The 144,179-nt window shown below is 43.5% G+C and overlaps 1 long non-coding RNA gene and 1 pseudogene across 1 annotated transcript; both read right to left on the reverse strand.

Moving 5' to 3' along the window:
* Positions 1-4,916: 4,916 nt before the first annotated feature.
* Positions 4,917-68,333, reverse strand: LOC139541598 (uncharacterized). Its single transcript, XR_011668369.1, has 4 exons — positions 68,215-68,333; positions 67,271-67,367; positions 5,215-5,489; positions 4,917-5,112 (listed from the first exon to the last, which is right to left on the reverse strand). It is a non-coding gene; the product is annotated as an uncharacterized lncRNA (long non-coding RNA).
* A 52,089-nt stretch (positions 68,334-120,422) lies between these two features.
* On the reverse strand, positions 120,423-125,013 carry LOC139541597 (phospholipase A and acyltransferase 4-like; annotated as a pseudogene).
* Between the last annotated feature and the right edge of the window lie 19,166 nt (positions 125,014-144,179).

The raw sequence follows: 144,179 nt of genomic DNA on the forward strand, positions 1-144,179 counted from the left end.
TTCGCGTAAAACTGAAAGCGCGAACCACTGCTTTTAACCAGGGCAAGGTGACCGGAAACATGACCGAATACAAACAGTGTAGCTATTCCCTCCGCAGGGCAATCAAACAAGCTAAGTCCCAGTATAGAGACAAAGTAGAGTCGCAATTCAACAGCTCAGACACAAGAGGTATGTGGCAGGGTCTACAGTCAATCACGGATTACAAAAAGAAAACCAGCCCCGGACCAGGATGTCTAGCTCCCAGACAGACTAAATAACTTTTTTGCTCGCTTTGAGGACAATGCAGTGCCACTGACACGGCCCGCTACCAAAACCGCAAGGCTGCAGGCCCAGACGGCATTCCCAGCCACGTCCTCAGAGCATGCGCAGACCAGCTGGCTGATGTGTTTAAGGACATATTCAATCAATCCTTATCCCAGTCTGCTGTTCCCACATGCTTCAAGAGGGCCACCATTGTTCCTGTTCCCAAGAAAGCTAAGGTAACTGAGCTAAACGACTACCGCCCCGTAGCACTCACTTCCGTCATCATGAAGTGCTTTGAGAGACTAGTCAAGGACCATATCACCTCCACCCTACCTGACACCCTAGACCCACTCCAATTTGCTTACCGACCCAATAGGTCCACAGACGACGCAATCGCAACCACACTGCACACTGCCCTAACCCATCTGGACAAGAGGAATACCTACGTGAGAATGCTGTTCATCGATTACAGCTCAGCATTTAACACCATAGTACCCTCCAAACTCGTCATCAAGCTCGAGACCCTGGGTCTCGACCCCGCCCTGTGCAACTGGGTCCTGGACTTCCTGACGGGCCGCCCCCAGGTGGTGAGGGTAGGTAACAACATCTCCACCCCGCTGATCCTCAACACTGGGGCCCCACAAGGGTGCGTTCTGTACTCTCCTGTACTCCCTGTTTACCCACGACTGCGTGGCCATGCACGCCTCCAACTCAATCATCAAGTTTGCGGACGACACTACAGTGGTAGGCTTGATTACCAACAACGACGAGACGGCCTACAGGGAGGAGGTGAGGGCCCTCGGAGTGTGGTGTCAGGAAAATAACCTCACACTCAACGTCAACAAAACAAAGGAGATGATTGTGGACTTCAGGAAACAACAGAGGGAGCACCCCCCTATCCACATCGACAAGACAGTAGTGGAGAAGGTGGAAAGTTTTAAGTTCCTCTGTGTACACATCACGGACAAACTGAATTGGTCCACCCACACAGACAGCGTTGTGAAGAAGGCGCAGCAGCGCCTCTTCAACCTCAGGAGGCTGAAGAAATTTGGCTTGTCACCAAAAGCACTCACAAACTTCTACAGGTGCACAATCGAGAGCATCCTGTCGGGCTGTATCACCGCCTGGTACGGCAACTGCTCCGCCCACAACCGTAAGGCTCTCCAGAGGGTAGTGAGGTCTGCACAACGCATCACCGGGGGCAAACTACCTGCCCTCCAGGACACCTACACCACCCGATGTCACAGGAAGGCCATAAAGATCATCAAGGACAACAACCACCCGAGCCACTGCCTGTTCACCCCGCTATCATCCAGAAGGCGAGGTCAGTACAGGTGCATCAAAGCGGGGACCGAGAGACTGAAAAACAGCTTCTATCTCAAGGCCATCAGACTGTTAAACAGCCACCACTAACATTTAGTGGCCGCTGCCAACATACTGACTCAACTCCAGCCACTTTAATAATGGGAATTGATGTAAATTATGTAAAAATGTATCACTAGCCACTTTAAACAATGCCACTTAATATAATGTTTACATATCCTTCATTACTCATCTCACATCTTTTCCTAGCCACCGTGCTTCTACACCTGCATTGCCTGCTGTTTGGGGTTTTAGGCTGGGTGTCTGTACAGCACTTCGAGATATTAGCTGATGTACGAAGGGCTATATAAAATAAACTTGATTTGATTTGATTTGATATGTAAATGTATATACTGTACTCTATATCATCTACTGCATCTTGCCATCTTTATGTAATACATGTATCACTAGCCACTTTAAACTATGCCACTTTATGTTTACATACCCTACATTACTCATCTCATATGTATAGACTGTACACTATACCATCTACTGCATCTTGCCTATGCCGTTCTGTACCATCACTCATTCATATATCTTTATGTACATATTCTTTATTCCTTTACACTTGTGTGTATAAGGTAGTAGTTGTGGAATTGTTAGGTTAGATTACTTGTTGGTTATTACTGCATTGTCGGAACTAGAAGCACAAGCATTTCGCTACACTCGCATTAACATCTGCTAACCATGTGTATGTGACAAATAAAATTTGATTTGATTTGATTTGATACTTGGCCTATCCACAGGGGGTACTAGGACCTGGGAGTACCTGGCCTATCCACAGAGGGTACTAGGACCTGGGGGTACCTGGCCTATCCACAGAGGGTACTAGGACCTGGGGGTGCCTGGCCTATCCACAGAGGGTACTAGGACCTGGGGGAGTTGGCCTATCCACAGGGTGTACTAGGACCTGGGGGTACATGTCCTATCCACAGGGTGTACTAGGACCCTTGGGGGTACTTGGCCTATCCACAGGGGGTATGAGGGGGTACTTCAGGGATACTCCGGCAGAGCAGAATTCAGTTCCTGATAAAGATCAACAGTGTAGGACTACTTCATGTTTTCCCAATAAGGGGGCTGTGCAGAGAACACAATCAGACAGTGTTCTTTAGACACAGTCACCCTGTTTCTAGACAACTTTGAGGTGTTATTTCTTACATTATTTCCTCAGAACGTTTCCATGTGTGTATTGTTTTTTTGTATTGCTAGGTATTACTGCACTGTTGAAGCTAGAAACAAAAGCATTTCGCTGCACCTTCGATAACATCTGCAAATATGTGTTCGCGACCAATAAAGTTGAATTTGAACTTGATTTGATATAATCTAAGAGTCTAATCAAACCAGTTCTCAAGCCTTCTCAGGACGTTGAGGCTTGTAATCTTCAACATTTCCATATATATATAACATGCTTACATGCTTTAACAGCCTTATCTAGAATGTTCAACATTTTAGGTGTTAATCCCAAATCCCTCTCCTGTCTGACAGTTTGCAACAGTCCCATGCTCACGCCCCATACCTCAGAAGATAAACTGTTACTGCCCTCTGTATGTGGTAAAATACCCCTTTTTGTGTTTGCAAACATTGCTGCACGAGGACGATGCACACAAGTTGGTGTCAAAACAAAGGGAGTGCTTATAGATACCACCAAATAAAGCCTCTATTTACATGTTCTTTTGAGTACCTTTCACACTACTATTGGATTATAATACTATTTTAAGGCTCTTATGAATGTCCTGCTCAATAGGATGATTGTGTCATTGCAAATCAACTGCATTATACTTAAAAAAACACAAACTTCAACCAGTAAAATGGCACTTTGGCTAGTTTTTGCTAGTTTTTGCTACAGGGCACAGATGGCGATGGCTTTCTTACTGCCGCCAAGAGTTTGCGCATCTGTGTGTGATGTCAGTGTGTACTGGAAAAGGATCTATTGGATAAATTATTTTATGATTTGATACTGATTGGCCATATGGTGGCGCTAAAACACACGATTGAAAATGCACATTTTGAAAGGTCACGTCCCTAATCCCGTTTGACCTAAAGCCATGAAATCGGTACATAGTTCCCCCTCTTCACAAGGTACAATTTGGCCTTAGGCACCTATACCTACAAGGTCTGCAATTATGAATTTTCCTCCATTTTGAATGTTGGGAAAAACACTTAAAATGCTACTCCTCTGGCGCCGAATGACTGATCTGCATGAAAGTTGGTATGTGGCAACAATGGACAAAGGTCTCTCAACACACTATTTATCAGAGGAGTACTTAAAACAACATGGCTGCTATTGACCAATAAACATTCATGTGGGTCTGGCACATATGCATATAAATCGGTCAATTATATTCATATTGGAGCAAAATTTGGCAAACATGTTGCAAACCCTGTCAAAGGGGTGCTATAGTAATCAACTGTATGTACGCTAGTCAAAAGCAATATTTCAGACACCATTGGCCTGATTTGATCAGAACTTGGGTGAATGATGTGTCTTGCCATAGAGATCAGACATTTACTAATTGGCCCAAAGGGGGCGCTGCATCATTCGCCTGGGACGACATGTTTACTGTTGTCTTGTTTACTGTAAATAAACAGCATATTGATGTCATCAGGAACCTGTTCTCCTGTCTTACTGTATCCATTCAAGGAACTAGTTCAGAACATTAAAGTGCAGGTTTCACACTCAGATTAAGTCTCGTCCTGGATTAAGAATCACTTTCAATTGAGATTATCCATTAACAATGCTTTTAAATCCAGGAGTAGATTTAATCTGGGTCCCGCAATCTGCCCCTAAAAGTAAAAATGGGGCTAATATGTTACAACAGAATATATTATTAACATGAACTGTATAGGAGGATTCTCCATAGATCCTTTTCCTGCAGTCCATCGCCCTCTAGTGGCCTCATGGGTGGAATGTTAGTAATATCTTTCATGATGTAATAACTAATGAACATTATATTTTTTTAAACTGCAGAAAATCCATTGTTTCGATGTCAACCCAGTTTTGTTATATTTCAGTCTTCTGTGATGTATAAAAGTCCAATATTGATGCAAACTCAAAATTGAATACATTTCAACTGTATATGACACGGTACAGGTGTCTTATTTTTGTTAAGCCCATAACCATGTGTGTGAAGTGTATACTTTTGTTTCTAAGTAGATTTGTTTAAGACTACCCAGAAACACTCTGTGTGACCCTGATTTAGCCCAGTGCAGTACAAGGTTAATCAAGGTCATGTTTTGATACTAGAAAGGCTAGTATATTAATTTAATATTCTGTTTGATCTGAATGAAAAATGACCACACAACCACATTGGTCTTTGAGATGGTCCTTTATTCATTAAACTATCAACAACATGTTGCATCACTGGCATTCTCCATGGACTCATGAGACCCAAGGTACCTATTTAATAACTTTGATTAATGCAACAGCGGCCACTCAACCAACCAACCACTCACTCAACCAAGCAGGCCTGCAGCACAAGCTAACAACTTCTTCATGAAGTCATCTGCCTATAAGGAAAAAGACAGAGAAAAATAATAATTAATATGGATTGCATCTCATCAAGCAAAGCATTATTTAGAATATGTTCTCAATTATACTGTCATGGCTACCTGTTTGGACCCTGATTTGCCATAACGGAGGAAAGTAACAAAATGCTTGCAGTTGTTTCCAATGAGGTCATATGGTATTGTGTATCCTCTCATTTTGTGCACTTCGACAGTAATGACGTCAGTACTCCTTGGTCTGATCTTGTTATCCAAGTAGTTGTATATTTTGTAAGGATTCCCTGCTGCCACATTCATAAACTTATCTATTATAATCATGCCTTTACTGGAAAGACTGGGTGAGCTGGATGCGAAAGCACTCCAGAAAGCTGAAGACCCATCTACAAAACAGCAAGAAAGAAAAAAGATTAGTTGTCAATCAAACTTTATAAATAAGAATTGTAATAATGGAGAGGTCAACATCCATCCAGTTTATTATCCATTCATAGTCAATTTACCTCTACCTACATATTACACTGTACCTACATATTACACTTTACCTACATATTACACTTGACCTCTACCCATAGGCGGAAATCCCAGGGGGGACGGGGGGGACACGACCCCCCCATCTTGGGAAAAATATGATTTGTCCCCCCCAATATATCACTGTAAACATAACTATGTAATTTCAATAATATTAATAATACGCAATGAAAGCACTTGTGCTGATTATAGACACTTAATAGCGCGTTTTTAAGTTTCAAAAGATTGCGACCCCCCCCCGCCCTTTGCCTCACAATGGTTTGATCCACTGCCAGTTCTTTAGCTGGCAAGGTAATAGAGGGTTCGTATCTACTGTCCGAAAGGGACATGTACGTAACTGACGTGAGGTTAATCCAGTCAATCCATAGCAATGTTATTTATTTATTTTTATGTTGGCAGGGTTCACACACTAGCTAAATTTGCAGAGCTAGCGCGCAAAGTAAAGCAAACATTAACTATCAAGCTAGCTAGTACCTATTCCATTTATGTGGCGTCGTCAAAGATGGAATCTTTGCTATCGTCAGTTTATTCCAAGATCAGCATGCAGCTGTAGTGCTTCGACGTCCCTGTGATAAGGTTAGCGATAAACTGAAGTCCAAACTGAACAGAACAGAACTACACTCTCTTCTACCATTGTCTTAAATATATATAATGGTCTCGTTGCAAAAGATAAATTGTCGCTAGTGAACTTTTTATTTTTTATTTTATTTCACCTTTATTTAACCAGGTAGCAAAGATTATAGCAAACACACAGAAACGGAATTGGTGCTCGCTAGCTTTACAAATTCAGCTATTGTTGGAAGCCAGCCAATATGAAACAAACTATTAAAATTACAAAAGGTTGCAGCATGTGTTGTGTAAATGTGTGTGTGTGCAGCTAGGCCAGCCAGCCAGGTAGAAAAAAGTAAGAAGACGGACATCAGAGTATTTGTCAGTACACCAAAACGCATAGTAAGAACTCTAGTAGCCTAATCTCAAAGACTAGTTGATAAAATGTTCATAAGAAGGAAATGCTAATGGAAATGTTTCACAATGATGTCATTAGGCAGAGCAGGCAACAGATGGCACACAGACAGCAGAGCTGGGGACAGATTGGCAGAGACAGGGAGTCTCAGGTAAGTTTGTTGAGTCTTTGTTTGGCAACATTATGAAAGATTCTAAATTTTTTTGACTTGTAAAATAGGGACATAATTGGAAAATGCCATGGATACCCCCACTCTCAACTTAAACTGGTGACTAAACTAAGATTTGTTTATGGCAATGGTATTGCTGTTGTGATTAATTGTGTAGTTTTGGGTACCGGTAGTTAGGAGTACGGCAAACACCTTATTTATTTTCTAGGAGACAGACTGTGAGTCAGTGATGGTGGTGAAAGGGAAAGAGCCAGGGAGAGAGACTTCAGAGGACAGTGTCACAGCCACAGCAGGACCAAGTGTCACCCTTGTTGCCAGCAGCACCAGTATAGGGGACAGTGGCACAGCATTGTCCAGTTACCACAGTGATGGCACAAAACCATATAAGCCACACCCACAATTTATAGAACCGCAAACTCTTGCCAACAGAGTGTTGACGTTTCAAGAGAGATGGTTTCATGATTTCCCCTGGCTACATTATAATCCTTCAATAAAAGGAGTGTTGTGTTTTCACTGTAGACAAGGGTTTTCAAGCCAGCCATCTTTTGGCCAAAGAGCAGATGCTGCCTTCATTAGTGCAGGATTTAGGAACTGGAGAAAAGCCATTGAAAAATTCACAGCACATCAAAACTGCCAAACCCACCGCCACTTTGTAATTGTAACAGCACACCAGCTAAATCCAATCAGTGTCCAGTTATCCAGCGCGTGGGGTAAACAGCAGGATGACGCAAGGCATTGCTTGATGAAAATTGTTAGTTCGGTGCGGCATGTAGTAAGACAGGGACAAGCCTTTAGAGGCCACACGGATGACAGTGGGAATTTATACCAGATTTTGAAACTTAGGGCAGAAGAGGATGATCCCATTTTACTGAAGTGGTTAACAGAGCGTACCACAATGTACACAGGCCCCAAAGCACAGAATGAAATTCTGAACATCATGGCCAATAGTCATTCGAGGCATTGCAGCTGAGATTAGGTCTCTTCCGATTGTACAATTTTCATTAATTGTTGATGGTACTCAAGATGTCTCTGGTGCTGAACAGGAGAATGTCTGTCTGCGTTATGTTGACCATGACCATGTCCCTCACAAGGAGTTTATTGGGCTATACAGGGTGTCGGAGACAACAGGCGAGGGAATTGCGAAAGTGGCAACTGATGTGTTGTTGAGGAAACCCGCAAACATATGCTCGGTTCTTTTGTTCAGTAGTGTGTATAGCAGTGGTTCTCAACCTTTTTGGGGTACTGGAACCCCTGCATATTTTGAGGAAAGGCAGGCAAGGTTTTGAGCGGTCCTCAGGGACCTCCACCCCCTCTATATTATATGTAAACTTACTGGAAAACTTGTGGTACTGACTACATTCATTACACTTTTTTATTTCACGGACCCCTTGCAATTAGTCCATGGACCCCTGTTTGAGAACCCCTGGTGTAATTGATATTTGTTCTTTTGTTTAGTAGTTTTCAGTACACTTACAAATTATTTATTTCATGTTATTTTATTTAAAATTGCATACTTTGTGCGACATACTTGTCCATAGCTGCTGTTTGAAGAGTTGAGACACTGACTGAAGGATATTTTGTTTGATTTATTTGGGTTTTTCATTGAAGTAGTTATTTTGCTTTTAGAACTGTACTTATTTTAAGCTTTTTGTTCTTGCAAAGATATTGTATTAGACTCAGGCCAGGTGCACATATTTAATGACTATATAAATGTATCAGAAAAAGTCCAATTAAAAGGTCAATTCAATACGGAGACCAACTTTGTGATGGTTCTCAATGGAGATTATTTTAGATGTGATCACACCATGTTCATTGTATTTATGAAAACTACACCCATACAGTGTACAGTACCATTGTCACCTACTGACCTTTCTTGATATTGCTGGTTGTAAGTACGAATACCTGCATACATACTGGACTGGTAAGGAGCACTGCTATAACTATTATTAGTAGTAGAATTATAATGATTTAAACATTTGAACAAGTTGGGAAAACCCTTCAGTTAACTACTGTACCTATCAATTATCCAGTTGTTGGAATTATGGTTCCTCAATATACATTTAACATATAACAACGTATGCTATGTGTTACAGCACTACTTTTGGTGTCCCCCTCAGGAATTGCTCTTGAGAAAATTTAATGTAATTGTCCCCTCCAAGGTTGATATCAGATTTTCGCCCCTGCCTCTAACTACATATTACACTTGACCTCTACCTACATGTTACACTTGACCTCTACCTACATATTACACTTGACCTCTAACTACATATTACACTTGACCTCTACCTACATGTTACACTTGACCTCTACCTACATGTTACACTTGACCTCTACCTACATATTACACTTGACCTCTACCTACATATTACACTTGACCTCCACCTACATGTTACACTTGACCTCTACCTACATATTACCTCTACCTACATATTACACTTGACCTCTACCTACATATTACACTTTACCTACATATTACACTTGACCTCTACCTACATGTTACACTTGACCTCTACCTACATGTTACACTTGACCTCTACCTACATGTTACACGTGACCTCTACCTACATATTACACTTGACCTCTACCTACATATTACACTTGACCTCTACCTACATGTTACACTTGCCCTCTACCTACATATTACACTTGACCTCTGCCTACATGTTACACTTGACCTCTACCTACATGTTACACTTGACCTCTACCTACATATTACACTTGACCTCTACCTACATGTTACACTTGACCTCTACCTACATATTACACTTGACCTCTACCTACATATTACACTTGACCTCTACCTACATGTTACACTTGACCTCTACCTACATATTACACTTGACCTCTACCTACATGTTACACTTGACCTCTACCTACATGTTACACTTGACCTCTACCTACATGTTACACTTGACCTCTACCTACATGTTACACTTGACCTCTACATACATATTACACTTGACCTCTACCTACATGTTACACTTGACCTCTACCTACATGTTACACTTGACCTCTACCTACATGTTACACTTGACCTCTACCTACATATTACACTTGACCTCTACCTACATGTTACACTTGACCTCTACCTACATGTTACACTTGACCTCTACCTACATGTTACACTTGACCTCTACCTACATATTACACTTGACCTACATATTACACATGACCTCTACCTACATATTACACTTGACCTCTACCTACATATTACACTTGACCTCTACCTACATATTACAATTGACCTCTACCTACATGTTACACTTGACCTCTACCTACATGTTACACTTGACCTCTACCTACATATTACACTTGACCTACATATTACACATGACCTCTACCTACATATTACACTTGACCTCTACCTACATATTACACTTGACCTCTACCTACATGTTAAACTTGACCTCTACCTACATGTTACACTTGACCTCTACCTACATATTACACTTGACCTCTACCTACATATTACACTTGACCTCTGGAGTAAGGCCACTGCACCAGAGCGGCGGAAGATGGTAGTGCAGGAAGTACGCCATCAGGAGGAGGCTGCAAGGTGGGCCAAGGCAGTCTCTCTTGCCAAACAGGGACAGTGGACTCGATGGGACAGTGTGGAGAAGAGGAAGATCAGCTGGAAGGATCTGTGGGCCATGGAAGCGAGGCGGTTGAGCTTTTCCATCAGAGCAACATATGACGTCCTTCCAACACCAGTCAATCTTCACCAATGGTATGGTGAAGATCCGGACTGTGCCCTCTGTTCCATGCCAGCCAACCTCAGGCACATTCTCACAGGGTGTAAAACAAGCCTCACGCAAGGACGCTACACTTGGCGTCACAACCAAGTCCTTAAAAACCTTGCGTCCGCCCTGGAGGACAAGCGAGCTGCCACCAACTCCCTACCACCCCCAGCAGCATCACACCCCTTACGGACGACCTTTGTCCGCGAAGGGGCTAAACCACCGAAGAGCGGCTCTACACCATTAGAGCGAGACCAGCTGCGCTTGGCCCGCGACTGGAAAATGCTAGCTGACATTGGCCGGCAACTTGTGTTTCCTCCGGAGATCGCAACCACCACCCTAAGACCTGACATGGTGCTCTGGTCCCGTTCGCTCAAGAAGGTCTTCATCATTGAGCTCACAGTACCCTGGGAGGACTCAGTAGATGAGGCTTATGAGCGAAAACATCTGCGCTATGCCGATCTAGCTGCCGAAGCACGGCATCATGGCTGGAACACAGAAGTCCGACCAGTGGAGGTGGGCTGCAGAGGTTTTGTGGCAACACCTACAACCAGACTGCTTAGAGACCTGGGAATTAAGGGCCAGAGCCAGCGTTCGGCAATCAAAGCTGTATCAGAGGTGGCAGAAGGCAGCAGTCAATGGCTCTGGATGAAGAGGAAAGACCCCAGCTGGGCCCCGAAGTGAGAGGGCCAGGAGGTATGCGGTCAACAATGCTTGACTCAGGGAGGAGGACGCCCCTGCCATGCATAGTCCCATGGGATGTTGGCTATCAACAACAAGGCAACTCCTATGACTAATTGGAAATGGGACGCAAGCGTAGGATTGATCACCCTGTCGCTGGCCGCCTTTGGGGAGGGTGTATAGTGTGAAAGGCCGAAACACCCTAGGAACCAAAGGTACACTACTGACGATGCGCTCATCAAATTTCACCAGGCTCACTGTTCATGAACTCTTGGAAGTGCTTGCACAAAGGATAGTAACATCTCATCCTGTGTTCTTGGAATCTACATGTTACACTTGACCTCTACCTACATATTACACTTGACCTATACCTACATATTACACTTGACCTCTACCTACATATTACACTTGACCTCTATCTACATATTACACTTGACCTCTACCTACATATTACACTTGACCTCTACCTACATATTACACTTGACCTCTACCTACATATTACACTTGACCTCTACCTACATATTACACTTGACCTCTACCTACATATTACACTTGACCTCTACCTACATATTACACTTGACCTCTACCAAAATATTACACTTGACCTCTACCTACATATTACACTTGACCTCTACCTACATATTACACTTGACCTCTACCTACATATTACACTTGACCTCTGCCTACATGTTACACTTGACCTCTACCTACATATTACACTTGACCTCTACCTACATATCACACTTGACCTCTGCCTACATGTTACACTTGACCTCTACCTACATATTACACTTGACCTCTACCTACATATTACACTTGACCTCTACCTACATATTACACTTGACCTCTACCTACATATTACACTTGACCTCTACCTACATATTACACTTGACCTCTACCTACATATTACACTTGACCTCTACCTACATATTACACTTGACCTCTACCTACGTGTTACACTTGACCTCTACCTACATGTTACACTTGACCTCTACCTACATATTACAGTTGACCTCTACCTACATATTACACTTGACCTCTACCTACATATTACACTTGACCTCTACCTACATATTACACTTGACCTCTACCTACATATTACACCTGACCTCTACCTACATATTACACTTGACCTCTACCTACATATTACACTTGACCTCTACCTACATGTTACACTTGACCTCTACCTACATATTACACTTGACCTCTACCTACATGTTACACTTGACCTCTACCTACATATTACACTTGACCTCTACCTACATATTACACTTGACCTCTACCTACATATTACACTTGACCTCTACCTACATGTTACACTTGACCTCTACCTACATGTTACACTTGACCTCTACCTACATGTTACACTTGATCTCTACCTACATATTACCTCTACCTACATATTACACTTGACCTCTATCTACCTATTACACTTGACCTCTACCTACATGTTACACTTGACCTCTACCTACATGTTACACTTGACCTCTACCTACATGTTACACTTGACCTCTACCTACATATTACACTTGACCTCTACCTACATGTTACACTTGACCTCTACCTACATATTACACTTGACCTCTACCAAAATATTACACTTGACCTCTACCTACATATTACACTTGACCTCTACCTACATATTACACTTGACCTCTACCTACATATTACACTTGACCTCTGCCTACATGTTACACTTGACCTCTACCTACATATTACACTTGACCTCTACCTACATATTACACTTGACCTCTACCTACATATTACACTTGACCTCTACCTACATGTTACACTTGACCTCTACCTACATATCACACTTGACCTCTGCCTACATGTTACATTTGACCTCTACCTACATATTACACTTGACCTCTATCTACATGTTACACTTTACCTCTACCTACATATTACACTTGACCTCTACCTACATGTTACACTTGACCTCTACCTACATATTACACTTGACCTCTACCTACATATTACACTTGACCTCTACCTACGTGTTACACTTGACCTCTACCTACATGTTACACTTGACCTCTACCTACATATTACAGTTGACCTCTACCTACATATTACAGTTGACCTCTACCTACATATTACACTTGACCTCTACCTACATACTACACTTGACCTCTACCTACATATTACACTTGACCTCTACCTACATGTTACACTTGACCTCTACCTACATATTACACTTGACCTCTACCTACATATTACACCTGACCTCTACCTACATATTACACTTGACCTCTACCTACATATTACACTTGACCTCTACCTACATGTTACACTTGACCTCTACCTACATATTACACTTGACCTCTACCTACATGTTACACTTGACCTCTACCTACATGTTACACTTGATCTCTACCTACATATTACACTTGACCTCTACCTACATATTACACTTGACCTCTACCTACATGTTACACTTGACCTCTACCTACATGTTACACTTGACCTCTACCTACATGTTACACTTGACCTCTACCTACATATTACCTCTACCTACATATTACACTTGACCTCTATCTACATATTACACTTGACCTCTACCTACATGTTACACTTGACCTCTACCTACATGTTACACTTGACCTCTACCTACATGTTACACTTGACCTCTACCTACATATTACACTTGACCTCTACCTACATGTTACACTTGACCTCTACCTACATATTACACTTGACCTCTACCAAAATATTACACTTGACCTCTACCTACATATTACACTTGACCTCTACCTACATATTACACTTGACCTCTACCTACATATTACACTTGACCTCTACCTACATGTTACACTTGACCTCTACCTACATGTTACACTTGACCTCTACCTACATGTTACACTTGACCTCTACCTACATATTACCTCTACCTACATATTACACTTGACCTCTATCTACATATTACACTTGACCTCTACCTACATGTTACACTTGACCTCTACCTACATATTACACTTGACCTCTACCTACATATTACACTTGACCTCTACCTACATATTACACTTGACCTCTACCTACATGTTACACTTGACCTCTACCTACATATCACACTTGACCTCTGCCTACATGTTACACTTGACCTCTACCTACATATTACACTTGACCTCTACCTACATATTACACTTGACCTCTACCTACATATTACAGTTGACCTCTACCTACATGTTACACTTGACCTCTACCTACATATTACACTTGACCTCTACCTACATATTACACTTGACCTCTACCTACATATTACCTCTACCTACATATCACACTTGACCTCTGCCTACATGTTACACTTGACCTCTACCTACATATTACACTTGACCTCTACCTACATGTTACACTTGACCTCCACCTACATATTACACTTGACCTCTACCTACATATTACACTTGACCTCTACCTACATATTACACTTCACCTCTACCTACATGTTACACTTGACCTCTACCTACATGTTACACTTGACCTCTACCTACATATTACACTTGACCTCTACCTACATATTACACTTGACCTCTACCTACGTGTTACACTTGACCTCTACCTACATGTTACACTTGACCTCTACCTACATATTACAGTTGACCTCTACCTACATATTACACTTGACCTCTACCTACATATTACACTTGACCTCTACCTACATATTACACTTGACCTCTACCTACATATTACACTTGACCTCTACCTACATGTTACACTTGACCTCTACCTACATATTACACTTGACCTCTACCTACATATTACACCTGACCTCTACCTACATATTACACTTTACCTCTACCTACATATTACACTTGACCTCTACCTACATGTTACACTTGACCTCTACCTACATATTACACTTGATCTCTACCTACATGTTACACTTGACCTCTACCTACATGTTACACTTGACCTCTACCTACATATTACACTTGACCTCTACCTACATATTACACTTGACCTCTACCTACATGTTACACTTGACCTCTACCTACATGTTACACTTGACCTCTACCTACATATTACACTTGACCTCTACCTACATATTACCTCTACCTACATTTTACACTTGACCTCTATCTACATATTACACTTGACCTCTACCTACATGTTACACTTGACCTCTACCTACATGTTACACTTGACCTCTACCTACATGTTACACTTGACCTCTACCTACATATTACACTTGACCTCTACCTACATGTTACACTTGACCTCTACCTACATATTACACTTGACCTCTACCTACATATCACACTTGACCTCTGCCTACATGTTACACTTGACCTCTACCTACATATTACACTTGACCTCTACCTACATATTACACTTGACCTCTACCTACATGTTACACTTGACCTCTACCTACATGTTACACTTGACCTCTACCTACATGTTACACTTGACCTCTACCTACATATTACCTCTACCTACATATTACACTTGACCTCTATCTACATATTACACTTGACCTCTACCTACATGTTACACTTGACCTCTACCTACATATTACACTTGACCTCTACCTACATATTACACTTGACCTCTACCTACATATTACACTTGACCTCTACCTACATGTTACACTTGACCTCTACCTACATATCACACTTGACCTCTGCCTACATGTTACACTTGACCTCTACCTACATATTACACTTGACCTCTACCTACATATTACACTTGACCTCTACCTACATATTACAGTTGACCTCTACCTACATGTTACACTTGACCTCTACCTACATATTACACTTGACCTCTACCTACATATTACACTTGACCTCTACCTACATATTACCTCTACCTACATATCACACTTGACCTCTGCCTACATGTTACACTTGACCTCTACCTACATATTACACTTGACCTCTACCTACATGTTACACTTGACCTCCACCTACATATTACACTTGACCTCTACCTACATATTACACTTGACCTCTACCTACATATTACACTTCACCTCTACCTACATGTTACACTTGACCTCTACCTACATGTTACACTTGACCTCTACCTACATATTACACTTGACCTCTACCTACATATTACACTTGACCTCTACCTACGTGTTACACTTGACCCTCTACCTACATGTTACACTTGACCTCTACCTACATATTACAGTTGACCTCTACCTACATATTACAGTTGACCTCTACCTACATATTACACTTGACCTCTACCTACATATTACACTTGACCTCTACCTACATATTACACTTGACCTCTACCTACATGTTACACTTGACCTCTACCTACATATTACACTTGACCTCTACCTACATATTACACTTGACCTCTACCTACATGTTACACTTGACCTCTACCTACATGTTACACTTGACATCTACCTACATATTACACTTGACCTCTACCTACATATTACCTCTACCTACATATTACACTTGACCTCTATCTACATATTACACTTGACCTCTACCTACATGTTACACTTGACCTCTACCTACATATTACACTTGACCTCTACCTACATGTTACACTTGACCTCTACCTACATATTACACTTGACCTCTACCTACATATTACACTTGACCTCTGCCTACATGTTACACTTGACCTCTACCTACATATTACACTTGACCTCTACCTACATATCACACTTGACCTCTGCCTACATGTTACACTTGACCTCTACCTACATATTACACTTGACCTCTACCTACATATTACACTTGACCTCTACCTACATATTACACTTGACCTCTACCTACATATTACACTTGACCTCTACCTACATATTACACTTGACCTCTGCCTACATGTTACACTTGACCTCTACCTACATATTACACTTGACCTCTACCTACATATCACACTTGACCTCTGCCTACATGTTACACTTGACCTCTACCTACATATTACACTTGACCTCTACCTACATATTACACTTGACCTCTACCTACATATTACACTTGACCTCTACCTACATATTACACTTGACCTCTACCTACATATTACACTTGACCTCTACCTACATGTTACACTTGACCTCTACCTACATGTTACACTTGACCTCTACCTACATATTACACTTGACCTCTACCTACATATTACACTTGACCTCTACCTACATATTACACTTGACCTCTACCTACATGTTACACTTGACCTCTACCTACATGTTACACTTGACCTCTACCTACATATTACACTTGACCTCTACCTACATATCACACTTGACCTCTGCCTACATGTTACACTTGACCTCTACCTACATATTACACTTGACCTCTACCTACATATTACACTTGACCTCTACCTACATGTTACACTTGACCTCTACCTACATGTTACACTTGACCTCTACCTACATGTTACACTTGACCTCTACCTACATATTACCTCTACCTACATATTACACTTGACCTCTATCTACATATTACACTTGACCTCTACCTACATGTTACACTTGACCTCTACCTACATATTACACTTGACCTCTACCTACATATTACACTTGACCTCTACCTACATATTACACTTGACCTCTACCTACATGTTACACTTGACCTCTACCTACATATCACACTTGACCTCTGCCTACATGTTACACTTGACCTCTACCTACATATTACACTTGACCTCTACCTACATATTACACTTGACCTCTACCTACATATTACAGTTGACCTCTACCTACATGTTACACTTGACCTCTACCTACATATTACACTTGACCTCTACCTACATATTACACTTGACCTCTACCTACATATTACCTCTACCTACATATCACACTTGACCTCTGCCTACATGTTACACTTGACCTCTACCTACATATTACACTTGACCTCTACCTACATGTTACACTTGACCTCCACCTACATATTACACTTGACCTCCACCTACATATTACACTTGACCTCTACCTACATATTACACTTGACCTCTACCTACATATTACACTTCACCTCTACCTACATGTTACACTTGACCTCTACCTACATATTACACTTGACCTCTACCTACATATTACACTTGACCTCTACCTACGTGTTACACTTGACCTCTACCTACGTGTTACACTTGACCTCTACCTACATGTTACACTTGACCTCTACCTACATATTACAGTTGACCTCTACCTACATATTACAGTTGACCTCTACCTACATATTACACTTGACCTCTACCTACATATTACACTTGACCTCTACCTACATATTACACTTGACCTCTACCTACATGTTACACTTGACCTCTACCTACATATTACACTTGACCTCTACCTACATATTACACCTGACCTCTACCTACATATTACACTTGACCTCTACCTACATATTACACTTGACCTCTACCTACATGTTACACTTGACCTCTACCTACATATTACACTTGATCTCTACCTACATGTTACACTTGACCTCTACCTACATGTTACACTTGACCTCTACCTACATATTACACTTGATCTCTACCTACATATTACACTTGACCTCTACCTACATGTTACACTTGACCTCTACCTACATGTTACACTTGACCTCTACCTACATATTACACTTGACCTCTACCTACATATTACCTCTACCTACATATTACACTTGACCTCTATCTACATATTACACTTGACCTCTACCTACATGTTACACTTGACCTCTACCTACATGTTACACTTGACCTCTACCTACATGTTACACTTGACCTCTACCTACATATTACACTTGACCTCTACCTACATGTTACACTTGACCTCTACCTACATATTACACTTGACCTCTACCTACATATTACACTTGACCTCTGCCTACATGTTACACTTGACCTCTACCTACATATTACACTTGACCTCTACCTACATATCACACTTGACCTCTGCCTACATGTTACACTTGACCTCTACCTACATATTACACTTGACCTCTACCTACATATTACACTTGACCTCTACCTACATATTACACTTGACCTCTACCTACATATTACACTTGACCTCTACCTACATATTACACTTGACCTCTACCTACATGTTACACTTGACCTCTACCTACATGTTACACTTGACCTCTACCTACATATTACACTTGACCTCTACCTACATATTACACTTGACCTCTACCTACATATTACACTTGACCTCTACCTACATATTACACTTGACCTCTACCTACATATTACACTTGACCTCTACCTACATGTTACACTTGACCTCTACCTACATATCACACTTGACCTCTGCCTACATGTTACACTTGACCTCTACCTACATATTACACTTGACCTCTACCTACATATTACACTTGACCTCTACCTACATATTACACTTGACCTCTACCTACATGTTACACTTGACCTCTACCTACATATTACACTTGACCTCTACCTACATATTACACTTGACCTCTACCTACATATTACCTCTACCTACATATCACACTTGACCTCTGCCTACATGTTACACTTGACCTCTACCTACATATTACACTTGACCTCTACCTACATGTTACACTTGACCTCCACCTACATATTACACTTGACCTCTACCTACATATTACACTTGACCTCTACCTACATATTACACTTGACATCTACCTACATGTTACACTTGACCTCTACCTACATGTTACACTTGACCTCTACCTACATTTTACACTTGACCTCTACCTACATATTACACTTGACCTCTACCTACATGTTACACTTGACCTATACCTACATGTTACACTTGACCTCTACCTACATTTTACACTTGACCTCTACCTACATGTTACACTTGACCTCTACCTACATGTTACACTTGACCTCTACCTACATATTACACTTGACCTCTACCTACATGTTACACTTGACCTCTACCTACATATTACACTTGACCTCTACCTACATATTACACTTGACCTCTACCTACATATTACACTTGACCTCTACCTACATATTACACTTGACCTCTACCTACATGTTACACTTGACCTCTACCTACATGTTACACTTGACCTCTACCTACATATTACACTTGACCTCTACCTACATGTTACACTTGACCTCTACCTACATGTTACACTTGACCTCTACCTACATATTACACTTGACCTCTACCTACATATTACACTTGACCTCTATCTACATATTACACTTGACCTCTACCTACATGTTACACTTGACCTCTACCTACATATTACACTTGACCTCTACCTACATATTACACTTGACCTCTACCTACATATTACACTTGACCTCTACCTACATGTTACACTTGACCTCTACCTACATATCACACTTGACCTCTGCCTACATGTTACACTTGACCTCTACCTACATATTACACTTGACCTCTACCTACATATTACACTTGACCTCTACCTACATATTACAGTTGACCTCTACCTACATGTTACACTTGACCTCTACCTACATATTACACTTGACCTCTACCTACATATTACACTTGACCTCTACCTACATATTACCTCTACCTACATATCACACTTGACCTCTGCCTACATGTTACACTTGACCTCTACCTACATATTACACTTGACCTCTACCTACATGTTACACTTGACCTCCACCTACATATTACACTTGACCTCTACCTACATATTACACTTGACCTCTACCTACATATTACACTTCACCTCTACCTACATGTTACACTTGACCTCTACCTACATATTACACTTGACCTCTACCTACATATTACACTTGACCTCTACCTACGTGTTACACTTGACCTCTACCTACATGTTACACTTGACCTCTACCTACATATTACAGTTGACCTCTACCTACATATTACAGTTGACCTCTACCTACATATTACACTTGACCTCTACCTACATATTACACTTGACCTCTACCTACATATTACACTTGACCTCTACCTACATGTTACACTTGACCTCTACCTACATATTACACTTGACCTCTACCTACATATTACACCTGACCTCTACCTACATATTACACTTGACCTCTACCTACATATTACACTTGACCTCTACCTACATGTTACACTTGACCTCTACCTACATATTACACTTGATCTCTACCTACATGTTACACTTGACCTCTACCTACATGTTACACTTGACCTCTACCTACATATTACACTTGACCTCTACCTACATATTACACTTGACCTCTACCTACATGTTACACTTGACCTCTACCTACATGTTACACTTGACCTCTACCTACATATTACACTTGACCTCTACCTACATATTACCTCTACCTACATATTACACTTGACCTCTATCTACATATTACACTTGACCTCTACCTACATGTTACACTTGACCTCTACCTACATGTTACACTTGACCTCTACCTACATGTTACACTTGACCTCTACCTACATATTACACTTGACCTCTACCTACATGTTACACTTGACCTCTACCTACATATTACACTTGACCTCTACCTACATATTACACTTGACCTCTGCCTACATGTTACACTTGACCTCTACCTACATATTACACTTGACCTCTACCTACATATCACACTTGACCTCTGCCTACATGTTACACTTGACCTCTACCTACATATTACACTTGACCTCTACCTACATATTACACTTGACCTCTACCTACATATTACACTTGACCTCTACCTACATATTACACTTGACCTCTACCTACATATTACACTTGACCTCTACCTACATGTTACACTTGACCTCTACCTACATGTTACACTTGACCTCTACCTACATATTACACTTGACCTCTACCTACATATTACACTTGACCTCTACCTACATATTACACTTGACCTCTACCTACATATTACACTTGACCTCTACCTACATATTACACTTGACCTCTACCTACATGTTACACTTGACCTCTACCTACATATCACACTTGACCTCTGCCTACATGTTACACTTGACCTCTACCTACATATTACACTTGACCTCTACCTACATATTACACTTGACCTCTACCTACATATTACACTTGACCTCTACCTACATGTTACACTTGACCTCTACCTACATATTACACTTGACCTCTACCTACATATTACACTTGACCTCTACCTACATATTACCTCTACCTACATATCACACTTGACCTCTGCCTACATGTTACACTTGACCTCTACCTACATATTACACTTGACCTCTACCTACATGTTACACTTGACCTCCACCTACATATTACACTTGACCTCTACCTACATATTACACTTGACCTCTACCTACATATTACACTTGACATCTACCTACATGTTACACTTGACCTCTACCTACATGTTACACTTGACCTCTACCTACATTTTACACTTGACCTCTACCTACATATTACACTTGACCTCTACCTACATGTTACACTTGACCTATACCTACATGTTACACTTGACCTCTACCTACATTTTACACTTGACCTCTACCTACATGTTACACTTGACCTCTACCTACATGTTACACTTGACCTCTACCTACATATTACACTTGACCTCTACCTACATGTTACACTTGACCTCTACCTACATATTACACTTGACCTCTACCTACATATTACACTTGACCTCTACCTACATATTACACTTGACCTCTACCTACATATTACACTTGACCTCTACCTACATGTTACACTTGACCTCTACCTACATGTTACACTTGACCTCTACCTACATATTACACTTGACCTCTACCTACATGTTACACTTGACCTCTACCTACATGTTACACTTGACCTCTACCTACATATTACACTTGACCTCTACCTACATATTACACTTGACCTCTACCTACATGTTCCACTTGACCTCTACCTACATATCACACTTGACCTCTGCCTACATGTTACATTTGACCTCTACCTACATATTACACTTGACCTCTATCTACATGTTACACTTTACCTCTACCTACATATTACACTTGACCTCTACCTACATGTTACACTTGACCTCTACCTACATATTACACTTGACCTCTACCTACATGTTACACTTGACCTCTACCTACATATTACACTTGACCTCTACCTACATATTACACTTGACCTCTACCTACATATTACACTTGACCTCTACCTACATATTACACTTGACCTCTACCTACATATTACACTTGACCTCTACCCACATATTACACTTGACCTCTACCTACATGTTACACTTGACCTCTACCTACATGTTACACTTGACCTCTACCTACATGTTACACTTGACCTCTACCTACATATTACACTTGACCCCTACCTACATATTACACTTGACCTCTACCTACATATTACACTTGACCTCTACCTACATATTACACTTGACCTCTACCTAAATATTACACTTGACCTCTACCTACATATTACACTTGACCTCTACCTACATATTACACGTGACCTCTACCTACATATTACACTTGACCTCTACCTACATATTACACTTGACCTCTACCTACATGTTACACTTGACCTCTACCTACATGTTACACTTGACCTCTACCTACATATTACACTTGACCTCTACCTACATATTACACTTGACCTCTACCTACATATTACACTTGACCTCTACCTACATATTACACTTGACCTCTACCTACATATTACACTTGACCTCTACCTACATGTTACACTTGACCTCTACCTACATATTACACTTGACCTCTGCCTACATGTTACATTTGACCTCTACCTACATATCACACTTGACCTCTGCCTACATGTTACACTTGACCTCTACCTACATATTACACTTGACCTCTACCTACATATTACACTTGACCTCTACCTACATATTACACTTGACCTCTACCTACATATTACACTTGACCTCTACCTACATGTTACACTTGACCTCTACCTACATGTTACACTTGACCTCTACCTACATATTACACTTGACCTCTACCTACATATTACACTTGACCTCTACCTACATATTACACTTGACCTCTACCTACATATTACACTTGACCTCTACCTACATATTACACTTGACCTCTACCTACATGTTACACTTGACCTCTACCTACATATCACACTTGACCTCTGCCTACATGTTACACTTGACCTCTACCTACATATTACACTTGACCTCTACCTACATGTTACACTTGACCTCTACCTACATATTACACTTGACCTCTACCTACATATTACACTTGACCTCTACCTACATATTACCTCTACCTACATATCACACTTGACCTCTGCCTACATGTTACACTTGACCTCTACCTACATATTACACTTGACCTCTACCTACATGTTACACTTGACCTCTACCTACATATTACACTTGACCTCTACCTACATATTACACTTGACCTCTACCTACATATTACACTTGACCTCTACCTACATGTTACACTTGACCTCTACCTACATGTTACACTTGACCTCTACCTACATTTTACACTTGACCTCTACCTACATATTACACTTGACCTCTACCTACATGTTACACTTGACCTATACCTACATGTTACACTTGACCTCTACCTACATTTTACACTTGACCTCTACCTACATGTTACACTTGACCTCTACCTACATGTTACACTTGACCTCTACCTACATATTACACTTGACCTCTACCTACATGTTACACTTGACCTCTACCTACATATTACACTTGACCTCTACCAAAATATTACACTTGACCTCTACCTACATATTACACTTGACCTCTACCTACATATTACACTTGACCTCTACCTACATATTACACTTGACCTCTACCTACATATTACACTTGACCTCTACCTACATATTACACTTGACCTCTACCTACATGTTACACTTGACCTCTACCTACATATTACACTTGACCTCTACCTACATATTACACTTGACCTCTACCTACATATTACACTTGACCTCTAACTACATATTACACTTGACCTCTACCTACATGTTACACTTGACCTCTACCTACATATCACACTTGACCTCTGCCTACATGTTACACTTGACCTCTACCTACATATTACACTTGACCTCTACCTACATATTACACTTGACCTCTACCTACATATTACACTTGACCTCTACCTACATGTTACACTTGACCTCTACCTACATATTACACTTGACCTCTACCTACATATTACACTTGACCTCTACCTACATATTACCTCTACCTACATATCACACTTGACCTCTGCCTACATGTTACACTTGACCTCTACCTACATATTACACTTGACCTCTACCTACATATTACACTTGACCTCTACCTACATGTTACACTTGACCTCTACCTACATATTACACTTGACCTCTACCTACATGTTACACTTGACCTCTACCTACATGTTACACTTGACCTCTACCTACATATTACACTTGACCTCTACCTACATATTACACTTGACCTCTACCTACATATTACACTTGACCTCTACCTACATATTACACTTGACCTCTACCTACATATTACACTTGACCTCTACCTACATATTACACTTGACCTCTACCTACATATTACACTTGACCTCTACCTACATATTACACTTGACCTCTACCTACATGTTACACTTGACCTCTACCTACATGTTACACTTGACCTCTACCTACATATTACACTTGACCTCTACCTACATATTACACTTGACCTCTACCTACATATTACACTTGACCTCTACCTACATATTACACTTGACCTCTACCTACATATTACACTTGACCTCTACCTACATATTACACTTGACCTCTACCTACATATTACACTTGACCTCTACCTACATGTTACACTTAACCTCTACCTACATATTACACTTGACCTCTACCTACATGTTACACTTGACCTCTACCTACATGTTACACTTGACCTCTACCTACATATTACACTTGACCTCTACCTACATGTTACACTTGACCTCTACCTACATATTACACTTGACCTCTACCTACGTATTACACTTGACCTCTACCTACATGTTACACTTGACCTCTACCTACATGTTACACTTGACCTCTACCTACATATTACACTTGACCTCTACCTACATATTACACTTGACCTCTACCTACATATTACACTTGACCTCTACCTACATATTACACTTGACCTCCACCTACATATTACACTTGACCTCTACCTACATATTACACTTGACCTCTACCTACATATTACACTTGACCTCTACCTACATATTACACTTGACCTCTACCTACATATTACACTTGACCTCTACCTACATGTTACACTTGACCTCTACCTACATATTACCTCTACCTACATATTACACTTGACCTCTATCTACATATTACACTTGACCTCTACCTACATATTACACTTGACCTCTACCTACATATTACACTTGACCTCTACCTACATATTACACTTGACCTCTACCTACATATTACACTTGACCTCTACCTACATGTTACACTTGACCTCTACCTACATATTACACTTGACCTCTACCTACATGTTACACTTGACCTCTACCTACATATTACACTTGACCTCTACCAAAATATTACACTTGACCTCTACCTACATATTACACTTGACCTCTACCTACATATTACACTTGACCTCTACCTAGATATTACACTTGACCTCTGCCTACATGTTACACTTGACCTCTACCTACATATTACACTTGACCTCTACCTACATATTACACTTGACCTCTACCTACATATTACACTTGACCTCTACCTACATGTTACACTTGACCTCTACCTACATATTACAGTTGACCTCTACCTACATATTACACTTGACCTCTACCTACATATTACACTTGACCTCTACCTACATATTACACTTGACCTCTACCTACATGTTACACTTGACCTCTACCTACATATTACACTTGACCTCTACCTACATATTACACCTGACCTCTACCTACATATTACACTTGACCTCTACCTACATATTACACTTGACCTCTACCTACATGTTACACTTGACCTCTACCTACATATTACACTTGACCTCTACCTACATGTTACACTTGACCTCTACCTACATATTACACTTGACCTCTACCAAAATATTACACTTGACCTCTACCTACATATTACACTTGACCTCTACCTACATATTACACTTGACCTCTACCTACATATTACACTTGACCTCTACCTACATGTTACACTTGACCTCTACCTACATGTTACACTTGACCTCTACCTACATGTTACACTTGACCTCTACCTACATATTACCTCTACCTACATATTACACTTGACCTCTATCTACATATTACACTTGACCTCTACCTACATGTTACACTTGACCTCTACCTACATATTACACTTGACCTCTACCTACATATTACACTTGACCTCTGCCTACATGTTACACTTGACCTCTACCTACATATTACACTTGACCTCTACCTACATATTACACTTGACCTCTACCTACATATTACAGTTGACCTCTACCTACATGTTACACTTGACCTCTACCTACATATTACACTTGACCTCTACCTACATATTACACTTGACCTCTACCTACATATTACCTCTACCTACATATCACACTTGACCTCTGCCTACATGTTACACTTGACCTCTACCTACATATTACACTTGACCTCTACCTACATGTTACACTTGACCTCCACCTACATATTACACTTGACCTCTACCTACATATTACACTTGACCTCTACCTACATATTACACTTCACCTCTACCTACATGTTACACTTGACCTCTACCTACATGTTACACTTGACCTCTACCTACATATTACACTTGACCTCTACCTACATATTACACTTGACCTCTACCTACGTGTTACACTTGACCTCTACCTACATGTTACACTTGACCTCTACCTACATATTACAGTTGACCTCTACCTACATATTACAGTTGACCTCTACCTACATATTTCAGTTGACCTCTACCTACATATTACACTTGACCTCTACCTACATATTACACTTGACCTCTACCTACATATTACACTTGACCTCTACCTACATGTTACACTTGACCTCTACCTACATATTACAGTTGACCTCTACCTACATATTTCAGTTGACCTCTACCTACATATTACACTTGACCTCTACCTACATATTACACTTGACCTCTACCTACATATTACACTTGACCTCTACCTACATGTTACACTTGACCTCTACCTACATATTACACTTGACCTCTACCTACATGTTACACTTGACCTCTACCTACATATTACACTTGACCTCTACCAAAATATTACACTTGACCTCTACCTACATATTACACTTGACCTCTACCTACATATTACACTTGACCTCTACCTACATATTACACTTGACCTCTACCTACATGTTACACTTGACCTCTACCTACATATTACCTCTACCTACATATTACACTTGACCTCTATCTACATATTACACTTGACCTCTACCTACATGTTACACTTGACCTCTACCTACATATTACACTTGACCTCTACCTACATATTACACTTGACCTCTACCTACATATTACACTTGACCTCTACCTACATGTTACACTTGACCTCTACCTACATATCACACTTGACCTCTGCCTACATGTTACACTTGACCTCTACCTACATATTACACTTGACCTCTACCTACATATTACACTTGACCTCTACCTACATATTACAGTTGACCTCTACCTACATGTTACACTTGACCTCTACCTACATATTACACTTGACCTCTACCTACATATTACACTTGACCTCTACCTACATATTACCTCTACCTACATATCACACTTGACCTCTGCCTACATGTTACACTTGACCTCTACCTACATATTACACTTGACCTCTACCTACATGTTACACTTGACCTCCACCTACATATTACACTTGACCTCTACCTACATATTACACTTGACCTCTACCTACATATTACACTTCACCTCTACCTACATGTTACACTTGACCTCTACCTACATGTTACACTTGACCTCTACCTACATATTACACTTGACCTCTACCTACATATTACACTTGACCTCTACCTACATATTACACTTGACCTCTACCTACATATTACACTTGACCTCTACCTACATATTACACTTGACCTCTACCTACATGTTACACTTGACCTCTACCTACATGTTACACTTGACCTCTACCTACATGTTACACTTGACCTCTACCTACATATTACCTCTACCTACATATTACACTTGACCTCTATCTACATATTACACTTGACCTCTACCTACATGTTACACTTGACCTCTACCTACATATTACACTTGACCTCTACCTACATATTACACTTGACCTCTACCTACATATTACACTTGACCTCTACCTACATGTTACACTTGACCTCTACCTACATATCACACTTGACCTCTGCCTACATGTTACACTTGACCTCTACCTACATATTACACTTGACCTCTACCTACATATTACACTTGACCTCTACCTACATATTACAGTTGACCTCTACCTACATGTTACACTTGACCTCTACCTACATGTTACACTTGACCTCTACCTACATGTTACACTTGACCTCTACCTACATATTACCTCTACCTACATATTACACTTGACCTCTATCTACATATTACACTTGACCTCTACCTACATGTTACACTTGACCTCTACCTACATATTACACTTGACCTCTACCTACATATTACACTTGACCTCTACCTACATATTACACTTGACCTCTACCTACATGTTACACTTGACCTCTACCTACATATCACACTTGACCTCTGCCTACATGTTACACTTGACCTCTACCTACATATTACACTTGACCTCTACCTACATATTACACTTGACCTCTACCTACATATTACAGTTGACCTCTACCTACATGTTACACTTGACCTCTACCTACATGTTACACTTGACCTCTACCTACATATTACACTTGACCTCTACCTACATATTACACTTGACCTCTACCTACATATTACACTTGACCTCTACCTACATATTACACTTGACCTCTACCTACATATTACACTTGACCTCTACCTACATATTACAGTTGACCTCTACCTACATGTTACACTTGACCTCTACCTACATGTTACACTTGACCTCTACCTACATATTACACTTGATCTCTACCTACATGTTACACTTGACCTCTACCTACATGTTACACTTGACCTCTACCTACATATTACACTTGACCTCTACCTACATATTACACTTGACCTCTACCTACATGTTACACTTGACCTCTACCTACATGTTACACTTGACCTCTACCTACATATTACACTTGACCTCTACCTACATATTACCTCTACCTACATTTTACACTTGACCTCTACCTACATGTTACACTTGACCTCTACCTACATGTTACACTTGACCTCTACCTACATATTACACTTGACCTCTACCTACATATTACCTCTACCTACATTTTACACTTGACCTCTATCTACATATTACACTTGACCTCTACCTACATGTTACACTTGACCTCTACCTACATGTTACACTTGACCTCTACCTACATGTTACACTTGACCTCTACCTACATATTACACTTGACCTCTACCTACATATTACACTTGACCTCTGCCTACATGTTACACTTGACCTCTACCTACATATTACACTTGACCTCTACCTACATATCACACTTGACCTCTGCCTACATGTTACACTTGACCTCTACCTACATATTACACTTGACCTCTACCTACATATTACACTTGATCTCTACCTACATGTTACACTTGACCTCTACCTACATGTTACACTTGACCTCTACCTACATATTACACTTGACCTCTACCTACATGTTACACTTGACCTCTACCTACATGTTACACTTGACCTCTACCTACATGTTACACTTGACCTCTACCTACATATTACACTTGACCTCTACCTACATATTACCTCTACCTACATATTACACTTGACCTCTATCTACATATTACACTTGACCTCTACCTACATGTTACACTTGACCTCTACCTACATGTTACACTTGACCTCTACCTACATGTTACACTTGACCTCTACCTACATATTACACTTGACCTCTACCTACATGTTACACTTGACCTCTACCTACATATTACACTTGACCTCTACCTACATATTACACTTGACCTCTGCCTACATGTTACACTTGACCTCTACCTACATATTACACTTGACCTCTACCTACATATCACACTTGACCTCTGCCTACATGTTACACTTGACCTCTACCTACATATTACACTTGACCTCTACCTACATATTACACTTGACCTCTACCTACATATTACACTTGACCTCTACCTACATATTACACTTGACCTCTACCTACATATTACACTTGACCTCTACCTACATGTTACACTTGACCTCTACCTACATGTTACACTTGACCTCTACCTACATGTTACACTTGACCTCTACCTACATATTACACTTGACCTCTACCTACATATTACACTTGACCTCTACCTACATATTACACTTGACCTCTACCTACATATTACACTTGACCTCTACCTACATATTACACTTGACCTCTACCTACATGTTACACTTGACCTCTACCTACATATCACACTTGACCTCTGCCTACATGTTACACTTGACCTCTACCTACATATTACACTTGACCTCTACCTACATATTACACTTGACCTCTACCTACATATTACACTTGACCTCTACCTACATGTTACACTTGACCTCTACCTACATATTACACTTGACCTCTACCTACATATTACACTTGACCTCTACCTACATATTACCTCTACCTACATATCACACTTGACCTCTGCCTACATGTTACACTTGACCTCTACCTACATATTACACTTGACCTCTACCTACATGTTACACTTGACCTCCACCTACATATTACACTTGACCTCTACCTACATATTACACTTGACCTCTACCTACATGTTACACTTGGCCTCCACCTACATATTACACTTGACCTCTACCTACATATTACACTTGACCTCTACCTACATATTACACTTCACCTCTACCTACATGTTACACTTGACCTCTACCTACATGTTACACTTGACCTCTACCTACATATTACACTTGACCTCTACCTACATATTACAGTTGACCTCTACCTACATATTACACTTGACCTCTGCCTACATGTTACACTTGACCTCTACCTACATATTACACTTGACCTCTACCTACATATCACACTTGACCTCTGCCTACATGTTACACTTGACCTCTACCTACATATTACACTTGACCTCTACCTACATATTACACTTGATCTCTACCTACATGTTACACTTGACCTCTACCTACATGTTACACTTGACCTCTACCTACATATTACACTTGACCTCTACCTACATGTTACACTTGACCTCTACCTACATGTTACACTTGACCTCTACCTACATGTTACACTTGACCTCTACCTACATATTACACTTGACCTCTACCTACATATTACCTCTACCTACATATTACACTTGACCTCTATCTACATATTACACTTGACCTCTACCTACATGTTACACTTGACCTCTACCTACATGTTACACTTGACCTCTACCTACATGTTACACTTGACCTCTACCTACATATTACACTTGACCTCTACCTACATGTTACACTTGACCTCTACCTACATATTACACTTGACCTCTACCTACATATTACACTTGACCTCTGCCTACATGTTACACTTGACCTCTACCTACATATTACACTTGACCTCTACCTACATATCACACTTGACCTCTGCCTACATGTTACACTTGACCTCTACCTACATATTACACTTGACCTCTACCTACATATTACACTTGACCTCTACCTACATATTACACTTGACCTCTACCTACATATTACACTTGACCTCTACCTACATATTACACTTGACCTCTACCTACATGTTACACTTGACCTCTACCTACATGTTACACTTGACCTCTACCTACATGTTACACTTGACCTCTACCTACATATTACACTTGACCTCTACCTACATATTACACTTGACCTCTACCTACATATTACACTTGACCTCTACCTACATATTACACTTGACCTCTACCTACATATTACACTTGACCTCTACCTACATGTTACACTTGACCTCTACCTACATATCACACTTGACCTCTGCCTACATGTTACACTTGACCTCTACCTACATATTACACTTGACCTCTACCTACATATTACACTTGACCTCTACCTACATATTACACTTGACCTCTACCTACATGTTACACTTGACCTCTACCTACATATTACACTTGACCTCTACCTACATATTACACTTGACCTCTACCTACATATTACCTCTACCTACATATCACACTTGACCTCTGCCTACATGTTACACTTGACCTCTACCTACATATTACACTTGACCTCTACCTACATGTTACACTTGACCTCCACCTACATATTACACTTGACCTCTACCTACATATTACACTTGACCTCTACCTACATGTTACACTTGGCCTCCACCTACATATTACACTTGACCTCTACCTACATATTACACTTGACCTCTACCTACATATTACACTTCACCTCTACCTACATGTTACACTTGACCTCTACCTACATGTTACACTTGACCTCTACCTACATATTACACTTGACCTCTACCTACATATTACAGTTGACCTCTACCTACATATTACACTTGACCTCTACCTACATATTACACTTGACCTCTACCTACATATTACACTTGACCTCTACCTACATGTTACACTTGACCTCTACCTACATATTACACTTGACCTCTACCTACATATTACACCTGACCTCTACCTACATATTACACTTTACCTCTACCTACATATTACACTTGACCTCTACCTACATGTTACACTTGACCTCTACCTACATATTACACTTGATCTCTACCTACATGTTACACTTGACCTCTACCTACATGTTACACTTGACCTCTACCTACATATTACACTTGACCTCTACCTACATATTACACTTGACCTCTACCTACATGTTACACTTGACCTCTACCTACATGTTACACTTGACCTCTACCTACATATTACACTTGACCTCTACCTACATATTACCTCTACCTACATTTTACACTTGACCTCTATCTACATATTACACTTGACCTCTACCTACATGTTACACTTGACCTCTACCTACATGTTACACTTGACCTCTACCTACATGTTACACTTGACCTCTACCTACATATTACACTTGACCTCTACCTACATATTACACTTGACCTCTACCTACATGTTACACTTGACCTCTACCTACATATTACACTTGACCTCTACCTACATATTACACTTGACCTCTGCCTACATGTTACACTTGACCTCTACCTACATATTACACTTGACCTCTACCTACATATCACACTTGACCTCTGCCTACATGTTACACTTGACCTCTACCTACATATTACACTTGACCTCTACCTACATATTACACTTGACCTCTACCTACATGTTACACTTGACCTCTACCTACATGTTACACTTGACCTCTACCTACATGTTACACTTGACCTCTACCTACATATTACCTCTACCTACATATTACACTTGACCTCTATCTACATATTACACTTGACCTCTACCTACATGTTACACTTGACCTCTACCTACATATTACACTTGACCTCTACCTACATATTACACTTGACCTCTACCTACATATTACACTTGACCTCTACCTACATGTTACACTTGACCTCTACCTACATATCACACTTGACCTCTGCCTACATGTTACACTTGACCTCTACCTACATATTACACTTGACCTCTACCTACATATTACACTTGACCTCTACCTACATATTACAGTTGACCTCTACCTACATGTTACACTTGACCTCTACCTACATATTACACTTGACCTCTACCTACATATTACACTTGACCTCTACCTACATATTACACTTGACCTACATATCACACTTGACCTCTGCCTACATGTTACACTTGACCTCTACCTACATATTACACTTGACCTCTACCTACATGTTACACTTGACCTCCACCTACATATTACACTTGACCTCTACCTACATGTTACACTTGACCTCTACCTACATATTACACTTCACCTCTACCTACATGTTACACTTGACCTCTACCTACATGTTACACTTGACCTCTACCTACATGTTACACTTGACCTCTACCTACATGTTACACTTGACCTCTACCTACATATTACACTTGATCTCTACCTACATGTTACACTTGACCTCTACCTACATGTTACACTTGACCTCTACCTACATATTACACTTGACCTCTACCTACATATTACACTTGACCTCTACCTACATGTTACACTTGACCTCTACCTACATGTTACACTTGACCTCTACCAACATATTACACTTGACCTCTACCTACATATTACCTCTACCTACATTTTACACTTGACCTCTATCTACATATTACACTTGACCTCTACCTACATGTTACACTTGACCTCTACCTACATGTTACACTTGACCTCTACCTACATGTTACACTTGACCTCTACCTACATATTACACTTGACCTCTACCTACATATTACACTTGACCTCTACCTACATGTTACACTTGACCTCTACCTACATATTACACTTGACCTCTACCTACATATTACACTTGACCTCTGCCTACATGTTACACTTGACCTCTACCTACATATTACACTTGACCTCTACCTACATATCACACTTGACCTCTGCCTACATGTTACACTTGACCTCTACCTACATATTACACTTGACCTCTACCTACATATTACACTTGACCTCTACCTACATGTTACACTTGACCTCTACCTACATGTTACACTTGACCTCTACCTACATGTTACACTTGACCTCTACCTACATATTACCTCTACCTACATATTACACTTGACCTCTATCTACATATTACACTTGACCTCTACCTACATGTTACACTTGACCTCTACCTACATATTACACTTGACCTCTACCTACATATTACACTTGACCTCTACCTACATATTACACTTGACCTCTACCTACATGTTACACTTGACCTCTACCTACATATCACACTTGACCTCTGCCTACATGTTACACTTGACCTCTACCTACATATTACACTTGACCTCTACCTACATATTACACTTGACCTCTACCTACATATTACAGTTGACCTCTACCTACATGTTACACTTGACCTCTACCTACATATTACACTTGACCTCTACCTACATATTACACTTGACCTCTACCTACATATTACCTCTACCTACATATCACACTTGACCTCTGCCTACATGTTACACTTGACCTCTACCTACATATTACACTTGACCTCTACCTACATGTTACACTTGACCTCCACCTACATATTACACTTGACCTCTACCTACATATTACACTTGACCTCTACCTACATATTACACTTCACCTCTACCTACATGTTACACTTGACCTCTACCTACATGTTACACTTGACCTCTACCTACATATTACACTTGACCTCTACCTACATATTACACTTGACCTCTACCTACGTGTTACACTTGACCTCTACCTACATGTTACACTTGACCTCTACCTACATATTACAGTTGACCTCTACCTACATATTACAGTTGACCTCTACCTACATATTACACTTGACCTCTACCTACATATTACACTTGACCTCTACCTACATATTACACTTCACCTCTACCTACATGTTACACTTGACCTCTACCTACATGTTACACTTGACCTCTACCTACATATTACACTTGACCTCTACCTACATATTACACTTGACCTCTACCTACGTGTTACACTTGACCTCTACCTACATGTTACACTTGACCTCTACCTACATATTACAGTTGACCTCTACCTACATATTACACTTGACCTCTACCTACATATTACACTTGACCTCTACCTACATATTACACTTGACCTCTACCTACATATTACACTTGACCTCTACCTACATGTTACACTTGACCTCTACCTACATATTACACTTGACCTCTACCTACATATTACACCTGACCTCTACCTACATATTACACTTTACCTCTACCTACATATTACACTTGACCTCTACCTACATGTTACACTTGACCTCTACCTACATATTACACTTGATCTCTACCTACATGTTACACTTGACCTCTACCTACATGTTACACTTGACCTCTACCTACATATTACACTTGACCTCTACCTACATATTACACTTGACCTCTACCTACATGTTACACTTGACCTCTACCTACATGTTACACTTGACCTCTACCTACATATTACACTTGACCTCTACCTACATATTACCTCTACCTACATTTTACACTTGACCTCTATCTACATATTACACTTGACCTCTACCTACATGTTACACTTGACCTCTACCTACATGTTACACTTGACCTCTACCTACATGTTACACTTGACCTCTACCTACATATTACACTTGACCTCTACCTACATATTACACTTGACCTCTACCTACATGTTACACTTGACCTCTACCTACATATTACACTTGACCTCTACCTACATATTACACTTGACCTCTGCCTACATGTTACACTTGACCTCTACCTACATATTACACTTGACCTCTACCTACATATCACACTTGACCTCTGCCTACATGTTACACTTGACCTCTACCTACATATTACACTTGACCTCTACCTACATATTACACTTGACCTCTACCTACATGTTACACTTGACCTCTACCTACATGTTACACTTGACCTCTACCTACATGTTACACTTGACCTCTACCTACATATTACCTCTACCTACATATTACACTTGACCTCTATCTACATATTACACTTGACCTCTACCTACATGTTACACTTGACCTCTACCTACATATTACACTTGACCTCTACCTACATATTACACTTGACCTCTACCTACATATTACACTTGACCTCTACCTACATGTTACACTTGACCTCTACCTACATATCACACTTGACCTCTGCCTACATGTTACACTTGACCTCTACCTACATATTACACTTGACCTCTACCTACATATTACACTTGACCTCTACCTACATATTACAGTTGACCTCTACCTACATGTTACACTTGACCTCTACCTACATATTACACTTGACCTCTACCTACATATTACACTTGACCTCTACCTACATATTACCTCTACCTACATATCACACTTGACCTCTGCCTACATGTTACACTTGACCTCTACCTACATATTACACTTGACCTCTACCTACATGTTACACTTGACCTCCACCTACATATTACACTTGACCTCTACCTACATATTACACTTGACCTCTACCTACATATTACACTTCACCTCTACCTACATGTTACACTTGACCTCTACCTACATGTTACACTTGACCTCTACCTACATATTACACTTGACCTCTACCTACATATTACACTTGACCTCTACCTACGTGTTACACTTGACCTCTACCTACATATTACACTTGACCTCTACCTACATATTACACTTGACCTCTACCTACATGTTACACTTGACCTCTACCTACATATTACACTTGACCTCTACCTACATATTACACCTGACCTCTACCTACATATTACACTTGACCTCTACCTACATATTACACTTGACCTCTACCTACATGTTACACTTGACCTCTACCTACATATTACACTTGATCTCTACCTACATGTTACACTTGACCTCTACCTACATGATACACTTGACCTCTACCTACATATTACACTTGACCTCTACCTACATATTACACTTGACCTCTACCTACATATTACACTTCACCTCTACCTACATGTTACACTTGACCTCTACCTACATGTTACACTTGACCTCTACCTACATGTTACACTTGACCTCTACCTACATGTTACACTTGACCTCTACCTACATGTTACACTTGACCTCTACCTACATATTACACTTGACCTCTACCTACATATTACACTTGACCTCTACCTACATGTTACACTTGACCTCTACCTACATATTACACTTGACCTCTACCTACATATTACACTTGACCTCTGCCTACATGTTACACTTGACCTCTACCTACATATTACACTTGACCTCTACCTACATATCACACTTGACCTCTGCCTACATGTTACACTTGACCTCTACCTACATATTACACTTGACCTCTACCTACATATTACACTTGACCTCTACCTACATGTTACACTTGACCTCTACCTACATGTTACACTTGACCTCTACCTACATGTTACACTTGACCTCTACCTACATATTACCTCTACCTACATATTACACTTGACCTCTATCTACATATTACACTTGACCTCTACCTACTTGTTACACTTGACCTCTACCTACATATTACACTTGACCTCTACCTACATATTACCTCTACCTACATTTTACACTTGACCTCTATCTACATATTACACTTGACCTCTACCTACATGTTACACTTGACCTCTACCTACATGTTACACTTGACCTCTACCTACATGTTACACTTGACCTCTACCTACATATTACACTTGACCTCTACCTACATATTACACTTGACCTCTACCTACATGTTACACTTGACCTCTACCTACATATTACACTTGACCTCTACCTACATATTACACTTGACCTCTGCCTACATGTTACACTTGACCTCTACCTACATATTACACTTGACCTCTACCTACATATCACACTTGACCTCTGCCTACATGTTACACTTGACCTCTACCTACATATTACACTTGACCTCTACCTACATATTACACTTGACCTCTACCTACATGTTACACTTGACCTCTACCTACATGTTACACTTGACCTCTACCTACATGTTACACTTGACCTCTACCTACATATTACACTTGACCTCTACCTACATATTACACTTGACCTCTACCTACATATTACACTTGACCTCTACCTACATATTACCTCTACCTACATATCACACTTGACCTCTGCCTACATGTTACACTTGACCTCTACCTACATATTACACTTGACCTCTACCTACATGTTACACTTGACCTCCACCTACATATTACACTTGACCTCTACCTACATATTACACTTGACCTCTACCTACATATTACACTTCACCTCTACCTACATGTTACACTTGACCTCTACCTACATGTTACACTTGACCTCTACCTACATATTACACTTGACCTCTACCTACATATTACACTTGACCTCTACCTACGTGTTACACTTGACCTCTACCTACATGTTACACTTGACCTCTACCTACATATTACAGTTGACCTCTACCTACATATTACAGTTGACCTCTACCTACATATTACACTTGACCTCTACCTACATATTACACTTGACCTCTACCTACATATTACACTTGACCTCTACCTACATGTTACACTTGACCTCTACCTACATATTACACTTGACCTCTACCTACATATTACACCTGACCTCTACCTACATATTACACTTGACCTCTACCTACATATTACACTTGACCTCTACCTACATGTTACACTTGACCTCTACCTACATATTACACTTGATCTCTACCTACATGTTACACTTGACCTCTACCTACATGTTACACTTGACCTCTACCTACATATTACACTTGACCTCTACCTACATATTACACTTGACCTCTACCTACATATTACACTTCACCTCTACCTACATGTTACACTTGACCTCTACCTACATGTTACACTTGACCTCTACCTACATGTTACACTTGACCTCTACCTACATGTTACACTTGACCTCTACCTACATGTTACACTTGACCTCTACCTACATATTACACTTGACCTCTACCTACATATTACACTTGACCTCTACCTACATATTACACTTGACCTCTACCTACATGTTACACTTGACCTCTACCTACATATTACACTTGACCTCTACCTACATATTACACTTGACCTCTGCCTACATGTTACACTTGACCTCTACCTACATATTACACTTGACCTCTACCTACATATCACACTTGACCTCTGCCTACATGTTACACTTGACCTCTACCTACATATTACACTTGACCTCTACCTACATATTACACTTGACCTCTACCTACATGTTACACTTGACCTCTACCTACATGTTACACTTGACCTCTACCTACATGTTACACTTGACCTCTACCTACATATTACCTCTACCTACATATTACACTTGACCTCTATCTACATATTACACTTGACCTCTACCTACATGTTACACTTGACCTCTACCTACATATTACACTTGACCTCTACCTACATATTACACTTGACCTCTACCTACATATTACACTTGACCTCTACCTACATGTTACACTTGACCTCTACCTACATATCACACTTGACCTCTGCCTACATGTTACACTTGACCTCTACCTACATATTACACTTGACCTCTACCTACATATTACACTTGACCTCTACCTACATATTACAGTTGACCTCTACCTACATGTTACACTTGACCTCTACCTACATATTACACTTGACCTCTACCTACATATTACACTTGACCTCTACCTACATATTACCTCTACCTACATATCACACTTGACCTCTGCCTACATGTTACACTTGACCTCTACCTACATATTACACTTGACCTCTACCTACATGTTACACTTGACCTCCACCTACATATTACACTTGACCTCTACCTACATATTACACTTGACCTCTACCTACATATTACACTTCACCTCTACCTACATGTTACACTTGACCTCTACCTACATGTTACACTTGACCTCTACCTACATATTACACTTGACCTCTACCTACATATTACACTTGACCTCTACCTACGTGTTACACTTGACCTCTACCTACATGTTACACTTGACCTCTACCTACATATTACAGTTGACCTCTACCTACATATTACAGTTGACCTCTACCTACATATTACACTTGACCTCTACCTACATATTACACTTGACCTCTACCTACATATTACACTTGACCTCTACCTACATGTTACACTTGACCTCTACCTACATATTACACTTGACCTCTACCTACATATTACACCTGACCTCTACCTACATATTACACTTGACCTCTACCTACATATTACACTTGACCTCTACCTACATGTTACACTTGACCTCTACCTACATATTACACTTGATCTCTACCTACATGTTACACTTGACCTCTACCTACATGTTACACTTGACCTCTACCTACATATTACACTTGACCTCTACCTACATATTACACTTGACCTCTACCTACATATTACACTTCACCTCTACCTACATGTTACACTTGACCTCTACCTACATGTTACACTTGACCTCTACCTACATATTACACTTGACCTCTACCTACATATTACACTTGACCTCTACCTACGTGTTACACTTGACCTCTACCTACATGTTACACTTGACCTCTACCTACATATTACAGTTGACCTCTACCTACATATTACACTTGACCTCTACCTACATATTACACTTGACCTCTACCTACATATTACACTTGACCTCTACCTACATATTACACTTGACCTCTACCTACATGTTACACTTGACCTCTACCTACATATTACACTTGACCTCTACCTACATATTACACCTGACCTCTACCTACATATTACACTTTACCTCTACCTACATATTACACTTGACCTCTACCTACATGTTACACTTGACCTCTACCTACATATTACACTTGATCTCTACCTACATGTTACACTTGACCTCTACCTACATGTTACACTTGACCTCTACCTACATATTACACTTGACCTCTACCTACATATTACACTTGACCTCTACCTACATGTTACACTTGACCTCTACCTACATGTTACACTTGACCTCTACCTACATATTACACTTGACCTCTACCTACATATTACCTCTACCTACATTTTACACTTGACCTCTATCTACATATTACACTTGACCTCTACCTACATGTTACACTTGACCTCTACCTACATGTTACACTTGACCTCTACCTACATGTTACACTTGACCTCTACCTACATATTACACTTGACCTCTACCTACATATTACACTTGACCTCTACCTACATGTTACACTTGACCTCTACCTACATATTACACTTGACCTCTACCTACATATTACACTTGACCTCTGCCTACATGTTACACTTGACCTCTACCTACATATTACACTTGACCTCTACCTACATATCACACTTGACCTCTGCCTACATGTTACACTTGACCTCTACCTACATATTACACTTGACCTCTACCTACATATTACACTTGACCTCTACCTACATGTTACACTTGACCTCTACCTACATGTTACACTTGACCTCTACCTACATGTTACACTTGACCTCTACCTACATATTACCTCTACCTACATATTACACTTGACCTCTATCTACATATTACACTTGACCTCTACCTACATGTTACACTTGACCTCTACCTACATATTACACTTGACCTCTACCTACATATTACACTTGACCTCTACCTACATATTACACTTGACCTCTACCTACATGTTACACTTGACCTCTACCTACATATCACACTTGACCTCTGCCTACATGTTACACTTGACCTCTACCTACATATTACACTTGACCTCTACCTACATATTACACTTGACCTCTACCTACATATTACAGTTGACCTCTACCTACATGTTACACTTGACCTCTACCTACATATTACACTTGACCTCTACCTACATATTACACTTGACCTCTACCTACATATTACCTCTACCTACATATCACACTTGACCTCTGCCTACATGTTACACTTGACCTCTACCTACATATTACACTTGACCTCTACCTACATGTTACACTTGACCTCCACCTACATATTACACTTGACCTCTACCTACATATTACACTTGACCTCTACCTACATATTACACTTCACCTCTACCTACATGTTACACTTGACCTCTACCTACATGTTACACTTGACCTCTACCTACATATTACACTTGACCTCTACCTACATATTACACTTGACCTCTACCTACGTGTTACACTTGACCTCTACCTACATGTTACACTTGACCTCTACCTACATATTACAGTTGACCTCTACCTACATATTACACTTGACCTCTACCTACATATTACACTTGACCTCTACCTACATATTACACTTGACCTCTACCTACATATTACACTTGACCTCTACCTACATGTTACACTTGACCTCTACCTACATATTACACTTGACCTCTACCTACATATTACACCTGACCTCTACCTACATATTACACTTGACCTCTACCTACATATTACACTTGACCTCTACCTACATGTTACACTTGACCTCTACCTACATATTACACTTGATCTCTACCTACATGTTACACTTGACCTCTACCTACATGTTACACTTGACCTCTACCTACATATTACACTTGACCTCTACCTACATATTACACTTGACCTCTACCTACATGTTACACTTGACCTCTACCTACATGTTACACTTGACCTCTACCTACATATTACACTTGACCTCTACCTACATATTACCTCTACCTACATATTACACTTGACCTCTATCTACATATTACACTTGACCTCTACCTACATGTTACACTTGACCTCTACCTACATGTTACACTTGACCTCTACCTACATGTTACACTTGACCTCTACCTACATGTTACACTTGACCTCTACCTACATATTACACTTGACCTCTACCTACATATTACACTTGACCTCTACCTACATATTACACTTGACCTCTACCTACATATTACACTTGACCTCTACCTACATATTACACTTGACCTCTACCTACATGTTACACTTGACCTCTACCTACATGTTACACTTGACCTCTACCTACATGTTACACTTGACCTCTACCTACATATTACACTTGACCTCTACCTACATATTACACTTGACCTCTACCTACATATTACACTTGACCTCTACCTACATATTACACTTGACCTCTACCTACATATTACACTTGACCTCTACCTACATGTTACACTTGACCTCTACCTACATATCACACTTGACCTCTACCTACATATTACACTTGACCTCTACCTACATATTACACTTGACCTCTACCTACATGTTACACTTGACCTCTACCTACATATCACACTTGACCTCTGCCTACATGTTACACTTGACCTCTACCTACATATTACACTTGACCTCTACCTACATATTACACTTGACCTCTACCTACATATTACAGTTGACCTCTACCTACATGTTACACTTGACCTCTACCTACATATTACACTTGACCTCTACCTACATATTACACTTGACCTCTACCTACATATTACCTCTACCTACATATCACACTTGACCTCTGCCTACATGTTACACTTGACCTCTACCTACATATTACACTTGACCTCTACCTACATGTTACACTTGACCTCCACCTACATATTACACTTGACCTCTACCTACATATTACACTTGACCTCTACCTACATATTACACTTCACCTCTACCTACATGTTACACTTGACCTCTACCTACATGTTACACTTGACCTCTACCTACATATTACACTTGACCTCTACCTACATATTACACTTGACCTCTACCTACGTGTTACACTTGACCTCTACCTACATGTTACACTTGACCTCTACCTACATATTACAGTTGACCTCTACCTACATATTACAGTTGACCTCTACCTACATATTACACTTGACCTCTACCTACATATTACACTTGACCTCTACCTACATATTACACTTGACCTCTACCTACATGTTACACTTGACCTCTACCTACATATTACACTTGACCTCTACCTACATATTACACTTGACCTCTACCTACATATTACACTTGACCTCTGCCTACATGTTACACTTGACCTCTACCTACATATTACACTTGACCTCTACCTACATATCACACTTGACCTCTGCCTACATGTTACACTTGACCTCTACCTACATATTACACTTGACCTCTACCTACATATTACACTTGACCTCTACCTACATATTACACTTGACCTCTACCTACATATTACACTTGACCTCTACCTACATATTACACTTGACCTCTACCTACATGTTACACTTGACCTCTACCTACATGTTACACTTGACCTCTACCTACATGTTACACTTGACCTCTACCTACATATTACACTTGACCTCTACCTACATATTACACTTGACCTCTACCTACATATTACACTTGACCTCTACCTACATATTACACTTGACCTCTACCTACATATTACACTTGACCTCTACCTACATGTTACACTTGACCTCTACCTACATATCACACTTGACCTCTGCCTACATGTTACACTTGACCTCTACCTACATATTACACTTGACCTCTACCTACATATTACACTTGAACTCTACCTACATATTACACTTGACCTCTACCTACATGTTACACTTGACCTCTACCTACATATTACACTTGACCTCTACCTACATATTACACTTGACCTCTACCTACATATTACCTCTACCTACATATCACACTTGACCTCTGCCTACATGTTACACTTGACCTCTACCTACATATTACACTTGACCTCTACCTACATGTTACACTTGACCTCCACCTACATATTACACTTGACCTCTACCTACATATTACACTTGACCTCTACCTACATGTTACACTTGGCCTCCACCTACATATTACACTTGACCTCTACCTACATATTACACTTGACCTCTACCTACATATTACACTTCACCTCTACCTACATGTTACACTTGACCTCTACCTACATGTTACACTTGACCTCTACCTACATATTACACTTGACCTCTACCTACATATTACACTTGACCTCTACCTACGTGTTACACTTGACCTCTACCTACATGTTACAATTGACCTCTACCTACATATTACAGTTGACCTCTACCTACATATTACAGTTGACCTCTACCTACATATTACACTTGACCTCTACCTACATATTACACTTGACCTCTACCTACATATTACACTTGACCTCTACCTACATGTTACACTTGACCTCTACCTACATATTACACTTGACCTCTACCTACATATTACACTTGACCTCTACCTACATATTACACTTTACCTCTACCTACATATTACACTTGACCTCTACCTACATGTTACACTTGACCTCTACCTACATATTACACTTGATCTCTACCTACATGTTACACTTGACCTCTACCTACATGTTACACTTGACCTCTACCTACATATTACACTTGACCTCTACCTACATATTACACTTGACCTCTACCTACATGTTACACTTGACCTCTACCTACATGTTACACTTGACCTCTACCTACATATTACACTTGACCTCTACCTACATATTACCTCTACCTACATTTTACACTTGACCTCTATCTACATATTACACTTGACCTCTACCTACATGTTACACTTGACCTCTACCTACATGTTACACTTGACCTCTACCTACATGTTACACTTGACCTCTACCTACATATTACACTTGACCTCTACCTACATATTACACTTGACCTCTACCTACATGTTACACTTGACCTCTACCTACATATTACACTTGACCTCTACCTACATATTACACTTGACCTCTGCCTACATGTTACACTTGACCTCTACCTACATATTACACTTGACCTCTACCTACATATCACACTTGACCTCTGCCTACATGTTACACTTGACCTCTACCTACATATTACACTTGACCTCTACCTACATATTACACTTGACCTCTACCTACATGTTACACTTGACCTCTACCTACATGTTACACTTGACCTCTACCTACATGTTACACTTGACCTCTACCTACATATTACCTCTACCTACATATTACACTTGACCTCTATCTACATATTACACTTGACCTCTACCTACATGTTACACTTGACCTCTACCTACATATTACACTTGACCTCTACCTACATATTACACTTGACCTCTACCTACATATTACACTTGACCTCTACCTACATGTTACACTTGACCTCTACCTACATATCACACTTGACCTCTGCCTACATGTTACACTTGACCTCTACCTACATATTACACTTGACCTCTACCTACATATTACACTTGACCTCTACCTACATATTACAGTTGACCTCTACCTACATATTACAGTTGACCTCTACCTACATATTACAGTTGACCTCTACCTACATATTACACTTGACCTCTACCTACATATTACACTTGACCTCTACCTACATATTACACTTGACCTCTACCTACATGTTACACTTGACCTCTACCTACATATTACACTTGACCTCTACCTACATATTACACCTGACCTCTACCTACATATTACACTTTACCTCTACCTACATATTACACTTGACCTCTACCTACATGTTACACTTGACCTCTACCTACATATTACACTTGATCTCTACCTACATGTTACACTTGACCTCTACCTACATGTTACTCTTGACCTCTACCTACATATTACACTTGACCTCTACCTACATATTACACTTGACCTCTACCTACATGTTACACTTGACCTCTACCTACATGTTACACTTGACCTCTACCTACATATTACACTTGACCTCTACCTACATATTACCTCTACCTACATTTTACACTTGACCTCTATCTACATATTACACTTGACCTCTACCTACATGTTACACTTGACCTCTACCTACATGTTACACTTGACCTCTACCTACATGTTACACTTGACCTCTACCTACATATTACACTTGACCTCTACCTACATATTACACTTGACCTCTACCTACATGTTACACTTGACCTCTACCTACATATTACACTTGACCTCTACCTACATATTACACTTGACCTCTGCCTACATGTTACACTTGACCTCTACCTACATATTACACTTGACCTCTACCTACATATCACACTTGACCTCTGCCTACATGTTACACTTGACCTCTACCTACATATTACACTTGACCTCTACCTACATGTTACACTTGACCTCTACCTACATATTACCTCTACCTACATATTACACTTGACCTCTATCTACATATTACACTTGACCTCTACCTACATGTTACACTTGACCTCTACCTACATATTACACTTGACCTCTACCTACATATTACACTTGACCTCTACCTACATATTACACTTGACCTCTACCTACATGTTACACTTGACCTCTACCTACATATCACACTTGACCTCTGCCTACATGTTACACTTGACCTCTACCTACATATTACACTTGACCTCTACCTACATATTACACTTGACCTCTACCTACATATTACAGTTGACCTCTACCTACATGTTACACTTGACCTCTACCTACATATTACACTTGACCTCTACCTACATATTACACTTGACCTCTACCTACATATTACCTCTACCTACATATCACACTTGACCTCTGCCTACATGTTACACTTGACCTCTACCTACATATTACACTTGACCTCTACCTACATGTTACACTTGACCTCCACCTACATATTACACTTGACCTCTACCTACATATTACACTTGACCTCTACCTACATATTACACTTCACCTCTACCTACATGTTACACTTGACCTCTACCTACATGTTACACTTGACCTCTACCTACATATTACACTTGACCTCTACCTACATATTACACTTGACCTCTACCTACGTGTTACACTTGACCTCTACCTACATGTTACACTTGACCTCTACCTACATATTACAGTTGACCTCTACCTACATATTACAGTTGACCTCTACCTACATATTACACTTGACCTCTACCTACATATTACACTTGACCTCTACCTACATATTACACTTGACCTCTACCTACATGTTACACTTGACCTCTACCTACATATTACACTTGACCTCTACCTACATATTACACCTGACCTCTACCTACATATTACACTTGACCTCTACCTACATATTACACTTGACCTCTACCTACATGTTACACTTGACCTCTACCTACATATTACACTTGATCTCTACCTACATGTTACACTTGACCTCTACCTACATGTTACACTTGACCTCTACCTACATATTACACTTGACCTCTACCTACATATTACACTTGACCTCTACCTACATGTTACACTTGACCTCTACCTACATGTTACACTTGACCTCTACCTACATATTACACTTGACCTCTACCTACATATTACCTCTACCTACATATTACACTTGACCTCTATCTACATATTACACTTGACCTCTACCTACATGTTACACTTGACCTCTACCTACATGTTACACTTGACCTCTACCTACATGTTACACTTGACCTCTACCTACATATTACACTTGACCTCTACCTACATGTTACACTTGACCTCTACCTACATATTACACTTGACCTCTACCTACATATTACACTTGACCTCTGCCTACATGTTACACTTGACCTCTACCTACATATTACACTTGACCTCTACCTACATATCACACTTGACCTCTGCCTACATATTACACTTGACCTCTACCTACATATTACACTTGACCTCTACCTACATATTACACTTGACCTCTACCTACATATTACACTTGACCTCTACCTACATATTACACTTGACCTCTACCTACATATTACACTTGACCTCTACCTACATGTTACACTTGACCTCTACCTACATGTTACACTTGACCTCTACCTACATGTTACACTTGACCTCTACCTACATATTACACTTGACCTTTACCTACATATTACACTTGACCTCTACCTACATATTACACTTGACCTCTACCTACATATTACACTTGACCTCTACCTACATATTACACTTGACCTCTACCTACATGTTACACTTGACCTCTACCTACATATCACACTTGACCTCTGCCTACATGTTACACTTGACCTCTACCTACATATTACACTTGACCTCTACCTACATATTACACTTGACCTCTACCTACATATTACACTTGACCTCTACCTACATGTTACACTTGACCTCTACCTACATGTTACACTTGACCTCTACCTACATATTACACTTGACCTCTACCTACATATTACACTTGACCTCTACCTACATGTTACACTTGACCTCTACCTACATATTACACTTGACCTCTACCTACATATTACACTTGACCTCTGCCTACATGTTACACTTGACCTCTACCTACATATTACACTTGACCTCTACCTACATATCACACTTGACCTCTGCCTACATGTTACACTTGACCTCTACCTACATATTACACTTGACCTCTACCTACATATTACACTTGACCTCTACCTACATGTTACACTTGACCTCTACCTACATGTTACACTTGACCTCTACCTACATGTTACACTTGACCTCTACCTACATATTACCTCTACCTACATATTACACTTGACCTCTATCTACATATTACACTTGACCTCTACCTACATGTTACACTTGACCTCTACCTACATATTACACTTGACCTCTACCTACATATTACACTTGACCTCTACCTACATATTACACTTGACCTCTACCTACATGTTACACTTGACCTCTACCTACATATCACACTTGACCTCTGCCTACATGTTACACTTGACCTCTACCTACATATTACACTTGACCTCTACCTACATATTACACTTGACCTCTACCTACATATTACAGTTGACCTCTACCTACATGTTACACTTGACCTCTACCTACATATTACACTTGACCTCTACCTACATATTACACTTGACCTCTACCTACATATTACCTCTACCTACATATCACACTTGACCTCTGCCTACATGTTACACTTGACCTCTACCTACATATTACACTTGACCTCTACCTACATGTTACACTTGACCTCCACCTACATATTACACTTGACCTCTACCTACATATTACACTTGACCTCTACCTACATATTACACTTCACCTCTACCTACATGTTACACTTCACCTCTACCTACATGTTACACTTGACCTCTACCTACATATTACACTTGACCTCTACCTACATATTACACTTGACCTCTACCTACGTGTTACACTTGACCTCTACCTACATGTTACACTTGACCTCTACCTACATATTACAGTTGACCTCTACCTACATATTACAGTTGACCTCTACCTACATATTACACTTGACCTCTACCTACATATTACACTTGACCTCTACCTACATATTACACTTGACCTCTACCTACATGTTACACTTGACCTCTACCTACATATTACACTTGACCTCTACCTACATATTACACCTGACCTCTACCTACATATTACACTTGACCTCTACCTACATATTACACTTGACCTCTACCTACATGTTACACTTGACCTCTACCTACATATTACACTTGATCTCTACCTACATGTTACACTTGACCTCTACCTACATGTTACACTTGACCTCTACCTACATATTACACTTGACCTCTACCTACATATTACACTTGACCTCTACCTACATGTTACACTTGACCTCTACCTACATGTTACACTTGACCTCTACCTACATATTACACTTGACCTCTACCTACATATTACCTCTACCTACATATTACACTTGACCTCTATCTACATATTACACTTGACCTCTACCTACATGTTACACTTGACCTCTACCTACATGTTACACTTGACCTCTACCTACATGTTACACTTGACCTCTACCTACATATTACACTTGACCTCTACCTACATGTTACACTTGACCTCTACCTACATATTACACTTGACCTCTACCTACATATTACACTTGACCTCTGCCTACATGTTACACTTGACCTCTACCTACATATTACACTTGACCTCTACCTACATATCACACTTGACCTCTGCCTACATGTTACACTTGACCTCTACCTACATATTACACTTGACCTCTACCTACATATTACACTTGACCTCTACCTACATATTACACTTGACCTCTACCTACATATTACACTTGACCTCTACCTACATATTACACTTGACCTCTACCTACATGTTACACTTGACCTCTACCTACATGTTACACTTGACCTCTACCTACATGTTACACTTGACCTCTACCTACATATTACACTTGACCTCTACCTACATATTACACTTGACCTCTACCTACATATTACACTTGACCTCTACCTACATATTACACTTGACCTCTACCTACATATTACACTTGACCTCTACCTACATGTTACACTTGACCTCTACCTACATATCACACTTGACCTCTGCCTACATGTTACACTTGACCTCTACCTACATATTACACTTGACCTCTACCTACATATTACACTTGACCTCTACCTACATATTACACTTGACCTCTACCTACATGTTACACTTGACCTCTACCTACATATTACACTTGACCTCTACCTACATATTACACTTGACCTCTACCTACATATTACCTCTACCTACATATCACACTTGACCTCTGCCTACATGTTACACTTGACCTCTACCTACATATTACACTTGACCTCTACCTACATGTTACACTTGACCTCCACCTACATATTACACTTGACCTCTACCTACATATTACACTTGACCTCTACCTACATATTACACTTGACCTCTACCTACATGTTACACATGACCTCTACCTACATTTTACACTTGACCTCTACCTACATATTACACTTGACCTCTACCTACATGTTACACTTGACCTATACCTACATGTTACACTTGACCTCTACCTACATATTACACTTGACCTCTACCTACATGTTACACTTGACCTCCACCTACATATTACACTTGACCTCTACCTACATATTACACTTGACCTCTACCTACATATTACACTTCACCTCTACCTACATGTTACACTTGACCTCTACCTACATGTTACACTTGACCTCTACCTACATATTACACTTGACCTCTACCTACATATTACACTTGACCTCTACCTACGTGTTACACTTGACCTCTACCTACATGTTACACTTGACCTCTACCTACATATTACAGTTGACCTCTACCTACATATTACAGTTGACCTCTACCTACATATTACACTTGACCTCTACCTACATATTACACTTGACCTCTACCTACATATTACACTTGACCTCTACCTACATGTTACACTTGACCTCTACCTACATATTACACTTGACCTCTACCTACATATTACACCTGACCTCTACCTACATATTACACTTGACCTCTACCTACATATTACACTTGACCTCTACCTACATGTTACACTTGACCTCTACCTACATATTACACTTGATCTCTACCTACATGTTACACTTGACCTCTACCTACATGTTACACTTGACCTCTACCTACATATTACACTTGACCTCTACCTACATATTACACTTGACCTCTACCTACATGTTACACTTGACCTCTACCTACATGTTACACTTGACCTCTACCTACATATTACACTTGACCTCTACCTACATATTACCTCTACCTACATATTACACTTGACCTCTATCTACATATTACACTTGACCTCTACCTACATGTTACACTTGACCTCTACCTACATGTTACACTTGACCTCTACCTACATGTTACACTTGACCTCTACCTACATATTACACTTGACCTCTACCTACATGTTACACTTGACCTCTACCTACATATTACACTTGACCTCTACCTACATATTACACTTGACCTCTGCCTACATGTTACACTTGACCTCTACCTACATATTACACTTGACCTCTACCTACATATCACACTTGACCTCTGCCTACATGTTACACTTGACCTCTACCTACATATTACACTTGACCTCTACCTACATATTACACTTGACCTCTACCTACATATTACACTTGACCTCTACCTACATATTACACTTGACCTCTACCTACATATTACACTTGACCTCTACCTACATGTTACACTTGACCTCTACCTACATGTTACACTTGACCTCTACCTACATGTTACACTTGACCTCTACCTACATATTACACTTGACCTCTACCTACATATTACACTTGACCTCTACCTACATATTACACTTGACCTCTACCTACATATTACACTTGACCTCTACCTACATATTACACTTGACCTCTACCTACATGTTACACTTGACCTCTACCTACATATCACACTTGACCTCTGCCTACATGTTACACTTGACCTCTACCTACATATTACACTTGACCTCTACCTACATATTACACTTGACCTCTACCTACATATTACACTTGACCTCTACCTACATGTTACACTTGACCTCTACCTACATATTACACTTGACCTCTACCTACATATTACACTTGACCTCTACCTACATATTACCTCTACCTACATATCACACTTGACCTCTGCCTACATGTTACACTTGACCTCTACCTACATATTACACTTGACCTCTACCTACATGTTACACTTGACCTCCACCTACATATTACACTTGACCTCTACCTACATATTACACTTGACCTCTACCTACATATTACACTTGACCTCTACCTACATGTTACACTTGACCTCTACCTACATTTTACACTTGACCTCTACCTACATATTACACTTGACCTCTACCTACATGTTACACTTGACCTATACCTACATGTTACACTTGACCTCTACCTACATTTTACACTTGACCTCTACCTACATGTTACACTTGACCTCTACCTACATGTTACACTTGACCTCTACCTACATATTACACTTGACCTCTACCTACATGTTACACCTGACCTCTACCTACATATTACACTTGACCTCTACCAAAATATTACACTTGACCTCTACCTACATATTACACTTGACCTCTACCTACATATTACACTTGACCTCTACCTACATATTACACTTGACCTCTACCTACATATTACACTTGACCTCTACCTACATATTACACTTGACCTCTACCTACATATTACACTTGACCTCTACCTACATGTTACACTTGACCTCTACCTACATGTTACACTTGACCTCTACCTACATATTACACTTGACCTCTACCTACATATTACCTCTACCTACATATCACACTTGACCTCTGCCTACATGTTACACTTGACCTCTACCTACATATTACACTTGACCTCTACCTACATGTTACACTTGACCTCCACCTACATATTACACTTGACCTCTACCTACATATTACACTTGACCTCTACCTACATATTACACTTGACCTCTACCTACATGTTACACTTGACCTCTACCTACATTTTACACTTGACCTCTACCTACATATTACACTTGACCTCTACCTACATGTTACACTTGACCTATACCTACATGTTACACTTGACCTCTACCTACATTTTACACTTGACCTCTACCTACATGTTACACTTGACCTCTACCTACATGTTACACTTGACCTCTACCTACATATTACACTTGACCTCTACCTACATGTTACACCTGACCTCTACCTACATATTACACTTGACCTCTACCCAAATATTACACTTGACCTCTACCTACATATTACACTTGACCTCTACCTACATATTACACTTGACCTCTACCTACATATTACACTTGACCTCTACCTACATATTACACTTGACCTCTACCTACATATTACACTTGACCTCTACCTACATATTACACTTGACCTCTACCTACATGTTACACTTGACCTCTACCTACATGTTACACTTGACCTCTACCTACATATTACACTTGACCTCTACCTACATATTACACTTGACCTCTACCTACATATTACACTTGACCTCTACCTACATATTACACTTGACCTCTACCTACATGTTACACTTGACCTCTACCTACATATCACACTTGACCTCTGCCTACATGTTACATTTGACCTCTACCTACATGTTACACTTGACCTCTATGTACATGTTACACTTTACCTCTACCTACATATTACACTTGACCTCTACCTACATGTTACACTTGACCTCTACCTACATATTACACTTGACCTCTACCTACATGTTACACTTGACCTCTACCTACATATTACACTTGACCTCTACCTACATATTACACTTGACCTCTACCTACATATTACACTTGACCTCTACCTACATATTACACTTGACCTCTACCTACATATTACACTTGACCTCTACCCACATATTACACTTGACCTCTACCTACATGTTACACTTGACCTCTACCTACATGTTACACTTGACCTCTACCTACATGTTACACTTGACCTCTACCTACATATTACACTTGACCCCTACCTACATATTACACTTGACCTCTACCTACATATTACACTTGACCTCTACCTACATATTACACTTGACCTCTACCTACATATTACACTTGACCTCTACCTACATGTTACACTTGACCTCTACCTACATGTTACACTTGACCTCTACCTACATATTACACTTGACCTCTACCTACATATTACACTTGACCTCTACCTACATATTACACTTGACCTCTACCTACATATTACACTTGACCTCTACCTACATATTACACTTGACCTCTACCTACATGTTACACTTGACCTCTACCTACATATTACACTTGACCTCTGCCTACATGTTACACTTGACCTCTACCTACATATTACACTTGACCTCTACCTACATATCACACTTGACCTCTGCCTACATGTTACACTTGACCTCTACCTACATATTACACTTGACCTCTACCTACATATTACACTTGACCTCTACCTACATATTACACTTGACCTCTACCTACATATTACACTTGACCTCTACCTACATATTACACTTGACCTCTACCTACATGTTACACTTGACCTCTACCTACATGTTACACTTGACCTCTACCTACATATTACACTTGACCTCTACCTACATATTACACTTGACCTCTACCTACATATTACACTTGACCTCTACCTACATATTACACTTGACCTCTACCTACATATTACACTTGACCTCTACCTACATGTTACACTTGACCTCTACCTACATATCACACTTGACCTCTGCCTACATGTTACACTTGACCTCTACCTACATATTACACTTGACCTCTACCTACATGTTACACTTGACCTCTACCTACATATTACACTTGACCTCTACCTACATATTACACTTGACCTCTACCTACATATTACCTCTACCTACATATCACACTTGACCTCTGCCTACATGTTACACTTGACCTCTACCTACATATTACACTTGACCTCTACCTACATGTTACACTTGACCTCTACCTACATATTACACTTGACCTCTACCTACATATTACACTTGACCTCTACCTACATATTACACTTGACCTCTACCTACATGTTACACTTGACCTCTACCTACATGTTACACTTGACCTCTACCTACATTTTACACTTGACCTCTACCTACATATTACACTTGACCTCTACCTACATGTTACACTTGACCTATACCTACATGTTACACTTGACCACTACCTACATTTTACACTTGACCTCTACCTACATGTTACACTTGACCTCTACCTACATGTTACACTTGACCTCTACCTACATATTACACTTGACCTCTACCTACATGTTACACTTGACCTCTACCTACATATTACACTTGACCTCTACCAAAATATTACACTTGACCTCTACCTACATATTACACTTGACTTCTACCTACATATTACACTTGACCTCTACCTACATATTACACTTGACCTCTACCTACATATTACACTTGACCTCTACCTACATGTTACACTTGACCTCTACCTACATATTACACTTGACCTCTACCTACCTATTACACTTGACCTCTACCTACATATTACACTTGACCTCTACCTACATATTACACTTGACCTCTACCTACATGTTACACTTGACCTCTACCTACATATCACACTTGACCTCTGCCTACATGTTACACTTGACCTCTACCTACATATTACACTTGACCTCTACCTACATATTACACTTGACCTCTACCTACATATTACACTTGACCTCTACCTACATGTTACACTTGACCTCTACCTACATATTACACTTGACCTCTACCTACATATTACACTTGACCTCTACCTACATATTACCTCTACCTACATATCACACTTGACCTCTGCCTACATGTTACACTTGACCTCTACCTACATATTACACTTGACCTCTACCTACATATTACACTTGACCTCTACCTACATGTTACACTTGACCTCTACCTACATATTACACTTGACCTCTACCTACATGTTACACTTGACCTCTACCTACATGTTACACTTGACCTCTACCTACATATTACACTTGACCTCTACCTACATATTACACTTGACCTCTACCTACATATTACACTTGACCTCTACCTACATATTACACTTGACCTCTACCTACATATTACACTTGACCTCTACCTACATATTACACTTGACCTCTACCTACATATTACACTTGACCTCTACCTACATATTACACTTGACCTCTACCTACATATTACACTTGACCTCTACCTACATGTTACACTTGACCTCTACCTACATGTTACACTTGACCTCTACCTACATATTACACTTGACCTCTACCTACATATTACACTTGACCTCTACCTACATATTACACTTGACCTCTACCTACATATTACACTTGACCTCTACCTACATATTACACTTGACCTCTACCTACATATTACACTTGACCTCTACCTACATATTACACTTGACCTCTACCTACATATTACACTTGACCTCTACCTACATGTTACACTTGACCTCTACCTACATATTACACTTGACCTCTACCTACATGTTACACTTGACCTCTACCTACATATTACACTTGACCTCTACCAAAATATTACACTTGACCTCTACCTACATATTACACTTGATCCGCGCCTACATGTTACACTTGAAACTCTACCTACATATTACACTTGACCTATAACTACATATCACACTTGACCTCTGCCTACATGTTACACTTGACCTCTACCTACATTTTACACTTGACCTCTACCTACATGTTACACTTGACCTCTACCTACATGTTACACTTGACCTCTACCTACATATTACACTTGACCTCTACCTACATGTTACACTTGACCTCTATCTACATGTTACACTTTACCTCTACCTACATATTACACTTGACCTCTACCTACATATTACACTTGACCTCTACCTACATATTACACTTGACCTCTACCTACATGTTACACTTGACCTCTACCTACATATTACACTTGACCTCTACCTACATATTACACTTGACCTCTACCTACATATTACACATGACCTCTACCTACATATTACACTTGACCTCTACCTACATATTACACTTGACCTCTACCTACATATTACACTTGACCTCTACCTACATATTACACTTGACCTCTACCTACATGTTACACTTGACCTCTACCTACATATTACACTTGACCTCTACCTACATATTACACTTGACCTCTACCTACATATTACACTTGACCTCTACCTACATATTACACTTGACCTCTACCTACATATTACACTTGACCTCTACCTACATATTACACTTGACCTCTACCTACATATTACACTTGACCTCTACCTACGTATTACACTTGACCTCTACCTACGTGTTACACTTGACCTCTACCTACATGTTACACTTGACCTCTACCTACATATTACAGTTGACCTCTACCTACATATTACACTTGACCTCTACCTACATATTACACTTGACCTCTACCTACATATTACACTTGACCTCTATCTACATGTTACACTTGACCTCTACCTACATATTACACTTGACCTCTACCAAAATATTACACTTGACCTCTACCTACATATTACACTTGACCTCTACCTACATATTACACTTGACCTCTACCTACATATTACACTTGACCTCTGCCTACATGTTACACTTGACCTCTACCTACATATTACACTTGACCTCTACCTACATATTACACTTGACCTCTACCTACATATTACACTTGACCTCTACCTACATATTACACTTGACCTCTACCTACATATTACACTTGACCTCTACCTACATGTTACACTTGACCTCTACCTACATGTTACACTTGACCTCTACCTACATATTACACTTGACCTCTACCTACATATTACACTTGACCTCTACCTACATATTACACTTGACCTCTACCTCCATATTACACTTGACCTCTACCTACATATTACACTTGACCTCTACCTACATGTTACACTTGACCTCTACCTACATATCACACTTGACCTCTGCCTACATGTTACACTTGACCTCTACCTACATATTACACTTGACCTCTACCTACATATTACACTTGACCTCTACCTACATGTTACACTTGACCTCTACCTACATATTACACTTGACCTCTACCTACATATTACACTTGACCTCTACCTACATATTACCTCTACCTACATATCACACTTGACCTCTGCCTACATGTTACACTTGACCTCTACCTACATATTACACTTGACCTCTACCTACATGTTACACTTGACCTCCACCTACATATTACACTTGACCTCTACCTACATATTACACTTGACCTCTACCTACATATTACACTTGACCTCTACCTACATGTTACACTTGACCTCTACCTACATGTTACACTTGACCTCTACCTACATTTTACACTTGACCTCTACCTACATGTTACACTTGACCTCTACCTACATGTTACACTTGACCTCTACCTACATGTTACACTTGACCTCTACCTACATTTTACACTTGACCTCTACCTACATGTTACACTTGACCTCTACCTACATGTTACACTTGACCTCTACCTACATATTACACTTGACCTCTACCTACATATTACACTTGACCTCTGCCTACATGTTACACTTGACCTCTACCTACATATTACACTTGACCTCTATCTACATATCACACTTGACCTCTACCTACATATTACCTCTACCTACATATCACACTTGACCTCTGCCTACATGTTACACTTGACCTCTACCTACATATTACACTTGACCTCTACCTACATGTTACACTTGACCTCCACCTACATATTACACTTGACCTCTACCTACATATTACACTTGACCTCTACCTACATATTACACTTGACCTCTACCTACATGTTACACTTGACCTCTACCTACATGTTACACTTGACCTCTACCTACATTTTACACTTGAGCTCTACCTACATGTTACACTTGACCTCTACCTACATGTTACACTTGACCTCTACCTACATGTTACACTTGACCTCTACCTACATTTTACACTTGACCTCTACCTACATGTTACACTTGACCTCTACCTACATGTTACACTTGACCTCTACCTACATATTACACTTGACCTCTACCTACATATTACACTTGACCTCTGCCTACATGTTACACTTGACCTCTACCTACATATTACACTTGACCTCTATCTACATATCACACTTGACCTCTGCCTACATGTTACACTTGACCTCTACCTACATATTACACTTGACCTCTACCTAAATATTACACTTGACCTCTACCTACATATTACACTTGACCTCTACCTACATATTACACTTGACCTCTACCTACATATTACACTTGACCTCTACCTACATATTACACTTGACCTCTACCTACATATTACACTTGACCTCTACCTACATATTACACTTGACCTCTACCTACATATTACACTTGACCTCTACCTACATATTACACTTGACCTCTACCTACATATTACACTTGACCTCTACCTACATATTACACTTGACCTCTACCTACATATTACACTTGACCTCTACATACATGTTACACTTGACATCTACCTACATATTACACTTGACCTCTACCTACATGTTACACTTGACCTCTACCTACATGTTACACTTGACCTCTACCTACATATTACACTTGACCTCTACCTACATATTACACTTGACCTCTACCTACATATTACACTTGACCTCTACCTACATGTTACACTTGACCTCTACCTACATGTTACACTTGACCTCTACCTACATGTTACACTTGACCTCTACCTACATATTACACTTGACCTCTACCTACATATTACCTCTACCTACATATTACACTTGACCTCTATCTACATATTACACTTGACCTCTACCTACATGTTACACTTGACCTCTACCTACATGTTACACTTGACCTCTACCTACATATTACACTTGACCTCTACCTACATGTTACACTTGACCTCTATCTACATGTTACACTTTACCTCTACCTACATGTTACACTTGACCTCTACCTACATATTTCACTTGACCTCTACCTACATGTTACACTTGACCTCTACCTACATATTACACTTGACCTCTACCAAAATATTACACTTGACCTCTACCTACATATTACACTTGACCTCTACCTACATATTACACTTGACCTCTACCTACATATTACACTTGACCTCTGCCTACATGTTACACTTGACCTCTACCTACATATTACACTTGACCTCTATCTACATATCACACTTGACCTCTGCCTACATGTTACACTTGACCTCTACCTACATATTACACTTGACCTCTACCTACATATTACACTTGACCTCTACCTACATATTACACTTGACCTCTACCTACATATTACACTTGACCTCTACCTACATATTACACTTGACCTCTACCTACATATTACACTTGACCTCTACCTACATATTACACTTGACCTCTACCTACATATTACACTTGACCTCTACCTACATATTACACTTGACCTCTACCTACATATTACACTTGACCTCTACCTACATATTACACTTGACCTCTACCTACATATTACACTTGACCTCTACCTACATGTTACACTTGACCTCTACCTACATGTTACACTTGACCTCTACCTACATATTACACTTGACCTCTACCTACATATTACACTTGACCTCTACCTACATATTACACTTGACTTCTACCTACATATTACACTTGACCTCTACCTACATATTACACTTGACCTCTACCTACATGTTACACTTGACCTCTACCTACATATCACACTTGACCTCTGCCTACATGTTACACTTGACCTCTACCTACATATTACACTTGACCTCTACCTACATATTACACTTGACCTCTACCTAAATATTACACTTGACCTCTACCTACATATTACACTTGACCTCTACCTACATATTACACTTGACCTCTACCTACATGTTACACTTGACCTCTACCTACATGTTACACTTGACCTCTACCTACATTTTACACTTGACGTCTACCTACATATTACACTTGACCTCTACCTACATATTACACTTGACCTCTACCTACATATTACACTTGACCTCTACCTACATATTACACTTGACCTCTACCTACATATTACACTTGACCTCTACCTACATATTACACTTGACCTCTACCTACATATTACACTTGACCTCTACCTACATGTTACACTTGACCTCTACCTACATGTTACACTTGACCTCTACCTACATATTACACTTGACCTCTACCTACATGTTACACTTGACCTCTACCTACATGTTACACTTGACCTCTACCTACATATTACACTTGACCTCTACCTACATGTTACACTTGACCTCTACCTACATATTACACTTGACCTCTACCTACATATTACACTTGACCTCTACCTACATGTTACACTTGACCTCTACCTACATATTACACTTGACCTCTACCTACATATTACACTTGACCTCTACCTACATATTACACTTGACCTCTACCTACATATTACACTTGACCTCTACCTACATATTACACTTGACCTCTACCTACATGTTACACTTGACCTCTACCTACATATTACACTTGACCTCTACCTACATGTTACACTTGACCTCTACCTACATGTTACACTTGACCTCTACCTACATATTACACTTGACCTCTACCTACATATTACACTTGACCTCTACCTACATGTTACACTTGACCTCTACCTACATGTTACACTTGACCTCTACCTACATGTTACACTTGACCTCTACCTACATGTTACACTTGACCTCTACCTACATATTACACTTGACCTCTACCTACATATTACCTCTACCTACATATTACACTTGACCTCTATCTACATATTACACTTGACCTCTACCTACATGTTACACTTGACCTCTACCTACATGTTACACTTGACCTCTACCTACATGTTACACTTGACCTCTACCTACATATTACACTTGACCTCTACCTACATGTTACACTTGACCTCTACCTACATATTACACTTGACCTCTACCAAAATATTACACTTGACCTCTACCTACATATTACACTTGACCTCTACCTACATATTACACTTGACCTCTACCTACATATTACACTTGACCTCTGCCTACATGTTACACTTGACCTCTACCTACATATTACACTTGACCTCTAACTACATATCACACTTGACCTCTACCTGCATGTTACACTTGACCTCTACCTACATATTACACTTGACCTCTACCTACATGTTACACTTGACCTCTACCTACATATTACACTTGAACTCTACCTACATGTTACACTTGACCTCTACCTACGTGTTACACTTGACCTCTACCTACATGTTACACTTGACCTCTACCTACATGTTACACTTGACCTCTACCTACATGTTACACTTTACCTCTACCTACATATTACACTTTACCTCCACCTACATATTACCTCAACTAAAATGTACCCCTTCACATTGACTCTGTACCGGTATCCCCTCTATATAGCCTCCACGTGGACTCCTGTACTGGTAACCCCTGTATATAGCCTACACATTGACTCTGTACTGGTACCCCCTGTATATAGCCTCCACATTGACTCTGTACAGATACCCCCTGTATATAGCCTCCACATTGACTCTGTACCAGTACCCCCTGTATATAGGCTCCACAGTGACTCTGTACCGGTACCCCCTGTATATAGCCTCCACATTGACTCTGTACCGGTACCCCCTGTATATAGCCTCCACATTGACTCTGTACCGGTACCCCCTGTATATAGCCTCCACATTGACTCTGTACCGGTACCCCCTGTATATAGCCTCCACATTGACTCTGTACCGGTACCCCCTGTATATAGCCTCCACATTGACTCTGTACTGGTACCCCCTGTATATAGCCTCCACATTGACTCTGTACCGTAATACCCTGTATATAGCCTCCACATTGACTCTGTACCGTTACACCCTGTATATAGCCTCCACATTGACTCTGTACCGATACCCCTGTATATAGCCTCTACTGCTTTTATTGTTGCTCCTTAATTATTTGTTGTTTTTTAAAATTGTATTTATATATTATATGAGTAAATACTTTAACACTTTATTTTTTTATCTGCATTGTTGGTTAGGGCTTGTAGGTAAGCATTTCACTGTAAGGTCGACTACACCTGTTGTATTCAGCACATGTGACAAATATAATTTGAATTCATTTGCTGTGAAGACTGTTTGAGTGCATCGAAACCAGGATGTGGCCCCCAGACCAGTTCCTCTCGTCAGTTGTTGGCCTCAAGCGCAGAAATGATTTCAGACATGTATCAGAGGGAAACATACTAAACCAGCTTGAAAGCATAACGACCATATATGGAGTGGTTGTAATTTTCCAGCATAGTGTGCACATATAAGTGTAATTGTGTGTTTTGATGATGCGAGAAATTAAGAGACTGAGAGAACACAGCAGATGTTGTAGCTGATTGATTACGTTCATAAAGTTCTGACTCCATCGAACATGTTCAGATATCAGTTTTACTGTGCTGTTAGGGGCAGCAGGTAGCCTAGTGGTTAGAGCATTGGGCCAGTACTCTGCTGTTAGGGGCAGCAGGTAGCCTAGTGGTTAGAGCATTGGGCCAGTACTCTGCTGTTGGGGGCAGCAGGTAGCCTAGTGGTTAGAGCATGGGGCAAGTACTCTGCTGTTAGGGGCAGCAGGTAGCCTAGTGGTTAGAGCATTGGGCCAGTACTCTGCTGTTAGGAGCAGCAGGTAGCCTAGTGGTTAGAGCATTGGGCCAGTACTCTGCTGTTAGGGCAGCAGGTAGCCTAGTGGTTAGAGCATTGGGCCAGTACTCTGCTGTTAGGGGCAGCAGGTAGCCTAGTGGTTAGAGCATTGGGCCAGTACTCTGCTGTTAGGGCAGCAGGTAGCCTAGTGGTTAGAGCATTGGGCCAGTACTCTGCTGTTAGGGGCAGCAGGTAGCCTAGTGGTTAGAGCATTGGGCCAGTACTCTGCTGTTAGGGGAGGCAGGTAGCCTAGTGGTTAGAGCATTGGGCCAGTACTCTGCTGTTAGGGGCAGCAGGTAGACTAGTGGTTAGAGCATTGGGCCAGTACTCTGCTGTTAAGGGCAGCAGGTAGTCTAGTGGTTAGAGCATTGGGCCAGTACTCTGCTGTTAACATTTGACTTCAGATGATGTTTACACCCTGCCCCAATTCTGGAATTGGAATATAGGCTACCACAAATACATTTCCATAAAAACATCATACCTGGAGTTACCACATGGATGACATCTCCATTTTCAATGTACAGAGCCCAGTGATTGTAGGTACCTCTGTTTATCTCAATCATGTCACCAATCTTCATCTAAGAATAAGGTGGGTAAGAAGACCTTTAGTTATGCAACACCCCACACACACAGTCCTGTTTTACTAACCTATTTTCTCCAACACTAACCCTAATTCTAACTCTAAACCCCCTAGAAATAGCATTTTTCCCAGTTGGCCCATTATTTGATTGTTTACTATTGTTGTGGGAACTTCTGGCCCCCATAAGTATAGTTAAAAACAGTGGTGTAAAGTACTCAAGTAAAAATTCTTGAAAGTTCTACTTACCCCAAAAAACTAGTTATCTGTACTTTACTATTTATATTTTTGACTGCTTTTACTCCACTACATTCCTAAGAAAATAATATACTTTTTGCTCCATACATTTTCCCTGACACCCAGAAGTACTTGTTACATTTTGAATGCTTAGCAGGACAGGAAAATGGTCCGATTCACGCACTTCTCAAGAGATCCCTGCCTCTGATCTGGCGGATTCACTAAACACAAAATGCTTCGTTTGTTAATTAAGTCTTAGTGTTGAAGTGTGCCCCTGACTATTCATAAATTTAAAAAACAAGAAAATGGTGCCGTCTGTTTTGCTTAATATAAAGACTTTGAAATGATTTATACTTTTTACTTCTGATACTTCAGTATATTTAAAACCAAATACTTTTAGACTTTTACTCAATCAGTATTTTACTGGGTGACTTTCACTTTTACTTGAGTCATTTCCTATTCAAGGTATCTTTACTTTTACTCAAGTATGACAATTTGGTACTTTTTCCACCCCTGTTTAAACATGTCCCACCCCACACACACACACACCTTTTATGGTACTGTTGATTAATAGTAATTAGTATTAGTCAAAGATCAGCAGCAGTACTTACTGTGGTCGGACTCCTGGTTTATATGTGAATGTCTCACTGTTGATTGTGCCTAGTGAAGAAGACCTCACCCTTAGCCTACTACTCTTGACAACAAGATGTAATCTAAGGCACAGTTCTTTTAGAGACACGTTTGCACATTCCCATACTCATGAAGAAGTTTCACTTTCACACACAGAGCACAAAGAATGAGCGTTGAGAGAGAATTGACATTGATTAAACGAAAATAAGAACAAAATGAATTGGGACTGGAATTTATTAAAGTAATGATTAAAGGTTGGAAACAGGGGGAAATATATAGTGGACGATATTATTAAAAGGGGATTCAAGTATTGCAGTAAAAGGGTTAAATATGTTATGATGTTTGCGTTAAGGTATTGTGCACATAGACCAAGTTTGTTTAGCTTAGTAATTTTTTAATTAAATTTTTTTTCCTTCACATTTTCAAACAGTTCATTTATATTTTGCAACGGGGCTATACATTTGGGTGAGGTGAGTTTTTTTCTCTCGCCTGAGTAGCCTCGTTTCAAAGCCAAAAATAAAATGAAACCATTATCAGGAATCAAGGTTAGACCCAGATGCAGACAGTGGAAGAAACAATGTTTATTGTAGCAACAGGGGCAGGCAAAGACAGGCCAAGGCAGGCAGGGGTCGATATTCCAGGGTAAGGCAAAGGACGGCATGCAGGCTCAGGCAGAGAGGACAGGCAAAGGTCAAAAACCAGGAGGACGAGAAAAGAGAGGCTGGGAAACAATAAGAGCTGACAGGAAAACAAACAGGCAACAAACAGACAGAGAACACAGGTATAAATACACAGGATCATTGGGAAGATGGGCGACACCTGGAGGGGGGTGGAGACAAGCACAAGGACAGGTGAAACAGATCAGGTCGTGACAGTACCCCCCCCCCCCCCCCCCCTCCAAAATGTATATGCAAAATGTATGTACACTATCGCTCAAAAGTTTGGGTCCTTGTTTTTGAAAGAAAAAGCAAATTTTTGGTTTATTACAATAACATCAAATTGATCAGAAATACAGTTTATATTCTGTTCAAACATGTTGGAAGGAGACAAAGGGTAGCAGTTTGGTTTCAGTTCCTGATAAGGCAGGCCAGTTGCTGTGGAACTTGGACAATGAGGGATGTGGAACTCAACTCAGGATTAGTCAACAGTTGAAGACAGAAGACATTGCTGGATGGGGGGCCATAGGAGCCCACCCCGAAGACCATCTGACTGCAGTCCTATCACACACACACACACACACACACACACACACACACACACACACACACACACACACACACACACACACACACACACACACACACACACACACACACACACACACACACACACACACACACACACACTTCCACACCCATGAGGGTCCTAGATTTAGGCTGGCCATGACAATACCAGTGAGAAGAACATACTGTGTTTTTGCCTAACAGAGAATGATTGTTTATCTTAGACATGCAAGGTGATGACTGTGCCTAGTTGGTATAAATATATGCTTGTGGGTTGAATAAACTTGGTTTGAGCTTTTTCTGGTTGTCCGTTTTGAGTTGCTCTATTTGTTCAGATCTAATACCTTCAGGCCACTGCTGCACCTCAGCAACCCACTCCTGAACCTAACATACCTTCAAGCCACTGCTGGACCTCAGCAACCCACTCCTGAACCTAACATACCTTCAGGCCACTGCTGCACCTCAGCAACCCACTCCTGAACCTAACATACCTTCAGGCCACTGCTGGACCTCAGCAACCCACTCCTGAACCTAACATACCTTCAGGCCACTGCTGGACCTCAGCAACCCACTCCTGAACCTAACATACGTTCAGGCCACTGCTGCACCTCAGCAACCCACTCCTGAACCTAACATACGTTCAGGCCACTGCTGCACCTCAGCAACCCACTCCTGAAGCACAGGGTCATCGGTGTCCAGCTCTGACCACTTATCTTCGAAGAAGCTGGTCTCCTCCTTCAGTCTTTTGACATTCTGAAAAAATACTATTCAATTAAGGAATAACATAGGTGAAGGTTCAACATTTTCAAGTGAATCACACTAAAACATTGGATTTTAATGTATACAGCCAATTGGCCTGGACCCCTTGCTGCCAACACGGAGACCTGCCGATCCATCACGACTGGTTTGCCGACGTAACCGTTCGAGGTGGTTTCAACTGGCTCTTCCGTGGCGACGTCGCTGGATGCTCAATGGGAGTGGTGCTGGGGGCTGCAAGGCCAGAGTTAGCCTCTACAGAAGTTAACTTCTCTAGGGTAGGGGGCAGCATTTTCACGTTTAGATGAAAAGCATACCCAAATTCAACTGCCAGTTACTCATCCCCAGGAGGTAAGAAATGCATATTATTAGTAGATTTGGATGGAAAACATGTCTGTGAGTATAACATAACTTATTTAGCAGGCGAAACCCTGAGGACAAACCATTCAGATATTTTTGTTTTGAGGTCACTGTCTTTTCAATGAGTTTTCATTGGGAAACCAGATTTCTAAGCGAATTGCTTGCAGTTCCTACGGCTTCCACTAGATGTCAACAGTCCTGGGAAATAGGTTGAGGTTATTCCTTTGTGTAATGAAGAAATACGGCCATCTTGAAGTCGAGGCACTACAGGTGTCCTGGACATGCGCTTCAATCAAACAGAAGGCATGCAACATTTCGTTTTAATCCTGTATTGAACACATATCATCCCGTCTTCAATTTCATCGATTATTAACGTAAAAAAATACCTAAAGTTGTATTACAAAAGTAGTTTGACATTTTTTGGCAAAGTTTACAGGTAACCGTTGAGATATTTTGTCGACACGTTTGAGCAAGTTGGAACCGGTGTTTTTCTGGATCAAACGCGCCAAATGAATGGACATTTTGGATATACACTGCTCAAAAAAATAAAGGGAACACTTAAACAACACAATGTAACTCCAAGTCAATCACATTTCTGTGAAATCAAACTGTCCACTTAGGAAGCAACACTGATTGACAATAAATTTCACATGCTGTTGTGCAAATGGAATAGACAACAGGTGGAAATTATAGGCAATTAGCAAGACACCCCCAATAAAGGAGTGGTTCTGCAGGTGGTGACCACAGACTACTTCTCAGTTCCTATAATTCCTGGCTGATGTTTTGGTCACTTTTGAATGCTGGCGGTGCTTTCACTCTAGTGGTAGCATGAGACGGAGTCTACAACCCACACAAGTGGCTCAGGTAGTGCAGCTCATCCAGGATGGCACATCAATGCGAGCTGTGGCAAGAAGATTTGCTGTGTCTGTCAGCGTAGTGTCCAGAGCATGGAGGCGCTACCAGGAGACAGGCCAGTACATCAGGAGACGTGGAGGAGGGCGTAGGAGGACAACAACACAGCAGCAGGACCGCTACCTCCGCCTTTGTGCAAGGAGGATCAGGAGGAGCACTGCCAGAGCCTTGCAAAATGACCTCCAGCAGGCCACAAATGTGCATGTGTCTGCTCAAACGGTCAGAAACAGACTCCATGAGGGTGGTATGAGGGCCCGACGTCCACAGGTGGGGGTTGTGCTTACAGCCCAACACCGTGCAGGATGTTTGGCATTTGCCAGAGAACACCAAGATTGGCAAATTCGCCACTGGCGGCCTGTGCTCTTCACAGATGAAAGCAGGTTCACACTGAGCACGTGACAGACGTGACAGAGTCTGGAGACGCCGTGGAGAACGTTCTGCTGCCTGCAACATCCTCCAGCATGACCGGTTTGGCGGTGGGTCAGTCATGGTGTGGGGTGGCATTTCTTTGGGGGGCCGCACAGCCCTCCATGTGCTCGCCAGAGGTAGCCTGACTGCCATTAGGTACCGAGATGAGATCCTCAGACCCCTTGTGAGACCATATGCTGGTGCGGTTGGGTTCCTGGGTTCCTCCTAATGCAAGACAATGCTAGACCTCATTTGGCTGGAGTGTGTCAGCAGTTCCTGCAAGAGGAAGGCATTGATGCTATGGACTGGCCCGCCCGTTCCCCAGACCTGAATCCAATTGAGCACATCTGGGACATCATGTCTCGCTCCATCCACCAAAGCCACGTTGCACCACAGACTGTCCAGGAGTTGGCGGATGCTTTAGTCAAGGTCTGGGAGGAGATCCCTCAGGAGACCATCCGCCACCTCATCAGGAGCATGCCCAGGCGTTGTAGGGAGGTCATACAGGCACGTGGAGGCCACACACACTACTGAGCCTCATTTTGACTTTAATTTTGAGTGTGACTCCAAATCCAGACCTCCATGGGTTACTAAATTTGATTTCCATTGATAATTTTTGTGTGATTTTGTTGTCAGCACATTCAACTATGTAAAGAAAAAAGTATTTAATAAGAATATATCATTCATTCAGATCTAGGATGTGTTATTCTAGTGTTCCCTTTATTTTTTGGAGCAGTGTATATCGACGGAATTAATCGAACAAAAAGACCATTTGTGATGTTTATGGGACATATTGGAGTGCCAACAACAGAAGCTCGTCAAATGTAAGGCATGAATTATATTTTTATTTCTGAGTTTTGTGTCGTGCCTGCAGGGTTGAAATGTTTTCTCTCTTTTGTTTACTATGGTGCTATGCTCAGATAATAGCATCGTATGCTTTCACTGAAAAGCCTATTTGAATTCTGACATGTTGGCTGGATTCACAACCAGTGTAGCTTTAATTTGGTATCTTTCATGTGTGATTTAATGAAAGTTAGATTTTATAGTAATTTTCATAGTAATTAATTTTACTTTGGCGCTCTGCATTTTCTCAGGCTTTTTGCCAAGTGATAGAGTAGCGTCTTGCCTCAAGATTTTGGGATATAAATAAACTTTACCGAACAAAAAAATACATGTATTGTGTAACATGAAGTCCTATGAGTGTCATCTGATGAATATTATCAAAGGTTAGTGATTAATTTTATCTCTATTTCTGCTTTTAGTTACTGCTCTCTTTAGCTGGAAAAATGGCTGTCTTTTTCTGTGACTTGGCTCATACCTAACATAATCGTTTGGTGTGCTTTCGTCGTAAAACCTTTTTGAAATCGGACACTTTGGCTGGATTTACAACAAGTGTGGCTTTAACATGGTGTAAAATACTTGTATGCTTGAGGAATTTAAATTATGTGATTTCTGTTTTGAATTTGGCGCCCTGCAGTTTCACTGGCTATTGACGAGGTGGGACGCTACCGTCCCACATACCATAGAGAGGTTAAGGGGCAAGCCTTTTACTGTATGGACAGACAACAACCCATTAACGTGCATCCTGTCCAAGCCCAAATTGGACGCCTGTGAACAGAGATGGGTTGCTAAGCTCGCTCCATTCGAGTTTGACATCAAGTACATCCCCGTTCCCAAGAACGTCATTGCTGATGCACTCAGTAGACAACCATTTGTGCAGCCGAGCGCTCTCCACCACATCACAAGGGTTCCGTACAAGGCCTTGCTGGAAGAAGCTGCAGGAGTACATGCTGAGAAGGTGCAAGATGTGTTCCGCTGGTCGAACCACCCATTCGACCTCGAGAGCTGCTCACCGTCAATTAAGGCAGATGCCTGTGAAATTGTCATGGACTGCCAAACTACCTCCTATCCTTCTCCTGGTTCTCTGTCAAAGGAAGCGGTGTCAGCAGTCCTGAGGTCGCAAGGGGAGGCTGGTCTACAGAACTGTGCGCTGCTACTGCCTCAGCTCACTCAGTCACTGGTGCCATCTGAGATGTCAGATGTGAGAGTGCTGTCCCGTGACGACCTGACATCAAAGCAGCGCCAGGATGATGCACTCGCCGGAGTTGTCTTCTACGTGGACAGGGGCCGTAGACCTTCTAGGAACGTGGCCATGAACCACTCGAGGCTCTGCGGATTCTGAAGACCTGGGAGAAGCTCACTCTGAAAATGGGTGTACTATATCGCGTTACCAAAAGTTTGCTGTCAAAGAAGAAGACGTACCAGTATGTAGTACCCACCTCCATGAGGGCGACAGTTTTGAAGGGTGTCCACGATTAAGCCGGTCATCAGGGGCAACAGCGGACGTTCTTCTGGCATGGTCTGGAGTCTGATGTGAGAGAGTACGTCAAGACCTGCAAGAGTTGTGTGTTCAGTAAGGCCCCTGAGCCAGAGGCCAGAGCTCCATTGGAGAACATCATCACGACTGAGCCCCTCGAGTTGGTGTGTGTGGACTTCTGGTCTGCTGAAGACTTCAACAACAAGTCCTTGGATGTTCTGGTCGTCACTGACCATTTTACTAAGATGGCCCATGCCTTCTTGTGTCCGAACCAATCAGCTAAAGCAGTGGCCCTTCAGCTGTGGAACAACATCTTCTGTGTGTATGGTTTTCCTCGTCGTATCCACTACGACCAAGGGGCCAACTTTGAAAATAAATTGATTGCTGAGTTGTTGAGTGCTGCAGGAGTCCAGAAGTCGCACACGACTCCCTACCATCCGATGGGGAACGGGGGAGTCGAAAGGTTCAATAGAACGCTGGGAAACATGATCAGGGCCTTACCTACTAGAGCGAAGCACAGGTGGCCCCAGAAGCTGAAGTCGTTGACCTTCGCCTACCACTGCACAGTCTATGAAACCAAAGGAGGACAGAAGCTAGCTGTAGACCTTCATTATTTGGTGACATGAATATATTTACTATAGTTTTATCTAAGAGGCTAACTTGAAAAAATATATATTTGTACTTTTCTGAAAATCACTGAGGATGGTCCTCCCCTTCGTCCTCTGAGGAGCCTCCAATGTATAACGACAACTAGTTAGCAAGTCGGACATTTGAGTTTCCTAATTCCGATTAGTTGTGAAAGTGGCACTATAGTGACATTTTGGTTATTTTGTACTTACTGAAGAGACAAATGAACTGTTGTCCAGGGTGTTTTCTCAGTGGTCATTCACAATGCACTGATGATATGCACATAGTATTAACCAATGACAGGGGCAGTATTTTATGAACAATATTTGTCTCATCATGTGCTCTTTAAACACTGTGGGAAGCATGCATCAATGTGGTAAATATATCAATAAGCTCAACTCGGATTTGATTTGATTCTCTCTGCTGTGATATAATGATTATTATGTGTTGTTGTCACTGCTCTGCTAATACACACCTTCTGCAAGGTAATGCTTCTCAATGTCAGTTAGAAAATTATTTACTATTTGTATTATTTGTAATTCATTTGTATTTTCTATGATGAACTGATGAGTTTTATGAAGAACAGATTGTTGTCTTCGCCCCCCATTTTTAAATATTTTATTTTTATATTAATTTATTTCCTTTCATGTTACTGTAAAATCTCTTGTAAAAAGGCATAATTTCTAAAACATATTTATTTCCATGAAACATTTTTTAAATAAAAAGGGTTAATGTAACAAATACAGTGTCCAGGAACCCTTTCCTTTCTCATACTGCCATTAAAACCATACTGCTGGTCAAGTTACCAGCTTGTTAGCCAGCTAAACATGACTGGACTATGCTGTTTATTATCAAACAAATATCTAGCAGCCTGCAAGTAGAAGGGGAAACATTCAGGTCTAGCTCCGGTAATACAGTATATCATAGCTTTTGAATGGTTTTCTGCATGGTAAAGTCTGCCTAATCAGACATGCTCACGGTTCTCACAGGTGAGGTGCAATTGAGCGGTCGCTACCTCACTCTTCAGTGAAGAGGAAATCCAACAACTCTTAGAGGACAGCGCGGGAGAATCTCAATTGGTTTTACTCGACTCCTTGCAACCTCTTCTCCGTCCTCTCCTCGCCTCCTTTTGAAATGATTTCATATTTTTCAAATGGCCTCCCATTGATCAGATTTTCATGACTCATTTACCAATCACATCATGTCTTCCGATTTTGATTGAAATACCCACATGAGACTATTTAGAAATATTTAAGAGACTCCTTACTTTTTCACCTGTAAACCCCTGGTGAAGATAAAAAAAACTGATATGTTGCTTTTATCAATCTCCACTGTCCTCAAACGATGACCGATCGATAACTTCGATAACTTTAACAACTCTCTTTAGTAGGAATACGGTACCCTACAGCAGTGGTTCCCAACCAGGGGTACTAGGGCCTGGGGGAGTTGGCCTATCCACAGGGGGTACTAGGACCTGTGGGTACTTGTTTCCGGCGCCGACGAGATGGCCAACTCGCTTCGCGTTCCAAAGAAAATATGCAGTATTTTTTTTTTTTATGTGTTATGCCTTACATTGGTACCCCAGGTAATCTTGGGTTTCATTACATACAGTCGGGAGGAACGACTGAATATAAGAGCAACGTCAACTCACCATCGTTACAACCAGGAATATGACTCTCCCGAAGCGGATCCTGTGTTTTGCCTTCCACCCAATACAATGGATCTGATCCCAGCCGGCGACACTAAACAACGACGCCATAAAAGGGGCAAACGAAGCGGTCTCCTGGTCAGGCTTCGGAGACGGGCACATCGCGCTCCACTCCCTAGCATACTACTCGCCAATGTCCAGTCTCTTGACAATAAGGTTGATGAAATCCGAGCAAGGGTAGCTTTCCAGAGAGATATCAGAGACTGCAACGTTCTTTGCTTCACGGAAACATGGCTTACTCGAGAGACGCTAACGGAGTCGGTGCAGAAACTAAAACAGCAAGCTCCCGCGCTCAGGTCTGTTCAACGCTGGTCCGACCAATCTGATTCCACGCTTCAAGACTGCTTCGATCACGTGGATTGGGATATGTTCCGCATTGCGTCCAACAACAACATTGACGAATACGCTGATTCGGTGAGCGAGTTCATTAGAAAGTGCATTGACGATGTCGTACCCACAGCAACGATTAAAACATTCCCAAACCAGAAACCGTGGATTGATGGCAGCATTCGCGTGAAACTGAAAGCGCGAACCACTGCTTTAAAAACCTCTTGAGAATACAGGGGGTGCTGTTTCAACTTCGACATTTTGCGTCTCCAAATTAAACTGCCTCGTACTCAATTCTTGCTCGTACAATATGCATATTATTATTACTATTGGATAGAAAACAATCTCTAGTTTCTAAAACCGTTTGAATTATGTCTGTGGGTGACCCAGAACTCTTTCTACAGTGAAAATCATGACATGACTTGCGAAGGTCTGAAAACTAGGCTCTGATCTGGAATCAGTCTAAAAGTCTGTGTATATCCTATGGCTGGAAATGAACTGCACCCGCCTTCCCCTGGATGTCAGTAACCAATGAGAAGTGGAATGGGCTCTCTACGTAGCTGTCCGAGTTTATAAAGCCACAAGGAACGAGAGTACCTCTCTTTTTCTCGTTCTTCATGGCGCGTAGCAAGACCTCAGGATGAAATTTTGGAACGCTCAGTTATCGACCTTAGACGTATCCGTCTGTAATTTAATTAAATATAGGTGTTAGAAACATCATAACGAAGTTATTTTAAACCGAGTTATATCAGTTTATGCGAGTATATTGCTATTTTCGGAATTTTCTTAGTATTGCATTGTCAGGATTTGGGCATGTCTGCTCCACATGGCTATTGAGGGGTGCTAATTACGAAGTTTAAGACGACGTTTTACAAGCAAGAAACAATTATTTTTGACAAAGGACACCTTGCCCAAGATTCTGATGGAAGCTCGTCCAAAAGTAAGAACTATTTATGATGTTATTCCGTATTTATGTGGAAAAATGTAATAGTGTTTGATCGCCATGTTTGCAGGCACTGGTCTGGCTGCAACGCACACTATATGTCTAGTAACGTTAATTTTAAAAATCTAACACAGCGACTGCATTAAGAACTAATTTATCTTTCAATTGTTGTCCAATTTATATTTTTTAGTCAAGTTTATGAATAGTTTTTTTATTAGAATAGGCGCTTCTCCAAGATGGCGCCGGCCAGAATGCATGCCATGTTTTTACTGATTACATAGTATAACCACGATTTGTGCTGCTAAATATGCACATTTTCGAACAAAAGCTATATGCATTGTGTAATATGATGTTACAGGACTGTCATCTGATGAAGTATATCAAGGTTAGTAAAATTATATATCTTTTGTTGGGTTGTTACGATCGCTAACATTTACTGCTGGTAAATGCGGTTGTGATTCTGGCTATTGTGGTACGCTCATATAATGCTATATTGTGTTTTCGCTGTAAAACACTTAAAAAATCTGACATATTGGCTGGATTCACAAGATGTTGGGCTTTCAATTGCTGTACGCTGTGTATTTTTCAGAAATGTTTTAAGATGAGTAATTAGTTATTTGACGTTGGTCTCTGTAATTATTCTGGCAGCTTCGGCACTATTTCAGATTGCAGCTGCAATGTAGAACTGTGATTTATACCTGAAAAATGCACATTTTTCTAAAAAAACCTATGCTATACCATAAATATGTTATCAGACTGTCATCTTATGAAGTTGTTTCTTGGTTAGTGGCTATATATATCTTTATTTAGTCGAATTAGTGATAGCTACTGATGGAGTAAAAAACTGGTGGAGTACAAAAAGTGGTGTCTTTTGCTAACGTGGTTAGCTAATAGATTTACATATTGTGTCTTCCCTGTAAAACATTTTAAAAATCAGAAATGATGGCTGGATTCACAAGATCTGTATCTTTCATCTGGTGTCTTGGACTTGTGATTTAATGATATTTAGATGCTTGTATTTACTTGTGACGCTATGCTAGGCTATGCTAGTCAGCTTTTTTACTGTGGGGGGTGCTCCCGGATCCGGGATTGGGAGGAATTAGAGGTTAAACCAGGGCAAGGTGACCGGAAACATGACCGAATACAAACAGTGTAGCTATTCCCTCCGCAAGGCAATCAAACAAGCTAAGTCCCAGTATAGAGACAAAGTAGAGTCGCAATTCAACAGCTCAGACACAAGAGGTATGTGGCAGGGTCTACAGTCAATCACGGATTACAAAAAGAAAACCAGCCCCGTCGCGGACCAGGATGTCTTGCTCCCAGACAGACTAATAACTGTTTTGCTCGCTTTGAGGACAATACAGTGCCACTGACACGGCCGTAAAATGGCACTTTGGCTAGTTTTTGCTAGTTTTTGCTACAGGGCGCAGATGTCGATGGCTTTCTTACTGCCGCCAAGAGTTTGCGCATCTGTGTGTGATGTCAGTGTGTACTGGAAAAGGATCTATTGGATAAATTATTTTATGATTTGGTCTCAGGACCATGTTTCATTTTTATTGTCCCCCACATAGAGATCCCCTATTTACAAAAATATACTGATTGGCCAGATGGTGGCGCTATAACAAGCAATTGAAAATGAGCATTTTGAAAGGTCACGTCCCTAATCCCGTTTGACCTAAAGCCATGAAATCGGTACATAGTTCACTCTCTTCACAAGGAACAATTTGGCCTTAGGCACCTATACCTACAAGGTCTGCAGTGATGAATTTTCCTCCATTTTGAATGTTGGGAAAAATACTTAAAATGCTACTCCTCTGGCACCGAATGACTGATCTGCATGAAAGTTGAAATACAACTGGTACCCCTTGTATATAGCCTCCACATTGACTCTGTACCAGTACCCCCTGTATATAGCCTCCACAGTGACTCTGTACCGGTACCCCCTGTATATAGCCTCCACATTGACTCTGTACCAGTACCCCCTGTATATAGCCTCTCTACTGTTTTTATTGTTGCTCCTTAATTATTTGTTTAAAAATATATATATATTTATAGATTTTTTACTCCAGTTTATTTGGGTAAATATTTTAACACTATTTTTTTATCTGCATTGTTGGTTAGGGCTTGTAGGTAAGCATTTCACTGTAAGGTCGACTCCATCTGTTTTATTCAGCACATGTGACAAATACAATTTGAATTGATTTGCTGTGAAGACTGTTTGAGTGCATCGAAACCAGGATGTGGCCCCCAGACCAGTTCCTCTCGTCAGTTGTTGGCCTCAAGCGCAGAAATTATTTCAGACATGTATCAGAGGAAAACATACTAAACCAGCTTGAAAGCATAACGACCATATATGGAGTGGTTGTAAGAGACAGAGAACACAGCAGATGCTGTAGCTGATTGTATACGTTCAAAAAGTTCTGACTATGGACCATGTTCAGATATCAGTTTCACTCTGCTGTTAACATTTGACTTCAGATGATGTTTACACCCTCCCTTAATTCTGTAATTGGAATACAGGCTACCACAAATACATTTCCAGATAAACATCATACCTGGAGTTACCACATGGATGACCTTTCCATCTCCAATGTACAGAGCCCAGTGATTGTATGTACCTCTGTTTATCTCAATCATGTCACCAATCTTCATCTAAGAATAAGGTGGGTAAGAAGACCTTTAGTTATGCAACACCCCACACACACAGCCCTGTTTTACTAACCTATTTTCTCCGACACTAAACCTAACCCTAATTCTAACTCTAAACCCCCTAGAAATAGCCTTTTTCTCAGTTGGCCCATTTTTTGTTTGTTTACTATTGTTGTAGGAACTTTTTATTATACTATATAAGTATAGTTAAACACAGTGGTGTGAAGTACCCATGTAAAAATTGTTGAAAGTACTACTTACCCCAAAAAACTAGTTATCTGTACTTTACTTTTTATATTTTTGACTGCTTTTACTCCACTACATTCCTAAAGAAAATAATATAGTTTTTGCTCCATACATTTTCCCTGACACCCAGAAGTACTTGTTACATTTTGAATGCAGGACAGGAAAATGGTCCAATTCACGCACTTCTCAAGAGATCCTCAGATTTTTATTTTTATTTTTTAAATAACGTTCCCAAGGTAAACGGACTATTTCTCAGGTCCAGATCGTAGAATATGCATATAATTTACAGATTAGGATAGAAAACACTCCAAAGTTTCCAAAACTGTCAAAATATTGTCTGTGAGTATAACAAAACTGATTCTGCAGGCGAAAACCTGAGAAAATCTAACACAGAAGTGATTTTTTTAATTTTTTATCTGTGTTTCCTGGCCCGTCTTTCTTCCATTTAAAGGGGTATCAACCAGATTCCTTTTCCAATGGCTTCCTCAGGCTGTGACCAGGCTTTAGACATAGTTTCAGGCTTTTATTTTGAAAAATGAGCGAGATTTTTCAAAACTAGTCAGGTGTCCTCTGATTAGTTCCTGCGCGCGAGAGGGGTAGCTCTCCATTTTTATTTTTCACTCTTATTGAATAGGTTACGGTCCAGTTGAAATATTATCGATTATGTTTGTTAAAAACAACCTGAGGATTGATTATAAAAAACATTTGACATGTTTCTACGAACATTACGGATACTTTTTGGAATTTTCGTCGAACGGAACGAGGCTTTGGTTTTCTGAACATAACGCGCAACCCAAATGGCATTTTTTTGTTATAAAAGTAATATTTATCGAACAAAAATAACATTTGTTGTGTAACTGGGAGTCTCGTGAGTGCAAACATCCGAAGATTATCAAAGGTAAGCGATTCATTTTATTGCTTTTCTGACTTTCGTGACCATGCTAATTTGGGGCTAGCTGTTGTAACATTGATTGATACACTTTGGATTGCTTTCGCTGCAAAGCATATTTTCAAAATCTGACACGATAGGTGGATTAACAACAAGCTAAACTGTGTTTTGGTATATTTCACTTGTGATTGCATGATTATAAATATTTGAGTAATATTTTGCGCCCTGCAATTCAGCGGTTGTGTCACGTTCTGACCTTTATTTTCCTTTGTTTTGTCTTTAGTTAGTATGGTCAGGGCGTGAGTTGGGGTGGGCAGTCTATGTTATGTGTTTCTATGTTTAGGTTTGTCATTTGGCCTGATATGGTTCTCAATCAGAGGCAGGTGTTTTGCATTGTCTCTGATTGGGAACCATATTAAGGTAGCCTGTTTTCACTATTGGTTTGTGTGTGATTGTCTTCTGTCTTTGTGTTCATTGCACCAGATAGGACTGTTTCGGTTTTGCCACATTTGTTATTTTGTATTGTGTTCATGTTCAGTTGTTTTTTATTAAAACATGGACACTAACTACGCTGCGTATTGGTCCGATCTCTGCTACACCTCCTCTTCAGATGAAGAGGAGGAAGGCTGCCGCTACAGAATCACCCACCACAAAAGGACCAAGCAGCGTGGTAACAGGCAGCGGCAGCAAGAGCAGCGCAAGAAGGAGGAATGGACATGGGAAGACATTTTGGAAGGCAAGGGCTGCTACACATGGGAGGAGATCCTGGATGGGAGGGATCGCCTCCCATGGGGACAGGTGGAGGCAACCGGAGAGAGGAGCCAGCGATATGGGGAGGCAGCACGGCAGCGCGACAGGTACGAGAGGCAGCCCCAAAAAATGTTTTGGGGGGGAGGGACACGGGGAATGTGGCTAAGCCAGGTAGCAGACCTGAGCTCACTCCTCGTGCTTACTGGTCAGGCACCGTGTTATGCGGTTAAGCGCACAGTGTCGCCAGTACGTGCCCATAGCCCGGTGCGCTATAGGGCAGCCCCCAGAAAGTGTCATGTGAGTGTGGGCATCCAGCCAGGGCGTAGTGTGCCTGCTCAGTGTGTCTGGTCTCCAGTACGCCGTTTCGGTGCAGGGTATCCTGCGCCGGCTCTGCATGCTGACCTCCGGGGCGCTGGGAGGGTGCAGTGCGTCCTATGCCTGCATTCTGCTTGTGCCGGGCAAATGTGGGAGTGGAGCCTAAGGGAGAGGTGCGTGTAGTAGGCACTAAATCTCCAGTGCTCACCCACAGCCCGGTTCAACCTGTGCCTGCACTCTGGAGGGTCCGGGCTAGAATAGTTATCCAGCCTGGGGGAGTGGTGCCAAGGCTGCGCACCAGAGCTCCAGTGCTCCGCCACAGCCCGATCCTTCAGGTGCCTCCTCCTAGCACCAGGCATCCTGTAGGTCTCCCCAGCCTGGTGGGTCCTGTGGCAGCCCCACGCACCAGGCTGTCTCTCCGACTCCTACCTACAGTTGTGCCCGTCTGTCCAGCGCCGCCTGCGCTGCCCGTCTGTCCAGCGCCGCCTGCGCTGCCCGTCTGTCCAGCGCCACCTGCGCCGCCCGTCTGCCCAGCGCCATCTGAGCTGCCCGTCTGCCCAGCGCCATCTGAGCCGCCCGTCTGCCCAGCGCCATCTGAGCCGCCCGTCTGCCCAGCGCCATCTGAGCCGCCCGCCAGTCAGGAGCTGCCAGCCACCCGCCAGTCAGGAGCTGCCAGAGCCGCCCGCCAGTCAGGAGCTGCCAGAGCCGCCCGCCAGTCAGGAGCTGCCAGAGCCGCCCGCCAGTCAGGAGCTGCCAGAGCCGCCCGCCAGTCAGGAGCTGCCAGAGCCGCCCGCCAGTCAGGAGCTGCCAGAGCCGTCCGCCAGTCAGGAGCTGCCAGAGCCGCCCGCCAGTCAGGAGCTGCCAGAGCCGCCCGCCAGCCAGCAGCTGCCAGAGCCGTCCGCCAGCCAGGAGCGGCAAGCGCCGCCAGCCAGCCAGGAGCTGCCAGAGCCTGCCAGAGCTGCCAGCCAGCCAGGACCTGCCAGAGCCGCCAGCCAGCCAGGACCTGCCAGAGCCGCCAGCCAGCCAGGACCTGCCAGAGCCGCCAGCCAGCCAGGAGCTGCCAGAGCCGGAATTGCCTTTCACTCCGGCGCTGCTGGAGTCGTCCTTCATTCCGGAGCTGCCGGAGTCTCCCGCCTGTCTGGCGCTGCCGGAGTCGTCCTTTACTCCCGTCCATTCGGGACCCATGGCTAGGGTCCCCAGTCAGAGGTCGGCGGCAAGGATCGCCGCTCGTAAGAGGCCACGGGGGCGGTTGAGGCGTACTAAAACTATGGTGAAGTGGGGTCCACGTCCCGCGCCAGAGCCGCCACCGCGGACAGACGCCCACCCAGACCCTCCCCTATAGGTTCAGGTTTTGCGGCCGGAGTCCGCACCTTTGGGAGGGGGTACTGTCACGTTCTGACCTTTATTTTCCTTTGTTTTGTCTTTAGTTAGTATGGTCAGGGCGTGAGTTGGGGTGGGCAGTTTATGTTATGTGTTTCTATGTTTAGGTTTGTCATTTGGCCTGATATGGTTCTCAATCAGAGGCAGGTGTTTTGCATTGTCTCTGATTGGGAACCATATTAAGGTAGCCTGTTTTCACTATTGGTTTGTGGGTGATTGTTCCTGTTCGTGTGTTCCTGGTTTGTCTATGTTCACTAGTTCGGGACTGCAGCTTCGTTGGGTTTTCATCTGTTTATTGTTTTTGTTCATAATTGAGAAGTATTCTAATAAATATGGATACGCACCACACTGCGCTTTGGTCCTCCTCTCCTTCCACCGACGAGAGCCATTACAGGTTGTTTAGGAAAATGATCCCGTAAAAGGGATCCGTAGCGCAGAGGAGTTAAGTCTTAGTGTTGGAGTGTACCCCTGACTATTCATAAATTTAAAAAACAAGAAAATGGTGACATCTGTTTTGCTTAATATAAAGACTTTGAAATGATTTATACTTTTACTTCTGATACTTCAGTATATTTAAAACCAAATACTTTTAGACTTTTACTCAGTTAGTATTTTACTGGGTGACTTTCACTTTTACTTGAGTCATTTCCTATTGAAGGTATCTTTACTTTTACTCAAGTATGACAATTTGGTACTTTTTCCACCACTGGTTAAACATGTCCCACCCCACACACACACACACCTTTTATGGTACTGTTGATTAATAGTAATTAGTATTAGTCAAAGATCAGTAACAGTACTTACTGTGGTAAGACTCCTGTTTTATATGTGAATGTCTCACTGTTGATTGTGCCTAGTGAAGAAGACCTCACCCTTAGATTACATCTTGTTGTCAAGAGTAGTAGGCTAAGGCCCAGTTCTCTGTGACATTTTAGAGACACGTTTGCACATGCCCATACTCAAGAAGAAGTTTCACTTTCACACACAGAGCACAAAGAATGAACATTGAGAGAGAATTGACATTGATTAAAGAAAATAAGAAACCATAAATTGGGACTAGAATTTATTAATGTAATGAATAAAGGTTAAATATGTTAAAGGTTGGAAACTGGGGGAAATATATAGTGGACGAAATTATTAAAAGGGGATTCAAGTAATGCAGTAAAAGGGTTAAATATGTTATGATAATGTTTGCGTTAAGGTATTGTGCACATAGACCAAGTTTGTTTAGCTTAGTTAAAGGAGAAAGTTAAAATTTTCATTTTTTTCCCATTACATTTTCAAACAGTTCATTTATATTTTGCAACGGGGCTATACATTTGGGTGAGGTGAGTATTTTTTCTCTCGCCTGAGTAGCCTCGTTTCAAAGCCAAAAATAAAATGAAACCATTATCAGGAATCAAGGTTAGACCCAGATGCAGACAGTGGAAGAAACAATGTTTATTGTAGCAACAGGGGCAGGCAAAGACAGGTCAAGGCAGGCAGGGGTCGATAATCCAGAGTAAGGCAAAGGACGGCAGGCAGGCTCAGGCAGAGAGGACAGGCAAAGGTCAAAAACCAGGAGGACGAGAAAAGAGAGGCTGGGAAACAATAGGAGCTGACAGGAAAACAAACAGGCAACAAACAGACAGAGAACACAGGTATACATACACAGGATCATTGGGAAGATGGGCGACACCTGGAGGGGGGTGGAGACAAGTGTCATGACGTTGCCTGCTTGGGTATAGCAAACCCCATCTCATTTTACATTTACATTTTAGTCATTTAGCAGACGCTCTTATCCAGAGCGACTTACAGTAGAGTGCATACATTTTATTACATTTTTACATACTGAGACAAGGAAATCCCCTACCGGCCAAACCCTCCCTAACCCGGACGACGCTATGCCAATTGTGCGTCGCCCCACGGACCTCCCGGTTGCGGCCGGCTGCGACAGAGCCTGGGCGTGAACCCAGAGACTCTGGTGGCGCAGCTAGCACTGCGATGCAGTGCCCTAGACCACTGCGCCACCCGGGAGGCCCTGCCTCTCCCTTTCCTCCTTCAACCCATGCTGTGATCACAGAGAGACGTAGTAAATTCCTGAGAATCTCCTCATGGCCAAACAGTATTAGAGAGAGGGTAAACTTTCAGGACAAAGAGGTTTCTTCCACCTCACAGAACTTGAGGTACGAACAGATTTCATGTTCCGGAAAAAGTATAAAAGATCGATGAAGAGTCCAGCTATTAACATGCCCCTTTCTGCTATCCGAATAAAAGCCCTACTCTGAGAAATTATCAATAGACCATGTTTATCTCCATAGGAGGAGAACGAAGGTTAACCTCTCTGGGATCGCGGGACGCTAGCGTCCCAACAGCCTGTTAAAATGTAGAGCGCCAGATTAAAAAAAAAATATATAAAATCAAACTTTATTAAATTACACATATAAGATACCAAATTAAAGCTACACTCGTTGTGAATCCAGCCAACATGTCAGATTTCAAAAAGGCTTTTCGGCGAAAGCATAAGATGCTATTATCTGATGATAGTACAGAGGCTACACTCTCTTTTTTGACAATTTCAACCATGCCGGCGCTACTCAAAACGCAGAAATAAAATATAAAACATGCATTACCTTTGACGAGATTCTTTTGTTGGCACTCCAATATGTCCCATAAACATCACAAATGGTCCTTTAGTTCGATTAATTCCGTCCATATATATCCAAATTGTCCATTTATTTCGCGCCGTTGTACCAGAAAACAGCCTTCAATTTGCGCAAAATCACGACAAAATATCAAAAAAATTACCTCTAAACTTTGCCAAAACATTTCAAAGTACTTTTGTAATACAACTTAAGGTATTTGTAAACGTTAATAATCGATCAAATTGAAGATGGGTCAATCTGTTTTCAATACAGGATATCAACAAACTCACGGTACTTTTCAAGTCTTGCGCAACTCTCAAACATAAACAAACGACGTGACTCCACTTCCGGGTCAATATCTTTCTCATTTCACTAATGAAAAACCTTAACCTTTTTCCATACAATGGCGACATCCAGTGGAAGCAGTAGAAACTGCGTGCATAGTAACTAGAATTCTGCTAGAATTCAGGCACTGGTCTGGCTGCAACGCACACTATATGTCTAGTAACGTTAATTTTAAAAATCTAACACAGCGATTGCATTAAGAACTAATTTATCTTTCAATTGTTGTCCAATTTATATTTTTTAGTCAAGTTTATGAATAGTTTTTTTATTAGAATAGGCGCTTCTCCAAGATGGCGCCGGCCAGAATGCATGCAATGTTTGTACTGATTACATAGTATAACCACGATTTGTGCTGCTAAATATGCACATTTTCGAACAAAAGCTATATGCATTGTGTAATATGATGTTACAGGACTGTCATCTGATGAAGTATATCAAGGTTGGTAAAATTATATATCTTTTGTTGGGTTGTTACGATCGCTAACATTTACTGCTGGTAAATGCGGTTGTGATTCTGGCTATTGTGGTACGCTCATATAATGCTATATTGTGTTTTCGCTGTAAAACCCTTAAAAAATCTGACATATTGGCTGGATTCACAAGATGTTGGGCTTTTAATTGCTGTACGCTGTGTATTTTTAAGAAATGTTTTATGATGAGTAATCAGTTATTTGACGTCGGTCTCTGTAATTATTCCGGCTGCTTCCAACGCTATTTCAGATTGCAGCTGCAATGTAAAACTGTGATTTATACCTGAAAAATGCACATTTTTCAAAAAAAAACTATCCTATACCATAAATATGTTATCAGACTGTCATCTTATGAAGTTGTTTCTTGGGTAGTGGCTATATATATCTTTATTTAGTCGAATTAGTGATAGCTACTGATGCAGGAAAAAAATGGTGGAGAAAAAAAGTGGTGTCTTTTGCTATCGTGGTTAGCTAATAGATTTACATATTGTGTCTTCCCTGTAAAACACTTAGAAAATCTGAAATATTGTCTGGATTCACAAGATCTGTGTCTTTCAATTGCTGTAGGCTGTGTATTTTTCAGAAATGTTTTATGATGAGTAATTATGTATTTGACGTCGGTCTCTGTAATTATTCTGGCAGCTTCGGCACTATTTCAGATTGCAGCTGCAATGTAGAACTGTGATTTATACCTGAAAAATGCACATTTTTCAAAAAAAAACTATGCTATACCATAAATATGTTATCAGACTGTCATCTTATGAAGTTGTTTCTTGGTTAGTGGCTATATATATCTTTATTTAGTCGAATTAGTGATAGCTACTGATGGAGTAAAAAACTGGTGGAGTACAAAAAGTGGTGTCTTTTGCTAACGTGGTTAGCTAATAGATTTACATATTGTGTCTTCCCTGTAAAACATTTTAAAAATCAGAAATGATGGCTGGATTCACAAGATCTGTATCTTTCATCTGGTGTCTTGGACTTGTGATATAATGATATTTAGATGCTACTATTTACTTGTGACGCTATGCTAGGCTATGCTAGTCAGCTTTTTTACTGTGGGGGGTGCTCCCGGATCCGGGTTTGGTCGCAAGTAGAAGTTAATGTCCAACCAAAAAAGGTACAAATGGTAACACCAAACATAGGCGTAATAAACTCCACTTAAGTACACTCTGGTCAAATATCCGGACAGCGAAGAACCCCAACAAACACGAACACCTCTCACAAAACAGAAGACAAGCCCGCACAAACAGAAGCGGGCTAAACGAACTTAAATAACACCCCCCTAACAACCAAACAATGAACAGGTGAAAACAATTAGACAAAACCAAACGAAAAAGGAAAAAAGGATCGGTGGCAGCTAGTAGACCGGCAACGACGACCGCCGAGCGCCACACGAACTGGAAGGGGAGCCACCTTCGGTAATATTCGTGACAATTACTACTGTGTGCCTAACCAATTAACATAAAGACTGCAATTACTGTTGTAACTTTAATGGGTTACAGAGTTAATGTTTAAGTTAATTCATCAAGCTCTATGTAAAGATATTTGTAATTGTATTAGAATTTGTGTGTTGAGAGAACTACATACATATTTTGTACTGGTTAGTATTGAATTAGGCTTTTGACTGCAAGTTCCAGAATGCCTTGCGACCGGAAGTAGAGAGAACGCGCTAGTTAAGTGCAATTGACAGGTGATTATCCTGACTACCTTTCCGCTAGGAACTTATTATTCATTGTTCTGTAGAATCTAAAGTTTGTAAATGTAACGTGAACAAGTATTATTACTAAAAGAAGCTTTCATATCAAACCCGACGTCCCGAGTCATTACTTTGAAGATAGTTATTCTATAATTACAGTCATGTGTAGATATAAAAACAATAAAATTATTAACATAGCATAACATAATATCATCATAGCATCAGTTAAGTCCAAAAAGTAACTGTCCTTCACTGTCAGGTTCTCCCTTCAGCAGTAACATGTGTCCTAGAAAATGTCCTGCATTGGGGCAATTTATTTGGTTTCCATTTGTCAATGTTTCAGTTTTGTCCGGGGTGGGGTAGTTAACCCCACACCCAACCCCCAATATGGAGGACCATGGCCTGCTTTGTCTGCCTCCTAGCCTTCAACCTGGCTGACTTGGTTACCCCTGCCGGGAGTATAAACCCCCTCCGGCTTAGCACTCAGGGTCATTGCAGTATGCAAGCCTCTCCACCACGGCAAGGTGACAGTCCAGGAGAGGGGCAATTAGGTTTATCTTTTTAATTGAAGTGTCCTGGAGCTCAAATAAGGACCACTTAATAGTTAAAAATTATTAAGGGAATTATCTTGCAATCCTAAATGTTTTTATTTTATTTAACTAGGCAAGTCAGTTAAGAACAAATTCTTATTTACAATGACAGCCCCCAAAAGGCCAAAGGCCTGCTGCGGGGACGGGGCTAGGATTAAGAAAAAATGTATAGGACAAAACACACATCACAACAAGGGAGACACCACAACGCTACATAAAGAGAGATCGAAGACAACACATCATGGCAGCAACACATGACAACACAGCATGGTAGCAAAACATGACAACACAGCATGGTATCAACACATGACAACAACATGGTAGCAGCACAACATGGTAGCAGCACAAAACATGGTACAAACATTAAAAAGAAAGGAGGACCAAGGCACTCTTCATATAATTAATTAAAATGCCTATATTTTTATGGCATGTTCAAATGAAACAAAGTTTTTTTTAAACGACGCATTTAGGCTGCATGGTCTTCGTCAGGAAGTACAATGAAATAATAAAATGTCCTCTTTTGAACAGCTTTTCCAATTAGCCCTAATTTGAAGAGGGAGAGGTTACAAAATTGATTGAACACACCTAGTAAACAATACTATACACATTAAAAAGTGAAATAGTGTAGCTATGTTATCAAAAAAATACAACTCGAAGCTAGAAGTATCAGGACACTTAGAAAGGTAGTTCTAACCTTAAATATGACTGGGAGAAGTGTCAAGAATAAGAAAGCAATATATTCCATAGTACACTAGAACACAGCAAAACATGAACAACAACAGTCTAAACATAGCTGAGGGCAATTGAGCAAAATGTCCACTAGATGACAGCAAATGGACCTATCACGACCCTACAGGAAGGGTGAGAAATCCATATCTTAATTTAAACCAGGGTATTTAGTGGCCTGTAGTTTGTAGATCCAAAAACATTCCCTTTGGTTTAACTGTTTAAGATGGTACCCTTTTCTAATAGAGGCCGGAACATGATCAATACCCATAGCTTGTAGGGAGGCAGGGTTACCATGGTGTAAGAACTTGTAGTGCCTTGCCATGGGGTAGTCTTCATTGCCTACCCGTATGGCGTACTTGTGTTCCGCTAAGCGGTATTGAAAGTGTCTCTTTGTCCGTCCAATGTAGAACACCTTGCACTGTGGACATTCCAATCTATAGATGACATGAGTGGTTTTGCAGTTAATGAAATGCTTGACATAATACTTCATTTTGGAAGCTGTGTCAACAAAATACTTTTCCCGTGCAATATTTCTGCAATGGTTGCACTGGTTACATTTGAAAGAGCCCTTGGGTTTGTGGTCAAGCCAAGTTTTTTGAGAGTCACCTGGAAGATAACTGTGGACTAATTTGTCATTTAGGGTAGGACATCTCTTAAAGCTTATGACTGGTGGTTCAGGAAAGACTTGGCTTAGTAGCGTATCACTTTGGATGATTCCCCAATTATTTTTAATGATTCTTTTAATGTGCTCTGCTTCAGTGTTGTACTTTGTAACAAAATACACTCTCTCTGATGTATCACGAGGCACTCCCCTTCGCAACAAGTTCTCTCTGTCAAGTAATCCAGCCCTTATACCTGCATCTTTCAGGACCTGAACGATGTAGCCCCGATTCAAGAAGCGATTCTCCAATTCAGCAGATTTGACACCGTAGTCTGTTTCCTGATCGCAAATTCTGCGGACTCTTTGGAATTGGCCAGATGGAATATTCTCTTTTAGCCTTTTGGGGTGAAAGCTGTCTGCCCTCAGAATGGTATTCCCATCTGTAGGTGTCACGACTTCAACCGAGGCAGGCTCTCCTTCCCGTTCGGGTGGCGCTCGGCGGTCGTCGTCACCGGCCTACTAGCTGCCACTGACTCTTTTTCCTCCCCCTCCTTATGTGTTTATTTGTATCACCTGTGTTCAGTTAATTGTTAATTAGTGTGGCTTTATTAGTCAGCCAGCCCGGACGCTTCTTTGTGCGGGATTGTTTCATTGTGGCTTTTGGATTTCGGGAGTGGATGTTATTATTGTGGACTGGGTTTGTTTATCGTGTCGTTGGACCGTTGTGTGTGACACCCAGTACGTCCGTGTTGGACATTGTGTTTGCAAGTTGAGTATTAAAAGACTCAACATATTGAAGCTCTGCTGTTCCTGCGTCTGACTTCGCACCTCCCGACACTCAGATCGTTACAGAATCCCGCACCAATGGAGTCAGCAGGAGCAGCAGCCAACCCTCTCCCATCGATGGAGGAACGGGTTCTCCACCACACCACCGTCCTCCATCGGATCGGATCAGCCATGGACCAGATGATGGAGAGAATGGAGCGATGGGAGAGGAGTGGGCTCCTCTCTCCACCTTCGGCTCCCCTTCCTCAGGACTCTCCATCCCCCGGCTCCAGCGCGCTCCGTCTTACGCTCCCGAGGGATTATGATGAAGCGGCGGCAGGGTGCCAGGGGTTCTTACTCCAGCTGGAGCTATACCTGGCCACTGTTCGCCCCACTCCCTCGGGAGCGGAGAGGGTGAGTGTCCTCGTCTCCTGCCTAACGGGTCGTGCTCTGGAGTGGGCCAACGCAGTCTGGAATGGCCCGGACTCAGCGAAGGAGCACTACCCGGAGTTTACCCGTCGTTTTTGTGCCGTGTTTGACCACCCCCCAGAGGGCCGAGCGGCGGGTGAGAGACTATTTCATCTCAGGCAGGAGAGGAGGAGCGCACAGGATTTCGCGCTGGAGTTCCGGACCTTGGCCGCGGGATCAGGGTGGAACGACAGGGCCCTTATTGACCACTACCGGTGTAGTCTCCGGGAGGACGTCCGCAGGGAGCTAGCGTGTCGGGACATCGCTCTGTCTTTGGATGAGCTTATCGACATGTCCATCCGACTGGACAATCTGCTGGCTGCCCGCGGGCGTTCGGAGAGGGTCCTGTGCGTTCCACCACCCAGCGCCCCGGCTCCCATCCCGATGGAGTTGGGAGGGGCCGCGCCTAGGGGTATCGGAGGAGGAGGCCTCCCCTGCACCAGCTGTGGTCGGAGAGGACACACGGCCGATCGGTGCTGGGGGGGTCTGTCTGGGAGTCGAGATGTCAGGCGGAACGCTTCTCGATCACCCCAGGTGAGTCAGCACCAAACTCACTCAGAACCCCCTGTCGGTCACATGTTTGTCTCAATTTTTTTCCTTGATTTTTTCCCCTCTTCCCAGCATAGGGCACTAGTCGATTCAGGTGCAGCTGGGAACTTTATGGATCGCGGACTCGCCCGAGAGTTGGGCGTTCCGCTCGTGCCGATAGATTCTCCCTTTCCCGTGCACTCCCTAGATAGCCGACCATTAGGGTCAGGGGTGGTCAGGGAGGCCACAGTTCCCCTGGACATGGTGACGCAGGGGAATCATAGGGAACGTATCAGTCTCTTTATTATTGATTCGCCTGCGTTTCCAGTGGTGCTGGGTATTCCCTGGTTGGCCCGGCACCATCCCAGTATTTCGTGGAGACAGGGGGTTCTCCAGGGGTGGTCAGAGGAGTGTTCTGGAAGGTGTCTGGGAGTTTCCATTGGTGCCACGTCGGTGGAGAGTCCAGACCAGGGTTCCACGGTGCGCATTCCCCCCGAGTATGCCGATTTGGCAATCGCTTTCTGTAAAAAGAAAGCGACGAAATTACCACCACATCGACCGGGTAGGGATTGTGCGATAGATCTCCAGGTTAACGCTGCGCTTCCCAAGAGTCACGTGTACCCTTTGTCCCAAGAGGAGACGTTGGCTATGGAGACATATGTCGCGGAGTCTCTGGGACAGGGGTACATTCGGCCCTCCATCTCACCCGTCTCCTCGAGTTTCTTTTTTGTGAAGAAGAAGGAGGGAGGTTTGCGTCCGTGTATTGATTATAGAGGTCTAAATGCCATCACAGTGGGGTTTAGTTACCCACTACCTCTCATCGCTTCGGCGGTGGAATCATTTCACGGAGCGCAGTTCTTTACAAAACTGGACCTCAGGAGCGCGTACAGTCTGGTGCGTATTCGGAAAGGAGACGAGTGGAAAACCGCATTTAGTACCACATCGGGCCACTATGAGTACTGCGTCATGCCGTATGGGTTAAAGAATGCTCCAGCTGTTTTCCAATCCTTTGTAGACGACATTCTCAGGGACCTGCACGTGCAGGGGGTAGTTGTGTATATCGATGACATTCTGATCTACTCAACTACTCAAGCCGCGCATGTATCTCTGGTGCGCAAAGTGCTTGGCAGACTGCTGGAGCATGACCTATACGTCAAGGCTGAGAAGTGTGTGTTCTCCAAACAAGCCGTCTCCTTCCTGGGTTATCGCATTTCCACCTCGGGGGTGGTGGTGGAGAGTGACCGCATAAAGGCCGTGCGTAATTGGCCGACTCCAACCACGGTGAAAGAGGTGCAGCGGTTTTTGGGTTTTGCCAACTACTACCGGAGATTTATCCGGGGTTTTGGTCAGGTAGCGGCTCCCATTACCTCACTGCTAAGGGGGGGCCCGGTGCGGTTGCGGTGGTCAGCGGCGGCGGACGGAGCTTTCAACAGGTTGAAGGCTCTGTTCACGGATGCTCCCGTGTTGGCGCACCCGGATCCCTCTTTAGCATTCATAGTGGAGGTGGACGCGTCCGAGGCTGGGGTGGGTGCCGTGCTATCACAGCGCTCGGGTACGCCACCAAAACTCCGCCCCTGCGCTTTCTTCTCTAGTAAGCACAGTGCAGCGGAGCGTAACTATGATGTGGGGGATCGGGAGTTGTTAGCGGTGGTCAGGGCTCTGAAGGTGTGGAGACACTGGCTTGAGGGGGCTAAGCACCCTTTTCTCATCTGGACCGACCACCAGAATCTGGAGTATATTCGGGCAGCTCGGAGACTGAACCCGCGTCAGGCAAGGTGGGCCATGTTTTTCACCCGGTTTAGGTTCACGTTGTCCTACAGACCCGGTTCCCAAAACGTAAAGGCTGACGCACTGTCTCGCCTTTACGACACGGAGGATAGGACCACCGAGCCCACTCCCATCATCCCCGCCTCGAGGCTGATAGCGCCAGTGGTATGGGAGGTGGACTCGGACATCGAGCGGGCGTTACGGGCGGAACCCGCGCCTCCTCAGTGCCCGGCGGGCCGTAAGTACGTACCGCTTGGTGTTCGGGACCGACTGATTCGGTGGGCTCATGTCCTACCCTCCTCGGGTCACCCTGGGGTGACGAGGACAGTGGGGAGCCTTCGGGGAAGGTATTGGTGGCCTACCTTAGCTCGGGACGTTAGGGTTTATGTCTCCTCCTGTTCGGTATGCGCTCAGAGTAAGGCTCCTAGGCACCTTCCTAGAGGGAAGTTGCAACCCCTCCCCGTTCCACAACGGCCATGGTCTCATCTGTCCGTGGACTTCCTGACCGATCTTCCCCCTTCTAAGGGAAACACTACGGTTCTGGTAATTGTGGATCGGTTTTCTAAGTCCTGCCGTCTCCTCCCGTTGCCCGGTATCCCTACTGCCCTACAGACTGCGGAAGCCTTATTCACTCACGTCTTCCGGCACTACGGGGTGCCGGAGGACATCGTTTCTGATCGGGGCCCCCAGTTCACGTCCCGAGTATGGAGGGCGTTCATGGAGCGTCTGGGGGTCACGGTCAGCTTGACTTCCGGTTTTCACCCCGAGAGTAATGGGCAGGTGGAGAGAGTGAACCAGGAGGTGGGTAGGTTTCTGCGGTCCTATTGCCAGGACCGGCCAGGGGAGTGGGCGAGATACATTCCCTGGGCCGAGATGGCTCAGAACTCACTACGCCACTCCTCTACTAATGTGTCCCCCTTTCAGTGTGTGTTGGGGTACCAGCCGGTCCTGGCACCATGGCATCCGAGCCAGACTGAGGCTCCTGCGGTGGAGGAGTGGGTACAGCGCTCCAAGGAGACCTGGAGGGCCGTCCAGGAGTCCCTTCAACAAGCCACTAGGAGGCAGAAGAGGAGCGCTGACCGCCACCGCAGTGAGGCTCCCGTGTTTGTACCGGGGGAAAGGGTCTGGCTCTCGACCCGAAACCTACCCCTCCGCTTGCCCTGCCGGAAGCTGAGGCCGCAGTGTGTAGGGCCCTTCAAAGTCCTGAGGAGAATAAACGAGGTGTGTTATCGATTAAAACTCCCTTCCTATTATCGTATTAACCCCTCGTTTCATGTGTCTCTCCTCAGGCCGGTGGTAGCTGGTCCCCTGCAGGACGGTGAGGTGCCGGAGGTCCCTCCCCCCCTCTGGACATCGAGGGGTCCCCGGCGTACACGATACGGGCCATTCTGGACTCGAGACGCCGGGTGAGGGGCCTGCAGTACCTCGTGGACTGGGAGGGGTACGGTCCGGAGGAGAGGTGCTGGGTACCGGTGGAGGACATTTTGGATCCATCTATGTTAAGGGATTTCCATCGCCTCCATCCGGATCGCCCCGTGCCTCGTCCTCCGGGTCGACCTCGAGGCCGGTGTCGGCGCGCTGCGGGAGCCGCGCGTCAGAGGAGGGGTACTGTCACGACTTCAACCGAGGCAGGCTCTCCTTCCCGTTCGGGTGGCGCTCGGCGGTCGTCGTCACCGGCCTACTAGCTGCCAATGACTCTTTTTCCTCCCCCTCCTTATGTGTTTATTTGTATCACCTGTGTTCAGTTAATTGTTAATTAGTGTGGCTTTATTAGTCAGCCAGCCCGGACGCTTCTTTGTGCGGGATTGTTTCATTGTGGCTTTTGGATTTCGGGAGTGGATGTTATTATTTTGGACTGGGTTTGTTTATCGTGTCGTTGGACCGTTGTGTGTGACACCCAGTACGTCCGTGTTGGACATTGTGTTTGCAAGTTGAGTATTAAAAGACTCAACATATTGAAGCTCTGCTGTTCCTGCGTCTGACTTCGCACCTCCCGACACTCAGATCGTTACAGAATCCCGCACCAATGGAGTCAGCAGGAGCAGCAGCCAACCCTCTCCCATCGATGGAGGAACGGGTTCTCCACCACACCACCGTCCTCCATCGGATCGGATCAGCCATGGACCAGATGATGGAGAGAATGGAGCGATGGGAGAGGAGTGGGCTCCTCTCTCCACCTTCGGCTCCCCTTCCTCAGGACTCTCCATCCCCCGGCTCCAGCGCGCTCCGTCTTACGCTCCCGAGGGATTATGATGGAGCGGCGGCAGGGTGCCAGGGGTTCTTACTCCAGCTGGAGCTTTACCTGGCCACTGTTCGCCCCACTCCCTCGGGAGCGGAGAGGGTGAGTGTCCTCGTCTCCTGCCTAACGGGTCGTGCTCTGGAGTGGGCCAACGCAGTCTGGAATGGCCCGGACTCAGCGAAGGAGCACTACCCGGAGTTTACCCGTCGTTTTCGTGCCGTGTTTGACCACCCCCCAGAGGGCCGAGCGGCGGGTGAGAGACTATTTCATCTCAGGCAGGAGAGGAGGAGCGCACAGGATTTCGCGCTGGAGTTCCGGACCTTGGCCGCGGGATCAGGGTGGAACGACAGGGCCCTTATTGACCACTACCGGTGTAGTCTCCGGGAGGACGTCCGCAGGGAGCTAGCGTGTCGGGACATCGCTCTGTCTTAGGATGAGCTTATCGACATGTCCATCCGACTGGACAATCTGCTGGCTGCCCGCGGGCGTTCGGAGAGGGTCCTGTGCGTTCCACCACCCAGCGCCCCGGCTCCCATCCCGATGGAGTTGGGAGGGGCCGCGCCTAGGGGTATCGGAGGAGGAGGCCTCCCCTGCACCAGCTGTGGTCGGAGAGGACACACGGCCGATCGGTGCTGGGGGGGTCTGTCTGGGAGTCGAGATGTCAGGCGGAACGCTTCTCGATCACCCCAGGTGAGTCAGCACCAAACTCACTCAGAACCCCCTGTCGGTCACATGTTTGTCTCAATTTTTTTCCTTGATTTTTTCCCCTCTTCCCAGCATAGGGCACTAGTCGATTCAGGTGCAGCTGGGAACTTTATGGATCGCGGACTCGCCCGAGAGTTGGGCGTTCCGCTCGTGCCGATAGATTCTCCCTTTCCCGTGCACTCCCTAGATAGCCGACCATTAGGGTCAGGGGTGGTCAGGGAGGCCACAGTTCCCCTGGACATGGTGACGCAGGGGAATCATAGGGAACGTATCAGTCTCTTTATTATTGATTCGCCTGCGTTTCCAGTGGTGCTGGGTATTCCCTGGTTGGCCCGGCACCATCCCAGTATTTCGTGGAGACAGGGGGTTCTCCAGGGGTGGTCAGAGGAGTGTTCTGGAAGGTGTCTGGGAGTTTCCATTGGTGCCACGTCGGTGGAGAGTCCAGACCAGGGTTCCACGGTGCGCATTCCCCCCGAGTATGCCGATTTGGCAATCGCTTTCTGTAAAAAGAAAGCGACGAAATTACCACCACATCGACCGGGTAGGGATTGTGCGATAGATCTCCAGGTTAACGCTGCGCTTCCCAAGAGTCACGTGTACCCTTTGTCCCAAGAGGAGACGTTGGCTATGGAGACATATGTCGCGGAGTCTCTGGGACAGGGGTACATTCGGCCCTCCATCTCACCCGTCTCCTCGAGTTTCTTTTTTGTGAAGAAGAAGGAGGGAGGTTTGCGTCCGTGTATTGATTATAGAGGTCTAAATGCCATCACAGTGGGGTTTAGTTACCCACTACCTCTCATCGCTTCGGCGGTGGAATCATTTCACGGAGCGCAGTTCTTTACAAAACTGGACCTCAGGAGCGCGTACAGTCTGGTGCGTATTCGGAAAGGAGACGAGTGGAAAACCGCATTTAGTACCACATCGGGCCACTATGAGTACTGCGTCATGCCGTATGGGTTAAAGAATGCTCCAGCTGTTTTCCAATCCTTTGTAGACGACATTCTCAGGGACCTGCACGTGCAGGGGGTAGTTGTGTATATCGATGACATTCTGATCTACTCAACTACTCAAGCCGCGCATGTATCTCTGGTGCGCAAAGTGCTTGGCAGACTGCTGGAGCATGACCTATACGTCAAGGCTGAGAAGTGTGTGTTCTCCAAACAAGCCGTCTCCTTCCTGGGTTATCGCATTTCCACCTCGGGGGTGGTGGTGGAGAGTGACCGCATAAAGGCCGTGCGTAATTGGCCGACTCCAACCACGGTGAAAGAGGTGCAGCGGTTTTTGGGTTTTGCCAACTACTACCGGAGATTTATCCGGGGTTTTGGTCAGGTAGCGGCTCCCATTACCTCACTGCTAAGGGGGGGCCCGGTGCGGTTGCGGTGGTCAGCGGCGGCGGACGGAGCTTTCAACAGGTTGAAGGCTCTGTTCACGGATGCTCCCGTGTTGGCGCACCCGGATCCCTCTTTAGCATTCATAGTGGAGGTGGACGCGTCCGAGGCTGGGGTGGGTGCCGTGCTATCACAGCGCTCGGGTACGCCACCAAAACTCCGCCCCTGCGCTTTCTTCTCTAGTAAGCTCAGTGCAGCGGAGCGTAACTATGATGTGGGGGATCGGGAGTTGTTAGCGGTGGTCAGGGCTCTGAAGGTGTGGAGACACTGGCTTGAGGGGGCTAAGCACCCTTTTCTCATCTGGACCGACCACCAGAATCTGGAGTATATTCGGGCAGCTCGGAGACTGAACCCGCGTCAGGCAAGGTGGGCCATGTTTTTCACCCGGTTTAGGTTCACGTTGTCCTACAGACCCGGTTCCCAAAACGTAAAGGCTGACGCACTGTCTCGCCTTTACGACACGGAGGATAGGACCACCGAGCCCACTCCCATCATCCCCGCCTCGAGGCTGATAGCGCCAGTGGTATGGGAGGTGGACTCGGACATCGAGCGGGCGTTACGGGCGGAACCCGCGCCTCCTCAGTGCCCGGCGGGCCGTAAGTACGTACCGCTTGGTGTTCGGGACCGACTGATTCGGTGGGCTCATGTCCTACCCTCCTCGGGTCACCCTGGGGTGACGAGGACAGTGGGGAGCCTTCGGGGAAGGTATTGGTGGCCTACCTTAGCTCGGGACGTTAGGGTTTATGTCTCCTCCTGTTCGGTATGCGCTCAGAGTAAGGCTCCTAGGCACCTTCCTAGAGGGAAGTTGCAACCCCTCCCCGTTCCACAACGGCCATGGTCTCATCTGTCCGTGGACTTCCTGACCGATCTTCCCCCTTCTAAGGGAAACACTACGGTTCTGGTAATTGTGGATCGGTTTTCTAAGTCCTGCCGTCTCCTCCCGTTGCCCGGTATCCCTACTGCCCTACAGACTGCGGAAGCCTTATTCACTCACGTCTTCCGGCACTACGGGGTGCCGGAGGACATCGTTTCTGATCGGGGCCCCCAGTTCACGTCCCGAGTATGGAGGGCGTTCATGGAGCGTCTGGGGGTCACGGTCAGCTTGACTTCCGGTTTTCACCCCGAGAGTAATGGGCAGGTGGAGAGAGTGAACCAGGAGGTGGGTAGGTTTCTGCGGTCCTATTGCCAGGACCGGCCAGGGGAGTGGGCGAGATACATTCCCTGGGCCGAGATGGCTCAGAACTCACTACGCCACTCCTCTACTAATGTGTCCCCCTTTCAGTGTGTGTTGGGGTACCAGCCGGTCCTGGCACCATGGCATCCGAGCCAGACTGAGGCTCCTGCGGTGGAGGAGTGGGTACAGCGCTCCAAGGAGACCTGGAGGGCCGTCCAGGAGTCCCTTCAACAAGCCACTAGGAGGCAGAAGAGGAGCGCTGACCGCCACCGCAGTGAGGCTCCCGTGTTTGTACCGGGGGAAAGGGTCTGGCTCTCGACCCGAAACCTACCCCTCCGCTTGCCCTGCCGGAAGCTGAGGCCGCAGTGTGTAGGGCCCTTCAAAGTCCTGAGGAGAATAAACGAGGTGTGTTATCGATTAAAACTCCCTTCCTATTATCGTATTAACCCCTCGTTTCATGTGTCTCTCCTCAGGCCGGTGGTAGCTGGTCCCCTGCAGGACGGTGAGGTGCCGGAGGTCCCTCCCCCCCCTCTGGACATCGAGGGGTCCCCGGCGTACACGATACGGGCCATTCTGGACTCGAGACGCCGGGTGAGGGGCCTGCAGTACCTCGTGGACTGGGAGGGGTACGGTCCGGAGGAGAGGTGCTGGGTACCGGTGGAGGACATTTTGGATCCATCTATGTTAAGGGATTTCCATCGCCTCCATCCGGATCGCCCCGTGCCTCGTCCTCCGGGTCGACCTCGAGGCCGGTGTCGGCGCGCTGCGGGAGCCGCGCGTCAGAGGAGGGGTACTGTCACGACTTCAACCGAGGCAGGCTCTCCTTCCCGTTCGGGTGGCGCTCGGCGGTCGTCGTCACCGGCCTACTAGCTGCCAATGACTCTTTTTCCTCCCCCTCCTTATGTGTTTATTTGTATCACCTGTGTTCAGTTAATTGTTAATTAGTGTGGCTTTATTAGTCAGCCAGCCCGGACGCTTCTTTGTGCGGGATTGTTTCATTGTGGCTTTTGGATTTCGGGAGTGGATGTTATTATTGTGGACTGGGTTTGTTTATCGTGTCGTTGGACCGTTGTGTGTGACACCCAGTACGTCCGTGTTGGACATTGTGTTTGCAAGTTGAGTATTAAAAGACTCAACATATTGAAGCTCTGCTGTTCCTGCGTCTGACTTCGCACCTCCCGACACTCAGATCGTTACAGAATCCCGCACCAATGGAGTCAGCAGGAGCAGCAGCCAACCCTCTCCCATCGATGGAGGAACGGGTTCTCCACCACACCACCGTCCTCCATCGGATCGGATCAGCCATGGACCAGATGATGGAGAGAATGGAGCGATGGGAGAGGAGTGGGCTCCTCTCTCCACCTTCGGCTCCCCTTCCTCAGGACTCTCCATCCCCCGGCTCCAGCGCGCTCCGTCTTACGCTCCCGAGGGATTATGATGGAGCGGCGGCAGGGTTCCAGGGGTTCTTACTCCAGCTGGAGCTATACCTGGCCACTGTTCGCCCCACTCCCTCGGGAGCGGAGAGGGTGAGTGTCCTCGTCTCCTGCCTAACGGGTCGTGCTCTGGAGTGGGCCAACGCAGTCTGGAATGGCCCGGACTCAGCGAAGGAGCACTACCCGGAGTTTACCCGTCGTTTTCGTGCCGTGTTTGACCACCCCCCAGAGGGCCGAGCGGCGGGTGAGAGACTATTTCATCTCAGGCAGGAGAGGAGGAGCGCACAGGATTTCGCGCTGGAGTTCCGGACCTTGGCCGCGGGATCAGGGTGGAACGACAGGGCCCTTATTGACCACTACCGGTGTAGTCTCCGGGAGGACGTCCGCAGGGAGCTAGCGCGTCGGGACATCGCTCTGTCTTTGGATGAGCTTATCGACATGTCCATCCGACTGGACAATCTGCTGGCTGCCCGCGGGCGTTCGGAGAGGGTCCTGTGCGTTCCACCACCCAGCGCCCCGGCTCCCATCCCGATGGAGTTGGGAGGGGCCGCGCCTAGGGGTATCGGAGGAGGAGGCCTCCCCTGCACCAGCTGTGGTCGGAGAGGACACACGGCCGATCGGTGCTGGGGGGGTCTGTCTGGGAGTCGAGATGTCAGGCGGAACGCTTCTCGATCACCCCAGGTGAGTCAGCACCAAACTCACTCAGAACCCCCTGTCGGTCACATGTTTGTCTCAATTTTTTTCCTTGATTTTGTCCCCTCTTCCCAGCATAGGGCACTAGTCGATTCAGGTGCAGCTGGGAACTTTATGGATCGCGGACTCGCCCGAGAGTTGGGCGTTCCGCTCGTGCCGATAGATTCTCCCTTTCCCGTGCACTCCCTAGATAGCCGACCATTAGGGTCAGGGGTGGTCAGGGAGGCCACAGTTCCCCTGGACATGGTGACGCAGGGGAATCATAGGGAACGTATCAGTCTCTTTATTATTGATTCGCCTGCGTTTCCAGTGGTGCTGGGTATTCCCTGGTTGGCCCGGCACCATCCCAGTATTTCGTGGAGACAGGGGGTTCTCCAGGGGTGGTCAGAGGAGTGTTCTGGAAGGTGTCTGGGAGTTTCCATTGGTGCCACGTCGGTGGAGAGTCCAGACCAGGGTTCCACGGTGCGCATTCCCCCCGAGTATGCCGATTTGGCAATCGCTTTCTGTAAAAAGAAAGCGACGAAATTACCACCACATCGACCGGGTAGGGATTGTGCGATAGATCTCCAGGTTAACGCTGCGCTTCCCAAGAGTCACGTGTACCCTTTGTCCCAAGAGGAGACGTTGGCTATGGAGACATATGTCGCGGAGTCTCTGGGACAGGGGTACATTCGGCCCTCCATCTCACCCGTCTCCTCGAGTTTCTTTTTTGTGAAGAAGAAGGAGGGAGGTTTGCGTCCGTGTATTGATTATAGAGGTCTAAATGCCATCACAGTGGGGTTTAGTTACCCACTACCTCTCATCGCTTCGGCGGTGGAATCATTTCACGGAGCGCAGTTCTTTACAAAACTGGACCTCAGGAGCGCGTACAGTCTGGTGCGTATTCGGAAAGGAGACGAGTGGAAAACCGCATTTAGTACCACATCGGGCCACTATGAGTACTGCGTCATGCCGTATGGGTTAAAGAATGCTCCAGCTGTTTTCCAATCCTTTGTAGACGACATTCTCAGGGACCTGCACGTGCAGGGGGTAGTTGTGTATATCGATGACATTCTGATCTACTCAACTACTCAAGCCGCGCATGTATCTCTGGTGCGCAAAGTGCTTGGCAGACTGCTGGAGCATGACCTATACGTCAAGGCTGAGAAGTGTGTGTTCTCCAAACAAGCCGTCTCCTTCCTGGGTTATCGCATTTCCACCTCGGGGGTGGTGGTGGAGAGTGACCGCATAAAGGCCGTGCGTAATTGGCCGACTCCAACCACGGTGAAAGAGGTGCAGCGGTTTTTGGGTTTTGCCAACTACTACCGGAGATTTATCCGGGGTTTTGGTCAGGTAGCGGCTCCCATTACCTCACTGCTAAGGGGGGGCCCGGTGCGGTTGCGGTGGTCAGCGGCGGCGGACGGAGCTTTCAACAGGTTGAAGGCTCTGTTCACGGATGCTCCCGTGTTGGCGCACCCGGATCCCTCTTTAGCATTCATAGTGGAGGTGGACGCGTCCGAGGCTGGGGTGGGTGCCGTGCTATCACAGCGCTCGGGTACGCCACCAAAACTCCGCCCCTGCGCTTTCTTCTCTAGTAAGCTCAGTGCAGCGGAGCGTAACTATGATGTGGGGGATCGGGAGTTGTTAGCGGTGGTCAGGGCTCTGAAGGTGTGGAGACACTGGCTTGAGGGGGCTAAGCACCCTTTTCTCATCTGGACCGACCACCAGAATCTGGAGTATATTCGGGCAGCTCGGAGACTGAACCCGCGTCAGGCAAGGTGGGCCATGTTTTTCACCCGGTTTAGGTTCACGTTGTCCTACAGACCCGGTTCCCAAAATGTAAAGGCTGACGCACTGTCTCGCCTTTACGACACGGAGGATAGGACCACCGAGCCCACTCCCATCATCCCCGCCTCGAGGCTGATAGCGCCAGTGGTATGGGAGGTGGACTCGGACATCGAGCGGGCGTTACGGGCGGAACCCGCGCCTCCTCAGTGCCCGGCGGGCCGTAAGTACGTACCGCTTGGTGTTCGGGACCGACTGATTCGGTGGGCTCATGTCCTACCCTCCTCGGGTCACCCTGGGGTGACGAGGACAGTGGGGAGCCTTCGGGGAAGGTATTGGTGGCCTACCTTAGCTCGGGACGTTAGGGTTTATGTCTCCTCCTGTTCGGTATGCGCTCAGAGTAAGGCTCCTAGGCACCTTCCTAGAGGGAAGTTGCAACCCCTCCCCGTTCCACAACGGCCATGGTCTCATCTGTCCGTGGACTTCCTGACCGATCTTCCCCCTTCTCAGGGAAACACTACGGTTCTGGTAATTGTGGATCGGTTTTCTAAGTCCTGCCGTCTCCTCCCGTTGCCCGGTATCCCTACTGCCCTACAGACTGCGGAAGCCTTATTCACTCACGTCTTCCGGCACTACGGGGTGCCGGAGGACATCGTTTCTGATCGGGGCCCCCAGTTCACGTCCCGAGTATGGAGGGCGTTCATGGAGCGTCTGGGGGTCACGGTCAGCTTGACTTCCGGTTTTCACCCCGAGAGTAATGGGCAGGTGGAGAGAGTGAACCAGGAGGTGGGTAGGTTTCTGCGGTCCTATTGCCAGGACCGGCCAGGGGAGTGGGCGAGATACATTCCCTGGGCCGAGATGGCTCAGAACTCACTACGCCACTCCTCTACTAATGTGTCCCCCTTTCAGTGTGTGTTGGGGTACCAGCCGGTCCTGGCACCATGGCATCCGAGCCAGACTGAGGCTCCTGCGGTGGAGGAGTGGGTACAGCGCTCCAAGGAGACCTGGAGGGCCGTCCAGGAGTCCCTTCAACAAGCCACTAGGAGGCAGAAGAGGAGCGCTGACCGCCACCGCAGTGAGGCTCCCGTGTTTGTACCGGGGGAAAGGGTCTGGCTCTCGACCCGAAACCTACCCCTCCGCTTGCCCTGCCGGAAGCTGAGGCCGCAGTGTGTAGGGCCCTTCAAAGTCCTGAGGAGAATAAACGAGGTGTGTTATCGATTAAAACTCCCTTCCTATTATCGTATTAACCCCTCGTTTCATGTGTCTCTCCTCAGGCCGGTGGTAGCTGGTCCCCTGCAGGACGGTGAGGTGCCGGAGGTCCCTCCCCCCCCTCTGGACATCGAGGGGTCCCCGGCGTACACGATACGGGCCATTCTGGACTCGAGACGCCGGGTGAGGGGCCTGCAGTACCTCGTGGACTGGGAGGGGTACGGTCCGGAGGAGAGGTGCTGGGTACCGGTGGAGGACATTTTGGATCCATCTATGTTAAGGGATTTCCATCGCCTCCATCCGGATCGCCCCGTGCCTCGTCCTCCGGGTCGACCTCGAGGCCGGTGTCGGCGCGCTGCGGGAGCCGCGCGTCAGAGGAGGGGTACTGTCACGACTTCAACCGAGGCAGGCTCTCCTTCCCGTTCGGGTGGCGCTCGGCGGTCGTCGTCACCGGCCTACTAGCTGCCAATGACTCTTTTTCCTCCCCCTCCTTATGTGTTTATTTGTATCACCTGTGTTCAGTTAATTGTTAATTAGTGTGGCTTTATTAGTCAGCCAGCCCGGACGCTTCTTTGTGCGGGATTGTTTCATTGTGGCTTTTGGATTTCGGGAGTGGATGTTATTATTGTGGACTGGGTTTGTTTATCGTGTCGTTGGACCGTTGTGTGTGACACCCAGTACGTCCGTGTTGGACATTGTGTTTGCAAGTTGAGTATTAAAAGACTCAACATATTGAAGCTCTGCTGTTCCTGCGTCTGACTTCGCACCTCCCGACACTCAGATCGTTACAGTAGGCTTCCTAAAGATTGATGTGTGCAAACAACCTTTGCCATTTTTACTAATGTCGAGGTCCCAAAAATGAATGTTATTCTTGCTGTTCTCCATAGTTAGTTTGATGTTAGGGTTAATGCTGTTAAGGTATTGGTGGAAGGAAATAAGTACATCTTCTGAGCCGGACCAAAACAGGCAAACATCATCAATATAGCGTCCCCACTATATAATCCGGTCAAAGAACTGGTTATTAGAAGGATCCAAAATGAAGTCATTTTCCCATTTACCCAAGTACAAACCAGCATAGGAAGGGCTGTAGCAAGCTCCCATGGCACATCCTTTGACCTGTTTAAAAATACGGTCCTGAAAGATAAAGATGTTATGATTAAGAGTCCATTCAGTCAGTGAGACAAGGAATTCTGTAAGAGGCATCTCAGTTTCAGGTCGGGTACTCAAGAAATGGTGCATAGCTGCCAAACCTTGTTCATGTTCAATGGTGGTGTATAGAGACTCCACATCCATGCTGACTAAAAAGGAAGCTGTACCTATATTGTTTAATTCCTTCATTTTGTTCAACACATCTGTGGTATCTTGAAGATAGGCTGGGAGTGACGTCAGAAAAGGCTTAATAAAGTAATCAATGTACTTAGAGATGGGTTCTGTCAGACTTTCATTACCACTAATGACTGGTCTGCCTGGGGGATTTAAGATTTTTGTGGACTTTTGGAAGAAGGTAAAAAGAAGCCATACGCGGACTGCCATTGAAAATAATTTTGAACTCATTGTCTGAAATGTAGCCATTCTCCTTAGCTTCTGTGAATCCCTTTCAATTCAGTTTTTACCCTTAAACAGATTCTCCACATCAAAATTCCCCTTCTTGGCAAATGTATTTAGTGTTGCATTCTGGACGATGGGACAAAAGGTGGACTTGGGCTTTAAAGGTGTTTTTTGAGGGAACAGATACTGCCTGACCTGAGACACTGGCGTCTGTAGTTGGAGAGATGTTTTGCTTGTACCAGGCCTTCAGATGTAGATTCTTGTAGAAACTAAATAGGTCAATCTTTGTATTAAATTCATTAGTTGAGTATATGGGGGCAAAGGACAGTCCTTTAGACAATACCCTTACGCAATCATCAGAAAGGGGTTCTCCAGAAATGTTGACCACAGCCTTGTTCTGGTCCTGCTCTGTGTGGTTGGATAGTCTTGATTTCTTCCTCCCCCTCCGTGTTGGCCTCTTCCGCGTCCTCTCCCTCTTGAGAGGGGGAACCTGCGTGACTCCTTGATAAGGGAATTATATGCTTAAAGGTAATGATTAAAGGATCCCACCCTGAAACGTAACTGATTAGTGATTATTAGTTTATGTAGCATGTATAATGAATAATTCAAGTATTAAACGTAAGTCCAACAAGGTTCAGAAGAGACCTGTGAGGGAGAGAAATGTGTGTGTATGTGTGTGTCTAAGAAAATACCGAGAACAATTCAACTGTGTTTGACCCGACCTGGCTAGAACTCTGAGAAACTTATGATAGGACAGGGAGTCCTTCTCAAGGTTCCTCTAATCGCGGGGGAATGGAACTGTTGGCTGGGTAGTGATAAACAGTGGTGAGAACTCTGGGGAAGGATACAACTTACCTACTGTTCGCTTGTATGTATGTGTGTAGTATATCTACTGTTTGTGTGGAGGTATGTGCGTAAGTGGGGAGCAAGTTATATAAAATGGATGTATTTGTATTATAGACTTCAGAGCGCTCTCGTGAATAAACTGTACTAACCTTTTGCATAAGCTGAGTCTTTGCCTAATTATTAAACCCAGGGTCTTACAAATCTCGGGGATTGGGCAAAGCTTATTGATTGTTAGTTATTATCATTTGGGATTGAAAATTCTCGTGACACTACTCTTCCTGATCTAAAGAATATTGGGAAGAGCTGGCCAAACATTATTGAACACAGACAACACAAATGGCAAGAAGGTAGAGACAACAATACATCACACGAAGCAGCCACAACTGTCAGTAAGAGTGTCTATGATTGAGTCTTTAAATGAAGAGATGGAGATAAAACTGTTCAATTTGAGTGTTTTTTGCAGCTCGTTCCAGTCGCTAACTGAAAAGAGGAGCGACCAAAGGATGTGTGTGCTTTGGGGACCTTTAACAGAATGTGAATGGCAGAATGGGTGTTGTATGTGGAGTATGAGGGCTGCAGTAGGTATCTCAGATAGGGGGGAGTGAGGCCTAAGAGGGTTTTATAAATAAGCATCAACCATTGGGTCTTGCGACGGGTATACAGAGATGACCAGTTTACAGAGGAGTATAGAGTGCAGTGATGTGTCCTATAAGGAGCATTGGTGGCAAATCTGATCGCCGAATGGTAAAGAACATCTAGCCACTCGAGAGCACCCTTACCTGCCAATCTATAAATTACGTCTCCGTAATTTAATATGGGTAGGATGGTAATCTGAATCAGGGTTCTTTTGGCAGCTGGGGTGAAAGAGGAGCGATTGCCAAGTCTAGATTTAACCTTAGCCTGCAGCTCGGATATGTGCCGAGAGAAGGACAGTGTACTGTCTAGCCACACGCCCAAGTACTTCTATGAGGTGACTAACTCAAACCCTCAGAGGTAGTGATCACACCGGTGGGGAGATGGGCATTCTTCTTACCTTATTCAATTATTCATACCTCTGTTCCAAAATGTCCCATTGTGTCCTTTTACAGCCAAGTTCATTGAGTGATGATAACTTCTGTTCACTAGGATGCCATTGTCCCCTTTTACTTTCTCCTTATTGGAAGACATTGTTTGTATTTAGTCTACCCTAACAATGTTACTCTATATATTTATTACCAATTTCCATTGGAATTTCACTTTCAGCTTCACACTCATTCAATGTATATTATTATTAGATTGACAAGTAATGCGCCACAATTGTAAAATACATCAGACAATTCAGAAGGGGAGAGAGAAACTTTGCAGGGAGCTTCCATTTTAAGGTAGCTCTCGGGACTGTAGTTTCTTTCTGGGATCAACATGTATTATAACTAGCGCTGCTTATCAGTCTACTGTCAGTTGTATTTTGTATTTATTAGGAATCCATCCAAATCATCTTGGCTCCTGGACACAGTCCACACATTTCAAGGCTGCGTTGAGACAATGATTATCAATAACCCAAGACCAGCTCAGTTAATCCCTAACATCGTGATGATGAGTTGTTATCATAATGCTGCCTCAAATGTACATTATCCCAGGGGCGTTGGCAGACACAATGTAAGTATCTTAATTTATGTCCCCCTAATTGCCCTGAATACCTCTGTTGATCCTACAGCTGTTGTATGCAGTAATCATGTGCCTATCATCACCGGATTCCTACCGTAAGCTCTGAACCTCTACACCGGATCATCGCAGCTAGCCAGCTGCTATCCGAGTGGCTACTCCTGGCTAATGTCTCTTTCGCGAAGCAAGCACCAGTTAGCCTGGAACTAGCCTCGAGCAAGGCCCATCTCCCGGGCCTGCCTAAGAGGTACACCAGCTAATTATATGGCTACAGTACCTCTTTTGCCAATTGGCCTGGACCACTTGCTGCCAACACGGAGCCCTGCCGATCCATCACGACTGGTTTGCCGACGTAACCGTCCGAGGTAGTTTCAACCGGCTCTTCCGTGGCGACGTTGCTGGTAGAACTCTGGCCTTGCAGCCCCCAGCACCACTCCCATTGAGCATTCAGCGACGTCGCCACGGAAGAGCCGGTTGAATTTACTTATGTCAAATGTGTACATCAGATCCACATGAATGAAACATGTTAGATAAACACAATAATTATTTTTCAGTTTACTTCTTTTCTTTTTTGTCAAGCAAATATAATTTGTTCAAGTAAATGCATTGTAATAAAATAGAATCAATTTAACATGATTTGTTAAAGCTAATTTTACTTGAATTAAATATGTAGCTTCAAATGGATTTGATCATGTTCCCTAAATCTGATCACTACTTAATAATTAACATTCTTTTATTGATGATATAAATCATAATTATGTAGAACTTTATCATTTATATTATGGTTCTACGTAATTATTAATGTAAGCACAAGATTAAATGGTGCAATTTTCTACCTTAGTGTTTGTATTTACACAAATTAATATGGAAATAAAAATTTGATGTTAAAGATGTGTAACCAAGGAGCAAGAGTGCCCTGATCTGTTTCACCTGTCCTTGTGATTGTCTCCACCCCCTCCAGGTGTCGCTTATTATTCCCGGTGTATTTATCCCTGTGTTTCCTGTCTCTATGTGCCAGTTTGTCTTGTATGTTTTTCAAGTCAACCAGGGTGTTTTCCTGTACTCCTTTTTCTATTCTCCTTTTTCTATTCTTACCGGTTTTGACCCTTGCCTTTTTTCTGGACTCCATTCCCGCCTGCCCTGACCTCGAGCCTGCCTGCCCTTCGGTACCTCCTGGACACTGAACTGGTTTTGACCTTACGCCTGTACATTACCATTCTCTTGCCTACCCCTTTTTGGATTATTAATAAACATAAAAGACTCTAACCATCTGCCTCCTGTGTCTGCATCTCGGTCTTGCCTTCTGCTCTTATAGTACGAACTGGCCATGACAGACCCAGCAGACTTGGACCCGCTCCGCCACGCTGTCTCCCTGCAGGGAGCCACCATTGCGAGACATGAGGAGCTGTTACAGGACCTTCTGGAAGGGCTCCGTTCCTTGATGGAACGCCACTACCAAGGGTTTAAGGATTTTATGGAGCAAATCAGGGAGTTAGCTCAGAGGCAGCCTGCCACCTCTGAGAACCCCGCTTACCACCTCCGGAGCGAAATACTGGGCATCCTGGTACCTGCCGGGGTTTTCATTCTTGGTGTTCTCTTAATTTCCTTTAGACCGATCTAAGATAGCTTATATTATTACGCTAATGTCAGGAAGGGCGCTCTCCTGGGCTACGGCAGTTTGGGAGCAACAATCCACCATATGTTGTCATCTGGAGGATTTCATGGCAGAGGTGAGGAAGGTATTCAATTCTGAGGTATCCGGGAGAAAGGCGGCCTGTAAACTTCTTGAATTACGTCAAAACTCCTGTAGTGTGGCAGACTACGCGGTTGATTTTCGCACATTGGCTGCCGAGAGTGCCTGGAATGCGGAGTCTCTTTTCGATACCTTTCTTCACGGATTATCTGAGGTGGTAAAAGATGAGCTAGCTGCTCTGGAATTGCCGGTGGACCTCGACTCCCTCATCGCCCTAATCATTCAAATTAATGGACGCCTAAGTAAATGCAGGAGTTAGAGGAGATCTGGCCTCGGGCACACTCGTTCATCCGCTATGGCTCGATCACCTTCGAAGGAATTTGGAAGTTCCCGAAGGCAGTTTTTCCGAGGGGATCCGAAGCCACCAGAGCTCCCTCGTGAATCCTCAACGACAGATGCGTTGGATACTCCTGAGCCTATGCAATTGGGAAGAGCTAAGTTATTGGTTTGGGAACACTCACATAAGCGGCGTTCTAACTGCTGTCTGTACTGTGGAGGGGCAGGACATTATATATTACCTGCCTTGTTAGGAAACCCTTGTCTCTGGTGGGTACAAGTACTCTGGTGAGCCAGACTAGGAGTTCCCTAATTCCCATCACCCGCATACCTTTTTTTGTGCTTTTGCTGTGGGGAGACCAATCTAAGTCTCTCTGAGTGCTCATTGACTCTGGGGCTGATACATTTTATGGATGCTACTATTGTTTCTGAGCTTGGTATTCCCACTCAACCTATCGGTTCCCATGGATGCTAGGGCACTGGATGGTCGCGCAATAGGTAGAGTCATCCATAGTACTGTGCCCGTTCATATACGGGTTTCAGGTAACCACAGTGAGACCATACAGTTCCTCCTCATTGCATCTCCAAATGTTCCTGTTGTCTTGGGATTTTCCTGGCTCCAAAAACACAACCCTGTTATTGACTGGACCACGAGCTCCATCCTGGGTGGGAGCCATTTTGCCATTCCCACTGTCTTCAAGCAGCACAGCCTTCACCGAGACGTTTTCCTCAGGACATTAGCAAGGCTTTGGATGTTTCTGCCATTCCCACTGAATACCATGACCTCCTTGAAGTTTTCAGTAAGGCACGTGCTACTTCCCTTCCCCGGCACTGTCGTTATAATTGTGCCATTGATCTTCTCCCAGGCACTACAGCACCTCAGGGTCGACTATATTCTCTATCCGAGCCGGCGCCTTAACTGCAGGCAGGCCCGGCGTGCTCTCTTGTTTACTAGATTCAACCTCCCCATTACCTACCGCTCAGGGTCCAAAAAATGTGAAGCCTGATGCTCTCTCCCACCTATACAGTTCCTTTGCCACACCCTCGGTCTCTGAAACCATTCTCCCAACCTCATGCCTTGCAGGCACGGTGGGTTGGGGTATTGAGACCCTGGTTCGCAAGGCACAATGCTCCCAGCCTGGACCTGAAGGGGCCCTGGCTAACCGGCTGTTTGTCCCTAACTCAGTCCAGTCCTGGAATGGGCTCATTCCTCCAGGCTAACCTGTCATCCAGGTTCCCGCCGTACCCTAGCATTCCTCCGACAATGTTTCTGGTGGCCCACAATGGTTCTTGATGTCTCTGCCTTAGTCGCCGCATGCACGGTGTGCGCCAAGAACAAGACTCCACGGCAAGCTCCTTCTGGCCTTCAGCCACTACCTGTCCCTCATCGTCCCTGGTCCCATATCTCTCTGGACTTTGTCACTGGGCTTCCCCCGTCTGATGGCAATACTGTCATTCTGACAGTGGTGGATCGGTTCTGTAAGGCTGCTCATTTCATCCCTCTCCCCAAACTACCCTCTGCCAAGGAAATGGCCCAGTTCATGGTGCAGCACGTCTTCCGGATCCATGGACTCCCGGTGGATATGGTTTCTGACCGGGGTCCTCAATTCTCATCTCAGTTCTGGAAGGTGTTCTGCACCCTTATTGGGGCGTCGGCCAGCCTCTCCTCTGGATTCCATCCCCAATCGAAGGGCCAGTCGGAGCGAGCTAACCAGGACCTGGAGACCACCCTAAGATGCCTGGTCTCAACCAATCCCACTACCTGGAGCCATCAACTGGTCTCAACCAACCCCACTACCTGGAGCCATCAACTGGTCTCAACCAACCCCACTACCTGGAGCCATCAACTGGTCTCAACCAACCCCACTACCTGGAGCCATCAACTGGTCTCAACCAATCCCACTACCTGGAGCCATCAACTGGTCTCAACCAACCCCACTACCTGGAGCCATCAACTGGTCTCAACCAATCCCACTACCTGGAGCCATCAACTGGTCTCAACCAATCCCACTACCTGGAGCCATCAACTGGTCTCAACCAACCCCACTACCTGGAGCCATCAACTGGTCTCAACCAACCCCACTACCTGGAGCCATCAACTGGTCTCAACCAACCCCACTACCTGGAGCCATCAACTGGTCTCAACCAATCCCACTACCTGGAGCCATCAACTGGTCTCAACCAATCCCACTACCTGGAGCCATCAACTGGTCTCAACCAACCCCACTACCTGGAGCCATCAACTGGTCTCAACCAATCCCACTACCTGGAGCCATCAACTGGTCTCAACCAATCCCACTACCTGGAGCCATCAACTGGTCTCAACCAATCCCACTACCTGGAGCCATCAACTGGTCTCAACCAATCCCACTACCTGGAGCCATCAACTGGTCTCAACCAACCCCACTACCTGGAGCCATCAACTGGTCTCAACCAATCCCACTACCTGGAGCCATCAACTGGTCTCAACCAATCCCACTACCTGGAGCCATCAACTGGTCTCAACCAATCCCACTACCTGGAGCCATCAACTGGTCTCAACCAATCCCACTACCTGGAGCCATCAACTGGTCTCAACCAATCCCACTACCTGGAGCCATCAACTGGTCTCAACCAATCCCACTACCTGGCGCCATCAACTGGTCTCAACCAATCCCACTACCTGGAGCCATCAACTGGTCTCAACCAATCCCACTACCTGGAGCCATCAACTGGTCTCAACCAATCCCACTACCTGGAGCCATCAACTGGTCTCAACCAATCCCACTACCTGGAGCCATCAACTGGTCTCAACCAACCCCACTACCTGGAGCCATCAACTGGTCTCAACCAACCCCACTACCTGGAGCCATCAACTGGTCTGGGTGGAGCCCGGAACACCCCTTCCCTGTTCTGGCCCAGAACTCTCCCCTTTTGAGTGCTCCATAGGGTATCAGCCTCGTCTCTTCCAAAACAAGAACCAGAAGCAACGTACCCTCAGCCCAGATGTTCGTCCGCCGCTGTCGACGTACCTGGAGAAGAGCTCGGGTAGCACATCTCAAGACCAACTCCAGGTATGAATCATTCATCAATGAAGTGTTTACAATTAGGGACTGTAGATTGCAAAAAGTATAAATCAAACTCTCGTCCCACATCTATGTTGCTATTCTCAGAAAAGAGAATAAGGATTTTTATAATTTGTCTCATTTTGAAGTCAACTTTTGGTGTAGAACCACATATGAATGTGTCTTTTGAAGCATAAGGATTTCTTGCAACAGTCATAGGTGCCATGGTTGATATGAGTCTTCTACCCAGCTGTCCTCCTCCTCTTTGGAATAACTTCAGTAGGTTATCTGAGTGTATATAGAGTTGATAAATACATTTGCACTGGAGAGGGGTTGTGGTGATTCTCTTAAACTCAGCATTGACCTGAAAATAGTAATTAAACAAATTAAATGAACTGCAGAAAAGTAAATAGACTGAGATGATTACACAAGCAGCAAACTAGAGGGTTCTCTATAGGAAGAGAAATAACTAGGCAGTCAGCACACGTGGTGATAACTCTGAATAAGGCTTACTTATGTGGCAAGCTGAGGGAAAATAATCATATACCTTCACCAACTAATAACCGATTGATAAACAATAAGACAAGCATGGCTAACTTTACCTCAATGACTTCAAAGAGCAAAGGCCATCTTGCCATGAAGTCCTCTACCATGGGTGCGTCACGGACAACTTCATGTCTACAGTATGCAAACGTCTTCTCCATTTTGAACTTCACTGTCTCTGTTCCTTTTCTTCACGTCAGACAGAGCTTTCCGCATGTCCTCGAGGCTCTCTTCTGTTTCTCCTGAGGGATATGTGTGGTAAAAGTTCACTTTCTGCTCTCTTTGGCTTTTTAAAACCATAGGCTGCACTTGACTTCCCTGCAGGTTTGTGCATCAAGGAGTTTATCATCACCTCTGGACATCCCAGTCTTCTCAGGTGAGTACGGTAGTTTGTATTTCAAACTGGTTTTCCATCCCCACATCCAGTGAAGGAACACTTCTCAGGCACAACATGGATGCTTCTTGATTAGATTCTGTGCAACCTGTTCCATCTCTCCATCAGTGGCATAAACTTTATACTGGACAATTTCTTGCAACAATCCGTTGAGTATGTCTGACTTCAACTTAGGCTCTGGAACAAGTAGAGTGCCACTTTCAAGGTAAACTGAATTGGCCTGCTGAAGTTTTAGCTCAGCATCATTGGAGAACCGAGGCACACAGAACAAAGTAGGCCAAGAGGACCATGAGCTAGTAGACTCTGGAGAAGACAGTATATCAGTGTCAACTGAGCCTCTGGATAGTGTTGATGAGTCATCGATGTGGGGACGATTGAAGGCAGAGGTTGTCGGGAGTGGGGTGTTGATACTGCTGGAGGTTTCAGCACAGTGAATTGTGGGGGTCTCTGACATGTCAATAACTTTAAGAGTACCTTTGTCCTCTACTTCTGCCATTGATGTCAGGTTAAAGAACTCATTTCCAAAAATAGAATTCATGAAACTGAAGTCCGAAGTCGCCGTGAAGTCCACACTGCGTCTGTACATCGTTCAAAAGGTCAGTCACAGAATCAGGTAGTCCACAAGGGAAAGTCAGTCTCTGGCAGCTGCCATCAATCAGGATGATCTTCATGATTGCAGGAGTTGACATCATCTTGCTTCTTAGTCTGCATAGAAGAAAGAAAACAACGACAGTCAATAATTATTCTTCATGGTCCATAAAATGTTAATTGTATCTGAAAGTTGTAAGAAATAGTTTTCATATCTAATTTCTATTGATTAGGCAGGCATACATATTAAGTTATATTCAACCAGTATGTGCTAAACATACTTAACCTCTTATTGGCTATGCCATTTCAAAGTCACCATGCGGACTGATCCAATAATGTGTTCAACCAGTGGATAACTGTCTGCCAGTTCACTTAGTGCCACTAGAGGGACATCTCTTGTGGGAGCAGGACTATGTCTAATGGCTTCAGATATTTCATTTTTGATTAAATCCACTGAGAGTGGAGACAGTTTTGACCTCAAGTTCAGACTTGCTAAGATACAGAGAGCTCAACTGGTAAGCAATCATCTGATGCTTGGAGGATAATGAAAGAGACATTTGTGAAGCACCTTGTGTGTCTGATAACTTGAGGTCATGTTTGGCCTCAAACCGCATTGTCCATAGCCTTACAAGAAAACCAAAGAACCTGATCATCTGAGGGTAGTGTTCCAGATAATGATGCTTCTGTTGAAGCCTAACGCCAGGGAACAACTCTTTGTATCAATGCCTGTGCTCAATGATTCTGCTTTCTACATAAGAAATAGAGTCATCACTGCACAGGGGCAACAACAAGCTCAATGATGTCTTTCAGGTCCATAAGTACAAGCCATGCTGGCTCATCTTCAGGTACAAGTGGACTCCACAACACTGAAGTGCTCCTTGTAATACTGCTTACACTGATAAGCAGTGCTAAGACAACCACCTTTTTCAATAGACTTTAGCACAGGATTACCAGAACAAAACTGCAACAGCAATTTCTTTAATGGCCGATTCATCCAATTGGAGATTATGTTGATGAAAGATGCCACCAACAAAGCCACTAGATAAAGGGACAGGTGCGGAACAAATCAAATGATGGAGCTCCCTCATTAATAGCCGAGCTTGGCCAAATGCTCTAATTTCAGTAGAGAAGCTGCAAATCTTTCCTCCATAATAGTTGCTAAGCCTTCAGCTGTACAATGCAAATCAGAAGAAGCATTGGCATCATCAACAAACTCTTCTTCCTGACTATTTGCATGTGATTCATCCACTGATGGTGAAGATACTCTAGTAGTCGTGACAACTCCAGGTTTAAAATTCAACCATGTGTGAGAGCAATGTTTTTCCGATTTTTGTGAGATTTCAAAGGTACCATTAATGTTTGTCTGAAAATTACAGCCTACAAACGTACAAGTAATAGTTTCATTACTCTTGAGATGGCTGTTGATGTGTACAAAATAATCATTTTCTGATGCTAAATCATTACAAGCACATAGATGACAACTGAATATTGCCACGTTTGTGAGATTCTTATTTAGTAACCTCTGTTGAGTGGACTTTACTTTGGTGCACAATTAAGGCATTCCAGGTCTTAAATGCGCATGGACAGTCAATGTATGTACATGGGTAACGGACAGTACGGCTGTAATGTGGGTCTTTAACGTATAATGTTGCAAAAGTTGGGACCTACTTGACACCAATTCTGAACACCCCATACATTTCCACATTCACACATTGAAAAATGTATGTATGCTCTCTCTAATTCTTTCTCTCTTGGAAGACCTGAGCCCTAGGACCATGCCTCAGGACTACCTGGCCTGATGACTCCTTGCTGTCCCCAGTCCACCTGGCCGTGCTGCTGCTCCAGTTTCAACTGTTCTGCCTGCGGCTATGGAACCCTGACCTGTTCACCGGACGTGCTACCTGTCCCAGACCTGCTGTTTTCTACTCTCTAGAGACAGCAGGAGCGGTAGAGATACTCTCAATGATCGGCTATGAAAAGCCAACTGACATTTACTAGCCACCGTGCTTCTACACCTGCATTGCTTGCTGTTTGGGGTTTTAGGCTGGGTTTCTGTACAGCACTTTGAGATATCAGCTGATGTAAGAAGGGCTATATAAATACATTTGGTTTGACTTGACAGCAAATTTCAGTTGGTGGCACAGTAACCGAAAAAGGTTTGGAAACACAGCCCTACAGTAATGTAGTTCTTGATAAAGCTCAACAGTGAAGGACTACCTCATGTTTGTATTGCTAGGTGTTACTGCACTGTTGAAGCTAGAAACAAAAGCATTTCACTGCACCTGCGATAACATCCCTAGCTGTGTATTGCTGCTTTCCATGTTGTCTGTAGCTTGTGAGGTGTGGAAACACTTTGTTGCTTTTATAAATGTTGTCTTGCTGCTTTTGTTCTATGTTGCTCTGTCTGTATTCTACGTCTTGCTTGTCCTATGTTGCTCTGTCTGTATGCTATGTCTTGCTTGTTCTATGTTGCTCTGTCTGTATGCTATGTCTTGCTTGTCCTATGTTGCTCTGCGTGTGCTCACTGCTCAATGATTGTCTATATTGTAATTGTTTTTAATAACCTGCCCAGGGACTGCGGTTGAAAATTAGCCGGCTGGCTAAAACCGTCACTTTTACTGAAACGTTGATTAATGTGCACTGTCCCTGTAAAAATAAAATAAACTCAAACTCAAAGTCAAATTTGACACATATGCTCAGGGATATGAGTCTAGCTAACCCAAGCGATATCTCAGACACCACTGGCCTGATTTTGATGACATTTGGGGGAATACTGTGTCTTGCCATAGAGCTCAGTCATTTACACAATTCCACTGATTGGCCCAAAGGGAGCGCTGCATCATTCATGGGGAATGACCTGTTCTTTTGCCTTGTTTACTGTAGATAAAGTATATTGTTCTCCTGTCTTACTGTATTCAAGGAACTAGTTCAGAACATTAAAGTGCAGGTTTCACAGACCCAGATGAAGCCTAGTCCTGAATTAAGAATCACTTTCAATTGAGATTATCCATTAACAATGCTTTTAAATCCAGGAGTAGATTTAATCTGGGTCCCGCAATCTGTCCCTAAAAGTAAAAACGGGGCTAATATGTTATAACAGAATATATTATTAACATGAACTGTATGGGAGGATTCTCCATAGATCCTTTTCCTGCAGTCAATCGCCCTCTAGTGGCCTCATGGGTGGAATGTTAGTAATGTTTTTTCATAATTTTATCATGAATCAACTTTATTTTTGTTAAAGTGTTTCAATGTGAAAATGTTTTGTTATATTTCAGTCTTCTGTAATGTACACTACCGTTCAAAAGTTTGGGGTCACTTAGAAATGTCCTTTCTTTTAAAAGAAAAGCACATTTTTTGTCCATTAAAATATCATCAAATTGATCAGAAATACAGTGTAGGGAGAAAACAGAGTTCCTCTGTTCAGTGTCTGTGTTTTTTTGCCCATCTTAATCTTTTATTTTTATTGGCCAGTCTGAGATATGGCTTTTTCTTTGCAACTCTGCCTAGAAGGCCAGCATCCCAGAGTCGCCTCTTCACTGTTGACGTTGAGAATGGTGTTTTGCGGGTACTTTTTAATGAAGCTGCCAGTTGAGGACTTGTGAGGCGTCTGTTTCTCAAACTAGAAACTGTAATGTACTTGTCCTCTTGCTCAGTTGTGCACCGGGGCCTCCCACTCCTCTTTCTATTCTGGTTGGAGACAGTTTGCACTGTTCTGTGAAGGGAGTAGTACACAGCGTTGTATGAGATCTTTAGTTTCTTGGCAATTTCTTGCATGGAATAGCCTTAATTTCTCAGAACAAGAATAGACGGATGAGTTGCAGAAGAAAGGTCTTTGTTTCTGGCCATTTTGAGCCTGTAATCGAACCCACAAATGTTGATGCTCCAGATACTCAACTAGTCTAAAGAAAGCTCAGTTGTATTGCTTCTTTAATTAGAACAGATTTCAGCTGTGCTAACATAATTGCAAAAGAGTTTTCTAATGATCAATTAGCCTTTTAAAATGAAAAACTTGGATTAGCTAACACAACGTGCCATTGGAACACAGGAGTGATGGTAGCTGATAATGGGCCTCTGTACGCCTATGTATTGTAGATATTCCATTCAAAATCAACCGTTTCCAGCTACAATAGTCATTTACAACATAAACAATGTCTACACTGTTTTTCTGATCAATTTGATTATATTTTAATGGACAAAAAATGTGCTTTTCTTTCAAAAACAAGGATATTTTTAAGTGACCCAAAACGATTGAACGGTAGTGTATGTAAAGTCTAATATTGGGATGCAAACTCAAAATGTAATACACTTCAACTCTGTATCTGACATGGTACAGGTGTCTTCCTTTGTTTATCCCATAACCATGTGTGTGAAGTGTATACTTTGGTTTCTAAGTAGATTTGTTTAAAACTACCCAGAAACACTCTGTGTGACCCTGATTTATCCCACTGCAGTATTAATCACGGTCATGGTAATATGGTTTTGGTAATATAAAGGCAACTGTATGAATTAAATATTCTGTTTGATTTGAATGAAAAATGACCACACAACCACATTGGTCTTTGAGATGGTCCTTTATTCATTAGGCTAGAAACAACATTTTGCATTACTGACATTCTCAATGGACTCATGAGAGAACCAATAAATTATTTACTAAGTTTGCTTGTTGCAGCAGCTGTAGAAATAGCAACAGCAGCCAGTACACCAAGCAGGCCTAGCTGACCAGCTAACAAATCCTTCATGAAGTCATCTGCCTATAAGGAAAAAGACAAACAGAAAACAAATGAATATGGAGTGCATCTCCTCAAGCAAAGAATTAAATAGAATATTCTCTCAATTATACTGTCATGGCTACCTGTTGGGACTTTGATTTGCCATAACGGAGGAAAGTAACAAAATGCTCGCAGTTGTTTCCAAGCCATATTTTATTGTGCGGCCTCTCATTTTGTCCACTTCCTTCATAATGACGTCAGTCGGCCTTGGTTTGTACTCGTCATCCAAGTAGTTGTTGATTTTGTAAATATTCCTTGATGCCACATCCTTTAATGTCTCTATTGTAATCGTGCCTTTACAGGAAAGACTGCCGCTGGATGAGCTAACACTGCAGAAAGCTACTCTTGAAGGCCCATCTACAAAGCAGGGGGAAAGAAAAAGTTGTGTGTTTTGCTGATGAGAGAAATAAAGAGACTGAGAGAACACAGCAGATGCTGTAGCTGATTGAATACGTTCATAAAGTTCTGACTCCATCGACCATGTTCAGATATCAGTTTTACTCTGCTGTTAGGGGCAGCAGGTAGCCTAGTGGTTAGAGCATTGGGCCAGTACTCTGCTGTTAGGGGCAGCAGGTAGCCTAGTGGTTAGAGCATTGGGCCAGTACTCTGCTGTTAGGGGAGGCAGGTAGCCTAGTGGTTAGAGCATTGGGCCAGTACTCTGCTGTTAGGGGCAGCAGGTAGCCTAGTGGTTAGAGCATTGGGCCAGTACTCTGCTGTTCGAGGCAGCAGGTAGCCTAGTGGTTAGAGCATTGGGCCAGTACTCTGCTGTTAGGAGCAGCAGGTAGCCTAGTGGTTAGAGCATTGGGCCAGTACTCTGCTGTTAGGGGCAGCAGGTAGACTAGTGGTTAGAGCATTGGGCCAGTACTCTGCTGTTAGGAGCAGCAGGTAGCCTAGTGGTTAGAGCATTGGGCCAGTACTCTGCTGTTAGGGGCAGCAGGTAGACTAGTGGTTAGAGCATTGGGCCAGTACTCTGCTGTTAGGGGCAGCAGGTAGCCTAGTGGTTAGAGCATTGGGCCAGTACTCTGCTGTTAGGGGCAGCAGGTAGCCTAGTGGTTAGAGCATTGGGCCAGTACTCTGCTGTTAGGGGAGGCAGGTAGCCTAGTGGTTAGAGCATTGGGCCAGTACTCTGCTGTTAGGGGCAGCAGGTAGCCTAGTGGTTAGAGCATTGGGCCAGTACTCTGCTGTTCGAGGCAGCAGGTAGCCTAGTGGTTAGAGCATTGGGCCAGTACTCTGCTGTTAGGAGCAGCAGGTAGCCTAGTGGTTAGAGCATTGGGCCAGTACTCTGCTGTTAGGGGCAGCAGGTAGACTAGTGGTTAGAGCATTGGGCCAGTACTCTGCTGTTAGGAGCAGCAGGTAGCCTAGTGGTTAGAGCATTGGGCCAGTACTCTGCTGTTAGGGGCAGCAGGTAGACTAGTGGTTAGAGCATTGGGCCAGTACTCTGCTGTTAGGGGCAGCAGGTAGCCTAGTGGTTAGAGCATTGGGCCAGTACTCTGCTGTTAGGGGCAGCAGGTAGCCTAGTGGTTAGAGCATTGGGCCAGTACTCTGCTGTTAGGGGAGGCAGGTAGCCTAGTGGTTAGAGCATGGGGCCAGTACTCTGCTGTTAGGGGCAGCAGGTAGCCTAGTGGTTAGAGCATGGGGCCAGTACTCTGCTGTTCGAGGCAGCAGGTAGCCTAGTGGTTAGAGCATTGGGCCAGTACTCTGCTGTTAGGGGCAGCAGGTAGCCTAGTGGTTAGAGCATTGGGCCAGTACTCTGCTGTTAGGGGCAGCAGGTAGCCTAGTGGTTAGAGCATTGGACCAGTACCCTGCTGTTAGGGGTAGCAGGTAGCCTAGTGGTTAGAGCATTGGGCCAGTACTCTGCTGTTAGGGGCAGCAGGTAGTCTAGTGGTTAGAGCATTGGGCCAGTACTATGCTGTTAGGGGCAGCAGGTAGACTAGTGGTTAGAGCATTGGGCCAGTACTATGCTGTTAGGGGCAGCAGGTAGACTAGTGGTTAGAGCATTGGGCCAGTACTATGCTGTTAGGGGCAGCAGGTAGCCTAGTGGTTAGAGCATTGGGCCAGTACTATGCTGTTAGGGGCAGCAGGTAGACTAGTGGTTACAGCATTGGGCCAGTACTATGCTGTTAGGGGCAGCAGGTAGACTAGTGGTTAGAGCATTGGGCCAGTACTATGCTGTTAGGGGCAGCAGGTAGCCTAGTGGTTACAGCATTGGGCCAGTACTATGCTGTTAGGGGCAGCAGGTAGACTAGTGGTTAGAGCATTGGGCCAGTACTCTGCTGTTAGGGGCAGCATGTAGCCTAGTGGTTACAGCATTGGGCCAGTACTATGCTGTTAGGGGCAGCAGGTAGACTAGTGGTTAGAGCATTGGGCCAGTACTATGCTGTTAGGGGCAGCAGGTAGACTAGTGGTTAGAGCATTGGGCCAGTACTATGCTGTTAGGGGCAGCAGGTAGACTAGTGGTTACAGCATTGGGCCAGTACTATGCTGTTAGGGGCAGCAGGTAGACTAGTGGTTAGAGCATTGGGCCAGTACTCTGCTGTTAGGGGCAGCATGTAGCCTAGTGGTTACAGCATTGGGCCAGTACTATGCTGTTAGGGCAGCAGGTAGCCTAGTGGTTAGAGTATTGGGCCAGTACTCTGCTGTTAGGGCAGCAGGTAGCCTAGTGGTTAGAGCATTGGGCCAGTACTCTGCTGTTAGGGGAGGTAGCCTAGTGGTTAGAGCATTGGGCCAGTACTCTGCTGTTAGGGGCAGCAGGTAGTCTAGTGGTTAGAGCATTGGGCCAGTACTCTGCTGTTAGGGGCAGCAGGTAGTCTAGTGGTTAGAGCATTGGGCCAGTACTATGCTGTTAGGGGCAGCAGGTAGACTAGTGGTTAGAGCATTGGGCCAGTACTATGCTGTTACGGGCAGCAGGTAGACTAGTGGTTAGAGCATTGGGCCAGTACTATGCTGTTAGGGGCAGCAGGTAGCCTAGTGGTTAGAGCATTGGGCCAGTACTATGCTGTTAGGGGCAGCAGGTAGACTAGTGGTTACAGCATTGGGCCAGTACTATGCTGTTAGGGGCAGCAGGTAGACTAGTGGTTAGAGCATTGGGCCAGTACTATGCTGTTAGGGGCAGCAGGTAGCCTAGTGGTTACAGCATTGGGCCAGTACTATGCTGTTAGGGGCAGCAGGTAGACTAGTGGTTAGAGCATTGGGCCAGTACTCTGCTGTTAGGGGCAGCATGTAGCCTAGTGGTTACAGCATTGGGCCAGTACTATGCTGTTAGGGGCAGCAGGTAGACTAGTGGTTAGAGCATTGGGCCAGTACTATGCTGTTAGGGGCAGCAGGTAGACTAGTGGTTAGAGCATTGGGCCAGTACTATGCTGTTAGGGGCAGCAGGTAGACTAGTGGTTACAGCATTGGGCCAGTACTATGCTGTTAGGGGCAGCAGGTAGACTAGTGGTTAGAGCATTGGGCCAGTACTCTGCTGTTAGGGCAGCAGGTAGCCTAGTGGTTAGAGCATTGGGCCAGTACTCTGCTGTTAGGGGAGGTAGCCTAGTGGTTAGAGCATTGGGCCAGTACTCTGCTGTTAGGGGCAGCAGGTAGTCTAGTGGTTAGAGCATTGGGCCAGTACTCTGCTGTTAGGGGCAGCAGGTAGTCTAGTGGTTAGAGCATTGGGCCAGTACTCTGCTGTTAGGAGCAGCAGGTAGTCTAGTGGTTAGAGCATTGGGCCAGTACTCTGCTGTTAGGAGCAGCAGGTAGTCTAGTGGTTAGAGCATTGGGCCAGTACTCTGCTGTTAGGGGCAGCAGGTAGTCTAGTGGTTAGAGCATTGGGCCAGTACTCTGCTGTTAACATTTGACTTCAGATTATGTTTACACCCTGCCCCAATTCTGGAATTGGATTATAGGCTACCACAAATACATTTCCAGATTAACATCATACCTGGAGTTACCACATGGATGACCTCTCCATTTCCAATGTACAGAGCCCAGTGTTTGTATGCACCTCTGTTTATCTCAATCATGTCACCGATCTCCATCTAAGAATAAGGTGGGTAAGAAGACATGTAATTTTGTAACACCCACACACAGTCCTGTTTTACTAACATATTTCCTCTGGCCCCTAACCCTAAAGCTGGTCCTCACAAGTATAGTTAAATATGTCCACACACACACACACCTTTTATGGTACTGTTGATTATTATAAATTAGCATTAGTCAAAGATCAGCAACAGTACTTACTGTGGTCGGACTCCTGGTTTATATGTGAATGTCTCACTGTGGGCTGTGTCTAATGACAAAAACCTCGCCCTTAGATTACAAGGTCCAAAACCAACATCCTGTTATTCAAATTAACTCTTTGAGACCCGAGCGTTCTTGCAACTAGCTCTACCTCTGACATAGAATGTTTTTTTCTCTATATATTTGTTTCTACATAATCACTACTTCAGAAAGGACACACCACATAGAAATATGTTTAACAACTTAATAAAGAATGAATGAGGGGGGGGGGGGAGAGATTCCAATGGGGTTACTGAGTCTGTTGGTAGGTGTTACGGGATTTTTATGGATAATGACTAAAACATGTATACATTTAACTTAGAATTATAACTGAACAGAATACTACTATGTTACTGTATGGATGAATTATAACTGAACAGAATACTACTATGTTACTGTATGGATGAATTATAACTGAACAGAATACTACTATGTTACTGTATGGATGAATTATAACTGAACAGAATACTACTATGTTACTGTATGGATGAATGAATCTTATTATAATCATAATGCTGAATATAATGTGTTCCTTGTTAGAAAGAATGGAGTTATCTTCAGACAGGCTGGAATGATGTGTTCCTTACAGGAAATTCTGTCTCTACCCAGGGAGGGGTGAGACCTTGGGTTGGTTACAGGTGGCAGACAGTAATGTGAGAACGCTAACTGTACTGCCATTGTATCCGAGAGGAGGAAGGACATTTTAAAACCTATGACATCAGTTTTATTATATAACCTGATGTAAATTGTACTATGATCAGTACTCTCGAGAATAAACGCTATTGATTGATTGATTTTGAGACTGGTTTCTGTCCATTTAATGCTGATAAGTATCTTACAGATTCTTATGTATGGGCAGAGTGTTTAATTGAATTGGTTGATATAGGAATTAAATTCCTTTAACAGTAAGGAGATTGTGTGAAACAGAAGTACCTTCCCTCCACCAGATGGTCATGTGACCACAGAAGTAAACTTGAATGACCTGACAGATCTCGTCACTGTGTCACCCTTTATAGGGGATCCAAATTGCCTTATTGGAGATGATAGTAACTGTCATAGAAATGATTCTGATCCCTAAAAACCTCCCTTTTCCCCAGATTGTGGCTCCTGAAAGGTAACTTAATAACATTCTGTGTAAAATGCCAATTTTACAGAAACCAGAAGGTTTTAAGTTCTGTCTGACAACAGCTCAGATATATCATATATGGTGATGCTTATGGTTTCTATAGTGTCAAAGGGGGAATTGTGGAGGCAGAAAAAGTCACTATATTTATTGCCTTAACTCCCTTACCTTTCCTCATCTGCACTCACTGTATATAGACTTTTTGTTTTCTACTGTATTATTGACTGTATGTTTTGTTTGTTTCATGTGTAACTGTGTTGTTGTATGTGTCCATCACCCATATTATCTACAGTACATGATTAAATGTCCATGTATGCTGTGTTTTATAAGTAAAACCTCTCTTTCTCTCAAACAGAGAATTAGGGAACATAAAAGTTCAATCAGGAGAAACGACAGGGATTATCCAGTCGCTGTACATTTTAATGACCTAAAACATGACATTTCTACCTTTAGATTTTGTGGCGTAGAGAAAGTTAAGATATCAGACAGGGGAGGTGAAATAAATAATATTCTGAGTAAAAGAGAATGTTTTGGGATTTCAACCCTCCAGACATTATTCCCCAAAGGTCTTGATGAAATGCCCATGCATGTTATGGTGTAAATGTGAACATGAATTAATGCTACCACTTCAGACTACTCTGACGTATTTTCTTGCACTGTACCCAATGATTTTATGTACACAGTGTATTGGAATACTTGTGAAATGCACATTGTTATATTCGGAAATATAATTTCCCCTCGACTCCAACCCCATTTGATTCATTTAACGGATGTGGGTGGAGCAATGTCTACATAAGGATACATACTATAAACGCTCACCAAAGCCCTGACGAAGGCCTTGAGGACGATTGTAACGAACTTCGTCTTCGTCTGATGATGAATATGAAGGATCGGACCAAAACGCAGCGTGGTAAGTGTTCATGATATAAATTTAATCAAAACTGAACACTAAACAAAATAACGAGGAAGAACGAAAACGAAACAGTTCTGTCAGGTAACATACACAAAACAGAAAACAACTACCCACAAACACAGGTGGGAACAGGCTACCTAAGTATGGTTCTCAATCAGAGACAACGATTGACAGCTGCCTCTGATTGGGAACCATACCCGGCCAAAACATAGAAATACAAAACATAGAACACATAGTATGCCCACCCCAACTCACGCCCTGACCAAACAAAATAGAGACATAAAAAAGGAACTAAGGTCAGAACGTGACAACGATACCTAAATATAAGGAGCAGTGATGCTGGCTGGAGCAGTGATGCTGGATGGATCAGTGATGCTGGCTGGAGCAGCGATGCTGGCTGGAGCAGTGATGCTGGCTGGAGCAGTGATGCTGGCTGGATCAGTGATGCTGGCTGGATCAGTGTGCGGGTTTCTTATCTTTTCTCATCCCAGGTGCAGCGAAATGCTTTTGTCTCTAGATTCAACAGTGCAGTAAAACCTAGCAATAAAAAATAAAAAAACACACATGGAAACGTTCTGAGGAAATAATGTACAAAATAACACCACAAAAAAATACAACACTGCAAAGTTGTCTAATCACTGAAAAAATTATTGTGCTTTGAATATACTTAATTCAAATGTGTACATCGGTTCCACATGAATAAAACATGTTAGATAAACACAATTATACTTTTTCAGTTTACTTCTTCTCTTAAACTCAGCATTGACCTGAAAATAGTAATTAAACAACTTAAATTAAAAACTGCAGAAAGGAAAATAGACTGGAGATGATTACACAAGCAGTAAACTAGAGGGTTCTCTATAGGGAGAGAAATAACTAGGCAGCTACACGTGGTGATAACTCTGAATAATACTTATGTGGCAAGCTGAGGGAAAATAATCTTCTACCTTCACCAACAAATCCCAGATAGCATAAACAATAGATAAACAATAAGACAAGCAAGGCTAACCTACCTCAGTGACTTCAAAGAGCAAAGGCCATCTTGCAATGAAGTCCTCTACCATGGGTGTGTCACGGACAACTTCATGTCTCCTGTATGCAAACGTCTTCTCCATTTTGAACTTCACTGTCTCTGTTCCTTTTCTTCACGTCGGAAAGTAAGAGCTTTCCGCATGTCCTCGAGGGTCTCTTCTGTTTCTCCTGAGGGATATGTGGGGCAAAAGTTCACTTTCTGCTCTCTTTGTCTTTTTGAAACCATAGGCTGCACTTGACTTCCATGCAGGTTTGTGCTTCAAGGAGTTTATCATCACCCCTGGACATCCCAGTCTTCTCAGGCGAGTGCGGTAGTTCGCCAGGTTGTATTTCAAACTGGTTTTCCATCCCCACATCCAGTGAATGAACACTTCAGTCACACATGGATGCTTCTTGATTAGATTCTGTGCAACCTGTTCCATCTCTCCATCAGTGGCATAAACTTTATACTGGACAATTTCTTGCAACAATCCGTCGAGTATGTTTGACTTCAACTTAGGCTCTGGAACAAGTAGAGTGCCACTTTCAAGGTAAACTGAATTGGCCTGCTGAAGTTTTAGCTCAGCATCATAGGAGAACCGAGGCACACAGAACAAAGTAGGCCAAGAGGACCATGAGCTAGTAGACTCTGGAGAAGACAGTATATCAGTGTCAACTGAGCCAATGGATAGTGTTGACGAGTCATCGATGTGGGGACGATTGAAGGCAGAGGTTGTCGGGAGTGGGGTGTTGATACTGCTGGAGGTTTCAGCACAGTGAATTGTGGGGGTCTCTGACATGTCAGTAACTTTAAGAGTACCTTTGTCCTCTACTTCTGCCATTGAGGTCAGGTTAAAATAACTCAGTTCCAAAAATAGGATTCATGAACTGAAGTCTGAAGTTGCCTTGAAGTCCACACTGCTTCTATACATCGTTCAAAATGTCAATGACAGAATCAGGTAGTCCACAAGGGAAAATCAGTCTCTGGTAGCTGCCATCAATCAGGATGATCTTCAAGAGTTATTCTTCATGGTCCATAACATGGTTTTCATATCAAATTTCTATTGATTAGGCAGGCATGCATATTAAGTTATATTCAACCAGTATGTGCTAAACATACTTAACCTCTTATTGGCTATGCCATTTCAAAGTCATCATGCGGACTGATCCAATAATGTGGTCAACCAGTGGATAACTGTCTGCCAGTTCACTTAGTGCCACTAGAGGGACATCTCTTGTGGGAGCTGGACTATGTCTAATGGCTTCAGCTATTTCATTTTTCAGTAAATCCCCTGGGAGACTGGAGACAGTTTTGACCTCAAGTTCAGACTTGCTAAGATACAGAGAGCTCAACTGGTAAGCAATCATCTGATGCTTGGAGGCTAATGAAAGAGACATTTGTGAAGCACCTTGTGTGTCTGATAACTTGAGGTCATGTTTGGCCTCAAACCGCATTGTCCATAGCCTTACAAGAGGACCAAAGAACCTGATCATCTGAGGGTAGTGTTCCAGATAATGATTTTTAATTTTTTTATTTTTTATTTCACCTTTATTTAACCAGGTAGGCTAGTTGAGAACAAGTTCTCATTTGCAACTGCGACCTGGCCAAGATAAAGCATAGCAGTGTGAACAGACAACACAGAGTTACACATGGAGTAAACAATAAACAAGTCAATAACATGGTAGAAAAAAAAGAGCAATCTATATACAATGTGTGCAAAAGGCATGAGGTAGGCAATAAATCGAATAATTACAATTTAGCAGATTAACACTGGAGTGATAAATCATCAGATGATCATGTGCAAGAAGAGATACTGGTGTGCAAAAGAGCAGAAAAGTAAATAAATAAAAGCAGTATGGGGGGTGAGGTAGGTAAATTGGGTGGGTAGTTTACAGATGGACTATGTACAGCTGCAGCGATCGGTTAGCTGCTCGGATAGCAGATTTTTAAAGTTGTTGAGGGAGATAAAAGTCTCCAACTTCAGAGATTTTTGCAATTCGTTCCAGTCGCAGGCCGCAGAGAACTGGAAGGAAAGGCGTCCAAATGAGGTTTTGGCTTTAGGGATGATCAGTGAGATACACCTGCTGGAGCGCGTGCTGCGGGTGGGTGTAGCCATCGTGACCAGTGAACTGAGATAAGGCGGCACTTTACCTAGCATAGCCTTGTAGATGACCTGGAGCCAGTGGGTCTGACGACGAACATGTAGCGAGGGCCAGCCGACTAGGGCATACAGGTCGCAGTGGTGGGTCGTATAAGGTGCTTTAGTAACAAAACGAATGGCACTGTGATAAACTGCATCCAGTTTGCTGAGTAGAGTATTGGAAGCTATTTTGTAGATGACATCGCCGAAGTCGAGGATCGGTAGGATAGTCAGTTTTACTAGGGTAAGTTTGGCGGCGTGAGTGAAGGAGGCTTTGTTGTGGAATAGAAAGCCGATTCTTGCTTTGATTTTGGATTGGAGATGTTTGATATGAGTCTGGAAGGAGAGTTTGCAGTCTAGCCAGACACCTAGGTACTTATAGATGTCCACATATTCTAGGTCGGAACCGTCCAGGGTGGTGATGCTAGTCGGGCGTGCGGGTGCAGGCAGCGAACGGTTGAAAAGCATGCATTTGGTTTTACTAGCGTTTAAGAGCAGTTGGAGGCCACGGAAGGAGTGTTGTATGGCATTGAAGCTCGTTTGGAGGTTAGATAGTACAGTGTCCAAGGAAGGGCCGGAAGTATATAGAATGGTGTCGTCTGCGTAGAGGTGGATCAGGGAATCGCCCGCAGCAAGAGCAACATCATTGATGTATACAGAGAAAAGAGTCGGTCCGAGAATTGAACCCTGTGGTATCCCCATAGAGACTGCCAGAGGACCGGACAACATGCCCTCCGATTTGACACACTGAACTCTGTCTGCAAAGTAGTTGGTGAACCAGGCAAGGCAGTCATTAGAAAAACCGAGACTACTGAGTCTGCCGATAAGAATATGGTGATTGACAGAGTCGAAAGCCTTGGCCAGGTCGATGAAGACGGCTGCACAGTAATGTCTTTTATCGATGGCGGTTATGATATCGTTTAGTACCTTGAGCGTGGCTGAGGTGCACCCATGACCGGCTCGGAAACCGGATTGCACAGCGGAGAAGGTACGGTGGGATTCGAGATGGTCAGTGATCTGTTTGTTGACTTGGCTTTCGAAGACCTTAGATAGGCAGGGCAGGATGGATATAGGTCTGTAACAGTTTGGGTCCAGGGTGTCTCCCCCTTTGAAGAGGGGGATGACCGCGGCAGCTTTCCAATCCTTGGGGATCTCAGATGATACGAAGGAGAGGTTGAACAGGCTGGTGATAGGGGGTGCGACAATGGCGGCGGACAGTTTCAGAAATAGGGGGTCCAGATTGTCAAGCCCAGCTGATTTGTATGGGTCCAGGTTTTCCAGCTCTTTCAGAACATCTGCTATCTGGATTTGGGTAAAGGAGAAGCTGGGGAGGCTTGGGCGAGTAGCAGCGGAGGGGGCGGGGCTGTTGGCCAAGGTTGGAGTCGCCAGGAGGAAGGCATGGCCAGCCATTGAGAAATGCTTGTTGAAGTCTTCGATTATCACGGATTTATCGGTGGTGACCGTGTTACCTAGCCTCAGTGCAGTGGGCAGCTGGGAGGAGGTGCTCTTGTTCTCCATGGACTTTACAGTATCCCAGAACTTTTTGGAGTTAGAGCTACAGGATGCAAATTTCTGCTTGAAAAAGCTGGCCTTTGCTTTCCTGACTGACTGCGTGTATTGGTTCCTGACTTCCCTGAACAGTTGCATATCGCGGGGGCTCTTCGATGCTATTGCAGTTCGCCACAGGATGTTTTTGTGCTGGTCGAGGGCAGTCAGGTCTGGAGTGAACCAGGGGCTATATCTGTTCTTGGTTCTGCATTTTTTGAACGGAGCATGCTTGTCTAATATGGTGAGGAAGTAACATTTAAAGAATGACCAGGCATCCTCAACTGACGGGATGAGGTCAATATCCTTCCAGGGAACCCGGGCCAGGTCGATTAGAAAGGCCTGCTCGCAGAAGTGTTTTAGGGAGCGTTTGACAGTGATGAGGGGTGGTCGTTTGACCGCGGACCCGTGGCGGATACAGGCAATGAGGCAGTGATCACTGAGATCTTGATTGAAGACAGCAGAGGTGTATTTGGAGGGCAGGTTGGTCAGGATAATGTCTATTAGGGTGCCCATGTTTACGGATTTAGGGTTGTACCTGGTGGGTTCCTTGATGATTTGTGTGAGATTGAGGGCATCAAGCTTGGATTGTAGGACTGCCGGGGTGTTAAGCATATCCCAGTTTAGGTCACCTAACAGAACAAACTCTGAAGCTTGATGGGGAGCGATCAATTCACAGATGGTGTCCAGGGCACAGCTGGGAGCTGAGGGGGGTCGGTAGCAGGCGGCAACAGTGAGAGACTTATTTCTGGAGAGATTAATTTTTAAAATTAGAAGTTCGAACTGTTTGGGCATAGACCTGGAAAGTATGACAGAACTTTGCAGGCTATCTCTGCAGTAGATTGCAACTCCTCCCCCTTTGGCAGTTCTATCTTGACGGAAAGTGTTATAGTTGGGTATGGAAATCTCAGAATTTTTGGTGGCCTTCCTAAGCCAGGATTCGGACACGGCAAGGACATCAGGGTTGGCAGAGTGTGCTAAAGCGGTGAGTAAGGCAAACTTAGGGAGGAGGCTTCTGATGTTGACATGCATGAGGCCAAGGCTTTTTCGATCACAGAAGTCAACAAATGAGGGTGACTGGGGACATGCAGGGCCTGGGTTTACCTCCACATCACCCGAGGAACAGAGGAGTAGTAGGATGAGGGTGCGGCTAAAGGCTATCAAAACTGGTCGCCTAGAGCGTTGGGGACAAAGAATAAAAGGAGCAGATTTATGGGCGTGGTAGAATAGATTTTGGGCATAATGTGCAGACAGGGGTATGGTGGGGCGTGGGTACAGCGGAGGCAAGCCCAGGCACTGGGTGATGATAAGAGAGGTTGTATCTCTGGACATGCTGGTCTCAATGGGTGAGGTCACCGCATGTGTGGGGGGTGGGACGAAGGGGGTATCAGAGGTACGGAGAGTGGAACTACGGGGTCCATTGCAAACCAAAACAATGATAGCTAGCCTGAACAACAGTATGCAAGGCATATGATGCTTCTGTAGAAGCCTAACGCCAGGGAACAACTCTTTGTATCGATGCCTGTGCTCAATTATTTTGCTTTCTACATAAGAAATAGAGTCATCACTATGCACAGGGGCAACAACAAGCTCAATCATGTCTTTCAGGTCCATAAGTACAACCCATGCTGGCTCATCTTCAGGTACAAGGGGGCTCCACAACACTGAAGTGCTCCTTGTAATACTGCTTACGCTGATAAGCAGTGCTAAGACAACCACCTTTTCAATAGACTTTAGCACAGGATTACCAGAACAAAACTGCAACAGCAATTTCTTTAATGGCCGATTCATCCACTTGGAGATTATGTTGATGAAAGATGCCACCAACAAAGTCACTAGATAAAGGGACAGGTGCGGAATAAATCAAATGATGGAGCTCTCTCATTAATAGCCGAGCTTGGCCAAATGCTCTAATTTCAGTAGAGAAGCTGCAAATCTTTCCTCCATAATAGTTGCTAAGCCTTCAGCTGTACAAGCATTGAAGCATTGGCATCATCAACAAACTCTTCTTCCTGACTATTTGCATGTGATTCATCCGCTGATGGTGAAGATACTCTAGTAGTCATGACAACTCCAGGTTTAGAATTCAACCATGTGTGAGAGCAATGTTTTGCGATTTTTGTGAGATTTAAAAGGTACCAGAAATGTTTGTCTGAAAATTACAGCCTACAAACATACAAGTAATAGTTTCATTACTCTTGAGATGGCTGTTGATGTGTACAAAATAATCATTTTCTGAAGCTAAATCATTACAAGCACACAGATGACAACTGAATATTGCCACGTCTGTGAGATGTTTAGTAACCTCTGTTGAGTGGACTTTACTTTGGTGCACAATTAAGGCATTCCAGGTCTTAAATGCACATGGACAGTCAATGTATGTACATGGGTAACGGACAGTACGGCTGTAATGTGGGTCTTTAACTTATAATGTTGCAAAAGTTGGGACCTACTTGACACCAATTCTGAACACCTCTTACATTTCCACATTCACACAACACTGAAAAAGAGAACAGAAGCATCATAAGACCTAAAGACTGACATTCAGAGTACATTTCTTTGGGGTATTAAAACAACCTACTCACTAACACTATAAAGCATTTGAATTGGTAGACAAAGCAGCACACATGCAGTAGGCAAACATCATGGACCTGTAAATATACATTTTGTTCATGAAATCATTTTTTCCGTTATGAAATGTTTGATTTAATTATCTATTGATTTATGCACGCATCCACTCATATACGTTGAATGGTTTTTATTTTTGTCAAATAATTTTTTATTTATTGATAAATGGACACCCATAATATAAAGTAACACTGTTCAAATGCTAAAATGAACTCCACATCCCATTTCAATAAGTCTGTATGTCACCTTTGCACCACGTTTTACAGCATGGAGGCAGCCATGGCAAACTGTTAAACTGCATGAAAGCACCAATCTCACAGGATTATGTGTATAATCATTAGCTCTTAAATATGTAATGGAAAACTGTTTTTAAAAAGTCTGTTATGATGCAATTGCTTTACATTTTATCTCACATTAAAAAAAATTGCCGCACTAAAGGCTAAATTGCAGACGAAGTCGTGCACAAGCACCAAAGTATTAGTTAGCTAGCATGTTAGCTAGCGTGCACTCCTCAGCAAATGTTTATTAGTTCTTGGCTTGGTAAATTCAAAGTTCTTGACCAATAGGTAAATATCATGGTGTTTCGCCAACTAACTTTACCTCGTTGCAAAATGGGGAGGAGGTCAGAATTGGCAGTGTGGTGCCAGGACAACAACCTTTCCCTCAATGTGAGCAAGACAAAGGAGCTGATCGTGGGGGGGCTAGGGCTAGGGTCAGTCTGTTATATCTGGAGTACTTCTCCTGCCTTATCCGGTGTCCTGTGTGACTTTATGTATGCTCTCTCTAAATCTCTCTTTCTTTCTTTCTTTCTCTCTCTCTTTCTTTCTCTCTCGGAGGACCTGAGCCCTAGGACCATGCCTCAGGACTACCTGGCCTGAAGACTCCTTGCTGTCCCCAGTGTACCTGGCTGTGCTGCTGCTCCAGTTTCAACTGTTCTGCCTGCGGCAATGGAACCATGACCTGTTCACCGGACGTGCTACCTGTCCCAGACCTGCTGTTTTCTACTCTCTAGAGACTGCAGGAGCGGTAGAGATACTCTCAATGATCGGTAATGAAAAGCCAACTGACATTTCCTAGCCACCGTGCTTCTACATCTGCATTGCTTGCTGTTTGGGGTTTTAGGCTGGGTTTCTGTACAGCACTTTGAGATATCAGCTGATGTAAGAAGGGCTATATAAATACATTTGGTTTGATTTGACAGCAGATTTCAGTTGGTGGCACAGTAACCGAAAACGGTTGGGAAACACAGCCCTACAGTAATGTAGTTCTTGATAAAGCTCAACAGTGAAGGACTACCTCATGTTTGTATTGCTAGATGTTACTGCACTGTTGAAGCTAGAAACAAAAGCATTTCACTGCACCTGCGATAACATCTGCAAATATGTGTACGCGACCAATAAAGTTTAATTTGATTTTGATTTGATATCATCTGTAGTCTAATCAAGCCAGTTCTTAATCCTTCTCAGGACATTGAGGCTTGTAATCTTCTAAATTTCCATAGATATAACATGCTTACATGCTTTAAAAGCCTTATCTAGAATGTTCAAACATTTTAGGTTTTAATCCCAAATCTCACTCAAGACTGACAGTTTGCGACAGCCCCATGCTCATGCCCCATACACCAGAAGGTAAAATGTTACTGCCCTCTGTTGGTGGTCTGAATACCTGTTAATATACCCTTTTTGTGTTTGTGAACATTGCCACACGAGGATGATGTACACAAGTTGGTGTCAGAACAAAGGGAGTGCTTATAGATACCAGCAAATAAAGCCTCTATTTACATGTTTCTTATGAGTGCATTTCACACTACTATTGGATTATAATAGGATTTTAAGGCTCTTATGAATGTCCTGCTTAATATAATGTTTGTTTCATCGCAAATCAACTGCATTATACATAGAGAAACACTTCAACACTTCAACCAGTAAAATGGCTCTTTAGCTAGCTTTTGCTACAGCCTATATCAATGAGCTTTAGCATTATAGCAAACAACTGCTGCACCGGAAATAGTTATTTTGCAAAGATCCCAACCAAATATAATCTTAGCAACTGTTCAAGCAAGAATCAGAACATCATTGTAAGTGTATGAGAACCCCAAAAAGTTATTTTGTTTAGAAGTAATAAAAACGTAGAGGCAATATTGAATGAGCGCAGATGGCGATGGATTTCTTACTGCCGCCAAGAGTTGCGTGCATCTGTGGGTGATGTCAGTGTGTACTGGAAAAGGGTCTTTTGAGAAAAGTATTTCATGATCTGGTGCTCATGACCATTTTTCATCTTTATTAACCCAATGAAATAGGGGAGGGGACTGTCTCCGTCCTTAAGTACGTTCGTACGTTCTTTCATCAGACGCAATATCTCAGACAGCACTGGCCTGATTTAGTGAATGTTGGATCTGTCTTGCCATAGAGATCTGGCAATTACAAATTATACTGATTGGCCAAATGGTGGCGCTATAACAAGCAATTGAAGGAAAAAGGAAACCGCACACTGCTCTTGATAGTATCACCGATATTTAATAAGCTTACGTATCGGCCACACGGCCTTCGTCAGCGCTTTTGTGATTTTTTGAAAGTTGCACCCTTATGTAGACGCTATAACAAGCGATTGAAATGCAAACTTTGAAAGGTCACGCGCCTGACCCCGTTTGACCTAAAGTCATGAAATTCGGTACATAGTTCCCTTTCCTCACAAGGAACAATTGGTCCGCAATGATGAATTTTCCGCAAAATACTTAAAAATGCTACTTCTGTGGCACCGAAGAACCGGTCTGCACTTAAAACCTGTTAAGGCTGCAAGCCCGACACCGGGACATCTATGACAACATCCAGCTCAAGTGCAGGGCGCGAAATTCAAAATCTATTTTTTTTAAATATTTAACTTTCACACATTAACAAGTCCAATACACCATTTGAAAGATAAACATCTTGTGAATCCAGCCAACATGTCCGATTTTTTAAATGTATTACAGCAAAAACACCACGTATATTTATGTTAGCTCACCACCAAATACAAAAGAGGACAGACATTTTTCACAGCACCGGTAGCATGCACAAAGCCAACCTAACTAACCTAGAACCAACCTAACTAACCTAGAAACAACTCCCTCAGATGACAGTCCTATAACATGTTACACAATAAATCTATGTTTTGTTCAAAAAATGTGCATATTTGAGCTATAAATCAGTTTTACATTACTGCTACCATCATAGCTACCATCATAGCTACAGTCAGAAATAGCACCAAAGCAGCCAGAGTAATTACAGACACCAACGTCAACTACTAATTACTCATCATAAAACATTTCAGAAAAATATATGGTGGATAGCTAATGAAAGACAAAGATCTTGTGAATACAGACAATATTTCCGATTTTTTAAGTGTTTTACAGCGAAAACACAATATATCGTCATATTAGCTTACTACAATAGCTAACATCACAACAGCATTGACTCAAGGCAAACGGTAGCATAGCACAGTTCGACAGATATATATGAAATAGCATCCCAAATTGGGTCCTTATCTTTGTTGATCTTCCATCAGAATGTTGTACAAGGGGTCTTTTGTTCAGAACCGTCTTTGTTTGGATCCAGAACGAACTATTTCCCTCTTGAATTAGCAAGCACACTGGCCTTGCTGCGCTAACCTCTCCTTCTTGAAAAAAATTCTTCCTACGCATCACGTATAAAGTCCCGAATAAATTTAAATAATATAATTAAACTATATTGAAAAAACATACTTTAGGATGATATTGTGACATGTATCAAATAAAATCGAAGCTGGAGGTCATATTCATCTATAACGACCGTTTTCCAGGTGGAGAGTCCAGGTCCAACTTCGCGCCTCCGAAATTTTTTTTTATGGCGGTCCTCTCACTCCAAGAGGGTGTATGCATTCTCTGAAAGAGATAATCAACTGATTTCTGCTCTCACTTCCGCATGACACCCAGGGGAAGGTGTATGACGTGTTTCTACAGTCCTAAGTGACATGACCTTTTATAGACAAGCTCTTGAAGAGAGACTTCGCTTTTGGAAATCTCACTTCCGGATAGGAAATGAGCTGTAAAAAGAGTTCTGTTTCACTTAGAGACATAATTCAAACGTTTTTAGAAACTAGAGAGTGTTTTCTATCCAATAGTAATAATAATATGCATATTGTACGAGCAAGAATTGAGTACGAGGCCGTTTGAAATGGCCACCTCTTTCCAGGTTACTCAGTGCTGCCCCTTCAGCCATAATGATATGTGCATCTGTGGACAAAGTTTTCTCGATGCACTATTTTTCAGATTAGTACTTAAAACAACAATTTGACCAATAAACATTCACGTGGGCGTGGTCTGGCACAAACGCATATAAATCAGTCAAGGATATTCGTATTGTAACAAAATATGGAACAAATGTTGCAAACCCTGTCAAGACTCAAAATATGAAGGAACATTCAGAACAACCACACGGTGGTGCTATAAACACATGTTTATATATCTCAATCTATTTGACTCACCGAGTGATTCAATTTGACACATATGCTCAGGGATATGAGTCTAGTTCACCCATGCGTTATCATAGACACCACTGGCCTGATTTTGATGAAACTTGGGTGAATGACTCATCTTGCCATAGTGATCCGCCATTTACAAAATTCCACTGATTGGCCTAAAGGGGGGCGCTGCATCATTCGTGGGGTACGACCTGTTTACCGTTGCCTTGTTTACTGTAGATAAAGAGCATATTGTTTCCTATCTTATTGTATCCATTCAAGGAACTAGTTCAGAACATTAAAGTGCAGGTTTCACAGACTCAGATTAAGCCTACTTCTGAATTAACAATCCCTTTCAATTGAGATTATCCATTAGCAATGCTTTTAAATCCAGGAGTAGATTTAATCTGGGTCCCGCAATCTGTCCCTAAAAGTAAAAACGGGGCAAATATGTTATAACAGAATATATTATTAATATGAACTGTATGGGATGATTCTCCATAGATCCTTTTCCTGCAGTCCACCGCCCTCTAGTGTCCTCATGGGTGGAATGTTAGTAATTTTTTTCATAATTTAATGAATACACTTTCTTTTTTTTGAACAGCCGAAAATCCATTGTTTCGATGTCAAGCGGTTTTGTTATATTTTAGTGTTCAGTGATGTATATAAAGACTAATATTGAGATGAAACTCGAAATTGAATACATTTCAACTGTATCTGACATGGTACAGGTGTCTTCTTTTGTTAAGCTCATATCCATGTGTGTGAAGTGTATACTTTTGTTCCAAGTTGATTTGTTTAAGACTACCCAGAAACACTCCTTGTGACCCTGATTTAGCCCACTGCAGTAAAAGGTTAATCAAGGTCATGTTTTAATACTATAAACCAGAGGTGGGACCAAGTCACTTTTTAACAACTCATAAGTAGGTCTCAAGTCTTAGCACTCAAGTCCCAAGTCAAGTCCCAAGTCAAGACAGGCAAGTCTCAAGTCCTAAACTTTGAGTTTCGGGTCCTAAACATTTACATTTAAGTCATTTAGCAGACGCTCTTATCCAGAGCGACTTACAAATTGGTGCATTCACCTTATGACATCCAGTGGAACAGCCACTTTACAATAGTGCATCTAAATCTTTTAAGGGGAGGGGGGGGGGGTCAGAAGGATTACTTTATCCTATCCTAGGTATGCCTTAAAGAGGTGGGGTTTCAGGTGTCTCCGGAAGGTGGTGATTGACTCCGCTGACCTGGCGTCGTGAGGGAGTTTGTTCCACCATTGGGGTGCCAGAGCAGCGAACAGTTTTGACTGGGCTGAGCGGGAACTGTACTTCCTCAGTGGTAGGGAGGCGAGCAGGCCAGAGGTGGATGAACGCAGTGCCCTTGTTTGGGTGTAGGGCCTGATCAGAGCCTGAAGGTACTGAGGTGCCGTTCCCCTCACAGCTCCGTAGGCAAGCACCATGGTCTTGTAGCGGATGCGAGCTTCAACTGGAAGCCAGTGGAGAGAGCGGAGGAGCGGGGTGACGTGAGAGAACTTGGGAAGGTTGAACACCAGACGGGCTGCGGCGTTCTGGATGAGTTGTAGGGGTTTAATGGCACAGGCAGGGAGCCCAGCCAACAGCGAGTTGCAGTAATCCAGACGGGAGATGACAAGTGCCTGGATTAGGACCTGCGCCGCTTCCTGTGTGAGGCAGGGTCGTACTCTGCGGATGTTGTAGAGCATGAACCTACAGGAACGGGCCACCGCCTTGATGTTAGTTGAGAACGACAGGGTGTTGTCCAGGATCACGCCAAGGTTCTTAGCGCTCTGGGAGGAGGACACAATGGAGTTGTCAACCGTGATGGCGAGATCATGGAACGGGCAGTCCTTCCCCGGGAGGAAGAGCAGCTCCGTCTTGCCGAGGTTCAGCTTGAGGTGGTGATCCGTCATCCACACTGATATGTCTGCCAGACATGCAGAGATGCGATTCGCCACCTGGTTATCAGAAGGGGGAAAGGAGAAGATTAATTGTGTGTCGTCTGCATAGCAATGATAGGAGAGACCATGTGAGGTTATGACAGAGCCAAGTGACTTGGTGTATAGCGAGAATAGGAGAGGGCCTAGAACAGAGCCCTGGGTGACACCAGTGGTGAGAGCACGTGGTGAGGAGACAGATTCTCGCCACGCCACCTGGTAGGAGCGACCTGTCAGGTAGGACGCAATCCAAGCGTGGGCCGTGCCGGAGATGCCCAACTCGGAGAGGGTGGAGAGGAGGATCTGATGGTTCACAGTATCAAAGGCAGCCGATAGGTCTAGAAGGATGAGAGCAGAGGAGAGAGAGTTAGCTTTAGCAGTGCGGAGCGCCTCCGTGACACAGAGAAGAGCAGTCTCAGTTGAATGACTAGTCTTGAAACCTGACTGATTTGGATCAAGAAGGTCATTCTGAGAGAGATAGCAGGAGAGCTGGCCAAGGACGGCACGTTCAAGAGTTTTGGAGAGAAAAGAAAGAAGGGATACTGGTCTGTAGTTGTTGACATCGGAGGGATCGAGTGTAGGTTTTTTCAGAAGGGGTGCAACTCTCGCTCTCTTGAAGACGGAAGGGACGTAGCCAGCGGTCAAGGATGAGTTGATGAGCGAGGTGAGGTAAGGGAGAAGGTCTCCGGAAATGGTCTGGAGAAGAGAGGAGGGGATAGGGTCAAGCGGGCAGGTTGTTGGGCGGCCGGCCGTCACAAGACGCGAGATTTCATCTGGAGAGAGAGGGGAGAAAGAGGTCAGAGCACAGGGTAGGGCAGTGTGAGCAGAACCAGCGGTGTCGTTTGACTTAGCAAACGAGGATCGGATGTCGTCTACCTTCTTTTCAAAATGGTTGACGAAGTCATCTGCAGAGAGGGAGGAGGGGGGGGAGAAGGATTCAGGAGGGAGGAGAAGGTGGCAAAGAGCTTCCTAGGGTTAGAGGCAGATGCTTAGAATTTAGAGTGGTAGAAAGTGGCTTTAGCAGCAGAGACAGAAGAGGAAAATGTAGAGAGGAGGGAGTGAAAGGATGCCAGGTCCGCAGGGAGGCGAGTTTTCCTCCATTTCCGCTCGGCTGCCCGGAGCCCTGTTCTGTGAGCTCGCAATGAGTCGTCGAGCCACGGAGCAGGAGGGGAGGACCGAGCCGGCCTGAAGGATAGGGGACATAGAGAGTCAAAGGATGCAGAAAGGGAGGAGAGAAGGGTTGAGGAGGCAGAATCAGGAGATAGGTTGGAGAAGGTTTGAGCAGAGGGAAGAGATGATAGGATGGAAGAGGAGAGAGTAGCGGGGGGGAGAGAGAGCGAAGGTTGGGACGGCGCGATACCATCCGAGTAGGGGCAGTGTGGGAAGTGTTGGATGAGAGCGAGAGGGAAAAGGATACAAGGTAGTGGTCGGAGACTAGGAGGGGAGTTGCAATGAGGTTAGTGGAAGAACAGCATCTAGTAAAGATGAGGTCAAGCGTATTCCCTGCCTTGTGAGTAGGGGGGGAAGGTGAGAGGGTGAGGTCAAAAGAGGAGAGGAGTGGAAAGAAGGAGGCAGAGAGGAATGAGTCAAAGGTAGACGTGGGGAGGTTAAAGTCACCCAGAACTGTGAGAGGTGAGCCGTCCTCAGGAAAGGAGCTTATCAAGGCATCAAGCTCATTGATGAACTCTCCAAGGGAACCTGGAGGGCCATAAATGATAAGGATGTTAAGCTTGAAAGGGCTGGTAACTGTGACAGCATGGAATTCAAAGGAGGCGATAGACAGATGGGTAAGGGGAGAAAGAGAGAATGACCACTTGGGAGAGATGAGGATCCCGGTGCCACCACCCCGCTGACCAGAAGCTCTCGGGGTGTGCGAGAACACGTGGGCAGACGAGGAGAGAGCAGTAGGAGTAGCAGTGTTATCTGTGGTGATCCATGTTTCCGTCAGTGCCAAGAAGTCGAGGGACTGGAGGGAAGCATAGGCTGAGATGAACTGCCTTGTTGGCCGCAGATCGGCAGTTCCAGAGGCTGCCGGAGACCTGGAACTCCACGTGGGTCGTGCGCGCTGGGACCACCAGGTTAGGGTGGCCGCGGCCACGCGGTGTGAAGCGTTTGTATGGTCTGTGCAGAGAGGAGAGAACAGGGATAGACAGACACATAGTTGACAGGCTACAGAAGAGGCTACGCTAATGCAAAGGAAATTGGAATGACAAGTGGACTACACGTCTCGAATGTTCAGAAAGTTAAGCTTACGTTGCAAAAATCTTATTGACTAAAATGATTAAAATGATACAGTACTGCTGAAGTAGGCTAGCTAGCAGTGGCTGCGTTGTTGACTTTGTTTGAAAGTGTAGCTGGCTAGGTAACCTCAATAGCTGGCTAGGTAACCTCGATAACTGGCTAGATAATTACTCTAAACTACACAATTATCTTAGATACAAGGACAGCAAAGACAACTATGTAGCTAGCTAACACTACACTAATCAAATCGTTCCGTTGTAATGTAATAGTTTCTACAGTGCTGCTATTCGGTAGAAGTTGGCTAGCTAGCAGTGTTGACTAGGTAGGAGAACGGCAGCGCGGCGGACGAAAATAGCTGGCTATCTAACCGATAATTACTCTAAACTACACAATTATCTTAGATACAAAGACAGCAAAGACAACTATGTAGCTAGCTAACACTACACTAATCAAGTCGTTCCATTGTTCCGTTGAATGTAATAGTTTCTACAGTGCTGCTATTCGGTGGCTAGCTGGCTAGCTGGCTGTTGTTCCGTTGAATGTAATAGTTTCTACAGTGCTGCTATTCGGTGGCTAGCTGGCTAGCTGGCTGTTGTTCCGTTGAATGTAATAGTTTCTATAGTGCTGCTATTCGGTGGCTAGCTGGCTAGCTGGCTAGCTAGCAGTGTTGACTATGTTACGTTACGTTAGAAGGACGAAAATAGCTGGCTAGCTAACCTAGATAATTACTCTAAACTACACAATTATCTTTGATACAAAGACGGCTATGTAGCTAGCTAAGATCAAACAAATCAAACCGTTGTAATGAAATGAAATGAAATGTGATACGACCTGTGGAGCGAAGCGGAATGCGACTACTCGCTCCAACCCGGAAGTTGGAGCGAGTCATAATGTGCTCTTTACCAAATGTAATACCATTTCAAATTTTTAACAAGAGTAATAGTTAGTATATTACATTTACGCAAATCATGAATGCTTTTACAAATATATATATTTATTACTTTCCAAATAAACTTTATATTTCCATGGAAATACATGGGTAGTCATGAGAAATATCCCCCCCCCATAGGGATCGACTATCGAGGATCGCAATCGGGCGATGTAGGCTTGTAAAAAAATCGCCCAACCTTAACACCCGCACACCCTCTCTGTGTGTGGTAACAGTATGCTAACATATGTCAATGGTTTTAGGAACCGTAGTAACATCAGGCAGGATTTAGGCTAACAACTGCCTAGCCAGTTGTAGCTCAATCTTTGGTG

Source organism: Salvelinus alpinus, chromosome 16, assembly GCF_045679555.1.
Source record: "Salvelinus alpinus chromosome 16, SLU_Salpinus.1, whole genome shotgun sequence".
Lineage (NCBI taxonomy): Eukaryota > Metazoa > Chordata > Actinopteri > Salmoniformes > Salmonidae > Salvelinus > Salvelinus alpinus.